This window comes from Lissotriton vulgaris, unplaced genomic scaffold (genome assembly GCF_964263255.1).
Source record: "Lissotriton vulgaris unplaced genomic scaffold, aLisVul1.2 SCAFFOLD_1061, whole genome shotgun sequence".
Classification (NCBI taxonomy): Eukaryota; Metazoa; Chordata; class Amphibia; order Caudata; family Salamandridae; genus Lissotriton; species Lissotriton vulgaris.
Genome location: NW_028255006.1, coordinates 646,568 through 772,500, shown reverse-complemented (window position 1 = coordinate 772,500; position 125,933 = coordinate 646,568). Strand labels below are relative to the sequence as shown.

General features: G+C 51.8%; 2 protein-coding genes across 2 annotated transcripts; both read right to left on the bottom strand.

Moving 5' to 3' along the window:
- Nucleotides 1-4,442: 4,442 nt before the first annotated feature.
- LOC147659353 (cystathionine beta-synthase-like protein) lies at nt 4,443-91,454 on the bottom strand. The gene is made up of 13 exons (XM_086951819.1): nt 91,322-91,454; nt 57,516-57,730; nt 39,420-39,526; nt 28,237-28,371; nt 27,796-27,875; nt 22,242-22,376; nt 22,072-22,141; nt 19,840-19,931; nt 12,443-12,568; nt 5,758-5,842; nt 5,437-5,542; nt 4,814-4,891; nt 4,443-4,581 (listed from the first exon to the last, which is right to left on the bottom strand). Exons 1-13 carry the CDS (start codon nt 91,448-91,450, stop codon nt 4,443-4,445), a joined length of 1,497 nt encoding a protein of 498 aa, XP_086807945.1. The 5' UTR covers nt 91,451-91,454.
- Nucleotides 53,453-57,166, bottom strand: LOC147659354 (uncharacterized). Its single transcript, XM_086951820.1, has one exon. It carries the CDS (start codon nt 55,857-55,859, stop codon nt 54,759-54,761), a length of 1,101 nt encoding a protein of 366 aa, XP_086807946.1. The 5' UTR covers nt 55,860-57,166; the 3' UTR covers nt 53,453-54,758.
- Nucleotides 91,455-125,933: the final 34,479 nt, after the last annotated feature.

The following is a 125,933-nucleotide window of genomic DNA, read 5'->3' as shown; positions in this document are numbered from 1 at the left end:
ACACCTGCTTCTGGTCCCCTCCTCTCCTATTTTGTCCTGGGCACCAGAGCACCGATTTTTCATCTATTTCAAACACCGCGAATACAAAGAGTCTGCGTTGTATAAGTCATCAAACGTTTGGATGCCCCAACCATCGTAGTATCCTAGCCAAGACCATTCAATGAAGGCGAGACGGGAGAAATTTGCTGAACCGCTGCTGCTGCGTCAACAGGGTCTTATCACAGTACCCTGAATACTGCTACTTTTTCATCTCCAGAATAGAACGTCAACTCTATTCATTGAATGGTCTTGGCTAGGATACTACGTTGGTACCTGTATCTGACAGTTATGCTGTGAAGTGCGACACTATAACCACCACTACCTTGTGTGCCCTTTTATCTTTTTTGCTTTTGTTTCAGTCGATAAGATGATTACTCTGAGGAAGTACCATTTCCTTGAACGGTGCATTCAGCATCTTGTTATGATGGTGAGTACCCTTCTTCTTGTGGTACGAGTTACTTACCTTCGGTAACAATGTATCAGGTAGAGACAATTCTAGCCGCAGATCCCTTAACGTAGAATTATCCCCCAAGCGTGAGACTGGATCCGGAATTATCTTTGCTAAAGCATCCTTGCGCGCCGTGGGGATGGCATCACGCAACTCCGCCCAGGCGTCGTCCGTGTATGTGACATCAGCAAAGTCATATAAGTCCCACCCCGGCACGCCTACATCAGTTTTCTTCGGAGAACTTTTCCGCGCCACAACGCTGAGCCATCAGACAAAACAGTGGGAGCACGGTAACAGTGTGCGAAAGAGCAGAACAATTGGAAAAAGAAATGGTGACAGCAACACCATAAGGAGCAGTGTCAACACTGCAGCACCCAAAGGCAGTGAAAAGAAGAAAGAACAGAGCACAGCCCTGAGCAGCCACCTTGCCAGTATGTAGACAGCCCCCCCTGGAGACAAAGAACATATGTAAAAAGTCATGACAACATGTAGCAGGACTACAACCCCAACCAAGAACAATGAAGGGGAAACCGCCCAAGACAAACTAGGAGCGACAACCTCCAAGAAAACCCCATCACAGAGTGTGATAACCCCCCACAGGAACAAAGGGCAGAGGCACAGCCAGAGGACACCAACCTAGAGGATAGCAGAGGGGCCAGAACCTTTAGTAATAAAGGGGAGGGGGAGGGAAGAGATTGAAGGTAAGCCCCAAATCAGGAGCAAACCGAGCAGAAGGGCACAGAAGTATCTATGAACTCATCCTCCAACGTGCCAAAAGAGGAAGGAAGGAACAAGAAACAGGACGAATCATCCAGTCAAAAGAGCGCAAGAGTGCACTCACAGAAGACATAGCCACCCACCGGGAGACGAGTGCAGAAGACCAAGCCAAAGGTCCTCGCAGAACGGGGAGGAAGGGCGGGCCGTGAAGGAATCTGTGGCTAGAATCGACTCTAACTCGCACATCTGACTACTAGCCGCAAATTCCTTAACGTAGAATAGATACCCTAGCTATAATCAAGGGGAAGGAGGGTTTGTGAGAGGACCCCACCAGCCTGGACATAACAGAGGGTCCCACAGGGGACAAATCCAACGGACAAGATGTGGAGTCCTGTCCCGCCAGTCAAGGGGAACCTCACAATCAGAACACCACCGACCCCAAGGGGGATGCGGGAAGACGAAAGAAGAAAAGAAGAGGAAGACCGTTCACACTCAGCAGAGGAAAACAAGGGCAAGGCCGAGAAGGCCGAAGCACCCCACGCCCATACAAGGCAACAGAACCCCCATCCAAGGCCAAGGCAAGGAAGAGGAAGAAGAGCAACCTAGAGACTCCAAGGAGACGAGGCAGAAAGAAGGCAAGCCCCTCCACCAGGAACACCCGCCGGGAAGAGGCCATCTGGGCCTACCGCAGCCAGAAGGCGATGGACCAGACAGAATGGCGCTGACAGCAGTAAGCAGGCGGAAGCAGAAAGGAGCCTGGGGTCACCCAGGAAGAACCGGCAGGCTACCCCCGAAAGAGGGAGGAACACAGATCCCTCGCAGCCCTCAGGTGGGAGAGGCAGAACCGAGCGTAGGGCTCGATGAAAGAAGTGGACAAGCAAGAATGGCCGACTCACCAGTGCCCAGAAGACACATTGGAACACCACGCTGGCACCGGCAAGCATAGCCACAGGCTGAGAACCCAAAGAACAATGCACTCAGGGCAAGCCGGACGCCAGCTGAAGACAGAGAGCAGGAAGGCAAAGAAAGGGCCCGGACACGCCTCAGGGAGGAGTCCACCCACAAGAAGAGAATTGCACCTGCAATTTACTGTAACGCCATGAAGAGCAGAGGCCCGAAGGCGACCACTGCTCCCAAGCACAGAACAAGCTATATAACAGCTACCACTACCTAAAATAGGGTATGTTAAGTCCCAAGACCTTGGAACCCTCTTAGGAAGGAACTTACGCAACAGAGAACAACAGAAAAAATCCTGGGGAAAAACCCCGCAGGTTTGTCAAGCAGCCCAAGAGCAAAAAACAGAAGGCCTAATTTCAGGGCCAACTGGGTGTAGTTAACTCAGAGCAAAAAAATACAGTCAAAAAGGGGCCGGCCAGCAGCAAACAGAACCAAAGTCCCAACAAGAGGACTCAAATGCACAAAGCAAACGGATCACACAACTGGGGCGACTCGCCCCAACGAAAGAACAACTCCAAAAAACCAGATCAGGTCATGGAGAAGGAGAAGAAGAAGAAGAAAAAGAAGAACAAGAACAAGAGGAAGAACAAGAACAAGAAGAGGGAGGGAGGAGGGAGGCGGGAGGGAGAAGGGAGAGAGGGAGGGGGGAGAGAGGGAGGGAGGACGGAGGAGGGAGGAGGGAGGGTGGGAGGAGGGAGGAGGAGGGAGGAAGAGAGAGGAAGAGAGAGGAATAGGGAGGATGGGGGGGGGGGGGAGGAGGAGGGGGGAGGAGGAGGAGGAGGCCCGCCAATAACCCTGGATGGCAGAGTCAGCAGGGGCATGGAATAACAGAGTGCCAACGAAGGGAAGATCCACCAGACGTTCCTGAACATTTTCTGGAACACACTGTCCCGGAGCCAAGCTTGGCGGCGAAGGGCAACCGAAGAAGCCATAGCACAACCAAGCACCTCCGAGATGTTCAGAGCTCCCGCTGCGACTTCGGCTTCAACTGTTGGCACGCCTCATAATCAGTGGAGCCGTGATTTTCCCCCAAACACCACATGCAAATGAGGTGAGGGTCCGTCACGACATCAGGCTTCCACAAGATGAGCACGTTTTAAAGGCCGAAGGCATCCGCACACTGTTCCCACAAACACACGCACAAGCGAAGGGAAAGGCCTAAAGAGGCCGAAGCATGAACCGGATCCGCGTTGCACGTGGAAAAGTAAAACTGACATAGGCGCGCTGGGGTGGGACTTATGTGACCTTTCTGATGTCACGTACGCGGACGACGCCTGGGCGGAGTCACGTGATGCCGTCCCCCCCGGCACGCAGGGATGCTGTGGCAAACAAAATTCCAGATCCAGTCTCACGTCTGGGGATAATTCTACGTTAAGGAATCTGCGGCTAGTAGTCTCTATCAGATTGTATAAACATAGACCCTGTCTTGGTCCTAGTAGGTTTCACAGCCTCTTAATTCATTCTTAGGTGAAGACAAAGCCAGTGTATATTAAGATTTTTCCATTTAACCTTACTTTCATCAGAAACCTACAATTTCTGAAGAAACCTTAGGAAAAGTTTAAAATACACAAGACATGCTTGTTACGTCACGGCGTGCAGGTAATCTGAAGGATCAGTTCAACGGTGTAACTAGTAAAATTCAATTGTTTGCCTCAAAACAATGGTAAGCCTTGAATTAGCCCAAGCTTGCCCTAGGTCACTCACATTGAACTGGGCAACAGAAAGACTGTTAAATGGTTGCCGAGCAGTATTAAATGACCCATCCCCACAGTGAGAGCAGGACAGAAGGCCCAGGAGAACTAGATGGACTCTTCGGTGGAGGCTGTGGCTTTAAGCCATCCATGAGTCTGAGCCCAGTAACAAGGAACCGTCAAAGCAAGCGAGTCCATGGAAGTTCAGGTGAAACATTTGTCAACTCTTCTAATGTGTACATTAAACATAACAAAGAAATCGGTCTTAAAAGCTTATTGCAATATACCAATTGTACGGATTATTTTTCATCTCTAATGTAACATCTACAGCTCTTGCCGCTAGGAGGGATCATTCACTGTAAGTGGCCGCTTCCATTTCATGTGCACATATCGAACCGGGTGGTGGACGACAATGAAAGAACAGATTGAGGAAGTGCTTTTCTGGTTAAGACATCAGAATGGATATTCGAGTGCAGATAAATGCGCTGATCAAGAACAATAGTTAGCTGGGGAGGTACAGGGACACGAGGCTCAGTGTAGACAAGAAGCCGAAATGTCAGGGGAAGGTGGATTCTGTTGCATGTTACCACCTACCCAGACTCCTCCACGATGGGCACCTGGTCAAAGCCCTTCTCCCGCAAGACTTCAATTGTCCGCTCACAGGTGACGCTTGGAAGCACGGTCAGCGGAGCACAGAGGTTTAGTTCCTGCACCTTGATGTGCCACCACCTGCAACAGAGAGAGGAGGATAAGTAGGAAAAAGCAGATAAGGTGACCCAGTGGAGACACCCTCCGTGTACGTGAGGGTGTCCCCTGGGAGCGTAGAAGAGGTGCTGGGTAACTGATAGGCGTATTAACATGGTCTGGGGAACCAATGCCACATCCATATTGTGCTTGACACCCGAGATAAGGGCAAGGTAACTCATTCAATAGACTTAACATTGGTGTAATAGAAACGTACCAGGGTTTAGCCACCTCCAGGTCCTCAGTGGTCATGAACTGCTTCTGCACCATCCACTTGTCACTCAAGAACTTAGACCTATAAAGGAGATGGAGGAGAAATCAGAGATTGGAAACAAAAAGCAGACAACTCAACTGGTGCAGGCATGAACTAATAATCAAAGCAGGCTTCTGATGACCCCAGGAAGCAGAGGTGTAGGAGCTCACAATGCAGACCACCTCCCGGGTAACCACTGTGCCGGACCATGGAGTAGGCCGTACCGTCCATGCTCTGGAGGGGAACAAAGTGGTCACAAGACTGCGCAAGGAAGGAGGATCTAAACTCCAAATGATAGCGGGTATCAAGCACCTCAGATAAATGAAGATTGCACTCGGCCACACTCTTAAACATGATACCTGTCAAGCAACTTCAGTCCAGAACATCTGGCATCAAACGGATAGAGGCAATGGGACTGTACTGCTGTTACGCACGCAGGAACCCCCCTAGCACCACCCTGCTGCTTCTCAGATGTGTTTAAGAGTCCTGCTGTTTTCCAAAGACATTTCTCTGTTCCAGAGCAGAGTTGGTTTTGAAGCTCGTCTCCTACTTACTAGACTATATGGCTGGTCTTAGTAGGTGCTTACATGTAATTGCGGACAGAGTCCGGCAAGATGACCACGCAGCGCTGTCCTTCCTTCAGCTCCTGTGCAGCCTTCACCGCAATAGACATGGCTGTGCCAGAACTTCCTCCTGCAGAACCAGAGAAAAGAAATGCAACGTCACCAGGGAACTTCACAAGCTACATGCAAAGGGGAAAATACAATTTTGAATAATCTGAAATATGCTCTGTGAGTTGGTGGTTTGAATGCAAGAATTTGTACTAAAATTGAAAACAAAATGGAAAGTACTAATGAATGGCTTGAGCCTGTGTTGCAGTCAGTGGTAGGAGGAAGACCGGGTCTTACCGCACAGCAAGCCTTCCTGTCGGATCAGCATCCGGGCCATGGCAAAGGACTCCTCGTCGTTGCTCTTGTACCAGCAGTCCACCACCTGCACAGATTGAAACCACCGCGTCACACAAGAGCAGGCGAGCAAGAGACTCCAGTCTTGAACTGCAACAACCAACATCCCCAGGACAGATCTCACCAATACATCTATCACCTACTGCAGTCTGTGAAAGACCTAAAGAGGCCCCACCTTCTGATGAGCAACTGCTGGGCAGGAGCAAGCCTTTTGGAAATTGTCCCCTTTTAATGTTCTCTAAGTCAGTCACTGCTTGGATCCAGGAGGAAAGGGAAATGCCCAAAAAACCAGATATATCGGTGGACTTGACACACGGCACCTCTAGTACTTACTTCCATGACCAAAATAATATGAAAGCTGTGCAGTGGCTGTTGGGCCCCATTTTTCAATAAAGATCATTATATACCTACGATACAATAATAATATTTTAATATGGAAAGCTGCCATCTGCTCAAGTATTAGTTACACCCTGAATAAGTGTTGTGAAAATAATATCTTCGAAGAGCCCAACTTTGTGAGAAGATACAACAGCAGCTGATGGGAAATGGCACTTACACCCACTGTGGGCGTTCAATATACTTTGGACAGCCTTGGAGCGAGTAATGCCCTGGCCTATGTTCCACATCTGCACTCTACACCGGCATCCCCCAGAAACTCCTCAGGAAACCGCAGAACGCCTCCGCCAGACTCACCCTGAACATCCCCCGCCGCAGCCACACCCCCAAACACCTGAGAGACCTCCACTGGCTTCCAGTCAACAAAAGAATCACCTTTAATCTCCTCACACACCTACAAAGCCCTCCAAGACGGCGGACCTGCAGACATCAACCATCGCCTCTCCTTCTACCCACCCACCAGACACCCCTGCTCCGCCCAGCTCCGCCCAGCTGGACCTGGTCAGCATCCCATGGATCTGCAAGGCCGCAGCTGGAGGAACATCCTTCTCCTACCTCGTTGCAAAGACCTGGAACGCCTCTCCACCACAGGCAATCAGCATCGGGAAGGACCTCAAGAGCTGGCTCTTTGACTGACCCGCAGTTCTTCGACCGTCCAGCAGCGCCTTGAGACCCTTACGGGTGAGTAGTCGCGCTTTACAATCACCCTGATTGATTGATGGATACATCATCCTTAGGGCCATTCACACCCACATCTGTGCTGGTGGATGTTGCCAATTTCCCTCTATCAACTCCGAACCTGATGCTCTAGTTTGGAGCAGCTGCTGCGCTTTATATGTTTCATTCATTCATTCATTCAATTTCCTTGAACTGACAGAAAAGCGACAATCCAAGATGGAACTCGAGTGCGACCTGTGCCAAAACACGCATTGTACCCAAAATGGCCTTCATCTAATTGTCATCAAGTTTGGCTGAAAACACAAACATATTAGACATTTGTAAAACTCCATACTCAAGGGACACTGTGGCCTCTAATTAATAATCATTCACTGTGCCTGCTTACACCGTACCTTTAAGGAACTTCAAGACTGCCCCCGCCCCACCCCCCCATGAAGGATCTGGGTGGCAGCTCATTTAAAAGGAAATACAAAGGCAGGATCACAGCCTTGACACCCTTTTTACTAACCTCTTTGGAAGCAAGCATAGCCCAAAGTCCACAGGTCTCACCTTCGACAGGCATTGGCCGACCTTTTAGCTCTAGCAATGCTTTTTGCTAAATGGCTGCTGCTTCTTGATGTAGGTGGGTGCCTGTGTCATGGCACAGCTGCCACTCCGGCTTTGCTTTAATTGCCTTTGCCATACCCTGAGGTTTTGCAACTCTTTCTTTCAATAAAGCTGTCCCCAGTTAAGCAAGTGCCTAGGATGCTCCTATGCACTGCAGTCTTGTCTCAGGATATATGGAATATTTCTGAGTGTTCAAAGTAAGTCCTGGTTCTTGGAGTAGGGTGATGCACTCGGCTTTGGCGGCACGAGCCTCTCCCTTCGAAGGAGCGGTGACGAGTCATTCGCCGCCGGGTACGGATTCACTTCGTGACCAGGTCTTCGATACCTTTGATTCATTGGGACCTTCTCTATGGTTCCTTTTACTCTACTTAGAGCATCCGACAGTCTTTCCCAAGTGGGAGCACGGGCAGAGATTCTTCCCTCGGCCGGAAGAACCAAGGTCAGGCGGGGGGTGGGGGAGTGGTAGCTGGCAAATGTCAATCTCTGTTTGGGTGATCCAGGGAGTTGGCTGGGGGGCTCCCCTCTTCTTCCTCGGATGCTCTGCTGTAGTCCTGGCACTGCCCTCTTGAGGAGGAACAGACCTGACTGTAGCCCAACTGTTCTGGGGGATAGTAGGGTCTCCCTTGGCGTCTGGATTGGGGGGATCCCCCTCTGTAGACCCAAGAACTCTATGAACCACAGGAAGCACTAGTACAGGGGGCAGGGGGAGGGATGGAGGGCCCTGTCTTCTCATCCAAGTCTCCAGTCTTCTGGCACCACTGATCATCCAAGTCTACCCGCAGTGGACATGGTTCGATGCTGGAAATGTTCCCATCATGCACTGGGACAGGAACAGACTAATTTGCATACAGCCAGGTTCTGAAACTGGGATGGTGCAGTGAGCTAAAAAACGGTGTTGGATCTAGCCCTGATCTCTTGACTGGGTGAGAGTATTCTGTTTAATTCAGAGACTCTGTCCCTCACCACCCCTTGTTGTAAATATTTTTGTCCACCCTAAGCGTGGAAGGGTATACTCAGATGTGAGTCCCTTGCTCATTGCACCATCAGGATTCAAGCAAGCCGGGCCGAAGAGGCTGAAATGCCAGAAACCGGTCCCCGGTAGCTTGTTTCCTTCCCAGTGTAAGAATTGGCTTTTGTAGTTTGGTTTGCCCTGTTCCCATCATGCACTGGGACAGGAACAGACTAATTTGCATACAGCCAGGTTCTGAAACTGGGATGGTGCAGTGAGCTAAAAAACGGTGTTGGATCTAGCCCTGATCTCTTGACTGGGTGAGAGTATTCTGTTTAATTCAGAGACTCTGTCCCTCACCACCCCTTGTTGTAAATATTTTTGTCCACCCTAAGCGTGGAAGGGTATACTCAGATGTGAGTCCCTTGCTCATTGCACCATCAGGATTCAAGCAAGCCGGGCCGAAGAGGCTGAAATGCCAGAAACCGGTCCCCGGTAGCTTGTTTCCTTCCCAGTGTAAGAATTGGCTTTTGTAGTTTGGTTTGCCCTGTTCCCATCATGCACTGGGACAGGAACAGACTAATTTGCATACAGCCAGGTTCTGAAACTGGGATGGTGCAGTGAGCTAAAAAACGGTGTTGGATCTAGCCCTGATCTCTTGACTGGGTGAGAGTATTCTGTTTAATTCAGAGACTCTGTCCCTCACCACCCCTTGTTGTAAATATTTTTGTCCACCCTAAGCGTGGAAGGGTATACTCAGATGTGAGTCCCTTGCTCATTGCACCATCAGGATTCAAGCAAGCCGGGCCGAAGAGGCTGAAATGCCAGAAACCGGTCCCCGGTAGCTTGTTTCCTTCCCAGTGTAAGAATTGGCTTTTGTAGTTTGGTTTGCCCTGTTCCCATCATGCACTGGGACAGGAACAGACTAATTTGCATACAGCCAGGTTCTGAAACTGGGATGGTGCAGTGAGCTAAAAAACGGTGTTGGATCTAGCCCTGATCTCTTGACTGGGTGAGAGTATTCTGTTTAATTCAGAGACTCTGTCCCTCACCACCCCTTGTTGTAAATATTTTTGTCCACCCTAAGCGTGGAAGGGTATACTCAGATGTGAGTCCCTTGCTCATTGCACCATCAGGATTCAAGCAAGCCGGGCCGAAGAGGCTGAAATGCCAGAAACCGGTCCCCGGTAGCTTGTTTCCTTCCCAGTGTAAGAATTGGCTTTTGTAGTTTGGTTTGCCCTGTTCCCATCATGCACTGGGACAGGAACAGACTAATTTGCATACAGCCAGGTTCTGAAACTGGGATGGTGCAGTGAGCTAAAAAACGGTGTTGGATCTAGCCCTGATCTCTTGACTGGGTGAGAGTATTCTGTTTAATTCAGAGACTCTGTCCCTCACCACCCCTTGTTGTAAATATTTTTGTCCACCCTAAGCGTGGAAGGGTATACTCAGATGTGAGTCCCTTGCTCATTGCACCATCAGGATTCAAGCAAGCCGGGCCGAAGAGGCTGAAATGCCAGAAACCGGTCCCCGGTAGCTTGTTTCCTTCCCAGTGTAAGAATTGGCTTTTGTAGTTTGGTTTGCCCTGTTCCCATCATGCACTGGGACAGGAACAGACTAATTTGCATACAGCCAGGTTCTGAAACTGGGATGGTGCAGTGAGCTAAAAAACGGTGTTGGATCTAGCCCTGATCTCTTGACTGGGTGAGAGTATTCTGTTTAATTCAGAGACTCTGTCCCTCACCACCCCTTGTTGTAAATATTTTTGTCCACCCTAAGCGTGGAAGGGTATACTCAGATGTGAGTCCCTTGCTCATTGCACCATCAGGATTCAAGCAAGCCGGGCCGAAGAGGCTGAAATGCCAGAAACCGGTCCCCGGTAGCTTGTTTCCTTCCCAGTGTAAGAATTGGCTTTTGTAGTTTGGTTTGCCCTGTTCCCATCATGCACTGGGACAGGAACAGACTAATTTGCATACAGCCAGGTTCTGAAACTGGGATGGTGCAGTGAGCTAAAAAACGGTGTTGGATCTAGCCCTGATCTCTTGACTGGGTGAGAGTATTCTGTTTAATTCAGAGACTCTGTCCCTCACCACCCCTTGTTGGAAATATAAAAACAGGCACATGCAGGTCTACCGACGCCATGCATTCTCACTGGCGAAGAAAACGACACATTTGCTGAATATTCAGCAAGCAGAAGGTTTCATTTTTTGCCCCATTTTAGGTTCCAAGAGGGACAAAAGTCTGACTCTGACTTTTTCTGGAACAAACTTAGCACAATACATTGCCTGGTTCTCCTGCAACTTTGGAGCGTTTTCAACAGTACACTTCTCTTGTGAAGAAGCGTTTTTACTTCTTGAATGAAATGTTTTGGATGAAGCCACCTGGAAGCCGTCTGCGGAATGGAAGACTGAGGAGAATGAAATCTGAATTTGTAACCAGGTTTCATAATATTCATCACCCAAACATTTCCTGTGATGCTCTGCCAGGCAGGAAGATGGTAGGACCCCGACTCACCACTCCCACCTTCCTCCTCCCAAAAATAAGCACTTGCAAAGAAAGAATATGGATGTTAAAAAAAGTGATGCAACAACAAACCCCAAAATTACAGTTTTTAGACAAAATATGAATTAAAATGGCAGCAGCAATTGTGCATCGTTTTTTGGGCGAACCAGGAAAATGCCTCGAGTCACCGACCTCAGACTGCTTGATGGGAAGGCCGGGGGCCTTAGATTTCTTGTATTAGTTTGGAGTTTGAGAAAGGGTCTAGTGAAGTTACGGGACAGTCCAATACATTATTCTGTTAATTTGAGTAATTGTATGTTTTTAAAACCCCATGGCATGGCTCTCTCCGCGGAAAGTTTTGAAATGAAGGTGATCCAGGGATCCGCACACGCGCAGACCTATGATACGGTTTATGGATATCTGAGAGCGTCCCATGACAGAGAGGACCTCTTTCACAACTGCTCGCTGTTGCATCCTCCTTATGTTACACAGCAGATGTCTGAAGCTCAGCTCGAGGGGCCGCTTGGTCTCAGAGAGGTTACTAGCGCAGACTGCCACACGTGCCCTTCGATCGGACACTCTGGACAAGTTCCTTAGAGGGGATTGTATTTCTGATGACTTGGAGGACAGGTCACAGAATAGGTTCTTTTAAGACTTTGAAATGTACTATCACCAACAAGCCAGATGTGTTTTTCTCATTTTTTGTTTTCTAGGCATAGAACGGGGAAGTGCTGTGGATACTCTGTCATGCTTTGCTTTGAAAAAAACCCACTAATTTTTCAATTCTGCCTACAACAGCACCACCCTCTCACGCCAAGGGACTTTTGGTGGAAATATAGACAGCACAAACTGCCACAGGTAAAGAAGGAGGGATTCAGCAAGTGTTCCTCTAATGGAAAAGAAATATGGGTTTGGAGGAGTCAAGATGTGTCGATATTCTGCCCAATGGACGCCCGGGACAATAACGCACCTAGAAAACGATCAACAGGTCCTCCTGGCCAGCCCCAACTGAAAAGCATGTCCAGACCTAGTATATGAATGCTTGCAAATCTACAGCCCAGGTAAAGCTACCTGATGTAAATCTTTGGGAGAATTACTTTCTCTACCATTACCTAGACAACCAAGGAGTGTCACTTCCTAAAACTTCATTTAACACTCACAGCATTCACGCTGCCAGGCTTGCGAGCAAGAAACGCACGTAGAGCAGACAACAGCGCTTCTCCTACTACAGAGGAGAGTCTGGAAGGGTATCCCAAAAGAGAGCCAAGGAGCACCTTCCGTGGTCCACCTCCAGGAGCAGCTTCAGACCTTCCTCCTTCGCAAACATCAACTTCTACTGAATCCTTTTATCAGACCACAGATGAAGAGAGCCCCCTCTAACAGCTACTTGCACTGCTATGATTCGTATCCTGTAACCCGCTCTTGTACAAGGAGCTCTTGTGTTATGGGTAGGTAGACGCACACGCAAACACAGCAGCGCACAAAGCACAAACTCACCGATCTGTCCAGCACTGTGGGAATGAAGTCGTACCCAATGCCTTCCACTTCATACGCAGTCTTGTCTGTCACATTCAAAGATTCGGGCTCCGCCAGGATGGAACCTTCTGGATCAACACCAATCACCTGCCATTAGAAGAGAGATGGGGTCAGACGGCTACTACGCCTTGCATTCTGTATTCAGTGATCACACAGAGCCAGATACAGAAGAAGAGGCAACATGTCAAGGCTAAGAGCAAGCATGGAAAGATAGAGACAAACATGTCAAGGATAGAAACACGTGGGTAAACATGAAGGTAAACATGTCAAGTCTAGGACCGCACGGCTAAAGATAGTGGCAAACATGTCTAGGCTGGGAGCGCGCGGCGAAAGATGGAGTCAAACATGTCTAGGCTGGGAGCGCGCTGGGAAAGATGGAGTCAAACATGTGAAGGCTGGGAGCGCGCGGCGAAAGATGGAGTCAAACATGTCAAGGCTGGGAACGCGCGGCGAAAGATGGAGTCAAACATGTGAAGGCTAGGAGTGCACGGAGAAAGATGGAGTCAAAGATGTCAAGGCTGGGAGCGCGCGGCGAAAGATGGAGTCAAACATGTGAAGGCTAGGAGTGCACGGAGAAAGATGGAGTCAAACATGTGAAGGGTAGGCGAACGCGTGGAAAGATGGAGTCCAACATGTCAAGGCTGGGAGCGCGCGGCAAAAAACGAAGTCAAACATGTCGAGGCTGGGAGCGAGCGGCAAAAGATGGAGTCAAACATGTCAAGGCTGGGAGTGCGCGGCGAAAGATGGAGTCAAACATGTCAAGGCTGGGACCACAGGGGTAAAGATAGTGGCAAACATGTTTAGGCTGGGAGCGCGCGGGGAAAGATGAAGTCAAACATGTGAAGGCTGGGAGCGCGCGGCGCAAAATGGAGTCAAACATGTCAAGGCTGGGAGCGCGCGGCGAAAGATGGAGTCAAACATGTCAAGGCTGGGAGCGCGCGGCGAAAGTTGGAGTCAAACATGTGAAGGCTAGGAGTGCATGGAGAAAGATGGAGTTAAAGATGTCAAGGCTGGGAGCGCGCGGCGAAAGATGAAGTCAAACATGTGAAGGCAAGGAGTGCACGGAGAAAGATGGAGTCAAACATGTGAAGGGTAGGCGAACGCATGGAAATATGGAGTCAAACGTGAAGGCTAGGAGTGCACAGAGAAAGATGGAGTCAAACATGTCAGGGCTGGGAGCGCGCGGTGAAAGATGGAGTCAAACATGTCAAGGCTGGGAGCGCGCGGCGAAAGATTGAGTCAAACATGTGAAGGCTAGGAGTGCACGGAGAAAGATGGAATCAAACACGTCAAGGCTGGGAGCGCGCGGCGAAAGTTGGAGTCAAACATGTGAAGGCTAGGAGTGCACGGAGAAAGATGGAATCAAACACGTCAAGGCTGGGAACGCGCGGCGAAAGTTGGAGTCAAACATGTGAAGGCTAGGAGTGCATGGAGAAAGATGGAGTTAAAGATGTCAAGGCTGGGAGCGCGCGGCGAAAGATGAAGTCAAACATGTGAAGGCAAGGAGTGCACGGAGAAAGATGGAGTCAAACATGTGAAGGGTAGGCGAACGCATGGAAATATGGAGTCAAACGTGAAGGCTAGGAGTGCACAGAGAAAGATGGAGTCAAACATGTCAGGGCTGGGAGCGCGCGGTGAAAGATGGAGTCAAACATGTCAAGGCTGGGAGCGCGCGGCGAAAGATTGAGTCAAACATGTGAAGGCTAGGAGTGCACGGAGAAAGATGGAATCAAACACGTCAAGGCTGGGAGCGCGCGGCGAAAAATAAAGTCAAACATGTCAAGGCTGGGAGCGCGCGGCGAAAGATGGAGTCAAACATGTCAAGGCTGGGAGCACGCGGCGAAAGATTGAGTCAAACATGTCAAGGCTGGGAGAGCGCGGCGAAAGATGGAGTCAAACGTGAAGGCTAGGAGTGCACGGAGAAAGATGGAATCAAACACATCAAGGCTGGGAGTGCACGGAGAAAGATGGAGTCAAACATGTCAAGGCTGGGGAGCGCGCGGCGAAAGATGGAGTCAAACATGTCAAGGCTGGGAGTGTGCGGCGAAAGATGGAGTAAAACATGTCAAGGCTAGGAACGCACAGGGAGAGATAGAATCAAACATGTCAAGGGTAGGCGAACGCGTGGAAGGATGGAGTCAAACATGTGAAGGCTGGGAGCGCACCAGCTGAAAGATGGAGTCAAACATGTCAAGGCTGGGAGTGCACTGAGAAAGATGGAGTCAAACATGTCCAGGCTGGGAGCGAGCGGCGAAAGATGGAGTCAAACATGTCAAGAGTGGGAGCGTGCGGTGAAAGATGGAGTCAAACATGAAGGCTAGGAGTGCACGGAGAAAGATGGAGTCAAACATGTCAAGGCTGGGAGTGTGCGGCGAAAGATGGAGTAAAACATGTCAAGGCTAGGAACGCACAGGGAGAGATAGAATCAAACATGTCAAGGGTAGGCGAACGCGTGGAAGGATGGAGTCACACATGTGAAGGCTGGGAGCGCACCAGCTGTAAGATGGAGTCAAACATGTCAAGGCTGGGAGTGCACTGAGAAAGATGGAGCCAAACATGTCAAGGCTGGGAGCGCGCGGCGAAAGATGGAGTCAAACATGTCAAGGCTGGGAGCGCGCGGCGAAAGATGGAGTAAAACATGTCAAGGCTAGGAACGCACAGGGAGAGATAGAATCACACATGTCAAGGGTAGGTGAACGCGTGGAAGGATGGAGTCAAACATGTGAAGGCTGGGAGCGCGCCAGCTGAAAGATGGAGTCAAACATGTCAAGGTTGGGAGTGCACGGAGAAAGATGGAGTCAAACATGTCAAGGCTGGGAGCGCGCAGCGAAAGATGGAGTCAAACATGTCAAGGCAGGGAGCGTGCGGCGAAAGATGGATTCAAACATGTCAAGGCTGGGAGCGCGCCGCAAAAGATGGAGTAAAACATGTCAAGGCTAGGAACGCACGGGGAGAGATAGAATCAAACATGTCAAGGGTAGGCGAACGCGTGGAAGGATGGAGTCAAACATGGGAAGGCTGGGAGCGCACAGCGAAAGATGGAGTCAAACATGTGAAGGCTGGGAGTGCACGGAGAAAGATTGAGTCAAACATGAAGGCTAGGAGTGCACGGAGAAAGATGGAGTCAAACATGTCAAGGCTGGGAGCGCGCGGCGAAAGATGGAGTAAAACATGTCAAGGCTGGGAGCGCGCCAGCTGAAAGATAGAGACAAACATGTCAAGGTTGGGAGTGCACGGAGAAAGATGGAGTCAAACATGTCAAGGCTGGGAGCGCGCAGCGAAAGATGGAGTCAAACATGTCAAGGCAGGGAGCGTGCGGCGAAAGATGGATTCAAACATGTCAAGGCTGGAAGCGCGCGGCGAAAGATGGAGTCAAACATGTCAAGGCAGGGAGCGTGCGGCGAAAGATGGATTCAAACATGTCAAGGCTGGGAGCGCGCAGCGAAAGATGGAGTCAAACATGTCAAGGCAGGGAGCGTGCGGCGAAAGATGGATTCAAACATGTCAAGGCTGGGAGCGCGCCGCAAAAGATGGAGTAAAACATGTCAAGGCTAGGAACGCACGGGGAGAGATAGAATCAAACATGTCAAGGGTAGGCGAACGTGTGGAAGGATGGAGTCAAACATGGGAAGGCTGGGAGTGCACAGAGAAAGATGGAGTCAAACATGTCAGGGCTGGGAGCGCGCGGTGAAAGATGGAGTCAAACATGTCAAGGCTGGGAGCGCGCGGCGAAAGATTGAGTCAAACATGTGAAGGCTAGGAGTGCACGGAGAAAGATGGAATCAAACACGTCAAGGCTGGGAGCGCGCGGCGAAAAATAAAGTCAAACATGTCAAGGCTGGGAGCGCGCGGCGAAAGATGGAGTCAAACATGTCAAGGCTGGGAGCACGCGGCGAAAGATGGAGTCAAACGTGAAGGCTAGGAGTGCACGGAGAAAGATGGAATCAAACACATCAAGGCTGGGAGTGCACGGAGAAAGATGGAGTCAAACATGTCAAGGCTGGGGAGCGCGCGGCGAAAGATGGAGTCAAACATGTCAAGGCTGGGAGTGTGCGGCGAAAGATGGAGTAAAACATGTCAAGGCTAGGAACGCACAGGGAGAGATAGAATCAAACATGTCAAGGGTAGGCGAACGCGTGGAAGGATGGAGTCAAACATGTGAAGGCTGGGAGCGCACCAGCTGAAAGATGGAGTCAAACATGTCAAGGCTGGGAGTGCACTGAGAAAGATGGAGTCAAACATGTCAAGGCTGGGAGCGCGCGGCGAAAGATGGAGTCAAACATGTCAAGAGTGGGAGCGTGCGGTGAAAGATGGAGTCAAACATGAAGGCTAGGAGTGCACGGAGAAAGATGGAGTCAAACATGTCAAGGCTGGGAGCGCGCGGCGAAAGATGGAGTAAAACATGTCAAGGCTAGGAACGCACAGAGAGAGATAGAATCAAACATGTCAAGGGTAGGCGAACGCGTGGAAGGATGGAGTCAAACATGTGAAGGCTGGGAGCGCGCCAGCTGAAAGATGGAGTCAAACATGTCAAGGTTGGGAGTGCACGGAGAAAGATGGAGTCAAACATGTCAAGGCTGGGAGCGCGCAGCGAAAGATGGAGTCAAACATGTCAAGGCAGGGAGCGTGCGGCGAAAGATGGATTCAAACATGTCAAGGCTGGGAGCGCGCCGCAAAAGATGGAGTAAAACATGTCAAGGCTAGGAACGCACGGGGAGAGATAGAATCAAACATGTCAAGGGTAGGCGAACGCGTGGAAGGATGGAGTCAAACATGTGAAGGCTGGGAGTGCACGGAGAAAGATTGAGTCAAACATGTGAAGGCTAGGAGTGCACAGAGAAAGATGAAGTCAAACATGTCAAGGCTGGGAGTGCATGGAGGAAGATTGAGTCAAACATGTCAAGGCTGGGAGCGCGCAGCGAAAGATGGAGTCAAACATGTCAAGGCTGGGAGCGTGCGGCGAAAGATGGAGTCAAACATGTCAAGGCTGGGAGCGCGCGGCGAAAGGTGGAGTCAACATGTGAAGTCTAGGAACGCACGGGGAGAGATAGAATCAAACATGTCAAGGGTAGGCGAACTCGTGGAAAGATGGAGTCAAACATGTGAAGGCTAGGAAAACACAGGGAAAGATGGAGTCAAATATGTAAAGAGTAGAAGCACGCTGGGAAACAGAGTCAATCATGTCAAGGCTAAAACAAGCGAGGAAAGATGGAATAAAACATGTCAAGGCTTGGAACGAGCGGGAAAGATGGAGACAAACATGTCAAGGGTAGGAGCATGCGGGGACAGATGGCTATTTAACACGTGCATTTTAGCTGGCCAGGGCTGTTCCACAAGGGACATATTGGCAATCACAAACCTTTGATCGACAAATATATCATTATTACGTGTACCTTCGCGCTCTCACGTGGGCAGGCTGCAGAGCATGAGAGGGCTTTTCTGCCGACTGTGCTTTGGGTGAAGGAGAACATTAGAAGCAGGTTATGGGTTTAAATATTGTTGGTCTACTTCATGGATCAGTGAGATGCACTCGCACATACGCAAAACTAGTTCTACAGCGTATAACAGAAAATTCTACATACGAAGACCAACGAGGCACCAGGTGATAAACAATCTGGAGAGAATCCCCATTCAGAGCGGAGAACTAACTTTCAGGTGGTCACACTTAATCCTACGCCTGTAGCCTAGATTGCACTCTAGTACTTGCAAGAGAACTACTACACCCCCCGCCATACCCCTGGAGGGGGGCACCCAGGGGCTTTAATGTGTGATCACCAGCCTTACCTGGACACCTCCCACTGGTACTGGAGAGTAACATCAGAATACAACCACGTCCACTGACACCAAACTGACCTCTGCCAGAACTCCAGGATTAGACTCCCCAACAGACACCCAGAGGCAGGGACTTATACTCCCCAATCGCCACACTCCCAGATGCCTAATGTCAACAGAATGTTCTTCCACATTACAGCTCTCCAGAAGGGATATACGAGGACTGCTCTGGGTAATGCTTCCCCTTCTTCAATTTCCACCATCCCTTCAGCCACCTTCATCGCTTAAGATACTTCTGGATTAAACGATAACTCATAAACATGACTACCGCCTCCATGAAACAGACCCGGTTATGAATTACCACGGCTTTGACTACCTACGGGCAGCAGAATGGACTTCGGCATCAACACCGTCTTCAACAGACGGCCTATGAGCAGAAAAGGTACTCATGAGCTACTACAGTCCTCCATGCACACCCTACTGACTACACAGTCGACAATTACTCAACATCGCGGTGCGGTCTGCTGCGAGCAGTCGTTCATGAAGTCACCTCTCTGGCAGTAAGATCCAGCCACGGCTTGCCAACGCCTCTAGAGAGCATCCGCCTGCTCTGCAGAGGTTCCGCGAGCGAGGAGGAGCAATGCACGATGTTCGAGCATGGAGATATCCTTCTCTAGTGGTGTCGCTACACTACGAACGGCACGTCACACATCAGTAATGTGGTAAACCAGGAGGGGCAAGCCACTCAAGAGCATGGGGGTGCATCAGTCGGAGTATGTAACTCCAAACCAATGCGGTACGCCATACAGAGTATGTCACATCCTTAGAGAGGGGGCAAATAGAGAAGAAATGTCACTGATGGGTGATGGAGGACAATAAGCAGGGCGTCCCGAAGCCTAGCAAAGGGGAACACCAGACATGTGTCACCAACAGGTGTTGGGGTGAAATAGGCAGCGTGTCACTCATAGGTAATGACGCTTCGCCAGGCACACCACGTACGTTGTTAGTGGTAGGACTTAACAGGCAAGGTATGTCACACCTAGGAGACTGGGGATTACCTGGCCCGGCATTTCACCTCTGTCAGACAGGATTCCTAGCAGGGCATCATGCCCAGTGTTGATCAGGTAGGGAAGTGCTTGTCTTAGTAACAAGGGTTCACCTAGGTGTTGTGCCGCTAACTACTGATGGGGGTTCAACTGCCAGAACGTGTCAATCCCCGGGCTGGTGTTTCAGAGGCGAGTCTGTTCATTCCCTAGCACTGGGGTACACCAGGTAGAGAACGCCATTTATTGGTGAAGGGGTACACCACACAGGGCACGTCACTCTGATTTAACAGGAAAGCAGGCGTAGAAAGATAGAGTCAAACATGTCAAGAATAGGAACGCGCAGGGAAATGTGGAGTCAAACATGTGAAAGCTAGGAATGCGGGGGAAAGATAGCGGCAAAGATAGTGCACTTCACACACTGGTGATGAGTCACCAGTAGGGCATGACATCCCTTATACTGAATTCAACAGGAATCATCTATTCCCTAGGGAGAGAGAGAGAGAGAGAGAGGGGTTAACTAGACCCGGTGTGTTAACTCACCTTGCATTCAGGGCACCTCTCCTTAACCTTCCGGGCAAGTCCTGTGATGGTGCCACCTGTGCCCGCGCCAACCACCAGCATGTCCAGTTTATCTGTGAGCAGAAGAGACAGAGATGGAAACAAACAAGACTGTCTTAGTTCATCTCACAGCGGCGAGACATTATTTTCATTTGCAAAGGGGAGAGCCACTACACTGGATTACAATGTGTCTTTAGCTGCAAAGTTACTTGAACATTAGACACTGCACATTTCAGATGGCTCGAGTCAGCTTGAGCTCATCACTGCTGTTGGGAACAGAATATGCACTTTCTAAATTTGGATATAAACCATGAATTCAATTTGCATCCATGTAGTGGTGTGTGTGATAGGGTCCTGCCCTCATGCGCCCGACGGACGGCCAGCACTGCCAGGATGTGTGTGATAGGGTCCTGCCCTCATGCGCCCGACGGACGGCCAGCACTGCCAGGATGTGTGTGATAGGGTCCTGCCCTCATGCGCCCGACGGACAGCCAGCACTGCCAGGATGTGTGTGATAGGGTCCTGCCCTCATGCGCCCGACGGACGGCCAGCACTGCCAGGGTGTGTGTGATAGGGTCCTGTCCACAAGTGCCTGATGGACAGCCACCAGGGTGTGTGTGATAGGGTCCTGCCCACAAGTGCCCGACGGACAGCCACCAGGGCTGTCCGTCGGGCACTTGTGGGCAGGACCACAAATGTCTGTGGAAGTCCACTGGCACCCTCACGGACTTCCACAGACATTTGGCGTGCTGTGTGCAGCCTGAGGGGCACTGCTGCCCTCATGCGACCCAGAGACTGTGCCTTTGAACATCCTCGGCAACTCTGCTGTCCAGTGGCCCCTGAGCGTTTGCATTTCTAATTGACTCGTTTTGGCTTCGGTGGTCCCCCAATCCCTTTCCCTCCTGACTCCTGTGGCAGCCCCCCTCTGCTCTGCTCCTCTATGGCCGCCATTTTGCTGCTGCTCTCAGCCGCTTCCTTCTCCTGACCCTGGCCCACCATCTTGTCCGTTCCCTCTGCCTTTAGCCTTCTCCCTCGTTTCCCCCTTGACGATCCTCAAATGTTTCTGATTTGCCTTTATTCCATACCCCAGTATCCCTCCCACCCTCCCTACTCCCACCCAATTCTACTTTTTGTATATATATGTATATAGAGATAACTCTAATCACTAGTATATGCAGTAGACTTTGTACTCTCTACCATTCCTATGTGACTCTTAGAATATATCCATTCGTATCTCTTCCTTGAATGACTTTACTATCTGTACATTTGCAATTTTTCTTTCTGTGTGTATCTCTTCCTTGTGGGACTTTACATCTTGTACATTTGCAATTTTTTCTGTTTGTATCTTTTATGTAACGCATGTAATCCTAAGTCCTTATGTTTTGTGTTTTGTAACTGGTTCTTATGTAAAGCGCTCTGACACATTCGGGTAAAGTTTGCGCTATATAAAATCGCATTAAATAAAAAATAAATACAAATAAAATAAAGGGTGTGTGTGATAGGGTCCTGCCCACATGCGCCCGGCGGACAGCTACCACTGCTAGGGTGTGTGTGATAGGGTCCTACCCACATGTGCCTGATGGATAGCCAGCACTGCCAGGGTGTGTGTGATAGGGTCCTGCCCACAAGTGCCCGACGGACCAGCCAGCACTGCCAGGGTGTGTGTGATAGGGTCCTGCCCAAATGCACCCGATGGACAGCCGCCACTCCCAGGGTGTGTGTGATAGGGTCCTGCCCACATGTGCCTGACGGACAGCCACCATTGCCAGGGTGTGTGTGATAGGGTCCTGCCCAAAGGCGCCCGACGGACAGCCAGCACTGCTAGGGTGTGTGCGATAGGGTCCTGCCCACATGCACCCGATGGACAGCCGCCACTGCCAGGGTGTGTGTGATAGGGTCCTGCCCACATGCACCAGATGGACAGCTACCACTGCCAGGGTGTGTGTGATAGGGTCCTACCCACAAGTGCCCGACGGACAGCCACCACTGCCAGAGTGTGTGTGATAGGGTCCTACCCACATGCGCCCGGCAGACAGCCACCATTGCCAGGGTGTGTGTGATAGGGTCCTGCCCACATGCGCCCGACGGACAGCCATCACTGCCAGGGTGTGTGTGATAGGGTCCTGCCCACATGCGCCCGACGGACAGCCACCACTGCCAGGTTGGAGGCCACTTAGGAAGGGGCACCTATACAAACCCAGGAGATGCACTTACTGTCACACTGCTGTAGGATTTCCTCGGCTGTAGAGTCGTAGTGAGCCAACGGGTTGCTGGCATTGCGGTACTATTAGAGGAGAGAGAATACAGATACAGAATGTTCAGACGAATGCGAGATCACATCAGGGCCAGAAGGGTGTGTGGAGAGGGTGCAAGGCCTCACATACCTGGTCCAATATATGAGAATTGGGGATCTCATTCTTAAGCCTCCAGGCCACGCCCACGTGAGATTCTGGGGAGTCATACCTGGCACTGGTGGGGGTCCGGACAATCTCAGCCCCCAGAGCTCTGAGCACATCCACCTGGAACGGAGAGAAGAGAGGGCTCTTATTGCACATCCGACAGATCCAGGTGCCCCCTAGGGTGTCCCACTCTAGACCATACTCCCCTTCATCTAGGTATCACAAACCATCCCGAATATGTGAAGCCAATAATCTTGCACACTCATATTCCTCATTTCCCAAATAAATAGTATCTAGTATCATGTATGGTCAAGGGCAGTTTGTGGGGAATCAATAGCTACATGGCATTTTTTCTGCAAGTCCTCACGCACCCAGTGTTTTATAAGAGAAAAACTAAATTTCTGAGAAAGAGAAACTTTAAAAGCCTATAAAATACAGAAAAGAAGAAAGTTTATGAATCACTGAACTAGAGAAAATGCATTTAAAGGCTCATTTAGAATGAACAGAAAGATTTCAATCTTTACAACTCCCAGGCAGACTGCACAATATTTACTGGACTCCACAGATCATTTGGACTGCCTCGAAAACATATCAATGATAGGATGAACAAGTGGGGGGGCGTGTGGCCGGCTGCGAGGATCAAAGGAAGGCCTTAAATCCACAGCTATATCAGCTATGTTGAGAACTTTGTCTCTGGCATGTGGTCATCCACAAATTGTAATTATTTACAATAAGGTAAGAAATATTCTGGAGGGAGAGGTTTTTAGGGCTCCATCAATTAAGGTAAGAGATACACAAGGTGTTTTTTCCTTGAATATCTGAGTGTAGGGAATGTTTACAGCAAATGAGACTGGAGTCATGCGGCACCTCTGCAAACAGTCACCGGAAAGAGAGGGTCTACAGTAAAATGATGCAGGGAGTGCACAAAACAAGATGCTTCCCGGAACAACAGACCATTTGAGGAGGAAATGTTGGCTTAAGGTCCACCCCAGTACAGAGAAGGTGGTCCAGCTTGGTAATAGTTGTAAAGGATTCACTATTTTATGCACGGTCATTGGTTATTCAAGTAGGAAGCAAACCAGATGAGGACTGCACCCTTTAACCCGAGGTTCTTACTGCAGGTCCTGAGAAGATTGAGGCGATTCTCCTCGGTCCAGAAAGATGAGCGAAAGGAGACCCTTTCGTCCAGGAGGCTCGGTGCGTCAGCCATTTTGAGTGTTGTGGTCTCAATGCTGCAGCCTGACCCGAAGCCTACCTGGAGCTCATCCAGGCGGCCGCGTTCCTCTATCACAGGTTGGAGCAGCACGCTAGGTAGGAGGGATAGTGTGGAGACTGGAGGTGGGGAGGGTGGGGGTTGTTGACATCCTCTGGATCTTCCCCAGGCTTTTTTGTAAGTAATGGTAAGACTTGTTCTATTTTTAGGAGTCTGCAACTGTTCCTTAGGACAGGGAGGCGAGGATTTATTTATTCAGCTCTTCCAAGAAGGTTTTGATGATGGGCAGATCTCTCTTGGAAGAGAGGTAGGGAGAGAAATGAGAGGAGTGTTTATTCTTAGATATGACTGAAAATAGTCCCTCCGAAGTGAAGGACGACCACGGTGCCAGAAGAATCGTGCGTCTGCGGAGTCGGACTCTCAGAGGCATGTGAGGGAGAGTTGTTTTCACACTTTTTCTGCATGAAATACAGTTAATCAGGCTTAGGCACATTTCAATAAATGGAGTGGAGCAAAACCTATTTTGCTTTTAACACCAAAATACCCTGAGACGGCTCCTGCTTATTTAGCGAATAAATATGATCACCACAAGTAAGAATGCTGCTACCCTAAGAACAACCAAAGCCAACCTGTGGCTTTCTTGGAGCGCACATCAAAGTTGGAAAAACTCCACTTAGATCTCATGGAAAGGAAGCTTTTATTTGTCACATGATGAATACCTCTTCTTCAAACTTAAGATATCCTGAATGACAGAAAATTTTGAAAAGATAGTGTTGGCCTTTCTAAGGGGCACGAGTATGTCTAGAAAGAGTTTTCATAATCTTTACTTTCAAAATTTTAAGCCTGTAAAAACTCTATGCTTTGCAAACAGTAGTGAGAGCCTTCCCTTATCCCTTTCCCCAGTCAGGTCTTAGTTTCACTAATGTCTCAGTGGTACTTTTTGTTGCCAAGACTTCTCAATACTACTTTTCAATCATCTATTTAGACAACCAGTTTTCTGAAACACCTTGTATGTTGACCTAGTAAATTGTATCCAGGAAAGTGTTCCAAATCTGGCAGTTCTTACCTTGAAATATTACCACACAACCTTTGAAAATTGCAGCTTTTGACAAAAAGTTCCCCTGGTCGTTGGTCTGCTGTGACGTCTCCTGCCCACTTTCCTGCCCCATTCTGGTGTCATGTCTAGTGCCAGTGATCCAATTACCTCTTCCAGTTTGCAAATGAATATGAACACGCGTGTGCATGCGGTCACCCTCATTCACATGGAAGCCAGAGTGGACTCAGAGGGTGTTGTACAGTGGGAGCAGAGAGGCATGGCCTCCTCTGCCATACTAGCTGCAGGCCCATTAGCAGCTACACGATGGAACACATTTTAGGATGCGAGGAATGACTCTCAAATTGTATCCACATGTACAAATGACCTGCTCCGCCTTGGTATTAAATAAAAGGAGTCTTCATCCCCAGAATACTTCAAGCAATTGATGATTACCAGATAACCAGTACAACCTCGCGGGTGATAGTGTACATATAACATACGATAACATATAACACATCATATGTTATGTTTTATGTTATGTTATAGGTTATAACAACAGATACAACATAAAACATAACATAACAAAACAAAGCATAACATAAAACATGGCATGTAATAACCTAACCTAACCTCTAATCCATCTATATACTGGCAATAGACAAAAGAAATGTGTTTCAGCTTCACTACTCCTGGACCTACCAGCAGTCTCCAACACTGACCATCATCAGACATTCTTATTAAAACTTGAAAAGATTGGCATACAAGGAAACCGATTAAAATGCATCTTTACCTACCTTAAAGACAAAAACAATCTAAGAACTGTAATACTTTTCAACTCGGCTCCTCATCGGACACATTGTGGATTCCCACTAGAGGCATCAACTATCCCGCTACTTGTTAACCTCCACCTCACAATCATGTGAAACCGGATTAAATCATTTACCCTTACGTGCTAAAACAATGCAGAGGACATACAGATGATGCTAAAACTGGAGAACCAGAAAGACACCTAGAGTCGAAGAGTGTCTTTGTGCCATCGGCAATCAGAGGATGTCCAACCACCTTAAACCGAACACTGGAAAACCCAAGATCAAGCCTTGGAGACAACGGACAATACGGCACAAACAAAGACCGGGTCCGCCAGCAACATCACCAAAAAGAGTAAACTCAGGAGTGGTCAAGAACTCAAAGGGATCACTGACCCTACAAGCGAATCACATTTCGAGGAGCACCTTCTACGCAATGGAGACACTAATGCAGATCTCCCCTTACTTAGTGTGTGTCAGAGTATTATTACACAAATCCCACCAGTCTGCATTCACCTTACCACGCGGCAGATATTCGTGTCCCTTGAACTAACTGCAGTGGAGGGCGAAGAATGCGTTAAATATAGACTAGAGATAGGAGCACAACCCTCCAACACAAAAGAGATCACTGACCCTCCAGCAACACACCGTGCAATCATGGTAATTTCAACAACAACCCAACAGAGAACCTCCACTAAACACAGAAATCAGAGCGCAAGCATCCAATACACAAACCAGCAAAACTCCTGGGAACCAAGGCCACAAACACACTTTTATTCAACACAACACTTTGATCAACACAATCAAGAGAGCAGAACTTTCAACAATTGAACAAGGAATTGGGTCAACACCAAAGATGCAATGGGACAGCAGTCAAATATCACCAAACACAGAGTTGGAGCACATGCAGGCCACAGTACCTCCTACCCCATCATCTGAAATCCATGCACTGCCAATGAACAGAGATTCAAGCGTCGAAAGATTGTATAACAAATCCTTGACACTCCAGCAACACAAGATGCAGTCAGAGAATCTCCGGCCAACAGAGACAAGATAACAGTCACCCAACACAGAAATCCGAGCACCTCTAAGTAACATAGGATGAAAGCAGACAACCCCGTCTAATCCAAGACCCAAGAGCTATTACCCCAAACAAGAGACAGGCGTACATCTGCACAAAGCAAGAGATGGATGTAGCGTCAACAAACAAAATAGAGCAGAAAGAGTTCAAGATGTTCACAGTGTTGCAAAATCAGTAATTTGAACAGCTCACCTCGGATGCAGCCTTTGAAAAGCAGCCATATGGGCGCTCTCTGAGCAAGGCGCACTCCGGTGACCCAACCCATCTCCCTTGCCATGCATACTGTTCATCCACTATCACCTGCCATTGAGCTGTACGGCGTATTCACTGCCAGGTAATACTGGGTCTTGCCTTGATTGATAAATATAGATGCGTTTCCTCAGTCTTACGAGTCAGAGGCAGAGTTATTGGCAAATTAAGAGGAAAGCACATAGGATACCGCCTGCTTCTGCAATGAAGAGCTGTTTTCACCACAGTCGACCTGCGGCATCGAGAAACTGGATCCCTCCCAGAGCATCCGTAAACCATGCCAATTGTGAGCCAAGTACCACTAACAAAACACAAACTAGGCTTTGCCACCCTTCAAAATTCAGACGGTTGAAACGCAGAGCATCAGAGACGAAAGGAACCTCCTAAAATCTGTCCTGCTTCAGCTTGGTTGGATCCGGTGACCCATCCTTTTCCCAATGGCTCGCCCGCCTCCTCTCCACTTTCAATTTGGGGAAAGGAATTTATGAAAGAAAAGGCCCAAAAGCTGGGGAAAACTATCTGGGCCTAAGTCTATCGGTGGAAGGCGGCGATCGGGGGATCCTGAGGTAATAATGAATTGATATACTGTACATGAAAGTGATGCTGGTTTTATTAGAATGTATAGGTTTTTACCCCAATGCTTTCATCTCTATGAAATCTCTCTGTGTAATTATCTGTGTATGAATGAATGTGCCCTGCCTAACAAAATACTTCAATAAAAACATTTTTATAAAAAATTTAAATAAAAAGGAACCTCCCAAAAAATGTAAGTAAACAGAGACCAGGAAAGCTGCATCGCTACAGATAAGAGCATGTATGTACCCAACAGGTCTGCAACATTCAGACCAGACCATCTTTACCCAACAGGCCACAACAGAGCATGGATCATCTGTGTCATAATTTTTTATTGGAGTTCAAAGATAGGCAATTTCATAGGTTACAAAACAATATGCAACAGAATACTAAACACAGCAAGAAAGACCTCCATGCAAGAAAGTAACTGAAGAGCACACAACTGTAGCAGTCATGCATGCACCTCTGCGACTGCAACCCAAACACAGCCCGCAGCAGCTCCCGCTTCCCACCATGCTGCCCACTGTTCAACTCACACTCTACAATCACTTCTGTTTGCAAGAAGCAGCAGAAGCACTTACCTTTTCCAGGCTCATCTTCTCAGGCATGACAATGATACACCGATACCCTTTGACGGCGGCGGCCAATGCCAGGCCTATTCCTGGGGAGGGAGAACGGTGATCAGAGAGGTACAACTTACACTCACAGGACACAAAGGCAAGACCTTGCGGGTAGAGTTTAATGTCTATGGTGGCAGATGGAAACAAGGACACCGCTGCAGATGAAGCATGAACCTTGGGGTAATGAGGGTGCAGGTCATCTGCCCGGGGATGTTAGAAGCGACAGAGCCTATGTACATTGTGAATGTGTGACCTTCCCGCCTGTTCCTGCTCAGATGCAGCAAACAAATGTTTTGCAACACCAGTGCAGCAATGGCAGCTGTTTCCCCCCATATGCAACTAACGTTGGCGCTTATGCTCCTCCCAAGTAGGAGAACTACCCTGCGGGTCTGTGGTCCAGACCTGTGTTTCCAGACGTGGGCTCGATGATGGTGTCGCCAGGCTTTAGGGTGCCATCCCGCTCCGCGTCCTCCACCATCCTCAGGCTGATCCTGTCCTTCACGCTCCCTCCTGCATTAAAGAACTCACACTTTGCCACTGAAACACAAAAGTACACACAGACCTCATTAGTAGATCTACAGGTCATGACTGAGGGAGGTGTTACTTACATGTAACATTGACTAACAACTTCTTCAGCCTCCTCAACATGTGAGGAGACTGACTGAGTACTCAGCAAGCAGATGCAAAGACATGTGAGGAACCAGAATGTATCTGAGCAGGGTCCTACGAGAAGAAGACACTCATTCCTACTAGACTGACTCAGTACTTCTCTCTGCAAACGGATGCACAGAGCCCTGCAAGAGGTGCACATACAGTGGCATCTAACACTGGTTGTTAGAGCTCCTGTGGTGTCTCTGAAAGTTATTCATGTATAACATTTCACGGTTTGTAGTTTTCTTTACCATGAATCTGGCACCAGGTAGCGCTACAGGGAGCATCTTTAAGACAAAACTGGATTTACCTCTGGTCACTGAATGTTGTCCTCATCAAAGAAGGAATGCATAGCCCACAGCATGGCGAAAGTATAACTCTCAGGCTCCACCTGCCTCCAGAAACACCTCCCCCACCCCCAGCATGATCCTAAAGGGCATTAAGGAACTGGGTAAACTGGCCTAGAATACCAAGTTCCTCACTATCCATAAAGATCATGCCCGGGGCTCATACTGCGCTCATGAAGCGGAGGAACCTCACTCACCTGGCAAGCCATGCGAGGGGGCTGTGAGGTTTCTTTGCTTGCATGTGTGAGGCTTGAAGTAGGCCCTTTCCTGGTAGCACTTCTTATCCAAGATAGCTGACACTTCCCTGGTAGTGCTCCTTATCCAAGATGGCTGACACTTCCCTGGTATCACTCCTTATCCAAGATGGCCCCTTGGTGAAGGAAGATAAATCTTCAAAGCCAGGCATGCTGCGCTAGCCATCGTTTCTTTACACCTCACTTCTTGCCACACAACAATGTAGCAGGAATGGCACTGCCTCCAAGGAGATGCCTGCAGGAGGAGTGGGACAACTGCAGGTAGAAGTGTATCGTGTGTGCAGCAGCCCCTGCAGGTATGAAAGAAGAAAACAAGTTACTTACCTGTAACTTTGGTTCCCCAGTATTGGTAACTTTCATAGATTCCCATGCTTTTGTATCATTCCCGTCGTCGGAATGGGAGTCTCGGTAACAGAAATAACAGCAGTAGGTACAAAAGAGAAAGAAAAAGGCCTAGACCTCATTCCCTTTGGTAGCATATCCGCCTCTTTTTGTAAAAGAGACCAAACTAGGCATCAGCCAATCAGAAGAGCCTCACCCCATAGAACCCTCCTGAAGGAACCTCAGAGCCTCAGATTTTCGTAGCCGTTGTGTAACAGTCGCCACATCTGCTGAAGGCTGAGCTTTAATCTGGGAGGTGGGTGGGCGCATGGGAATCTATGAAAGTTACCAATACTGGGGAACCAAAAGTTAAAAGGTAAGTAATGTGTTTTCTTGCCCCAGTATTAGGAACTTTCATAGATTTCCATGATTTTGTATCTGAGTAGCAAGCAGTCGGCAATAAAACACATTTTGTGGCATAAACATACATTGCAATAGCTATCAGTACATAATAGATACAAAATGTGCAGAAAAAGGAAGGTGGGATAGAAAGGAAAGGTCACCAATTAGTGGAAGAGGTTCCCAGGACTGCCTGGACTGCCTGGCCCACAGATGTGTCCTCCTGTGTCAAGGATTCCAAGCAGTAATGCTTTGTAAATGTGTGCACGCTGCTCCAAGTCGCATCCATGCAAATGTCTCTGATGTGCACTCCCGCGAAGAGAGCTGTCGAAGAAGCCACCGATCTTGTGGAATGCGCTCTAATTCTGCTGGTCAGTGGCTTACCCACTGTCGAATGGCAATGGAGAATGGCACTGGAAATCCATCTTGCAATACTTTGTTTTGAAAGAGGGAGGCCCTTGCGAGGACCACCAAAAGCAATGAACAATTGGGAAGATTTACGGAATCCTTTGGTGTGATCCAAATAAAATTTTAAGCACCGTTGTACATCCAGAGAATGCAGTGACCTCTCCGCTGGTGTGGAAGGGTGAGGAAAGAAAGATTTAAGGATAACTGGCTCATTCAAGTGAAAGTCAGAGGGCACTTTGGGTATGAACCTCGTATTAGTCCTTAAGATTACTATATTCCTTTTGAATTGGAGAAACGGTTCCTGAATTGTGAGAGCCTGCAACTCCCAAATGCGTCTCGCCGATGTGAGGGCAAGAAGGAGAGCCAATTTCCATGAAAGGAATTTCATGTCCGTTCGATGTATTGGTTCAAATGGGTCTTTCATGAGCTGTGAGAGGACCAACTTCAGTTGCCAAGTAGGAGGCGGAGGCCTCACTGGGGGATAGACACGGAACAATCCTTTAAGAAACTGTTTAATTATCCTAGAAGAACAAAGAGAAGGTCCAGACGTAGAACGTCTGTATCGTGAAATCGCTGCCAAGTGAACTTTTATGGATGTATGGGCCAGTCCTGTCTTAGCTAAGGACAAAAATTAAGGCAGAAGTTGATGAGGTTGAGAAGAGAAAGGGTCAACACCTTCTTTCCTGCACGAAATGCAAAATCTTTTCCATTTGAAACGGTAAGTCTTATTCCTGGAAGGAGCTCTAGCCTGGGAAAGAGCCTCTCCTATTTCATTTGAGATGGGAAGGTTCATGAATTCTCGCTGCTCAGGAGCCATGCTATCAGGTGCAATGCAGCTGGATCCGGATACCAAATTTGCCCCTCGGACATTGTGAGAAGGTCCGGAATGGTTCGCAAGGGAAGAGGAGGAACAAGCGACACCAGATGGAGTTCCGTGAACCAGAACTGTCTCGGCCAAGCAGGGGCTATCAAGATCATCTTACATGGCTCCACCTTGATTTTCCTGATAAGTCTTGGGATCATTGGAATGGGGGGAAAGGAGTAAACAAATGTCCCTGACCAGGCTATCGAAAGTGCATTCTCCAATGATCCTTGATGGTGAAGCCTGCTTGCATAAGACCGGCATTTCTTGTTGTTCGGTGTGGCAAATAGATCTATTGAAGGCTTGCCCCACTGTTGGAAAACTTTGTCCAGAACCCGCTGGTTCAGTTCCCACTCGTGACTGACCGAGGATAGCCTGCTTAGTCTGTCGGCATTTTCGTTTAAGATCCCTGGCAGATGTTCCACCTGCAGTGAAATCCTGTGAAGGATCGCCTATTCCCAGATTTCTTGAGCTTCCTGAGATAACGGGAGAGACCTGGTTCCTCCTTCTTTGTTTATGTAATGCATGGCCGTAGTGTTGTCCGTCCGGATGAGAACCTTCGAACCTCCTAGTCGAGGGAGAAAAGCTTGAAGAGCCAGTTTTATTGCCCTGAGTTCCAATAGATTGATGTGAAGCAGACGGTTCTGAGGTGACCAATGTCCACTGACATGCAGATCCTGCAGTACTGCCCCCAGCCGTCCAATGACGCATCAGTCGTCACAACCTGAGGAGACAGATCGCTTACGAAGGATAGACCTTGGGATAAGTTCTCCTGCTTTGTCCACCACAAGACAGCTTTCCTCATTGCCGAGGTGATGGTCACTTTGTCGACGAACGAACCGGGAATCTGTTTCCACTGGATGCCCAGCTGCTCCTGAAGAGGACGCATCCTCAATCTGCAGTGTGGAATCAGAGGAATGCATGAAGAGATCACTCCTAGAGGAGATTTGTAACGCCGTACTGAAATATACCTTCTTCTTCTTAAGGCTAGCGCCATGGTTTGCAGTTTTTCCGTGCTCTCCAAGGCTCGGAAAGCTTTTTTGAGATTCGAGTCCAAGATGGCCCCCAGGAAGCGTGCAGTCCTGGACAGAAAGAGAGATGATTTCTCTTTGTTTAGAGTGAGACTCAAATTCTGAAAAAAGTTTGTACATGCGTCAACCGCTTCCCTCGCGGCCTCCCTGGACGGAGCCTTCAGCAACCAGTCGTCCAGGAAAGGGAAGACCTGAAAGTGATTCTTCCTTAGAAATGCTGCAACTGGTGCCAGCACCTTGATGAAGATTCTTGGGGCGGAGCATGGACCAAAGGGTAAAACCCTGAATTGAAAGTGGCTCTTGGCTACTATAAATCGTAGAAACCTTCTGTGTGCGAGGTGAATCGGTATGTGAAAGTACGCATCTTCGAGATCGAGCATGTCCATGAAATCCCCTGGACTGATGAGACGTAGTATGTCTTGAAGTGAGACCATCCGGAAAGACAGGGAGATGAGATGGGTGTTGAGCTCCCCGAGATCCAAAATGGGGAGCCATTTCTCTAGCGTCTACTTTATCAGGAAGAACCTGGAATTCGCCTCTTTGAGCGGAGGGCACCCGCTCAATGGCCCCTTTCAGGAGCATCTGATTAACTTCGAGCCGCAGAAGACACAGATGTTTCGATGGGATGGCGGCCGGGGGCTTGGATGGTGTTTTTTTTTGTAAATTCCAAAGTAAGGCCCTTTCGAATGATGTTTAGCACCCAACGGTCTGATGTTATCTTGGACCAATTCTGAAGGTATTGAGATACCCTGCCTCCTACTGATGATCTTGTGGAGGTGGGCACTGTAGGAAGAGCCAGGAGGCGCTATTGCCTCTTGGACGTATCACGTCCTTGGCGAGTTTGCTTTCCTCTATTATTAGATCTTGAGAAATTTGAGGACTGGCCTTGTCTTTGCTGATAAGGCTGGCGGTACGGTTGCGAACCTGAGCCATACGATGAGTACCGTTGCTGCTGGTAAGAGCCTCTGTACGTGGTACTCTTGCCTCTGGAACCTCTGAATGGAGCTTTACGGTACTGAAGCATACCCAGAGACTTAGCTGTCTCTGTGTCCTTTTTAATATCCTGGAGAGTGTCATCTATAAACTTTCCAAACAATGCCTCTCCATCGAAAGGTAGATCCAGGATCTTATTCTGGATTTCAGGTCTGAACCAAGTCGCCTTGAGCCATCCCTGGCGACGAAGGACTGCAGCACCAGCCAATGAATGAAAGGCTGTTGTGGCGATGTCCATGGCACAGTCTATAATCTCCATTGATGTTGCTTCCCCTTCTTGTAAAATCTTTTTTGCCTCTGTTTTTGATTCTGGAGGAAGTTGATCTAAATGTGGTGAAACGTCACACCATAGTTGGCGATCGTACCTGCCCAATATTGCCAAGGCATTTGCTGCCCGCACCAAAAGACTAGCCATTGAAGAGAACCTCTTCCCAGCGTTGTCTAACCTCCTACCCTCTTTATCTGGAGGAGTTGTCAAAGGAGGTGAAGGGTTGCGTGACTTCCTCTGTGCCACTTGTGAAATTACGGAGTCTGATTTGGGGTGTCCCATTAACGATGCCGGACCATCCTCAGGTGCTTTGTATTTCTTGTCAAGGCACAGTAGTATAGGGACCACTGTTGCTGGATTTTTCATTGCTTTAAGGCCTTCATCCCAAACATGTTGGACAATAGAGATAGATCTAGTCGTCTTTTTATGAGGCTCTTTAAAGTCATATAAAAAACATTTGGTGGCAACAGAAGGCATTGGTAGCTTGAATCTGCTGGACGCTCTCTCCATCATCTTATGCAACCCCCCTATATCCACTGGCGAGGAGTTCTCCGGATCCGGACATGGTGAAGCTGGGTCTGGGATGATATACTCGTCCCATTCTACACCTTGATCAGGTCTGCCATCAAAGTTTTGATCCTCATCCGAGGAATCATCATGAGTGTCCAGTGGTATTGAAAGTACCTGTGGAACCGGTGTCTGCGGCTGAGATATCACCTGAGCAGGCAATTATGGAGAAACCAATGCAGGGGCCGTAGGGACCGTCAGGGCTTGCGTATTCGAAACAGCAGCAGGCTATGAACATATAGATTTGTAATCCTACAGCATGTTGTGGAGATCCTGCAAGAGAGAAGATGGTACAGACACCATGTCTTGCCTCGAATACTGTTGTGGCTGGGCAGAATGATGATACCCACTTTCCTGCCAGAACTCCCCTTCGGAATCCGTCTCCTGGCATTTAACCAGAAGCTGAGATGGACTGTTTGCATATCCATATGAGTCCTGATCATCATCTGAGTCGTAATCATCCTCCTCTAACAGCAGAGCTGGAGGCAAGGGGGTAACTCTCCTAGGAGACGGTCAGGTGTAAGTAGGCTCGTGGAAATGGTGATTCTTTCCGTCGACGACAGAATCGTCGACGATCCTGTCGACGATGGAGTTGTATGTGGTAATACTGCCGTCGTCGGACGGAGTAGACTTCGTCGACGAACAAACAATCGACGACGAGATGGGCGTCCTTGACGCCGTCGACGATGAGACCATCGACGCTCCTGCTGTCATCGTCGTCAATGTTGTCGTCGCCGAAGCCCTCGACGCCGAAACTGTCGTCGTCACCACCGTCGACGAACTCTTTGTCGGCGCTGCCGTCGTCGATGTCGCTGACACGACGTCGATGATCCCGTTGACGTTGATTGTACCGTGGACGAGTCAGTCGACTGTACCATTTTAAGCTTAGGCTTCAACGCCTTCGTCCTACATCTACGTCATCGACGACTTGGAAATTCTGTCAGACTTCCCAGAAAACTGAGAAGAAGGTCTTTTGAAGGCTGGATCAGTCTTCATCCCAGAAGAAGGTGCAGATGGTCCTTCCTTCTCCTTTTCACCATGGTGAGGATATTCGACCGGACCCTGGCTCTCAGACTCTCTGGGGGTCTTTTTTGGGGCCTTAGATGGACACTCCATAGAGGGTGAAGGGGACACCCTACCCCTTTTGACTGACCTTCTTGTAGATGAGGCTGAAGAAGAGTCTTCACTGTCACTGGAGACTGTGTCTTTTCTGGACTTCAACTTCAGGAGCCAGGTAAGAAGCCTACCCTCACGATCCCAGAGGGTCTTGGTAGAAAAGGTGCGGGAAATCTTGCAGTCCGCAGCCTTATGATCAGGATAGAGGCAATATATACAATTTTTATGCTTACCCTCAACAAACAATCTTTTCTTGCCACAGGTGGAACATGGCTTGAAAAGGGCTTTCTTCTTCTCTTTATCAGACTTCCTGGAATGGACAGCCAACAATTCTGAAGACAAATCCTGAAGAAAACTTCTGAAAAAAGAAGAGATTGAGCAGAGCTCAAAGGAGATTCCCTAAACACAACGTGCGGTAGAAAATCTGAGGCTCTGGAGGGTTCTATGGGGTGAGGCTCTTCTGATTGGCTGATTCTTAGTTTGGTCTCTTTTACAAAAAGAGGCGGATATGCTACAAAAGGGAATGAGGCCTAGGCCTTTTTCTTTCTCTTTTGTACCTACTGCTATGTCATTTTTGTTACCGAGACTCCCATTCCGACGACGGGGAATGATACAAAAGCATGGGAATCTATGAAAGTTCCAATACTGGGGCAACAAACAATGTCCAGGTTTCCAGTGCCTGACCTCAGGCAAAGATGGACCCAGCTGGAACCCTCACGTCCGGCACCAGATGCAGGGGAACAATTTGGGGGAATTGACATGGTTCTGCTTCACACAGGAGGAGGCGGCTGGGCAGAGTTGATAAAATGGTTAAATATGTGATACGGTCTGTGGTCCCCCCAAATGGCACCATTATGAGGTGGCAAATGGTCACGGGGGAAGCTGTTTTCTTTACATAAAATGTAAGGATTGCTGTGTTCTTCATACCGGCGAATAGTTCCGCTAAATGCGGATGTCAAGATTTACATGAAGTCCCGGCCAACAGACTGCGCCTTCCCGCCCTGATATTAAGGATCTGGCTGGTTTTGTGTTGGGTACGCAAACATGTAATACATACACAAACTAGACAACGTTGTTAAAATATCCAACACGGAGAAGAATAAAGGTGCACAGTCCGTGCTCACAGCTGAAAAGGCTTTTGACTGGGTGGGTTGGAACTTCAGAGGTAACTCATGGAAAGATCATGTTTGGGTGGCAGTTTTATAGGCATGGTCTAGGCAGGATACAAAAATCTTAAAGCCAGGTACTGGTTAGTGCTGTACTCAACTCCCACCTTCCACCTGCATCAAACTGAGATGCCCAATGTCCCGCTCCTATCCATCCTGCTGATGGACCACCGGGCAATGAAGATAAAGTTCTGCAATTCCATTATTGGAATCCGATTCAGAGTACACAACATCCTTGTTTGCTGACAAAGTGATATTGTTCTTAAAGCCAGAGGCCTGGAATACAACACGTTGAGGGACTGAGGGAATTTAGAGAGATATCAGGCCAGAATGAGAAAGACGAGAGATCTTTTCTGCTTTCTGTGAAGCTCATGGCTATATATATAGAACATATATTTTTATTTTAATGCAACACAGACTTGGAGGGCTTTCAAACCTTTGCTGGTGCGGAGGAGGGTAAACCTTTTCATGTTTTGTGTCCTGACCATAGGTGAAGCTACCCTTAAAGGAGATCCTGGTGGCCTATAGCACCAAGTCCACGGCAGATTTTCCATTTCATGAGGATGCATCTGCTGTGCTGGGATTTATGTCTGAAGAACTGAAGAGAGCCAAGGTCTAGAAGCTGATATTACATTTGGGATGCGGCTTGTCAGAGTTCAGGAAGGCCATAGCCAGGGAGAGATCGGCAAGACATTTGAGTAAAGACAACATTGTGTCAGTGTAGCTTCCTTTCCTGTCCAGTCCTATGGAAAGGGAAGTCTGTGAATTGTCGCGCACTCCTAGATTAAGAGCCATTTTCTGCTTCAATTGAATACAAATGCACTGTAGGAAATTCACTTTTTTGGCATTTTTTACCCCCAATTTGTCACATTTTGCTGGACCCTATTTTATTGCTGGTTCTTAGTCTCTGCACACCGGTGAACGGCTGTCCAGTTCGCAGTGTAAATCCATAAAACATTCACTTATTTCTAAATAAACACATGTAACATACCTGTAAGTCCCTAGTAAATGATCTAGACTTCTTCCCAGGGCCAAGAAGTTAAAGGCTGCTTTTGGACTGAAGAACCTATTTTGCCATCTACTACAGTGTCAGTGCAACCATGGCTACAAATCCAAACTGTACAGCCTGGCTGCTGCAGTGTGACACGTGCAGGGAGATCTGTTGAAATAACCTTTTTGACAAGTAAAACCCTCCCTTTTAAATATTAGTAACACAACCCTATGTAATATTACCAAATCCCTACAATGATAAAGGCCAACCCATTATTTTCACTGTGGCAAGCCTTGAGATCCTATGTAGAAAACCAGGGTGCAGATCACAATACTAACACTGCCAACTCAGCAAAGGAACTAGCTAGAAGAATAATTAAGGCATTATTTTATTACTGATTAAAAATACAATTCAATGGTGAAGTCTGATTTTTAATACATAAGAAGGAAAAGTAACTTTTAGAAAGTTAGCTTTTTCCTGCCTGAAGTTCACGGAGGCTAATTTGCATAAACTCTCCAGCTTCTCCCAGCCAGTGCTCAGCCTTGAGGACACGACACCGCTGAACACCACAGAATAATTCAGAGTGGTCACTGTGAGCATACTGTAACACCCCTAATGGGCCACATGTAATACTTGGGGGACACTTGAAAGAGAAAGAACAAAATGGCAAGACAATTCTTGTGGATCCCCTGTCTGGTTGCTGAAGGACCCTACTTTTTTCCAACTAGACTTCTGTCTCTAGGTTTGTTGTGGGTTGTGATTATTCGCCTGCACCAAGACATACAGTTTTACCTGCACTGTCACAAGGGTACACATCAGGCACCCTCTTGTTTATACAGTGTCTCTACCATTACAGGTATGCTTGGGGAAACTGGGAGGTGGTAATTAGCATAAAGCAGATTACATTGTTTAGTCAGAAGATTTTGTTCACCGTTTTACAGGGTAATGGAAAGGAGGTACCTCCAGTGTATATTTATCAATCTGACTGTTGCTCTAAACTTCTTATGACAAAGAGTACTTGAAATATAACCAGGGATGTGTCTGCTGGTAAAAGCATGAGAGTTCTAAGCAGGAAGATGTCAAAACAACCTTTCTGTGGATTGCGCTGTAAGAAAATGACTAATTGGCAGAAACAAACAAGACAACTTCCAACACACTGGAGGCCTTCATGCCTGTGGATTCCAGTTATTCCCAAAGGAGCTACCAGCGCTTGGACGTCTGGGGAGCAGGGGCATCGGGTTGAAAGGAGGGATCCTTCAGAGAAGGATAAGTTGAGGCCTGATCCGATCACTCTGTACTGGGCCTTCAGTGCTGAAGACCTCCCCTTAGGTTGCCAACGTTGTTGCTTTGCAGAGGAGGCTTTACTCTTGGCCCCTAATTCAGGATGTGTTCATAAGACAGAAAAGAAAGTTATAAGAGGAAACAGTCTCCCTAAGTTAGGATTCTTCTGGTGACGTGCAGGGAACAACTTCGGTTACCCTTGCTTATCAGATGAATGCCTACTTTACCCTTCCACAACACAACCCACGCACATCAAGAGGTGGATAGTTAGAGCCGGAAGCCCACCTCATACTGTACCTGTAGCCTCTTTCACCTGGTACCTCTATTTGCAAAGACTGTGTCAGCCGCAGACCACTTTCCTAGCCCTCCCTTTGATTTAGGTTTGAAGTGTCAACATGCTCATGACAAAACAAACACATGCCAAAGGATCAGTGTGCCCAATCTCCCCCCCCCCCCCCCCCCAGGGGTTTAGGCGCACAGGCACTGACTGGCAGGTGGAAGAGGTGGCTTTTTTTTAAAATGGTCTTTTTCTAGTCTAAGCTTTAATGGGATTGTGTTCCTACAGGAGGAGACCTTTGTGTGTAGTGATCTTCCTCTGAATCCCTTGTACCTTGTAAGACACACTCCAAGGAGACCTTTGACCTCTGGTAGGAAGGTAAGAGACAATTATTTGGGAAGTGGCTGTGACACAGGATTCTGAAGTTTAATCTTACTTTCACTGGGACCCACTAGGGCCGTCTACAGTGCAATGAGAGGGATGGGAGGAAGGTGGCTGCGGCTAAGATAAGCACTGATGGAAATACAAGAGAGGGCCTGCCCTGGACCACCAGTTATGGATTCCCCTTCTCTCTGTACTTCAAGTAGCATTTATTTCCATTGTTCACTGTATGCAAAGGCCTGTTCTGTAAACCTACAGACATGGTTACTTACACAGTTCACACTTCAGTCCATACGTCTCTCCAATGGAATTGATCCGCACAAGGGGGGTGTTGCCAATATTCTCCAAAATGGTGGACATGATTTTGGACGGCTTTGACCTATGGAAGAGAAAGCAGAAGAGATCAGCTGCAGAGCTACTGCTGTGCATGAGCAGAGTAGGGTAGGGTAGGGTCACTAGAGAGATGCTACTCACCTGTAACGATTGCTCTCCCTCGCCCCCTGCAGGATTGGAGGTGAAACTCTGGGCCCCAGAAGAAGAAAGGTCCACTGGGAGGTTCAGAGGGTGAGTAGAGGAGGTTGGCCTCGGCTTCTAAGCCGGTGTGGGGAGGCTGCGGGGGTCCGTGGCCACAAAGATTGGGCTGACCATTCATACTGCTGCATCAACTCTGTCCAGGGGGGCAAATAAGCAGACCCCAGGCTAGCGCTGCCCCAGCTGGAAGTGCCCCAGTGCCTGTCAGACAGGCTTATAGGAGAGACAGGAACAGACACAAAGGTCAGAAGGACCGAAAGCAATGTCACACACAGGATTCCTGGGAGGGAAATTCATTCCTTCCCAGGAATCCCACGGGACGCAGCTTCCAGACTGAGTATGTTGTGGCTTTGAGATGAAGGAAAAGATGAGCAAGGAGCAGACCCTACCTCAGGGCAGACCTCTACCTTAGGGCAGACCTCTACCTCCCAGCAGGCCTCTACCTCCCAGCAGGCCTCTACCTCCCAGCGGGCCTCTACCTCCCAGCGGGCCTCTACCTCCCAGCGGGCCTCTACCTCCCAGCGGGCCTCTACCTCCCAGCGGGCCTCTACCTCCCAGCGGGCCTCTACCTCCCAGCGGGCCTCTACCTCCCAGCGGGCCTCTACCTCCCAGCAGAACTCTACCTCCCAGCAGAACTCTACCTCCCAGCAGACCTCTACCTCAGTACAGCCACAAGAAGAGTGAGAGGATATAAGGGAAGAAGGCCACAGTTTCATAGAGGCAACAGGTGTTCTCTGCTGCAAATCCAGGCTGGTAGGGACATCCAGCATTAGAGGGGCATTTCATGGCTGTGGTTCTTTGGGAAAGTAGACAGCACGGGGGGGTTGCAGCCATTTATGGCACCTCGCCTCTGCAGGGGCCAGATAATTTTTTGCTGCTCTGGCTCCAACGTGGAATACGACACTGGTTCAGGTGGTTTTGCTACGGTGGCACTCAAGGGACAACCATACTTTCAGAGAGAGCCTTAGGGATTGGGGGTTCATAACTGCGCCTCCACCGAATCCCACTGGGATTCTATGCCAGTGTCATGGGTAGGAAAGGGAGTTAAGAAGTGTTGAGGTGGACACAAGCAGAGCTTCCTTCAGCAGGGTCAGTGGACGGATCACTTGATGCAAAGATGTGGAATAACCGACAGGCCTCAAGTGTGAATACTGGAAAAGACAACTCCCCCTTCAGTCCTTCGGAGACCAGTGACCTGTTCAAAGGAATGTACATATAAATTAGCCAAGCTCGGCGCAAAAACGCTGCCCATGCTGGTGCCCGAGATTTGCAGGTATATAGTTTCCTCGTACCTAAAGAAATTCTCCTTCATGGCCAGTTGCGCACAGGCCATGATGAAGTGAACCGGTGTTCTTGAATCTAGCTCTGTAACTGTCAAAATAGGGCTGATGGTCTCTATAGTCTCGTCTTGTGGAATCGACGTATATAGAGACTCTACGTCGAAGGAGACTAGAAAGTCTCTCTCAGTGTCGAATTTGACTTGAGGCAAGAGGCGTAGTACATCTTTAGTATCTTGAAGATACGTAGGCATTTTCTTTACTATCGGCCTCAAAAAACGGTCTACAAAAGTAGACAATGGTTCTAAAAGCCTTTTTAAAAGATCGGTCTTTAATAGCTTGGAGCTGTACGCGCGACTGGCTAATCTTGATAATAAGCACTGCAAAAAGGGTGGCAGATTCTATCTTAATTGAAATTCAAGTATTAAAAATCCCAATAAAACAATTACAGCGACTCTATTTAGGAAGAATCAGGAAGAATCCAATATATGTACATTCCTTTGAACAACAGCATGTTTTGACTTCTGATAACCCCTTCCATGAGTCGATCCACTTGTGGAAGCGGTATATCGACGATGTTTCGGTGGTATGGCGAGGCAATCCCGCTTCTATTCTAGTCTTTCAACAGTGGTTAAACACCAGAAATGAATTTCCCCCAAATTACGGACTCTAAAACAGTACTGTAAAAAGTTGCAAAGAGCATGGAGGACAGACTTCGCTCCTGAGAAGAAATTGGAATATAGGGCAGCCATTGGACGATATAAGGCCGAAATAAAAATAGCGAAAGCCTCTTTTTATGAAGGAAAAATTGTGGACACCGCAAGCTCTCCGAGACAAATCTTCCTCATTGCCAATAAAGTACTCAAAGTATCCTGCCCTCTGGTCCCACCGGATTCTACCAGTCTCCGTTGGAATGAATTAGCCGAATACTTCTCCACTAAAATACAAAACATTCTCAATCATCCTCCTCAAATTGATATTAACATTGCCATTGAGGATTTTAATGCTGGTAGACACCCAGCAGAGAATAAACTGGAGACCTTTCCAACTCTGACACAGGAACTATTTTTAGCCACTCTGTCAACAATAAAAAGTGGGTCCCTGCTTGACCCCGCACCCCCTCCATCTTGAAAATGGCGGGTTCAACAATCGGCCCCACTGCCACTTGTCTGATTAACGCTTCCTTCAAGGAAGGCGTAGTTCCTTTGGGGTGGAAAAAGGCAATGGTAAAAGTGCTGTTGAAAAAGCCTACATTGGACCCAGCTGACTTGGGCAATTACCACCCAATCTTGCTTTTACCGGGAATCAGTAAGGTAGCGGAAAAATTTGCTAACGGTACGCTCTCTATGTTTCTTGAAACTAACCATGCTCTCCACCACTCGCAAACAGGGTTCTGCCCCGGCCATGGGACGGAAACCGCTATGCTATCTGTAGAGGAAAAAAACAGAAAAATTCTCAACTTAGGAGGGTCATCAGAAATAATCCTCCTCGACCTGAGTGCGGCCTTCGACACGGTAAATCACTGTGTCCTGGTTCACCGCCTCAGGAAAGCAGGAGTGATGGGATCAGCTCTGCAATGGCTACAATTTTTCCTAGAGCGCAGATCTTTCAAGGTCTTTGAAGGCGACATCAGCTCAAAGTCCAGGCCCTTAAAGTGCGGAGTCCCCCAGGGCTCCTCGTTGAGCCATACTCTTTTTAATGTAGATATGGCCCACTGGCAGACGTTTTATCTCCCTTTGGGATCCACATGGTGACATACGTGGACGACAGGCAGTTGGTCGTATCTTTGAATCATCCTAACCAGCAGACCAAAGATCTTTCGTCCTGCCTTGAGGAAGTGTCTAAGTGGAAGAGTGCCTCGCACCTGAAGTTTAAAGGTGATAAAACAGAACTCCCAATCCTTGGCAATTCCTTGAGCTTTTCATCAAACACTCTGTGGCATATTTCTATGGGCCCGGAGCCAGTCCCCAAGACAGACATCAAAAGTCTGGGAATATGGTTGGACCATGACTTGACGTTCAAAGTCCAGGTGAGAAAGACTGACGCTGCATGCTATGGCCTACTCAGACTAACTCTGAAAATTCTTCCCCTCCTCCCCTTCCCACAAAAAAGCTATTGATCGAGGCACTAATTTTATCAAGGATTGATTATGGAAATGCACTCTACCTTGGAGCCCCAAAATCCGTAAGCACAAAACTACAGGTCGTTCAAAACTGTGCAGCGAGGCTTCTTACAGAGACCCCTAAAAGGTGCTCTGCAAAGTCTGCACTGCTCTCTCTTCACCGGCTTCCGGTGCAACAGAGAATTAATTTTAAGGCCCTCTGTATAGCTCATAAGGCGCTGGTGGGGAGCGGAACCCTATTAATAAAGCCATGATTCGCCCTACAGGGCTAATAGGAAACTCCGATTGGACGATCTGCACCTGGCAGTGGTCCCAAGGATCAAGCAGGCCAGACAGCTGTTCTCATTTAACACCTCTAGACTTTGGAATGCCATTCCGTTGGATCTTCGAAGTGAACCAAATCATCTGGAGTTCCGGAAACGTCTTAAGACCTGGCTTTTCCCCTAGTGTACTCTGTCCTCTGTTTACGGCTTCAGCGCTGTGATGCTCCCGGGTAGCCATGCGCTATAAAAAGTGCCCATTCATTCATATACCATTTCTATAAGGCATCCATCCGTTGATAAAACAGGGTTACATGCCATCTGTAAAAAACAAAAATTATGCTGGAAAATCAGTGTAAAACCATTAAGGACAAAATTATAGGCAACAAGTTAGAAAGAAAACGTGGACAACGTTTTAAAGAGTCCTAAAAGTACACCGTAGTTCGATGACCTAGCATGGGAACACATGTATGATTTACAGAAATACAGAAATGGGCCTGGATTCCATGCTCCAAGCAAACATTGGTGAACTCCACTGTGGCCTGAGAAAACATACACTTGAGAAAAGAGCAAGTGCAAATTCACTTGTTACAATTTCTATTATTTTCCAGAAGGAAAATATATTCTCCCCGTGAAAAACTCATTTCCGTGCACCTCCACTTCATGTTAAGTTTTTGTGTCGGACATGGTCCCTTTCTACTCTGGATAACGGTTTATTCCTGCCCATGTCAGGAATAAATGTCTACCCTTTTCCAGGGTGAGGATGGGTCAGAGAGGAGTTAGTGTATGCCCTGAAACACCTAAGTTTGCGGGTGGACTTAAAGAGATGTGGCACTCCAACCCTGGACGCCCCCTTCCCACCTGCCCCCTCTCCCCCGTGAGTAGATGTGTGAATACAAACATTTTAATGCTAGTGTTAAATTTGGGGGCCTCTGGTTGGCACAGGTAAGTACATGTGACAAGCAGGGACCCTCTCCTCTAGTCAGGACAAGGGGATTACTCTTCAAAATAACCCCTGCTCACCCTCTAGGCAGTGTGGCGCGAGCAGACAAGGCTAATCTTAGAGTGTGACCACATACAGCAATTAACTGAAAACCCCACAAATGGACACAACACTAGGTTTATCAAAAATAGTATCTTTTATATATGGGTTTAACACAAGACCATATAGTTGCAAAAATAATCCACAATACTGTTTAGGAAGTTAAGAGTTCTTTAAAAAGCGTATCTCTATGGTTCTTTGCGCACTCTGTTCGACTCGTACCGCGTTGAAAAGTGGCTTGATGAAATAAAACAAAGTTGCGGACACTTCGGTCCGAGGCATCCCCCACTGGGGTGAGAGTCGTTTACAGTACCTTTAAGATCGTAGATTTCTACATGGACGGTGTGTTTGCAGGTGAAGGCGTATCCGGGACGTTGTCGGCGGCTTCCCGAGGGGAGTCGGCTCGTTGCAGGCGTCTCAAGGCGAGGCGTTGGAGAAGGACTTTGGGGAGCAATGCGGACGTTCCGGGTCTTTAGGTGTTCACTGTGCGGCGCGTTGTGCGAGCCGTGCCTCAGAGCGGGGATGCCTCTTTGCTGCAGACGGTGCGCTGCAGAGCGGCCGGTACGCTTCGAGCGTATGTATGGGCCGTACTTAGCCCTGCGATGTGAACAGGTCTCAAGCCATCAGCTGGGGACCCAGCGATGTGGTGCGACTCAAAGGGAGGGAAGGAGAAACGATGTGCGGTGCGGCCCGATCGCCGGACGGTGTGAGCTACGGCTCGAAGGTGGAGCAGAGACAAACGGAGCAGGCGGCACAGCCCTGGCTTGGCAGAAATCAGGGATTCGAGGCGGACTTTGGATCGTGGGTTCAGCGGCACAGTGAAGAGGCAAATTCCAGCGGCTCTGTTTGAGGCAGAAGGAGGCCAATAGTCCTGGGACTCCGTTCAGGGGGCAAGCTCACCCACAAGCCCTTGAAGATTGTTTGAAGGCACAAGATAATCAAAAGTCTCTCTCAGTCTTTTTCTCTCCTTTCACAGCAAGGCAACCACTGCAGGCCAATCCCCCAGGTCAGGGACAGTACTCCTCCTGGCAGCTTTCCCAGTTCCTTCTGGTCGGGCAGAGGTTCTTCTTGTTTCAAGCAGGATCAAATTTCTTAGGAGCAGGGCTCTAATATTTATACTACAAATCTTTTGTTCTTTCAGGCCAGGAGGCCTTTGCCCAGTTCAGCCCAGTTTTGGGGCACTTTGTTTACAGGACTCTGGCTTGTCTTTTCAGGGTGCAGGGCAGAGACATCCTGGTGCACTTTACTGGGGACTGACAGTTAACCAAATAAGCCAATCATGGAAACCAATCACATATACACTTTTCATAGGGAGCACTTGCACTGTGGCACTGATTGGCAGTGGCACAGTGCTCTGAGCAGCTAACACCAGCAAACACATGAGGCACAGCAACAAAAAGTGGAAGGGAGACCCACGCTAATGGTGCCAGGTTTAACAGCTAGCAAATCCTTTTTTAGTATAAAATCAACTTCTGCACAAGTCGCACTGACAAGCCTAAACAGCTTTAGGAATAAAGCTCAAAACATTTTGACTCTGATAAGGCCTTGCAGAGGTCATCGAGTCGTCAAGTGTAAACCAGTGACGTATGGCTTGGTCCATGTTCACAATTATGGTAAATAAGGGAACTGAGACACTATGAGATGAAGTGATTGAGAGGGTCTCCGTGGTCTTCAGATGGCAGCCGAGACCCTGCATCACAAACATCACATACAATAGCATTTAGTGAAATAGATGCTTCCGCACAAACCAAAGTAGGGAAGAGATCAAAGGTATATCACAGCCTCACGTGGCACAGACAAAGTGATAGCGTGCCAGAGCCCTACCATGGCCCACATCTGCTCTTAATGCTTCCTACTCACTGAAAGACATCTGATTTATTTATTTTATTTATTTGCGGGTTTGTAACGCGCTAGGATCACCTCCCGAAGGAGTATCTCCGCGCCTTTGGCATCCTTCCTACACATATACAGTGGGTAACATCCTATCTAATAATTTTGGAATAGAAAGGTTTTTAATTGTTTCCTAAACGGAAGAAATTCCTTACAGAGTCTTAAAGAAACTGGGAGACTGTTCCACAGCGTTGGGCCCGCAATTGAGAGGGCTCTGCCACCCTGTCTGGTCTTTTTTGCTCCAGGGACCTGCAACAGAGCTTGTTCACTGGATCTTAGAGAACATAAAGGTTTATAGGGGAGAAATGTATTCCTCAAATACCCAGGGCCTTTCTCCTGAAGACACTTGTGTATTATGCAGCAAGTCTTATACTTCATCCTTTGCTTGACAGGAAGCCAATGCAGGGTATTCAAGAGGGGTTTGGAGGGAGTGCGGGTGGGCCGGTTTAGCACAAGGCGGGCCGCAGTATTTTGGACTACCTGTAACCTGGCAATTACTCCCTCATTAGTTGATAGAAGCAGCCCATTACAGTAGTCCAAACGACTCAATACCAAGGCCTGCACTAACGTCCTTCTGGTAGAGTCAGGGAGTAAGGGGAACACTTTCTTTAGCATTCCGATGACATGGAAACAGGAGCTCACCACTTGATTACTGTGTTGCTTCAGGGACAGCTCCTGATCCATACGCACACCGAGATTTCTTACCACCTGTTTAGGCTCCGGGACTGGTCCCAAATCCTGTGGCCACCAATCAGGGGACCACAGGAGTTTGGCCTCACCGAACAGCATCACTTCCGTTTTGGCAACATTACATTGCAGGAAGTTAGATGCCATCCAGTGGGCCACTGCCTTCATCCCCTGGGAGAAGGAGTTCCTGACCTCATCGGTGAAGTGTGTAAAAGGGAAGAGGAGTTGGGTGTCATCTGCGTAAGACACAGGGATGAACCCATGGGACCTTGTGATGTTCGCTAGGGGGGCAACGTAGATATTAAACAGGGTAGGGCTCAAACAAGAGCCCTGTGGCACCCCCTTCGAGATCTCCAACTCCTCTGACCGATAGGCACCGAGGGTGACAGTTTGGGTGCGGTGTGTCAGGAAGCTCCTCAGCAACACTAGGGCCTCACCTTCCAGGCCGGTGTTAATAAGCCTGGTGGTCAAGATGTCGTGTGACACGGTGTCAAACGCCGCGGACAGATCCAACAGAACCAGGATAACAGAGTGATCTTTATCCTGGAACATGTGCAGATCGTTTGCGACTGACAACAAGGTGGTCTCGGTGCTGTGTCTCGGCCTGAAACCTGACTGGGATGGATCCAGTCCATCTGTCTCCTCAACGTAATTGGACAGGTGTCTATTAACAAATTTCTCGATCACGTTACCCATAAAGGGAAGGAGAGAAATGGGTCTCAGGTTAGTGAGTTCCGTCCAAGGAATGGTGGTATTTTTCCTCAGCGGTCTCACAAGTGCCCTTTTCCAGTCACTCGGGACCTCTCCCGTACTTAATGACAAGTTAATTAACTGTTGTATTTCTGGGCCCAGAACTTCCGCCAACATGGGCATAATGCGTGCAGGGATGAGGTCCTCGGGGCTGCCACTTTTAATCTCAGTTATTAGAGCAGTGACTTCCTCTAAGGAAATAGGGGGGAAATTCTTTAGATACCTAGCCTGTGGCTTGTGTTGTGTATTATTATGTAAAAGACTATTGGGATCAACCGCCTCAGTATTCTTTGAGGTCGTTATTTTAGCATAGATATCATCTATCTTCCTCTTAAATAATTGGGAGATCCCGTCGCATAGGTCTTGAGATGCAACCTCAGCCGTTTCACATGCCCCCGGCTTGGTAAAAGTTTGTAAGATCTTAAATAAGACTTTTGAATCTTTCCCTGCCTTGGTGAGCTGCATCGCGATGTGGTTTTTCCGAGCTGCCCTTATGGCCTTGTGATAAGAACTAAGGGCGGTTATGTGGTGTTGTTTATCCTCCAGTCTCCGAGACTGTCTCCAAACTCTTTCTAACTTTCTGGTTTTTTGTTTCATCAGTCTCAGATCCTCGGAATACCAAATTTCTTGTTTGGCTGCCTGGCGGGGTTTATAAGTTTTCAGAGGGATAGGGTGGTTAATTGCTTCGCTAACTGCCTTTTCAAACCGATCGAGTTCAAAGTTTATGGTTCCTCTATGATCATTGCTCAAGGGGGCTTGATAGGCTTCACGAAAATTATCCGTCGTTAGTTTGTGCCAGGGTCTTCTTTTAGTGGGCAGGGGCAGCTGTGTGCGTGGCTTATCCATCGCGTCAGTATAAAATTAAGATAAAATGGTCAGTCCATTCGACCTGGGTGGGGGGCATACACGTGGTTCGGGGGAAGTTGGAGAATACTAAGTCCAGAGTATGGCCAGCCTCATGTGTGGGTCCCTGATTAATCTTTTTAAGACCTAAGTGTTCCATATCCATTAGGAGGGTTGTAGCTTCTGAGCATTTCTCTGAGTCGCTGTGCATATTAAAATCTCCTACTAATAGGAAGTTCTGCTTATCTTCTATAAATGGCGCTAGAGCCTCCATGAGGAGAATGGAAACATTTCCACTAGAACATGGGGGTCGATACAGTACTGCACCCCTTCTAGTTTCCCTGAATGCTGTGGTAAGTTTAAAAATCAATAATTCCATCCGTGGGGTACTGATTTCCTCTAGAATGGTAATGTTTAGCTCCTCCTTATATACAATTGCAACTCCCCCTCCTACTTTGATAGGGCGATCCATTCTAATTATCTTATATCCCATAGGGATCCCTAATGTAATGGCCGGAGCTGAGTGCGGCTTGAGACAAGTCTCTGTTAGGAAACATAAATCCGGTGTCTCAGTAGAAATCATGTCCCATACCTGTATAGCATGCTTCACCAGCGAGCGCACATTGAAGAGCAGATTTTTGCTCCCCAGAGGGGGATTAGTGCTCTTAACTGGGACATTACTATATGAATCACATCGTCATGTGGCAGGGTCCCGCTGATGACAATTGACCACTGCTTCAAGGCAGAACTGTGTATGACAGATATGGCATGAAAAGGGTCCCTCCGGGTCGATTTGAGAGGCACCATCGCATATCTTGAATGAATGGTCCCTGAGCCCTAATAATACCTGTGAGGAGTAGGTTAGGTGCCTGTTACAGATATTCATCTTGTTGATAAGAGAAAATGACAATAGTCTCCTGCCCCTGGCCCCGTCCTGTCGCGGACGGGCGCAGGCGGGCTGGTCTTCGGCTCGTCTTAGGCGCAGGAGTAGGCGCCACCCTGCGCGCCAACGCTGCGCGCTGGGGCCGACGAGGGGCTAAATAGCCTTTCAAAACCTGAGGTCTAGAGCGCTAACCGCTCGACTCTCCGTGTGGTCCGTCTCTGCCGTGGTGAGACGGACCACACTGATGGTGGATCAATGGCTTCCTACACGGGGCAAGTGGGTTTATGAAGCATTCTGTCCCTTGGACAAGAAGATCTGTTCAAAAATTCCACACCCCCTGATCTCTGCTCTTTACTCATTCGTACAAACATTTGCCTCCAAGTCCGCTAAAGAGGGGAAGCGCTCTCAGGACCTCCGCCATATTAAATGTCTGTAGCAGATCCTGAAGCCGTAGAACAAGGTCTATCCCTTCGCCTACTTGTTCACAAAAAGTAACAATAACAGTCCCACCCTGCCTTGAAGGGACTAGTTCTATGGACCCTTATAGCTGTGTCTGAACCTCGGTTCAATTTTTAGGATGTTCTCGGAGGTCTTCATAGTAGACGCCACCACCTCTAGGGAGTTCTTCGCTGAAAGCATCACACAGCTACAGAGCATGGCCACACCAGCAATTAGAGTAGGAATCCCTAACTTCAACAACGAGTAATTTTATACTAACCATGTAGTGCGGTCATAGCAGACACGAGAAGAGAAACCAGAGTCTTCCTCTCTCCAGGTTCGAAGTAGGGAATAATCACCTGTTGTGTTTGCGCTGATGAATGTGTTCAACCCAAGGAGGTCTCTTCATACACAGAAACGTGCAGAAGAGAAAGGTGGGATTAATCCATAAATGAGACACTTTAGTCATACTCTCTTCCCTATCACAAAGTCCAGGTGAGTAGTTGTGACCAGTAGGTAGTGCTTGTAGGTGGCTTCTATGAGGAAGTGGACCATAACGAATAGTTTCTCACCTGTCGGTGTAGTTTTGCAGCTTGAAGTTCTTTCTGGATTCACTATGCTGTGCATTATTCCGCAGTCAATGAATTGGGTCCGAAATCGTAGCCTTTTCTCCTTTTTTTTCGTAACCCAGGTGGACGTCGACGTCCCACCTTTGGGTGTCCTTCCTGTGACGGCGGCACGCTTCCTGCAAAAGCTCCCACCCTTGGGCGCCATCTTCGGATTCTTTTTTTCTTGTTTTTTGTGTTACGTTCGTTAATCTTTTGGCAATGTTTTCAAGTTCTTCCTTAAAGTAAAGGAATTTCCGTTTTGTCTCTTAAAGTGTCTGTTTGTATATTGTCCTTGTATTTCCTCCTCCTCCTGCTTCATCTTTCTGGCGGAGGTGGGTGGGTTCACTAGTGAATCCAGAAAGATCTTCAAGCTGCAAAACTACACCGACAGGTAAGAAACTATTAATTTTGCAGCGTGAATCTTTCTGGATTCACTATGCTGTGCATAGACTTTGTAGCGGTTTGTTATGTTTGCGGCGACTGGTTGGAAGATGAGCGTTGGTTGTTGAATATATGTTGAAGCACTTTTTGTCCTACTTGTGCCTCCTTGTTCATTTGTATATCCACGCAGTAGTGCTTAGCGAACGTGTGCACTGAAGCCCATGTTGCCGCCAGGCATATGTCTTGAATGGGTGTGTTGGCCAGGAAGGCTATTGCTGCTCCCTTTTTCCTGGTCGAGTGGGCCCGTGTCCCTTCTGCTAGTTCTTGGTCTGCCTGTTTGTGGTAGAATTGTATCGTTTGTGCGATCTATCATGCAATGGTGCCCTTAGTTACTGGTCTACCCAGGAAACTGCTTGCGAAGGACACAAAGAACTGCTTTGTTTTCCTGTGCTCCTTCGTTCTTTCTATGTAATGCATTACTGCTCTTCTAGCGTCCAGAGTGTGCAGTGCCCTCTCTGCGCTTGTGGATGGTTTCTGAAAGAAGCTTGGTATCTGTATTGTCTGGTTCATGTGAAACCTTGACACCACCTTTGGCATAAAGTGTGGGTCCGTTCTCATTACCACCCTGTCATTGTGTATTTGGATGCAAGGTTCTTGTAGCTCGCTTACCCTGCGTAGCGAGGTGATTGCCACTAGATAGGCTGTCTTCATCGTGAGCATTTGTAGTGAGGCCTTATGAATGGGTTCAAAAGGCGCTTTCACAAGCTCTGTTAGGACTAAAGAAGCTCTTTCCTGTCTCTGCTCTTGTGTAGGCTACTATCGCTGCTAGGTGTACTCTCAGCGAGGTAGAACTCAGGTTTGCTTTTAGCAGATGTGTTAAATATTTTAGCACAGTTGATTTCCTTGTCATCTTCTTGTGTAGCTTTTCCTTGATGCACCATTGCGTGAATCTTTTCCATTTTGCCATATAGCACCTCGGTGGTAGGTCTCCTTGCCTCTCGTAGCACCCGTAGTGTGCTCTCCGGCAGTTTCAGGTTTGCAAACTCTATCTCTTCAGGAGCCATGCAGCCAGGCAGAGGCTCTCTGGCTCTGGGTGGAGTACCTCTCCGTTTTGCATGGAGAGCAAGTCCTTTCTTTTCCCGAACTTGTGAGGTGGTCCCTGCGCCATCTCCACTATTTGTGAGAACCATGACTGCCTGCCTGGCCCACTATGGTGCCACCAGAATCAGTGTTATGTTGCTGGTTCTGCATTTGCTGAGTACCCTGTGTCAGTGGTATCGGGGGAAAAGCGTAGGCACATTTTTTCGACCAGGTTATCCATAGGGCATTCCCTTGGGATTGTTCCCCTGGTTGCCTGGATGCAAAGTATCGGCATTTTGCATTCTGGTGTGTTGCAAATAGGCCTATTGTTGGTGTCCACAACCTCTTGAATAGCCTTTGTGTTTCTTGTGCATTGAGCTCCCACTCGTGGGATGCTGAAGTCTGTCTGCTGAGCCTGTCCACCTCCACGTTGTCCTTTCCTGGTAGGTGTATTGCCAGGAGGTCTATTTCTAGTGGGATGGCCCATCTCCATATCTCCTGCACTAGGTTGGATAGTGCGACTGATTTTGTTCCTCCCTGTTTGTTGATGTAGAACATCGTTGTTGTGTTGTCGATTTGTATCAACACTCTTTGCCTGTACAGTTGTTTCTGGGAGGCTTTTAGGGCGATGAACACGGTCTTTAGTTCCAGGTAGTTGAAGTGCTTGATCGCATCTGTTGGGCTCCACAGGCCCGCACCTTGAGCTGGTTCATGTGTGCGCCCCATCCCCTCTGGGATGCATCTGTGGTGATGGTCACTGTTGGGTTTCTTAGTGTTAAAGGCTTCCCCTTTGTTATGTTCTTTGATCCACCACGCTATCTCCTTTGGCACTGCGTGTGTTACAACCACTAGATCTTCCCAACTCCCTGTAGCTTGTGACCATTGTTGTTGCAGCCATTGCTGGAATGGTCTCATGTGGAGCCGTATATTGGGGACTAGGTGTATGCAGGACGAAATCATCCCCATGATCGTGCTCGCTGTCAGAGCGGTCAGAGCTCGCCCCTTCTGGTAGTTGCGTGTCTCCTTCAGTGGGGCAAGTGTTCTCTTGTTGCTAGGGAACACCTTGCTCTGTATGGTGTTGATCTGTGCACCTAGGAAGATCTTCCTTGTTCTGGTTCCATTGAGGATTTCTCCCAGAGTATTAAGAATCCCAGTACTGTTAGCGTTTCTGTGACCCGCTGTGCATGCTCTTTGCATTGTTTGTGGGAACTTGCTTTTATTAGCCAGTCGTCGAGGTAGGGGTATACATGAATCCCTTCCCTCCGTAGGTGCGCTGCCACGGCAGCGAGATATTTGGTGGAGACCCTTGGTGCGGATTTTAGTCCGAAGGTCAGGGCAGTGAACTGGTAGTGTGCTTTGTCGAAGGCAAACCTCAGTAGATGTTTGTGCTGCCTGTTCATGGGAATGTGTAGGTAGGCGTCTCTTAGGTCTATGGTGGACATAAAGTCTCCATCCCTTATCTGGGGAATGACTTCTTGTAGAGATCTCATTTTGAATTTTTGTTTTTATGTATTTGTTTAGGAACCTGAGGTCCAAGATGGGTCTTAACGTTACGTCCACCTTTGGTACGAGGAAGTAGTTTGAGTACACTCCCTTGTTTCTTTCTTTGAATGGTACTGTTTCTATGGCCTCTTTGTGGAAAAGGTATTGTGCCTCCTCTAAGAGTAGCGCTAGTTCTTTTGCTGAGCGCGCTTTTTTTTTTGGTTTCCTGTTTGCTGTTTTCTTTTCTAGTTCTATGCAGTATCCGAACTGTATGATGTTCAGTATCCATTTGTCTGTTGTTATCTTCTTCCATTCCTGGAGGAAGTGTTTTAGTCTGCCTTCTACTGGTGTTACATGTTCATTGATCTTTAGTCCGTGAAACCCTCTTTTGTTGACTTTGTTGTGCCCTTCCCATACAGGTGTTGTGTGGGTGGGCAAGCTTGGTGGTGCGGAGTCACTTTGAGGTGGGTTGCTGGCCCCCTCTTCTTGTTTGCCCTCGCCAATTCGCCCTCCCGTGAAAGGACTGTCCCCGAGGCTGGTTTTGCCATGTTTGTTTTTGCTGGCCCTGCTGTGCTTGATTGTCGCCCTGGTAGTTCTGCTGGAATGTCTGGTGTGACGTTCCTGGCTGGTTTCCCCGTCTTCCGTTTGGCCACCGTGTCGGACTGCCTCTTCTCATTCCTCTGAATTGCAAGGTCCCCATGGACCTTGCAGTCTCATTTTCTTTTTTTTGAGTTGGGTCAGGTTCTCATCCACTGGCGCTCCGAACAGGGTTTCTCCATTGAAGGGGGTGTTCAGAATGTTATTCTGTACTTCCGGCTTGAAACCTGAGATCCTCAGCCAGGCATGCCTTCTCTCTGTGACCCCGATCATCATGAGCCTGCTGGATGTGTCTGCCACATCCAGGGTTGATTTCAGGCATGAGTTTGCTATGTTCTTGCCTTCCTCCGCCGAGTGCGTTGCTCTCTGTTGGTATTGCTCAGGGAGGTGTTTGAATAGCTGTCCAACCTCCTCCCAATGCTGGTAAGTATGTCTGTTGGGTAGGGCATTAGAGTTGGCAATGCACCAGTGTACTGCTGCATTCCTCTCAATTTTCCTTCCAGTGAGGTCTATCCTCTTACTTTCCTTGTCTGGTGGTGGGACTGAGTTTGTGGGAACATTGGCCCGTTTCCTGGCTGTTGCTGCAATGATGGAGTCAGCCATGACGGATCCCTGGATGTAGGGAGGATCCTTAGAGGAGTGTTCGTATTTTTTCTCTGTCCTAGGTGTGACAGACCTGCAGCTTGCTGGTTCCCTGAAGGCCTCCCTCCCCTGGTCCAGGACACTTGGTGGAGGAATTGTTAACTGGTCCGAGTGGGGAGCAGGGTCTCTAAGAGGAAGCAGGCTTTTGGTTTTTCTTCCTCCAGTTTCACTCCATAAGCTGTTGCCGCATTCCTGATAACCATGTTGTAGATAGCAATTTCATCTGGCGGCGAAGGCCTCGAAGGATACGTCTCCACGGCCTCTTCCGGGCTTTCGGCGTTGAGGTCCTGCAAATCCAGGTCCTTTGCCATCGAGGATGCTGAGCCCAAACTTGTGTGCTGGTCTTCCTCGCCTTCCTCGTCATAGTATAGGCCCTCTTCCTCTTGGTGTTCTAGGGGCTCTGGAGTTTTCAGCGGCTCTTCAGCGTCAAACTCCTCCTCCTCTTCGACCTCGACGATCGTCGGCGGCGGCTTCGAAGGGATGGTGAACCTTTTCATCCGCTCGTCAAATTCTCTTTTCCTTTGCAGGATGTTATCCATTTCGGCCTCTAGCCTTCTCTTTTTCCTCTCCACCTCAGCAGCCTGTTCGGCCTCGAGTGTTTCGGACGATCTATTTGACGTAGACGTCGAAGTAGCCGTTGGGTCCTTTTCTTTCTGCGTCGAGCGCGCCTTTTCGGTGACGTGTTTTGACGACCTAGGCTTTTCTTGTGTTTTCCCCATCTGGGAGTCCTTTTCGAAGGATCCGCTGGGCTGTTTGTCCCTGGATTTTGCTGCGGCCGTCAAAATTTTCGGCGCCGGCGCTCCTTTCGTGGACTTAGACTCTGTTTTTCGATAGTCTGACTCAGGCTTCCGAGAGTCTGTCAGGGTTTTAGGGGTCGACGTCTCCACTACCTCTTTTGATGTTTTCTTCTCCGTCTGTACGACCGTGGAGTCATCTGTTTCCTCGGCGATGTTGTCCTCTTCCTCGCTGGAGAGGCCCAAGTCCCGAAGCGACGGAGGTTGACCTTGGCCTTGCATGCTGTAGTTGGCTCTCCTCTGCCTCTCTCTAATCCTGAGAGTCTTTGGGGTAAAGACAAAGCAGGCGTTGCAATCCTTGCTCTCGTGGTCGACCGGCAGACAGAGGTTGCAAACCAGGTGCTGGTCCTTCTGCGCATATTTGTGGTGGCAATTGCGGCAGAGTTTAAATGGAGTTTTGTCCATTCCTGCGCTCAGGGGGCCCCCTGTGTGCGCATTCTCCGTTGGACGTCGAAGTCTTCGATGTTCTACTCCTTCTTCGTCCCGGCAGTCTTGTTTCTCGATGTATTCTCCAATCTTTTATGGTAGATTTTAGTCTTTTTCCTCTTTTTTTCTCCAAAAACTCTGGAGCCTCTCGGTGACGATCCAGACCCAACGGTGGAAAAAAGAATCTGAAGATCGCGCCCAAAGGTGGGAGCTTCCGCAGGAAGCGTGTCGACGTCACAGGAAGGACACCAAAATGTGGGACGTCGATGCCCACCTGGGCTATGAAAAAAAAAAAGTGGAGAACAGACTACGATTCCGGAACCAACCACTAGCCTGCGGATGCACAGCATAGTGAATACAGAAAGATTCACTATGCAAAACTACTTAAGAATCACTTTATCCCCTTGCGTGCTATGACTGTTTAGTAACAAATCCTATGAAAAGGGAATATGCAGAGAAGAATAGCAGCTGGTTCCCCCCTCCCTCCACAAGGAACCTGAGTGAGGCTGTTTTATAGTGCAAGAGTCCCTCACCAGGTGTAGGTGCTTGTGGTGTGAGTCTCTCATACCTATCCCTATACGTCCCATGGGATCTGGAAGATTACCAACGGAATCTCAAAACAGCAAACCTCCCTCTGAGGACATCCGCTGAGGTGACCGCAGTCTCTGTGCTGAACTAACTGCGTAGGGGACATGCAGGGACTTCGTAAAACTGTCCTCTCATCTGTTGGTTCTACGATGTTCACAGAGGATCTGGGACCTTGGATACAACTGGGTCAACGCCCTCCAAATCAGATATGTCTTAGATGTGATCAAACGTTCTAGACAGGAGAACCCCTGGAGATATTCTAAATACACCTGCATTTCCACCAGAGGATCAGCACAATCCCTCCAATACCTCCACCCACCAGGGAGTCCCATTCACCTCCCAGGAATTCTAGAAAAGTAAAAATATTGAAGGCGCGGAGAACTGATAAACAAACCAAAATCAATCCAAGAAGTAGATCCCTTTGTTAGCGCACATAAACAAAGGAGCCTAGCAGGTCGAGGGATTCACAGCGGGGTCCCTGTTGGAACATTAGAGCATTCACAGGTTTTAAAGGACAGTCCCCATGGATGCCAACGGGTTTCTTGAGAAGGTGTTGAGGAATAAGAACAGAAAGACACCCAAACAGGAGCCTCAATTTTAGTTGGTCTGGTAAGAAGAGAATCCCTAAAACACTGTCCAGGTGTAGAGGTACCGATAAACCCAGCCTCACAGCGCTGCTTGGTAACAAGATCACCTGCTGGATGGAGAACACTACTCACCTGTAATACTCTGCAGTGCTGTAGATTCACATGCTGTACCACTGCCACAGTCAGGCCTGGACTATTACAGGTGGTTTCCTTCAATAGCTATATATCAGCTTAGAACTGCACGTGGTGATACGGGCTCCTTCAGTGCTCTGGGTACATTTAGTGGTGCCAAATTGCTTGAAGGCTGGTCTAAAAAAAGGGACTTACTCTGTACCGTGTAAGAGTTAAACTAGAGATGAACAAGAACCAGAGTTACAACTTTGTGTTCTTAGTACTGTGTAGACAGTATAGTGCAGCTGAGCTGAGCTTTGCACCTCTAACGCTTCTGCTGTACACTTACGGCTTGGTGTGGTGATGAGGCGACTCAGAGGTGGACATCCCGGCCTTCCACGTGCATCTGCTGGGCAGATCCGGTCGGATCCACTTCCTCTCCTTCTCACTGCCACCACTCATGGTCTCCTCCTCGGCTGCGCCGTTCACCAGGGCATTCTCCGAGAAGTGGGGGCAAGCGTTGGCTTCCATTTCACCTTTTAAGGAGCCCGATGGCATACTTGTCTGGAAGAGGAAGGAAAGAACAACATGAGGGATGCAGGAAGGATGAAGGTTAGTCAAGGAAAAGCTGAAACATTTAAACAACCTAAGAAAACCCAACCGAGCAATACGTATGCCACCATACACTCGACAACCCAAAGCTCCAAAGCAGTGTGACTGATCAACGGATTCAGACCAATCCACGTAAGCATCCGACATTGGCTCGCGAGAGCGGGACCAGGTCAGAGTCTCAGGATAACCACGGACTGTGCACATATCCAACATTGGCTCGCGAGAGCGGAACCAGGTCAGAGTCTCAGGATAACCACGGACTGTGCACATATCCAACATTGGCTCGCAAGAGCTGGACCAGGTCAGAGTCTCAGGATAACCACGGACTGTGCACATATCCAACATTGGCTCGCAAGAGCTGGACCAGGTCAGAGTCTCAGAATAACCACGGACTGTGCACATATCCAACATTGGCTCGCGAGAGCGGGACCAGGTCAGAGTCTCAGGATAACCACTGACTGTGCACGTAACAAATAATGTAATTTATTGTATCCAATTATTTAAGTTAACTTCTTACGAAGGATGAAACGGAGGGTGGAAGGAGATTTAGATAGCACGTATAAGAAGATGCACTGTGCACCCCAAGAGGGATGTGCTATCTTTAACTGCCAACTCTGTCAGAAATGGACACAGCCTTTAGCGTACTCATTCTTTTGGCTCTCTCAAGCACCTTTTTTAGGTTTTGCCTGGCGAAAGATGCACTCTGCGCATCTTTTTCGCGCAGGCGAAAACCTAATGAGTATTGTACGGGAGACAGGAACGGCCCCCGTCTTCCATTGGCTAGCTCCATAAATGGAGGCTAGCCATTGGAAGACGAGCCTTTCCGTCAATGCCGGACCAGATTCGGGGGCGCTCCCGAGATTTTTTGGCTTTTGGCTACGTCAGCCAAAAGCCCTCGGGAACGCCCCCGAATCTGGTCCGGCATTGAGCCGGCACCCGCCTTCCTGCTCGCGTGAGTGCTTTGTTTTTTTTGCCTTATGTCCGTGTGTGGCCGTTTCCGCCCCCCTCCTGCCTCATTGTAGGAGACGCACTTTTTGTTTCAACTTTTTTGCTTTGTGGGGGAGATGGGATTTCTTTGAGTGTCGCGGGTGTGTGTCTCCTGGGAGCAGGGAGAGGGGATATCTGTTGTTTAGACTTCATCTGAGGGGGCGCCTATGAGAGGGGGTGCCCGAAGTTGGATTCAGGTGAGAGGCCACTCAGGGGAGTTTACAAGACGTGATTGTGTTTATGTTAGAGACGGCGCATCTCCTGAGGGTTCGGGTAGGAGGAGCCATGGGTGAGGGTGTGTCCCGGCTTTGGTGCCGCTGGGCGTCTTTCCGAAGGGACGTCCGAGGCCAGACATCTGCGGCTCTAGACGACCTGCTCGTGTTTACACACAAATTTACTTGTAGGGGGTCATGTGTTATTGATGACTGGGGCCTCACACGCCCCTCATTTGGGACACACGCCTCTCATTCATTTTAGTGCAATCGCCAGTCCCCTGCTGTGAGCGTTCATACGTTTCCCCCAATTAAGTTTGCAAGTTCAAGTGAGTTCCTTCTTTTCTTAGAACCGATGGTCTGTTTCCTGGTGTGCGGGGGGGGGGGCATCGGGGGTGTCTGCGTCTTCTGAGCAGATCTTTACTACGATGTTTGAATGTTTCCTGCAAACGCCCAACTTTCCCCAGAGGGCTTTCGGAGGTGGTCCGAGCTGGTCTGTATGCGTGTTTACAGAAGGGTCTGTGGTGTGAGCCGGGCTCTTTGGGGGTACTGTGAGAGCCCTGGGGCGCGGTATGCCTGTGTGTGTGTGTGTGTGTGTGTGTGTGTGTGTGTGTGTGTGTGTGTGTGTGTGTGTGTGTGTGCCGTCTGTGACCGACAGTTACCCCGGGAACAAGTTACTTCCCATGAATGGAACCGGCGCCAAGGTCACCCTGCCCCCCTCCTCGCCGCTGATTGGTCGGTTCCTCATCATGGGATGCGAATCACACCACAGCCGAGCCCAGGGTGCTGTGGAGAGGCTGGGCTGAGTGAGAAGGGTTGAGGCGGGGAGAGGGAGACGGAGGAGCTTTGGAGGGAGTGCAGAGAGGGAAACAGAGAGAGGAGAGGGAGAAAACAGAGTTCGCGCTATCCAAATCTGCAAAAAAAACAACAACAAAAAACGCAAAGCACACATAATGGAAGAGAAAGGGAGGGCGGGAGCTTTCGTGAACAGAAGGATTAGGATTGTGCCCATGTGTAATGTAACTGATGCTCGTGTAAAGCGCTCCAATGCCTTAGGGTCGAGAAAGCGCTATATTAAAAAAAAAAACAGGATAGGGAGAAAAAAATGAGAGGAGGTAATACTGAGGCGGGGTGAGGAGGGGAGCAAGAGTTACCCCTACCCTACAAAAAAAAAGTGACAATTCTATCCATGCTCTCCCCTCTCTTTCTTCCCCTCAACCACTCTCCCTTTTACTGCCTACCTCTGCTTCTCACTCCTGTTTATCTCCACCCAGTGGCATCCTAAGAATTTGTGGGGCACCGGGCAAGAAATAGTGGAACTATTTTTGTGTTGCCCCATTTCTGAAACTTTAAAAAATATTCAATTCTCTTCGGGTTCAGAAATGCTATAAATGGCAGAACATGTGTAATAAACTTCAAAGTTCTTCTGAACAAGGGGCACCAAAATATGTCTTGCCCGGGGCCCCAACAATTCTTAAGATAACACAGCGCCTAGAGAGCATGGCCAGGGCCAGAGCCCCGAGAGAGCAGGGACCAATCACGTTAGAGGAAGGGAATACCTGAAACCAGCAACAACAACTGGGGAGTGAGCAAGACGGAGAGAACTCTCAGGTGGGGAGGGTGGAGGAAAGGCAAGAACATCGTGGGAGAGGTGGAATAAATGCGAGAGAATGAACTACTGAGAAAAGAGGGAGGCAGAAAGCAGAGACAGGGATAGCAAAGGCAGTGAGGAATGCAGAGCACAGGTTCTGCTGAGATAGTGTGGAGAGCGATGCTCACTTCCAGCAAGAGAATTATTGCCTAATCCTAAAAACACCACCACCAGCAAGTGAACAAGTGTTACATGTTATGTGATATTAAAAGTGCTTCGCTAACCAACAAGTGCGCCCTGGTGCTGCACATTAGAAAGAAAACCTGAAACTTGTTAACTGTGAATACCTCGTCGCCATGAGTTATTACCACCTATATGTAGCAGGCCCTTCATATAGATGGTTTTCAAAGGTATACTTGACTTTCACAAGTGTTTGAGCGTTTCTAAAGTTTCTGATAGTCGCTTGAGGTCCATCTTCGGATCCTTTTAGAAACTGATGTCAAGTTCCTCCATATAGATGAAAACAAATATATGTGAGAGTAGAAATACTAATGAAAAACATGGAAAAAGGCCTCTGTGGGAATTTACTGTTGAGAAGATCTGTTGACAGGAGCCTACTAGAAATTTGATATTACTCAAAGGAATGAAAACGCAATATGTGGTGCAGACCGCCATACTAAAGAGATTGTGCACCGCAGAAGACCGTCCGGGAACTTGGTGTCAAATCATGGCCATGTTATAACTTTCTTAGCTCCTAAAATTGTAGCCTGCGGCCACAGTGTTATCGAAGACAAAGAGTGAAACCGCATAAATTAATCTTTCTTCTTGTAGCAGTGTTTACATAACATTGAAAGTAAAACCTCTAGCTCCCAGTACAGGGAGAAGCAAAAGTTGGAAGAATAGCGTTTAATTTTTAGGTTTTGCCTGGCGAAAGATGCGCTCTGCGCATCTTTTTCGCGCAGGCGAAAACCTAATGAGTATTGTACGGGAGACAGGAACGGCCCCCGTCTTCCATTGGCTAGCTCCATAAATGGAGGCTAGCCATTGGAAGACGGGCCTGTCCGTCAATGCCGGACCAGATTCGGGGGCGCTCCCGAGATTTTTTTGCTTTTGGCTACGTCACGCTACGTCAGCCAAAAGCCCTCGGGAACGCCCCCGAATCTGGTCCGGCATTGAGCCGGCACCCGCCTTCCTGCTCGCGTGAGTGCTTTGTTTTTTTTGCCTTATGTCCGTGTGTGTCTGTTCCCGCTACCCCCCCCCCTCCGCTGTCAGTGTGTGGCCGTTCCCGCCCCCCTCCCGCTGCATTGTAGGAGACGCACTTTTTGTTTCAACTTTTTTGCTTTGTGGGTTGTTAAGTCGTGGAAATGTAACCGCCACTGTCAGTGACCTATGTTTACATCTGCAACATACTGCCCGGCTACAATTTTTGCGGTCATAGGAAATATGGAAATAGCGAGATGTATGCTTCCCGGGAAACTAGACCCCTGCCAACAATAAGCTGGTTATTTTAGTGCGAGCCAGGCTGACTTAGCCGTCCTTGAGAAGCATCAGGCGGCGTTTCAAAACTTTAATAGTTTGCGTTTAGAGTTTGTGGTGCTTGGGACAGGTTTGTCACGTACAAAAAAAAGCCTCCTTCTGTGGAAATGATTGCGAGTGCCATTCAAACAGAGGGCTTCGGGTCACTTTTCTAAGCGCTATTATTTGCCCTAATATCAAATGAAATCTATTTAAGTACAGCTGATTTTGGGTATAACGCCTCCTTTCTTTGTCTATAGTGTATTACCCCCACACCTAGGCCTTTTTAGTTGACGAAAATGTGTCTTTTTAAGTTTTTGGTTTTTTTTAGCTCAAGGGAGTCTTGCAAACATTTCGCTGCTGCCCCTGTCGCGCCTGGGTGTTCGCAGTATCGCGTTCTCCCTGGAGAGGAGGAGCCCCCCTCCACCTCACAGCTGGACCGTGGGGTGTAGCGCCTATTCTCGGCAGGCGCAGACACGTGCCACAGCACTAAGTAACCCACTGCTGCATACAACTGTCACCTCTCCTGTTCTGGGGGGAAGATGCACCTCAAATCCCTCATAAAACAGTTGAGGGTGTTGTGTCCAGCATGAGACCGCAGCCAGGGCAGCCACAGTGTGTGATTATACAATACATGCCCTAATACTGAGACACCGCGCTGGCAACAACGCTGTGGTATATGATTTCATATCCGGGGTTGGCTGTCCCAGAGTATTCTCCAAAACTCACTGCTCTCTGTATCACCCTCCCCCCGCTGGGTGTGTGCCCTTGGGGTGCCTGCCCCATGGGCTGCACTCTAGAAAGACCGGACTGTCCTAAGGTGGGATCTGGAACCCACTATTCTCAATATATCCCCACTCAGGGGTGGTCCGTCTGCCGGGTGCCCTGCACTCTGAGAAAGGCACGGTGTTCCAGATAGTCACCCACAACACCCAGTCCCCCTTATCTCCCACTCTGAGGTATGTAACCCTGCAGGGACGTCTGCCACTGTGGTCTGCACTCTAGAAAGGCCGAGCTCTTCTAGAGTTTGATCTAGAACACATCGCCCCACCCCCTTTATTGCCCGCTGAGGTGTGCATCCAGAGTAAGGACTCCTATCACAGTGTGCTGTCTTGTAGAGAGTCGGCGGTGTTTGGTTCCTGATAAAATGCTCAGTACCGCCCGGTAATTGACTGGGACACACACACACACACACAGCCTAGGATCGCTGCATGTCTGGAGTCCGGAGGAAGCAAGGGAAAGGTACAACTGTTTGGGTACGTAATGTTTCTTTCTTTTTCTGTGCAACGTAATTTTAATTCCACGACGGGGTTTTCACTACACGTCATCTTCACACATGCCCTCTCCCAAGGAGGGTTTCCCCGTCGTCAACCTTGCTCTCTCGAAGGGTAGCTGTCCCATCTGCATGTCGACCTTTCGCAATGTTTACCAAAGTGGTTCGCCTACCTGATTTATCCTTCGCCCTACATTGCCAATGCCCGTTAACGTTGTCTGACACCTCCATACAGTTCTGGCTATTCAGCTAGCAGCAGATTGGTTGCTCTTCAGAATTGGTGCTTAATAGCTTGAATAGTCTGAAGATGACGCTTATGGTGTGGATAAGTGACAGTACTCTCAGAATTATTTCTGTAATTCACCCAAACTTTCATCACTCCTCGCTCAGTTGGAAGTTGCCAAAACCCATTTTTTAACTTTAGACACGCAAATATCCGGTTGTATATTATTAGATATGTTGAGTAGCCCATCGAGTCTGTTTGTGTTTTTCCTTTTGCTTTTCATGTTAAAAATGCGAACTCGAGCAGCGGAAAACCCAGAAAAAACGTGAGCAGGCGGACTACTTGCTTGTAAAAAGCTTTCTGAACTTCCTAGTCAACTGCTATTAAACGCGTAAAGTGTATACATGTTGTATGTGGTCGTTTTTAGGGTGTGCAGGCAAAAATGAGTATTGGGGTCTGCAGTGCTACACGGTGAGCTCTCCTAGATATCAAGTGTGTATGTTACTGTTTTAAACACATTTTTGTTGCCTGCTTGTGCCTCCGTGTGCCCCTGTTGCCTGCTTGTGCCTCCGTGTGCCCCTGTTGCCTGCTTGTGCCTCCGTGTGCCCCTGTTGCCTGCTTGTGCCTCCGTGTGTGTGGCTGTGTGTGTAGGAAGCTTTGTGTGGCTGTGTGTGTGGGGGGCTCTGTGTGGCTGTGTGTGTGGGGGGCTCTGTGTGGCTGTGTGTGGGGGGGGCTCTGTGTGGCTGTGTGTGGGGGGGGCTCTGTGTGGCTGTGTGTGGGGGGCTCTGTGTGGGTGTGTGTGTGGGGGGCTCTGTGTGTGTTTGTGTGTGTCATTTGCGAGAGATAAAGCTAGTGGCATTGTAAATGACAATGCCATTTATTTATGTTAAAAAAAAACAAATAAAAATAATGTCAAGAGCAATGCCAATAGCTCTAACTTTAACAAAGGCAAAACCATTGCATTGTAAATGCTTGTTTCACAAGGCAACGCACACACACACAGCTACACGTCACCATTATAGCAGTAAACAAACATGATAACCACCCCCAGGAGCAATCCTCCCCTCCAAACACGTGTCCATGTCTCAAAAGGCAAAGCACAGACCTCCTCAGAGAGGAAAAGCAGCAGAGACAGGACTGCGGTGTCCAGAGGTTCCTCAAAGCTTCAGGCACCAACACTCACAGGCGACCACTGGCTGGGATCACATTCTGTTCTGCAGACGAATTATGTTTTTCCTTCAAAAATGTGCAACTCGCAGACCCGTTTACTAAATATCCTTTTCGGTGTCCTTCGAAATATAAACGTTTCTTCTTCTTATTTGCTGTAATGTTGCGTTGGCGCCGCTAAAACACTTTTCACGTATTTTCTCCGAGAGAAGCTCATGGCCGCCATCCACAGCTGCTGAAAACAAGGTCGGGATCGCTGTACTAACTGCGCCCTGGACCCTGGATCATCAAACTCCGAGGGACGCACCTTTTTACTCCCCGGGGTAAGACTCTAGCTCTTCACAAGAGCAACGCAGAGGTCGAGGCACAGGTGCCCTGCGGGCAAAGGGGGCAGCAGGGGGCTGAGGGGGCAGCAGGGGGCTGAGGGGGCTGCAGGAAGCAGAGGGGGCTGAGGAGGCAGCAGGAGACTTAGGAGGCTGAGGAGGCAGCAGGGGGCAGGGGGCAGGAGGCTGTATCAAAGACGACAGTCTTCCTGGGAGACCCGGGCCTGGCCTGACTCCAGGAGGGACCCCGGAGGGATACGACAGGCTCTGTGCCTGCTGAGATGTACAAAGAGGGCCACAGAGCTCTCTGTAAACACCACAGGGGCCACAGAGCCCGCTGTAAGCACCACAGGGGCCACAGAGCCCTCTTTAAGCACCACAGGGGCCACAGAGCTCTCTGTAAGCACCACAGGGGCCACAGACCAAAGCTCTCTGTAAGCACCACAGGGGCCACAGAGCTCTCTGTAAGCACCACAGGGACCACAGACCACAGAGCTCTCTGTAAGCACCACAGGGGCCACAGACCACAGACCTCTCTGTAAGCACCACAGGGGCCACAGACTAGAGCTCTCTGTAAGCACCAGAGGGGCCACAGAGCTCTCTGCAAGCACCACAGGGGCCACCGAGCTCTCTGCAAGCACCACAGGGGCCACAGAGCTCTCTGTAAGCACCACATGGGCCACAGAGCTCTCTGTAAGCACCACAGGGGCCACAGAGCTCTCTGTAAGCACCACAGGGACCACAGACCACAGAGCTCTCTGTAACCACCACAGGGACCACAGACCACAGAGCTCTCTGTAAGCACCACAGGGGCCACAGACCAGAGCTCTCTGTAAGCACCACAGGGGCCACAGAGCTCTCTGTAAGCCCCACAGGGGCCACAGACCAGAGCTCTCTGTAAGCCCCACAGGGGCCATATACCACAGAGCTCTCTGTAAGCACCAAAGGGGCCACAGAGCTCTCTGTAAGCCCCACAGGGGCCACAGACCAGAGCACTCTGTAAGCACCACAGGGGCCACAGCCACAGAGCTCTCTGTAAGCACCACAGGGGCCACAGAGCTCTCTGTAAGCACCAGAGGGGCCACAGACCAGAGCTCTCTGTAAGCACCACAGGGGCCACAGAGCAGAGCTCTCTGTAAGCACCACAGGGGCCATATACCACAGAGCTCTCTGTAAGCACCACAGGGGCCATATACCACAGAGCTCTCTGTAAGCCCCACAGGGGCCACAGACCAGAGCTCTCTGTAAGCACCACAGAGGCCACAGAGCTCTCTGTAAGCACCACAGGGGCCACAGAGCTCTCTGCAAGCACCACAGGGGCCACAGAGCTCTCTGTAAGCACCACAGGGGCCACAGAGCTCTCTGTAAGCACCACAGGGGCCACAGACCAGAGCTCTCTGTAAGCACCACAGGGGCCACAGAGCTCTCTGTAAGCACCACAGGGGCCACAGACCACAGAGCTCTCTGTAAGCACCACAGGGGCCACAGACCAGAGCTCTCTGTAAGCACCACAGGGGCCACAGACCAGAGCTCTCTGAAAGAACCACAGGGGCCACAGAGCTCTCTGTAAGCACCACAGGGGCCACAGACCAGATCTCTCTGTAAGCACCACAGGGGCCACAGACCAGAGCTCTCTGTAAGCACCACAGGGGCCACAGAGCAGAGCTCTCTATAAGCACCACAGGGGCCACAGACCAGAGCTCTCTGTAAGCACCACAGGGGCCACAGACCAGAGCTCTCTATAAGCACCACAGGGGCCACAGACCAGAGCTCTCTGTAAGCACCACATGGGCCACCGACCAGATCTCTCTGTAAGCACCACAGGGGCCACAGACCAGAGCTCTCTGTACGCACCACAGGGGCCACAGACCAGAGCTCTCTGTAAGCACCACAGGGGCCACAGACCAGAGCTCTCTGTAAGCCCCACAGGAGCCCCAGACCAGAGCTCTCTGTAAGCACCACATGGGCCACAGACCAGAGCTCTCTGTAAGCACCACATGGGCCACAGACCAGAGCTCTCTGTAAGCACCACAGGGGCCACAGACCAGAGCTCTCTGTAAGCACCACAGGGGCCACAGACCAGAGCTCTCTGTAAGCCCCACAGGAGCCACAGACCAGAGCTCTCTGTAAGCACCACATGGGCCACAGACCAGAGCTCTCTGTAAGCACCACATGGGCCACAGACCAGAGCTCTCTATAAGCACCACAGGGGCCACAGACCAGAGCTCCCTGTAAGCACCACAGGGGCCACAGACCAGAGCTCTCTATAAGCACCACAGGGGCCACAGACCAGAGCTCTCTGTAAGCACCACAGGGGCCACAGACCAGAGCTCTCTGTAAGCACCACAGGGGCCACAGACCAGAGCTCTCTGTAAGCCCCACAGGAGCCACAGACCAGAGCTCTCTGTAAGCACCACATGGGCCACAGACCAGAGCTCTCTGTAAGCACCACATGGGCCACAGACCAGAGCTCTCTGTAAGCACCACATGGGCCACAGACCAGAGCTCTCCGTAAGCACCACATGGGCCACAGACCAGAGCTCTCTGTAAGCGCCACAGACCAGAGCTCTCTGTAAGCCCCACAGGAGCCACAGACCAGAGCTCTCTGTAAGCACCACATAGGCCACAGACCAGAGCTCTCTGTAAGCACCACATGGGCCACAGACCAGAGCTCTCTGTAAGCGCCACAGGGGCCACAGACCAGAGCTCTCTGTAAGCACCACAGGGGCCACAGAGCTCTCTGTAAGCGCCACAGACCAGAGCTCTCTGTAAGCACCACAGGGCCCGCTGACTACAGAGCTCTCTGTAAGCACCACAGGGGCCACAGACCACAGAGCTCTCTGTAAGCACCACAGGGGCCACAGACCAGAGCTGTCTGTAAGCACCACAGGGGCCACAGACCAGAGCTCTATGAAAGCCCCACAGGAGCCACAGACCAGAGCTCTCTGTAAGCACCAAAGGGGCCACAGAGCTCTCTGTAAGCACCACAGGGGCCACAGACCACAGAGCTCTCTGTAAGCACCACAGGGGCCACAGACCAGAGCTCTCTGTAAGCACCACAGGGGCCACAGACCAGAGCTCTCTGAAAGAACCACAGGGGCCACAGAGCTCTCTGTAAGCACCACAGGGGCCACAGACCAGATCTCTCTGTAAGCACCACAGGGGCCACAGACCAGAGCTCTCTGTAAGCACCACAGGGGCCACAGAGCAGAGCTCTCTATAAGCACCACAGGGGCCACAGACCAGAGCTCTCTGTAAGCACCACAGGGGCCACAGACCAGAGCTCTCTATAAGCACCACAGGGGCCACAGACCAGAGCTCTCTGTAAGCACCACATGGGCCACAGACCAGATCTCTCTGTAAGCACCACAGGGGCCACAGACCAGAGCTTTCTGTAAGCACCACAGGGGCCACAGACCAGAGCTCTCTGTAAGCACCACAGGGGCCACAGACCAGAGCTCTCTGTAAGCCCCACAGGAGCCCCAGACCAGAGCTCTCTGTAAGCACCACATGGGCCACAGACCAGAGCTCTCTGTAAGCACCACATGGGCCACAGACGAGAGCTCTCTGTAAGCACCACAGGGGCCACAGACCAGAGCTCTCTGTAAGCACCACAGGGGCCACAGACCAGAGCTCTCTGTAAGCACCACAGGGGCCACAGACCAGAGCTCTCTGTAAGCCCCACAGGAGCCACAGACCAGAGCTCTCTGTAAGCACCACATGGGCCACAGACCAGAGCTCTCTGTAAGCACCACATGGGCCACAGGCCAGAGCTCTCTATAAGCACCACAGGGGCCACAGACCAGAGCTCTCTGTAAGCACCACAGGGGCCACAGACCAGAGCTCTCTATAAGCACCACAGGGGCCACAGACCAGAGCTCTCTGTAAGCACCACATGGGCCACTGACCAGATCTCTCTGTAAGCACCACAGGGGCCACAGACCAGAGCTCTCTGTAAGCACCACAGGGGCCACAGACCAGAGCTCTCTGTAAGCACCACAGGGGCAACAGACCAGAGCTCTCTGTAAGCCCCACAGGAGCCACAGACCAGAGCTCTCTGTAAGCACCACATGGGCCACAGACCAGAGCTCTCTGTAAGCACCACATGGGCCACAGACCAGAGCTCTCTGTAAGCACCACATGGGCCACAGACCAGAGCTCTCTGTAAGCACCACATGGGCCACAGACCAGAGCTCTCTGTAAGCACCACAGGGGCCACAGACCAGAGCTCTCTGTAAGCACCACAGGGGCCACAGACCAGAGCTCTCTGTAAGCCCCACAGGAGCCCCAGACCAGAGCTCTCTGTAAGCACCACATGGGCCACAGACCAGAGCTCTCTGTAAGCGCCACAGACCAGAGCTCTCTGTAAGCCCCACAGGAGCCACAGACCAGAGCTCTCTGTAAGCACCACATGGGCCACAGACCAGAGCTCTCTGTAAGCACCACATGGGCCACAGACCAGAGCTCTCTGTAAGCACCACAGGGGCCACAGAGCTCTCTGTAAGCACCACAGGGGCCACAGAGCTCTCTGTAAGCGCCACAGACCAGAGCTCTCTGTAAGCACCACAGGGCCCGCTGACTACAGAGCTCTCTGTAAGCACCACAGGGGCCACAGACCACAGAGCTCTCTGTAAGCACCACAGGGGCCACAGACCAGAGCTGTCTGTAAGCACCACAGGGGCCACAGACCAGAGCTCTATGAAAGCCCCACAGGAGCCACAGACCAGAGCTCTCTGTAAGCCCCACAGGGGCCACAGACCAGAGCTCTCTGTAAGCACCACAGGAGCCACAGACCAGAGCTCTCTGCAAGCACCACAGGAGCCACAGACCAGAGCTCTATGAAAGCCCCACAGGGGTCACAGACCAGAGCTCTATGAAAGCCCCACAGGGGCCACAGACCAGAGCTCTCTGCAAGCCCCACAGGGGCCACAGACCAGAGCTCTCTAAGCATCACAGGGGCCACAGACCACAGAGCTCTCTGTAAGCACCACAGGGGCCACAGACCAGAGCTCTCTGTAAGCACCACAGGAGCCACAGACCACAGAGCTCTCTGTAAGCACCACAGGGGCCACAGACCAGAGCTCTCTGTAACCACCACAGGAGCCACAGGCCAGAGATCTATGAAAGCCCCACAGGGGCCACAGAGCTCTCTGTAAGCACCACAGGGCCACAGAGCTCTCTGTAAGCACCACAGGGGCCACAGACCAGAGCTCTCTGTAAGCACCACAGGAGCCACAGGCCACAGAGCCCTCTGTAAGCCCCACAGGGACCACAGGCCAGAGATCTATGAAAGCCCCACAGGGGCCACAGAGCTCTCTGTGATCCCCACAGGGCCCGCTGACTACAGAGCTCTCTGTAAGCACCACAGGGGCCACAGAACAGAGCTCTCTGTAAGCACCACAGGGGCCACAGACCAGAGCTCTCTGTAAGCACCACAGGGGCCACAGACCAGAGCTCTCTGTAAGCCCCATAGGGGCCACAGACCAGAGCTCTCTGTAAGCACCACAGGGGCCACAGACCAGAGCTCTCTGTAAGCACCACAGGAGCCACAGACCAGAGCTCTCTGCAAGCACCACAGGAGCCACAGACCAGAGCTCTATGAAAGCCCCACAGGGGTCACAGACCAGAGCTCTATGAAAGCCCCACAGGGGCCACAGACCAGAGCTCTCTGCAAGCCCCACAGGGGCCACAGACCAGAGCTCTCTAAGCATCACAGGGGCCACAGACCACAGAGCTCTCTGTAAGCCCCACAGGGGCCGCAGACCAGAGCTCTCTGTAAGCCCCACAGGGGCCACAGAGCTCTCTGTAAGCACCACAGGGGCCGCAGACCAGAGCTCTCTGTAAGCCCCACAGGGCCCACAAAGCTCTCTGTAAGCACCACAGGGGCCGCAGACCAGAGCTCTCTGTAAGCCCCACAGGGGCCACAGGCCAGAGCTCTCTGTAAGCACCACAGGGGCCACAGACCAGAGCTCTCTGTAAGCCCCACAGGGGCCACAGACCAGAGCTCTCTGTAAGCACCACAGGGGCCACAGACCAGAGCTCTCTGTAAGCCCCACAAGGGCCGCAGACCAGAGCTCTCTGTAAGCCCCACAGGGGCCGCAGACCAGAGCTCTCTGTAAGCCCCACAGGGGCCACAGACCAGAGCTCTCTGTAAGCCCCACAGGGGCCACAGACCAGAGCTCTCTGTAAGCCCCACAGGGCCCACAAAGCTCTCTGTAAGCACCACAGGAGCCACAGACCAGAGCTCTCTGTAAGCACCACAGGGGCCACAGACCACAGAGCTCTCTGTAAGCACCACAGGGGCCACAGAGCTCTCTGTAAGCCCCACATGGGCCACAGACCAGAGCACTCTGTAAGCACCACAGGGGCCACAGAGCTCTCTGTAAGCACCACAGGGGCCACAGAGCTCTCTGTAAGCACTACAGGGGCCACAGAGCTCTCTGTGAGCCCCACAGGGGCCACAGACCAGAGCTCTCTGTAAGCACCACAGGGGCCCCAGACCAGAGCTCTCTGTAAGCCCCACAGGGGCCACAGACCAGAGCTCTCTGTAAGCACCACAGGGGCCCCAGACCAGAGCTCTCTGTAAGCCCCACAGGGGCCACAGACCAGAGCTCTCTGTAAGCCCCACAGGGGCCACAGACCAGAGCTCTAAGAAAGCCCCACATGAGCCACAGACCAGAGCTCTCTGCAAGCCCCACAGGGGCCACAGACCAGAGCTCTCTGCAAGCACCACAGGGGCCACAGACCAGAGCTCTCTGTAAGCACCACAGGAGCCACAGACCAGAGCTCTCTGCAAGCACCACAGGAGCCACAGACCAGAGCTCTATGAAAGCCCCACAGGGGTCACAGACCAGAGCTCTATGAAAGCCCCACAGGGGCCACAGACCAGAGCTCTCTGCAAGCCCCACAGGGGCCACAGACCAGAGCTCTCTAAGCATCACAGGGGCCACAGACCACAGAGCTCTCTGTAAGCACCACAGGGGCCACAGACCAGAGCTCTCTGTAAGCACCACAGGAGCCACAGACCACAGAGCTCTCTGTAAGCACCACAGGGGCCACAGACCAGAGCTCTCTGTAACCACCACAGGAGCCACAGGCCAGAGATCTATGAAAGCCCCACAGGGGCCACAGAGCTCTCTGTAAGCACCACAGGGCCACAGAGCTCTCTGTAAGCACCACAGGGGCCACAGACCAGAGCTCTCTGTAAGCACCACAGGAGCCACAGGCCACAGAGCCCTCTGTAAGCCCCACAGGGACCACAGGCCAGAGATCTATGAAAGCCCCACAGGGGCCACAGAGCTCTCTGTGATCCCCACAGGGCCCGCTGACTACAGAGCTCTCTGTAAGCACCACAGGGGCCACAGAACAGAGCTCTCTGTAAGCACCACAGGGGCCACAGACCAGAGCTCTCTGTAAGCACCACAGGGGCCACAGACCAGAGCTCTCTGTAAGCCCCATAGGGGCCACAGACCAGAGCTCTCTGTAAGCACCACAGGGGCCACAGACCAGAGCTCTCTGTAAGCACCACAGGAGCCACAGACCAGAGCTCTCTGCAAGCACCACAGGAGCCACAGACCAGAGCTCTATGAAAGCCCCACAGGGGTCACAGACCAGAGCTCTATGAAAGCCCCACAGGGGCCACAGACCAGAGCTCTCTGCAAGCCCCACAGGGGCCACAGACCAGAGCTCTCTAAGCATCACAGGGGCCACAGACCACAGAGCTCTCTGTAAGCCCCACAGGGGCCGCAGACCAGAGCTCTCTGTAAGCCCCACAGGGGCCACAGAGCTCTCTGTAAGCACCACAGGGGCCGCAGACCAGAGCTCTCTGTAAGCCCCACAGGGCCCACAAAGCTCTCTGTAAGCACCACAGGGGCCGCAGACCAGAGCTCTCTGTAAGCCCCACAGGGGCCACAGGCCAGAGCTCTCTGTAAGCACCACAGGGGCCACAGACCAGAGCTCTCTGTAAGCCCCACAGGGGCCACAGACCAGAGCTCTCTGTAAGCACCACAGGGGCCACAGACCAGAGCTCTCTGTAAGCCCCACAAGGGCCGCAGACCAGAGCTCTCTGTAAGCCCCACAGGGGCCGCAGACCAGAGCTCTCTGTAAGCCCCACAGGGGCCACAGACCAGAGCTCTCTGTAAGCCCCACAGGGGCCACAGACCAGAGCTCTCTGTAAGCCCCACAGGGCCCACAAAGCTCTCTGTAAGCACCACAGGAGCCACAGACCAGAGCTCTCTGTAAGCACCACAGGGGCCACAGACCACAGAGCTCTCTGTAAGCACCACAGGGGCCACAGAGCTCTCTGTAAGCCCCACATGGGCCACAGACCAGAGCACTCTGTAAGCACCACAGGGGCCACAGAGCTCTCTGTAAGCACCACAGGGGCCACAGAGCTCTCTGTAAGCACTACAGGGGCCACAGAGCTCTCTGTGAGCCCCACAGGGGCCACAGACCAGAGCTCTCTGTAAGCACCACAGGGGCCCCAGACCAGAGCTCTCTGTAAGCCCCACAGGGGCCACAGACCAGAGCTCTCTGTAAGCACCACAGGGGCCCCAGACCAGAGCTCTCTGTAAGCCCCACAGGGGCCACAGACCAGAGCTCTCTGTAAGCCCCACAGGGGCCACAGACCAGAGCTCTAAGAAAGCCCCACATGAGCCACAGACCAGAGCTCTCTGCAAGCCCCACAGGGGCCACAGACCAGAGCTCTCTAAGCATCACAGGGGCCACAGACCACAGAGCTCTCTGTAAGCACCACAGGGGCCACAGAGCTCTCTGTAAGCACCACAGGGCCGCTGGGCTCTCTGTAAGCACCACAGGGGCCACAGAGCTCTCTGTAAGCACCACAGGGGCCACAGAGCTCTCTGTAAGCACCACAGGGGCCCTCTGTAAGCACCACAGGGGCCCTCTGTAAGCACCACAGGGGCCCTCTGTAAGCACCACAGGGGCCACAGACTAGAGCTCTCTGTAAGCTTCACAGGGGCCACAGAGCTCTCTGTAAGCACCACAGGGGCCCTCTGTAAGCACCACAGGGGCCCTCTGTAAGCACCACAGGGGCCCTCTGTAAGCACCACAGGGGCCACAGACCAGAGCTCTCTGTAAGCCCCACAGGGGCCACAGAGCAGAGCTCTCTGTAAGCCCCACAGGGGCCACAGAGCTCTCTGTAGGCCCCACAGGGGCCACAGACCAGAGATCTCTGTAAGCACCACAGGGGCCACAGAGCTCTCTGTAAGCCCCACAGGGGCCACAGACCAGAGCTCTCTGTAAGCACCACAGGGTCCACATAGCTCTCTAAGCACCACAGGGGCCACAGAGCTCTCTGTAAGCACCACAGGGGCCACAGAGCTCTCTGTAAGCCCCACAGGGGCCACAGATCACAGAGCTCTCTGTAAGCACCACAGGGGCCATATACCACAGAGCTCTCTGTAAGCACCACAGGGGCCATATACCACAGAGCTCTCTGTAAGCACCAAAGGGGCCACAGAGCTCTCTGTAAGCCCCACAGGGGCCACAGACCAGAGCTCTCTGTAAGCACCACAGGGGCCACAGAGCTCTCTGTAAGCACCACAGGGGCCACAGAGCTCTCTGTAAGCACCACAGGGGCCACAGAGCTCTCTGTAAGCCCCACAGGGGCCACAAACCAGAGCTCTCTGTAAGCACAACAGGGGCCACAGACCAGAGCGCTCCGTAAGCCCCACAGGGGCCACAGACCAAAGCTCTCTGTAAGCACCACAGGGGCCACAGAGCCCTCTGTAAGCCCCACAGGGGCCACAGAGCCCTCTGTATGCACCACAGGGGCCACAAACCAGAGCTCTCTGTAAGCACCACAGGGGCCACAGACCAGAGCGCTCCGTAAGCCCCACAGGTGCCACAGACCACAGAGCTCTTTGTAAGCGCCACAGACCACAGAGCTCTCTGTAAGCACCACAGGGCCCGCTGACTACAGAGCTCTCTGTAAGCACCACAGGAGACACAGACCACAGAGCTCTCTGTAAGCCCCACAGGGACCACAGGCCAGAGATCTATGAAAGCCCCACAGGGGCCACAGAGCTCTCTGTAAGCACCACAGGGGCCACAGAGCTCTCTATAAGCCCCACAGGGACCACAGGCCAGAGATCTATGAAAGCCCCACAGGGGCCACAGAGCTCTCTGTAAGCGCCACAGACCAGAGCTCTCGGTAAGCCCCATAGGGCAGTACGCTGCACGCAATCGAAGCAGGTCTGGCCTGGTCATAGTATCAAACACTGGTCCAATGGGAAGCGGACATGGGCACCCCGTCTCAGGACCCACGCTGTCCCCAGTGAAGGATGCGATACGAGTGAATCAGAGAAGAAAGATCCGAGCTGCCCTGGAGGCTTTGGTGTAATGATGTGTGAAGTAACAGGAAGGAAGTCCAGAGCACCTGCAGGGTGGGGACCAACCAAGCCACCGAGGGGGTCTGAGGCAGGAGGGTCCCTGCTGCTTGGACAGCCTTTTGATGCAGTCAGGAGATCGGGGGAACCGGACCGGAAGATATACGTTGTGTTCTATCGATCCACTGCATGGGGGTGTAGGCTTCCCGCCCGCAGTCACCACTTGATTGGATCACATCGCGGAGAGCAGACCGGCTGATCTAGAAAAGAATATCCAATTATTCTTCCCCCAGAAAAGAAACAGCAGCCGGAACCCGCATCAAACCTGGCAGGGAGCAGAGCCCATGGTGGTCGGCTGCAGCAGACCCCGGCTCTGTGCAAGCAGCCCCTGGGAGGCAAGGTGCGAGGGTGGGGGAAGGAGAAGGTCATGCCGGCACCCTGGTGCATAAGAGAGTCCGTGTGTCTGCCCCTGGGAGGCAAGGTGCGAGGGTGGGGGAAGGAGAAGGTCATGCCGGCACCCTGGTGCATAAGAGAGTCCGTGTGTCTTGGGTGATGGTTTTTCAGTGGGCCTGTGCAGTAAATTCTGTTTGGTTAGCGGAATTTGGGTAATTTTGTGTTTCGCGAAGAACGCAGAATTTCCCAAAATTCCACGATCCACGGCTTCACGCAATTTTTTGCTTGTTCGCGCTTCCAAAATGCGTGTTTGCAAGATATTAACCGCCAAGCACGCAAACAGCGTTCGCAAACAGGAAAAAAGAATCGCAAACAGGCGGAACAAGCAATTCCGCTCGCAGAGATTTTTTACCATTTCGCTGAGCTTTGCGTAGCACGACTACGCAAATTCCGCCCACTCCTATTTTTCAGTACTGTGGGTATAGAGACACTCTTCCTTGCACTGGCCGGGGTTCTCTCTGACACCCTGGAGATAGTGAGGAGGAAGGGGGACGGGGGGGGCAGTTAGAAAGAGAATCGATCTCCTCGGTGCTCAGCATTGGCGATGCCACAAGACCCAGCAGATCAGCTCCCATCTTTGAATGAAGACTTCGAGGGCTACTAAAGGCTCAGCAGTGGATTGGAGAACTCTCTACAAAGGATTCAATGGCACAAACTCCATGTGTTCACTCTGATCTGTACCAGTGTTAAAGCAGCGAAAGGTTCCATGACCGACAGACGCCCCGGAGGGTCTCTTGGCTTCGGGGCGGTGTGGCCAGGACAGGGGGTGCACTGGGACGGTCTGGCCAGGACAGGGGGTGCACTGGGACGGTCTGGCCAGGACAGGGGGTGCACTGGGACGGTCTGGCCAGGACAGGGGGTGCACTGGGACGGTGTGGCCAGGACAGGGGGTGCACTGGGACGGTGTGGCCAGGACAGGGGGTGCACTGGGACGGAGTGGCCAGGACAGGGGGTGCACTGGGACGGTCTGGCCAGGACAGGGGGTGCACTGGGACGGTCTGGCCAGGACAGGGGGTGCACTGGGACAGGGGGTGCACTGGGACGGTCTGGCCAGGACAGGGGGTGCACTTGGACAGTATGGGCAGGACAGGGGGTGCACTGGGACGGTGTGGCCAGGACAGGGGGTGCACTGGGAGGGTGTGGCCAGGACAGGGGGTGCACTGGGCCAGTGTGGCCAGGACAGGGGGTGCACTGGGACGGTGTGGCCAGGACAGAGGGTGCACTGGGACGGTGTGGCCAGGGGGGGGGTGCACTGGGAGGGTGTGGCCAGGACAGGGGGTGCACTGGGAGGGTGTGGCCAGGACAGGGGGTGCACTGGATCAGTATGGACAGGACAGGGGGTGCACTGGGAGGGTGTGGCCAGGACAGGGGTCACTGGGCCAGTGTGGCCAGGACAGGGGGTGCACTGGGCCAGTGTGGTCATAACAGGGGGTGCACTGGGAGGGTGTGGCCAGGACAGGGGGTGCACTGGATCAGTATGGACAGAACAGGGGGTGCACTGGGAGGGTGTGGCCAGGACAGGGGGTGCACTGGGACGGTGTGGCCAGGGCAGGGGGTGCACTGGGTCAGTATGGACAGGACAGGGGGTGCACTGGGAGGGTGTGGCCAGGACAGGGGGTGCACTGGGAGGGTGTGGCCAGGACAGGGGGTGCACTGGATCAGTATGGACAGGACAGGGGGTGCACTGGGAGGGTGTGGCCAGGACAGGGGGTGCACTGGGAGGGTGTGGCCAGGACAGGGGGTGCACTGGGTCAGTATGGACAGGACAGGGGGTGCACTGGGAGGGTGTGGCAAGGACAGGGGGTGCACTGGATCAGTGTGGCCAGGACAGGAGGTGCACTGGGTCAGTGTGGCCAGGACAGGGGGTGCACTGGGAGGGTGTGGCCAGGACTGGGGGTGCACTGGGAGGGTGTGGCCAGGACTGGGGGTGCACTGGGAGGGTGTGGACAGGACAGGGGGTGCACTGGGAGGGTGTGGCCAGGACAGGGGGCGCACTGGGAGGGTGTGGCCAGGACAGGGGGTGCACTGGGACGGTGTGGCCAGGACAGGGGGTGCACTGGGTCAGTATGGACAGGACAGGGGGTGCACTGGGCCAGTATGGACAGGACAGGGGGTGCACTGGGCCAGTATGGACAGGGGGTGCACTGGGAGGGTGTGGCCTGGACAGGGGGTGCACTGGGAGGGTGTGGCCAGGACAGGGGGTGCACTGGATCAGTGTGGCCTGGACAGGGGGTGCACTGGGACGGTGTGGCCAGGACAGGGGGTGCACTGGGCCAGTGTGGCCAGGACAGGGGGTGCACTGGGACGGAATGGCCAGGACAGAGGGTGCACTGGGACGGTGTGGCCTGGACAGGGGGTGCACTGGATCAGTATGGTCAGGACAGGGGGTGCACTGGGCCAGTGTGGCCAGGACAGGGGGTGCACTGGGAGAGTGTGGCCAGGACAGGGGTGCACTGGGAGGGTGTGGCCAGGACAGGGGGTGCACTGGGAGGGTGTGGCCAGGACAGGGGGTGCACTGGGCCAGTGTGGCCTGGACAGGGGGTACACTGGGCCAGAGTGGCCTGGACAGGGGGTGCACTGGGACGGTGTGGCCAGGAGAGGGGGTGCACTGGGCCAGTGTAGCCAGGACAGGGGGTGCACTGGGCCGGTGTGGCCTGGACAGGGGGTGCACTGGGCCGGTGTGGCCTGGACAGGGGGTGCACTAGGCCAGTGTGGCCAGGAGAGGGGGTGCACTGGATCAGTGTGGCCTGGACAGGGGGTGCACTGGGAGGGTGTGGCCTGGACAGGGGGTGCACTGGGCCAGTGTGGCCAGGAGAGGGGGTGCACTGGATAAGTGTGGCCTGGACAGGGGGTGCACTGGGAGGGTGTGGCCAGGACAGGGGGTGCACTGGGAGGGTGTGGCCAGGACAGGGGGTGCACTGGGCCAGTATGGACAGGACAGGGGGTGCACTGGATCAGTGTGGCCTGGACAGGGGGTGCACTGGGACGGTGTGGCCAGGACAGGGGGTGCACTGGGCCAGTGTGGCCAGGACAGGGGGTGCACTGGGACGGAGTGGCCAGGACAGAGGGTGCACTGGGAGGGTGTGGCCAGGACAGGGGGTGCACTGGGACGGAGTGGCCAGGACAGGGGGTGCACTGGGCCAGTATGGACAGGAAAGGGGGTGCACTGGGCCAGTATGGACAGGACAGGGGGTGCACTGGGCCAGTATGGACAGGGCAGGGGGTGCACTAGGCCAGTGCGGCCAGGACAGGGGGTGCACTGGGAGGGTGTTGCCAGGACCGGGGGTGCACTGGGCCAGTGTGGCCAGGACAGGGGGTGCACTGGGACTGAGTGGCCAGGACAGATGGTGCACTGGGAGGGTGTGGCCAGGACAGAGGGTGCACTGGGAGGGTGTGGCCAGGACAGGGGGTGTACTGGGACGGAGTGGCCAGGACAGGGGGTGCACTGGGACAGTATGGGCAGGACAGGGGGTGCACTGGGACGGAGTGGCCAGGACAGGGGGTGCACTGGGACAGTGTGGCCAGGAGAGGGGGTGCACTGGGACGGTGTGGCCAGGACATGGGGTGCACTGGGACGGTGTGCCCTGGACAGGGGGTGCACTGGGACGGTGTGGCCAGGACAGGGGGTGCACTGGGACGGTGTGGCCAGGACAGTGGGTGCACTGGGTCAGTATGGACAGGACAGGGGGTGCACTGGGACGGTGTGGCCAGAACAGGGGGTGCACTGGGCCAGGGTGGCCAGGACAGGGGGTGCACTGGGTCAGTATGGACAGGACAGGGGGTGCACTGGGACAGTGTGGCCAGGACAGGGGGTGCACTGGGACGGTGTGGTCAGGACAGGGGGTGCACTAGGCCAGGGTGGCCAGGACAGGGGGTGCACTGGGCCAGGGTGGCCAGGAGAGGGGGTGCACTGGGAGGGTGTGGCCAGGACAGGGGGTGCACTGGGAGGATGTGGCCAGGACTGGGGGTGCACTGCTGACCCAAGGCTCCTCACCACGGTCATGGTGTCAGCGTGACCCACAGTGACCGCCGCTGTTTGCTTCCCTTCATGGACCCTGGGATCAGGACACCGTCTGACAAACATTTGCACATGTTGTTGTTGCAGACGCCCACATTACACCAGGGAGACCCGCGAGATGCTCTGAAGTGACACGTGTCACAAAACCGGACAAACAGATCTGACGTCAAAGCGGTTCTGTCATCTCAAGCGAAACGCGAGAAAGAGTTACAAATGGTCATGTTTTTTGGTGGATAAATGTCAGGAATGCGTGGTGTGCGCCTAATCGTTCAACCACTCTGGACACATCTGCCTGCAACAACAACAACAACGAAAGACAACACGTCGAGGCCACGACCGTAGGTGCTGCAAGGGTTCTCTCCTCCAGGTGCAAGAACACCATCGAGCAATCCAGACACCAGGCCATGCAGACACCAGGCCCTCCAGACACCAGGCCCACCAGAACACCAGGCCATCCAGACACCAGGCCATCCAGACACCAGGCCATGCAAACACAAGGTCCTTCAGAACTCCAGGCCCCCCACAACACCAGGCCCCCCACAACACCACCAGGCCCTCCACAACACCACCAGGCCCTCCACAACACCAGGCCCTCCACAACACCAGGCCCTCCACAACACCAGGCCCTCCACAACACCACCAGGCCCTCCACAACACCACCAGGCCCTCCACAACACCACCAGGCCCTCCACAACACCACCAGGCCCTCCACAACACCAGGCCCTCCACAACACCAGGCCATCCACAACACCAGGCCATCCAGAACACCAGGCCCTCCAGACACCAGGCCATCCAGAACACCAGGCCCTCCAGACACCAGGCCCTCCAGACACCAGGCCCTCCAGACACCAGGCCCTCAAGAACACGAGGCCCTCCAGACACCAGGCCCTCCACAACACCAGGCCATCCAGAACACCAGGCCATCCAGAACACCAGGCCCTCCAGAACACCAGGCCCTCCAGAACACCAGGCCCTCCAGACACCAGGCCATCCAGACACCAGGCCCTCCACAACACCAGGCCCTCCACAACACCAGGCCCTCCACAACACCAGGCCCTCCACAACACCAGGCCCTCCAGAACATCAGGCCCTCCAGACACCAGGCCCTCCAGACACCAGGCCCTCCAGACACCAGGCCCTCCAGACACCAGGCCGCCCTCCAGAACACCAGGCCCTCAAGAACACGAGGCCCTCCAGAACACCAGGCCCTCCAGAACACCAGGCCCTCCAGAACATCAGGCCCTCCAGAACACCAGGCCATCTAGAACACCAGGCCCTCCACAACACCAGGCCCTCCAGACACCAGGCCATCCAGAACACCAGGCCATCCAGAACACCAGGCCATCCAGACACCAGGCCCTCCAGACACCAGGCCATCCAGACACCAGGCCCTCCACAACACCAGGCCCTCCAGACACCAGGCCCTCCAGAACATCAGGCCCTCCAGACACCAGGCCCTCCAGACACCAGGCCCTCCAGACACCAGGCCCTCCAGACACCAGGCCGCCCTCCAGAACAACAGGCCCTCAAGATCACGAGGCCCTCCAGAACACGAGGCCCTCCAGAACACGAGGCCATCCAGAACACGAGGCCCTCCAGAACACGAGGCCATCCAGAACACGAGGCCCTCCAGAACACGAGGCCATCCAGAACACCAGGCCCTCCAGAACACCAGGCCCTCCAAAACACCAGGCCATCTAGAACACCAGGCCATCCAGAACACCAGGCCATCCAGAACACCAGGCCGTGGAGACACCAGGCCTTGCAGACACCAGGCCTTGCAGACACCAGGCCCTGCGGACACCAGGCCTTCCAGACACCAGGCTTTCCAGACACCAGGTCTTCCAGACACCAGGCCTTCCAGACACCAGGCCCTGCGGACACCAGGCCTTCCAGACACCAGGCCCTGCGGACACCAGGCCCTCCAGACACCAGGCCCTCCAGACACCAGGCCCTCCAGACACCAGGCCCTCCGGACACCAGGCCCTCCGGACACCAGGCCCTCCGGACACCAGACCTTCCAGACACCAGGCCTTCCAGACACCAGGCCTTCCAGACACCAGGCCTTCCAGACACCAGGCCTTCCAGACACCAGGCCTTCCAGACACTAGACCTTCCAGACACTAGACCTTTCAGACACTAGACCTTCCAGACACCAGGCCCTCCAGGACACCAGGTCATGCAGACACCAGGCCATGCAGACACCAGGCCATCTAGAACACCAGGCCATCCAGAACACCAGGCCGTGGAGACACCAGGCCCTGCGGACACCAGGCCCTGCGGACACCAGGCCTTCCAGACACCAGGCTTTCCAGACACCAGGCCTTCCAGACACCAGGCCTTCCAGACACCAGGCCTTCCAGACACCAGGCCCTGCGGACACCAGGCCTTCCAGACACCAGGCCCTCCAGACACTAGGCCTTCCAGACACCAGGCCTTCCAGACACCAGGCCTTCCAGACACTAGACCTTCCAGACACTAGACCTTCCAGACACCAGGCCCTCCAGGACACCAGGTCATGTAGACACCAGGCCATGCAGACACCAGGCCATGCAGACTCCAGGCCCTCCGGACACCAGGCCTTCCAGACACCAGGCCTTCCAGACACTAGACCTTCCAGACACTAGACCTTCCAGACACCAGGCCCTCCAGGACACCAGGCCCTGCGGACACCAGGCCTTCCAGACACCAGGCCTTCCAGACACCAGGCCTTCCAGACACCAGGCCCTGCGGACACCAGGCCCTGCGGACACCAGGCCCTGCGGACACCAGGCCCTGCGGACACCAGGCCATGCAGACTCCAGGCCATGCAGACTCCAGGCCATGCAGACACCAGGCCATGCAGACTCCAGGCCCTCCGGACACCAGGCCTTCCAGACACCAGGCCTTCCAGACACTAGACCTTCCAGACACCAGGCCCTCCAGGACACCAGGTCATGCAGACTCCAGGCCCACACCAGGTCATGCAGACTCCAGGCCCTCCGGACACCAGGCCCTGCGGACACCAGGCCCTGCGGACACCAGGCCTTCCAGACTCCAGGCCCTCCGGACACCAGGCCCTGCGGACACCAGGCCCTGCGGACACCAGGCCCTGCGGACACCAGGCCCTGCGGACACCAGGCCTTCCAGACACCAGGCCTTCCAGACACCAGGCCTTCCAGACACCAGGCCCTGCGGACACCAGGCCCTGCGGACACCAGGCCCTGCGGACACCAGGCCTTCCAGACACCAGGCCTTCCAGACACCAGGCCCTGCGGACACCAGGCCTTCCAGACACCAGGCCCTGCGGACACCAGGCCCTCCAGACACTAGGCCCTCCGGACACCAGGCCTTCCAGACACCAGGCCTTCCAGACACCAGGCCTTCCAGACACCAGGCCTTCCAGACACTAGACCTTCCAGACACCAGGCCCACCAGGACACCAGGCCCTCCAGAACACCAGGCCATCCAGACTCCAGGCCCTCCAGACTCCAGGCCCTCCAGACTCCAGGCCCTGCAGACACCAGGCCCTGCAGACACCAGGCCCTGCGGACACCAGGCCCTGCGGACACCAGGCCTTCCAGACACCATTACACAAAAATGGGAGTCAAGAGGGAAAGACAGAAGAGACTAGGATGCCCTCCACTCAGTAAGCTTATCAACAAAAAGTCCTAGCTCTTGTGGCAATATGTAATTATAAGTCTGTAAACAGCAGCGGTAGACATTCGTCGCCCAAAGGTATCCTTTCAGTGTAAGGATCAACCTATGTTTCAGTCTATTGCCTCTTTAAAACAACAACCTCTCTGATCTAAACATATAAGACAGCACAGACAAAAAATGTGAGAAAAGCGAGATGGCACCTCACGGGCGAACCACCAATGGGACCCCTGGCTGGTACTCACCAGGTTGGCCCTGTTCTCATCATTGGTGCCATCAAGCTAAAACGTAAACGTGTCTCAGACCCCAAAAAAAATAAAAATAAAAAGACAGTGGATGGTGCAGTGAACACAACTTATATGTAACAAAACTAACGACATTAAACATTTAACATATAAGGCACTGTGCAACTAGGACTATCAACTTTACTTTTGTTCCTATCTTTGTTGTAAACAGTGGACACACAAACAATAAAAAAGGAGGGTGTGGATACTCCCTATCGATTCACACCCTACTTACAGCCGACATGTTTCATTGCCTTGGTGTTTATCAGGCAATTTCTTCAGGGCAACTTATTTTTAATGCCACTGCAAGAGACACTGATTCTCGAATGCCTTCAAGCAGTTACGCCTCTCATACCAGGACGGAGGACTTTTAAAAAAAACGGAATCCAGCTCCCATTGGTGAGCGTGGTCCTATCTCCCCATAGAGAAGTAACAGTTGCAGAGTAAGGGTCGGCGTCCTCTCAACACTCGAACCAGACACCATGCCTTCCAGACACCAGGCCTTCCAGACACCAGGCCTTCCAGACACCAGGCCTTCCAGACACCAGGCCTTCCAGACACCAGGCCTTCCAGACACCAGGCCTTCCAGACACCAGGCCCTCCAGACACCAGGTCATGCAGACACCAGGTCATGCAGACACCCTCACAGTGAGGGAGTTGTAGCCCTTAGCAGGACTAGGATTTCCTGCTGGGAGGAGGAACCCATACGATGAAGCATGCCACCCTCGGGTGAGCGAGGGTTCTAGTCCTCAAGGGATAATTCCCCATTAGTTTGTTATAGGCAATGCCCACATTTTTTGAGAGTTTTTGAACACGCATTAGACACTACCTATGTGCCTACATATAGACCCGAGGTAGCATTGTGTTATTACATGCAGACACCAGGCCATCCAGAACACAGACCTCTTGCTGTCTGAAAGGCCCCCCAAGCTACAAAGTCACCCCAGCCTCCATCTTGAGCTACAATGGGGTGGGAATCCCTGAAGATCGCTCAGTGAGCCGGAGACAGCGCGGACAGGGTTGCACCGAGAGCCCGCTAACACAACAAGCACGGGTTGAATTGAAATCTGTAGCACTGGTTTTCACTGGTACATAAAGACAGGGTATCAGGTCACTTGTAAATCCATGAGATGTGGTCCCAAGCTCGGGTGAAGGGGATGGAGAATACCAGCAGGGTCAGGGGACCAGTTGTACCTCCAAACTGGTTCCAACATATGTTCAGGGAGCCAGCTAGAAACAGGAAATGGACTGGTGCCTCGGAGTGGGCATCTGATGGGGGGGAATCACAAATGCCAGAAGGCAGTATCTCTGAAAGCCACAATCACATCATGGTCCCCTAATGCCAGGGGCACCCACAGGCCCAGGGGCACCCACAAGTCCAGGGGCACCCACAGGCCCAGGGGCACCCACAGGCCCAGGGACACCCAGTGGACTCCTTGGCACCATGGGCTTGTGTGGTAAATAAAAGGCCTGGGTGTAGTTAGTGGAGTTTTGCTACGCGGAACTCCGAAAGTTACATAAAAACTTCACAAAGTTCTGCGAGAGGCGGAGTGCAGTGCGAACTACACTTTGTGCTGGTATTCCTGCCAGTTTGTGCTAGTAGAAATTCTACCTGAGCGGCAGCTTGGGCTCGCGAACTTACCGTTCGAAAGCGGGGAAAGAACTCTGCTGCACATCACGAAGCAGCGTTTTAAGCACTCCGCGAGCTCCGTGGAGTGCGGAGTGCAGATAACTCCGCGAACGGAGCGAAGTTCACCACCCAGGCCAAGTAAATAGACCTTCTATCCACAATTTTCTGAATACCAAAGGTCATAAGGAGAAGGTCCCAGAAGTGCACATCTCAGATGCTCTACTCTCCACTCTCAACCTACAGGGGAAACCCTATGAGGTATGCATCCAGTATTTGCGGGTTCCGAAATCAGAACTCGGTTAAAGCTGAATTATATTTCAAGTGGTGGGTCACTCTGAGTTAGCCAAAACCATTATATTTGGTAATGCAAACCAAATATGTCCATTGTACAGGAATTCCAAAGCAAAAATCGCTCAGGTGAAGAAGTTCTTGCATGTCTGCATTCACAGCGATGATATAGTACCAGATAGCAGAATCCAACTAAAGTAGAATCGGTTATCAGTATAAGACGCCCATCCTTCAATGCAACAGAGGTTATGACAAACCGCAATCATTGGATTTGAGACATCCTGAAAATAAGTGGTGGTGAGTGCACCCAAAGTCCAAGGAACAGGAAAGCAGCTGCCCACCACTTGAAATATAATTCAGATTTAACCGAGTTCTGATTTCGGAACCCGCAAATACTGGATGCATATAGTCCGGTTTACCATACCTGAATCGTGTTGGATAATCTTGAGTGAGCTATAGCAGTAGACCGAATCCAGCTGTAATAGTGTGCTGACGTTTCTTAGAAACCGGATTCCACTTTGTCCGTCTAATTTGGCTTACTACCGCCCTGATTCTTCAATTGGAACATGGTCCATCCATTATACTTTTTGCCCTGATGAAGTTCCGATAAAGGGAACGAAACACGTTGGCTGTCCTGTTTTATTATGAAAAGAAGAATAAAGGAATCTGAAATTGCCATATTGGTTGAAGTGTGACTTCATCCCTGGTGCTGCCTCCACTTTTCTTCAGAGCTTTATCTCTGGATTTCCAGTGGGACCTAACTGCAGAAGGTCTCGGAGATGCTTGGCACAGGACTTGATTATTTAGTGGACTTAAGATTGAAGTTCTTAACATACAGTGAGCTGCAGGATCAATAGTTTTTTGTCAGTGACATCACTAACGAGTTACTGTGGTGGTTCCACTGTTGACTGGCCGGTAGGTTTGCTTGGGATTGGTGCAGCTGCCCTGTGTATGCCTATGAAGCAGCTCAAAAATGGGGCAACCAACATTGGCACCTCCAGTTGACCTAACCCTTCACCGTCCTCCCTAGAGACCTAGGCTGAAGCGACTGGAAGTGCCTAAGACTTCATAATGACGACTCCAGGTCACACCACACCTGCGTCCCGGGCTGTATCTCACAACCACCTGACACCTAGCACTTACTACTGCATGACGGACACCCAGCACTTACTACTGCGTGACGGACACCCAGCACTTACTACTGCGTGACGGACACCCAGCACTTACTACTGCGTGACGGACACCTAGCACTTACTACTGCGTGACGGACACCTAGCAATTACTACTACATGACGGACACCTAGCATTTACTCCTGCGTGACTGCCTCACAACGTCCTGCAATTCTGCAGTAGTAAAGTCCCTGTGGAAGGAGTAGAACCCAAGGTCTGCTCTCAGTCTGAATGTTCACACCGGAGCCTGCTCATACACTTGTCTGTGCCTTTCCCACGTTGCCATTGTTGGAGCAAAGAGCTTGGGTAAATCCCATGGAAAGAAGGGGAACAGAACACCCCAAAAATGTGGGGTTCGTCCATGCAGAAAAATATTTTTCCTGCGGGAAAACGTTCATCCGTAAAGCGACCTTTCGTAGTGAGGAAAGGCACTGTTTGTACAACCTGTGTTTTAAAAATAGTAAAATCCAAAAATGACACACGACCACAATGTCACACGTCACAGCCTGTGGGACTCCTGGACACCCGAGACTGGAGCAGCTGTGCAGGTCTACTCCTGCCAAGGCTTGTGAAATACAACAAGTAGCAAATCGGCCCCCCCACGGAAGCGTCTAGGACTGCAGGTTTAGCATTTGCATTGTAAATCTGTCACTAATTTAATTAATTAAAAGTTTCCGATCCAAAAAATGAACGAGTTAAAAGGTCTGTCAGTGAAATCAGCCAACAGAGGCAAAGCAAACACAGTTAAGGCCTCCCGACTCACTGGGAGGCGGCCAGAGACCCCTACCCCCCTTCCTGTGGTCCCCGGGGTGACCCCTTGATGTCCCTGGCACTCCCGCCTGACCCCAGTGGTGGCAAAGACAGAAGGTAAACAGATTTTTTTGTTATACAGTTTACTTTTTGTGGCGCCCAAGGCAACCAGGGACATTAACTTCTTCCATGCGTTTGTCGGCCAATGGCCGTCGCGAGCGCTACCTCCGTAGTGCTGCGCAAAACCGTTGGCCGCCGCCGCCCCGCCCACTCCTCTAAACCACCACACCGCAGCGGAATTGCCGCCGCGGTTAAGTGGTTAAACTTTTGTATTGAAAAGCAAACAAACCCAGCAGCACAATGTGCACACTTTCTTGAATAAAATAGAAAAACAAATAAATAGCATAATACTCATTTTTAAACAACATGTTGCCGATATGAATGATTAAAAAAATCAGCATGGAAATCGTGACTTTAAATAAAATCTTCCCTTCTGTGCTTTGTACAAGTGAGTGTGCCTGACCAGTCATCATACTCAAAATGTGTTCATAAGAAACACTAAGGATCAGGTGATGTCATCGTCTGTGATGTCACAGGGTGGGGAAGTGACGTCACTTCTGCCAGCCCTGGCATTTTGGTGAATTGGCACCCATGCTTAAACTGTGTTCACTAAAGACAAATTAAACACACTGGCTTGACAGGTGATACAGGAGCGACAAAATTCCTGAGGCAGGAAACCTATTGTCCAGCCTCACCTGCCGGAGATTCGTCAAAGGAGGGCAGACGGGTGTCTGTGGCTGCTGCATTGTGATGCCAGGCTCGAGAAAGCTGGTACTGGGTAGACCGGTGCGCCACATTAGTGGTTCTACAAGGGAGGAATCATACCTCCACACCAGTGACTGGTGTGGAGGTATGATTCCAAGGTGTTTGACATCAAACACGACGTGTTTCTGTGCAGCAGTTTTAAAGTTAGCATTTACCACAAGGTAATAATGCACTTAAGAGTATATGGTATGGCTGCCTCACAGAAAAGCCTCAGAGAATAGATTCCGAAGGCTGCAGAGGGGCTCTGCTCATGCCTGGGCACCCTCTCACATAAAATCCAGCACCCTGCCTTCAGGATTGATACGGCCTGCCATAGGGGTGACTGATAGGTTTATATGAGCAGTGATTTAGAATAGATATAGTGAACCTATATCTAAGTAAGGGGTGCAAGCACCACCTTACACAGGCTGCAGTAGCAGACCTGTGGTGTCAGTTTGAGTGGTCTCTCAGGAGTGGCATAATACATGCTGCTGCCCCGGGAGGCCTTTGGGTACCTATGCCCTGGGTACATAGTATACCATATACTAGGGACTTATATGGGTAGCCCAGAATCCAATCTGGAGTGCATACCTAAGATAAATGAAATCAATTTAGAGGAGGGAGCATCTAGGCTGGGGTCCTGGCTAGCAGGATCACAGTCAGACTAAGTCATAAAGAGTGAAACATCAGCAAAAAGTGGTGGTAACTATAGTAAGAAAATCCTACCCTCCTACAAGTAGCACTTTACGCTCAGTGATAACACCACAGAACAGTTACAACCTCACCTACACATGATCCCACTCAAGCACTACACTGCCATCAGTACACTGCGGAGAGCACTTACCGCAGGCATCCATCGCACTCCCTGTTACCAATATCTGGGCTCAGCAGACCCTCAGAAGCACTTTACACCCAGTAACAGCACCACAGAACAGTTACAACCTCACCTACACATGATCCCACTCAAGCACTACACTGCCATCAGTACACTGCGGAGAGCCCTCACCGTAGGCATCCACCGCACTCCCTGTTACAATTATCTGGGTTCAGCAGACCCTCAGAAGCACTTTACACCCAGTAACAGCACCACAGAACAGTTACAACCTCACCTACACATGATCCCACTCAAGCACTACACTGCCATCAGTACACTGCGGAGAGCCCTTACCGCAGGCATCCATCGCACTCCCTGTTACAATTATCTGGGTTCAGCAGACCCTCAGAAGCACTTTACACCCAGTAACAGCACCACAGAACAGTTACAACCTCACCTACACATGATCCCACTCAAGCACTACACTGCCATCAGTACACTGCGGAGAGCACTTACCGCAGGCATCCATCGCACTCCCTGTTACCAATATCTGGGCTCAGCAGACCCTCAGAAGCACTTTACACCCAGTAACAGCACCACAGAACAGTTACAACCTCACCTACACATGATCCCACTCAAGCACTACACTGCCATCAGTACACTGCGGAGAGCCCTCACCGTAGGCATCCACCGCACTCCCTGTTACAAATATCTGGGTTCAGCAGACCCTCAGAAGCACTTTACACCCAGTAACAGCACCACAGAACAGTTACAACCTCACCTACACATGATCCCACTCAAGCACTACACTGCCATCAGTACACTGCGGAGAGCACTTACCGCAGGCATCCATCGCACTCCCCGTTACAAATATCTGGGTTCAGCAGACCCTCAGAAGCACTTTACACCCAGTAACAGCACCACAGAACAGTTACAACCTCACCTACACATGATCCCACTCAAGCACTACACTGCCATCAGTACACTGCGGAGAGCCCTCACCGTAGGCATCCACCGCACTCCATGTAACAAATATCTGGATTCAGCAGACATTCCGCAGCACTTTACCCTATAGTGATAACACCACAGAACAGTTACAACCTCACCTACACATGATCGAACTCAAGCACTACACTGCCATCAGTACACTGCGGAGAGCACTTACCGCAGGCATCCATCGCACTCCCTGTTACAATTATCTGGGTTCAGCAGACCCTCAGAAGCACTTTACACCCAGTAACAGCACCACAGAACAGTTACAACCTCACCTACACATGATCGAACTCAAGCACTACACTGCCATCAGTACACTGCGGAGAGCACTTACCGCAGGCATCCATCGCACTCCCTGTTACAAATATCTGGGTTCAGCAGACCCTCAGAAGCACTTTACACCCAGTAACAGCACCACAGAACAGTTACAACCTCACCTACACATGATCGAACTCAAGCACTACACTGCCATCAGTACACTGCGGAGAGCACTTACCGCAGGCATCCATCGCACTCCCTGTTACAAATATCTGGGTTCAGCAGACCCAGTGCACAGAGACAGCACTTACTGTAGGCATCCAATGCTATGGGGTTCAACAGCACTTTACACCCAGCCACAGCACCACAGCCTCGCCTACACAAGCACTACACGCCAGGGAGCACCCTCTTACCCTCAGGTACACACACAAGGATGAAGTGCACTGAGACACACCACACACCGTATACACCACAGAATCGTGCTCACAGCACCGCAAAGAGCGCACACGGCACCGCATAAAGCGGACACCGGCACCGCAGCCGCATCGCCCCAGAGGACAGCGCCCTGAGGTCTGATGCTGCTGTAGGAAGCGCTATCTCTTCGGCTGCCCCATCCCACGCGGACACACAACCCTACAACAGCTTCCATGTCACCCTCACACTCACCACAAACACATGTTCAACTCAACCCCCAACACGTGGGCTCAAACCAAAGGTCGTCGAATTCCTAACAAAGGGGCGCACGGATGAAAAAGCGCCAAAGAGCCACATCTACGGTGAAAGCGCTACACAAGTGTGCACTCACTGTGAAGTCCATGGCACAGGCGCAGCTCAGCCCCGCGCACCATCCACCTCCCAGCGCAGCCCCACACTGCCCAGGATGACCCCAGGAAGGCACCGCAGGCATGCACCCCCCGCCTGGCACCGCTGCCATCCACCCCCGCCAGCCCTGGCACCACTCGAGGCACGTGGGCACATACCGTGCTGGCGCTGGGGAAGGAGCCCCCCCACCGGCTCAGTCGCGACATGTCCTGCCCGGCTCACGACCACCGACCAAGAGAGGGCCTGGGACAGAGGCCAAGCCCCGCTGCCTCCGGTTACACAACAGGAATAGTGTCCAATCCCTGCCCTGGGACAGGAGGCGTGGGGCGGAGGAGGGGCAGAGAGCGCGGGCACACCGGGTGCCGGGGAGGGAGCCCAGGCGGACTGGGCTGGAGGAGGGCCCGTGACGAGAGCTGGCGAGGCTGGGCATGGCTCATCCACGGCTGGCGAGGCTGGGCATGGCTCATACACACCTGGCGAGGCTGGGCATGGCTCATACACACCTGGCGAGGCTGGGCACGGTTCCCATCCACACCTGGCGAGGCTGGGCATGGCTCATCCACGGCTGGCGAGGCTGGGCATGGCTCATACACACCTGGCGAGGCTGGGCATGGCTCATCCACACCTGGCGAGGCTGGGCACGGTTCCCATCCACACCTGGCGAGGCTGGGCATGGCTCATCCACACCTGGCGAGGATGGGCATGGCTCATCCGCACCTGGCAAGGCTGGGCATGGCTCATACACACCTGGCGAGGCTGGGCACGGTTCCCATCCACGGCTGGCGAGGCTGGGCATGGCTCCTCCACACCTGGCGAGGCTGGGCACGGTTCCCATCCACGGCTGGCGAGGCTGGGCATGGCTCATCCACGCCTGGCGAGGCTGGGCAGGGCTCATCCGCACCTGGCGAGGCTGGGCATGGCTCCCATCCACACCTGGCAAGGCTGGGCATGGCTCATCCACGCCTGGCGAGGCTGGGCATGGCTCATCCACACCTGGCGAGGCTGGGCATGGCTCATCCACACCTGGCGAGGCTGGGCATGGCTCATCCACACCTGGCGAGGTTGGGCATGGCTCATCCACGCCTGGCGAGGCTGGGCATGGCTCATCCACACCTGGCGAGGCTGGGCATGGCTCATCCACACCTGGCGAGGCTGGGCATGGCTCATCCACACCTGGCGAGGCTGGGCATGGCTCATCCACACCTGGCGAGGCTGGGCATGGCTCATCCACGCCTGGCGAGGCTGGCTCATCCACGCCTGGCGAGGCTGGGCATGGCTCATCCACACCTGGCGAGGCTGGGCACGGTTCCCATCCACGCCTGGCGAGGCTGGGCATGGCTCACCCACACCTGGCGAGGCTGGGCATCGCTCATCCACACCTGGCGAGGCTGGGCATGGCTCATCCACGGCTGGCGAGGCGGGGCATGGCTCATACACGCCTGGCGAGGCGGGGCATGGCTCATCCACACCTGGCGAGGCTGGGCATGGCCCGTGACGAGAGCTGGCGAGGCTGGGCATGGCTCATCCGCACCTGGCGAGGCTGGGCATGGCTCCCATCCACACCTGGCGAGGCTGGGCATGGCTCATCCACGGCTGGCGAGGCTGGGCATGGCTCATCCACGCCTGGCGAGGCTGGGCATGGCTCATCCACGCCTGACGAGGCTGGGCATGGCTCATCCACGCCTGACGAGGCTGGGCATGGCTCACCCACACCTGGCGAGGCTGGGCACGGTTCCCATCCACGCCTGGCGAGGCTGGGCATCGCTCATCCACACCTGGCGAGGCTGGGCATGGCTCATCCACGGCTGGCGAGGCGGGGCATGGCTCATACACGCCTGGCGAGGCGGGGCATGGCTCATACACGCCTGGCGAGGCTGGGCATGGCCCGTGACGAGAGCTGGCGAGGCTGGGCATGGCTCATCCGCACCTGGCGAGGCTGGGCATGGCTCCCATCCACACCTGGCGAGGCTGGGCATGGCTCATCCGCACCTGGCGAGGCTGGGCATGGCTCCCATCCACACCTGGCGAGGCTGGGCATGGCTCCCATCCACACCTGGCGAGGCTGGGCATGGCTCATCCACGGCTGGCGAGGCTGGGCATGGCTCATCCACGCCTGGCGAGGCTGGGCATGGCTCATCCACGCCTGGCGAGGCGGGGCATGGCTCATCCACACCTGGCGAGGCTGGGCATGGCCCGTGACGAGAGCTGGCGAGGCTGGGCATGGCTCATCCGCACCTGGCGAGGCTGGGCATGGCTCATCCACGGCTGGCGAGGCTGGGCATGGCTCATCCACGGCTGGCGAGGCTGGGCATGGCTCATCCACGCCTGGCGAGGCTGGGCATGGCTCCCATCCACACCTGGCGAGGCTGGGCATGGCTCCCATCCACGCCTGGCGAGGCTGGGCATGGCTCCCATCCACGCCTGGCGAGGCTGGGCATGGCTCATCCACGGCTGGCGAGGCTGGGCATGGCTCATCCACGGCTGGCGAGGCTGGGCATGGCTCATCCACGCCTGGCGAGGCTGGGCATGGCTCATCCACGCCTGGTGAGGCTGGGCATGGCTCATCCACACCTGGCGAGGCTGGGCATGGCTCCCATCCACACCTGGCGAGGCTGGGCATGGCTCATCCACGGCTGGCGAGGCTGGGCATGGCTCATCCACGCCTGGCGAGGCTGGGCATGGCTCATCCACGCCTGGCGAGGCTGGGCATGGCTCATCCACGCCTGGCGAGGCTGGGCATGGCTCCCATCCACACCTGGCGAGGCTGGGCACGGCTCCCAGCCACACCTGGCGAGGCTGGGCATGGCTCCCAGCCACACCTGGCGAGGCTGGGCATGGCTCCCATCCACACCTGGCGAAGCTGGGCATGGCTCATCCACGCCTGGCGAGGCTGGGCATGGCTCATCCACGCCTGGCGAGGCTGGGCATGGCTCATCCACGGCTGGCGAGGCTGGGCATGGCTCATCCACGGCTGGCGAGGCTGGGCATGGCTCATCCACGCCTGGCGAGGCTGGGCATGGCTCATCCACGCCTGGCGAGGCTGGGCATGGCTCATCCACGCCTGGTGAGGCTGGGCATGGCTCATCCACACCTGGCGAGGCTGGGCATGGCTCCCATCCACACCTGGCGAGGCTGGGCATGGCTCATCCACGGCTGGCGAGGCTGGGCATGGCTCATCCACGCCTGGCGAGGCTGGGCATGGCTCATCCACGCCTGGCGAGGCTGGGCATGGCTCATCCACGCCTGGCGAGGCTGGGCATGGCTCCCATCCACACCTGGCGAGGCTGGGCACGGCTCCCAGCCACACCTGGCGAGGCTGGGCATGGCTCCCATCCACACCTGGCGAAGCTGGGCATGGCTCATCCACGCCTGGCGAGGCTGGGCATGGCTCATCCACGCCTGGCGAGGCTGGGCATGGCTCATCCACGCCTGGTGAGGCTGGGCATGGCTCATCCACGCCTGGCGAGGCTGGGCATGGCTCATCCACGCCTGACGAGGCTGGGCATGGCTCATCCACACCTGGCGAGGCTGGGCATGGCTCATCCACACCTGGCGAGGCTGGGCATGGCTCACACACACCTGGCGAGGCTGGGCATGGCTCATCCACACCTGGCGAGGCTGGGCATGGCTCATCCACACCTGGCGAGGCTGGGCATGGCTCATCCACGCCTGGCGAGGCTGGGCATGGCTCATCCACGCCTGGTGAGGCTGGGCATGGCTCATCCACACCTGGCGAGGCTGGGCATGGCTCATCCACACCTGGCGAGGCTGGGCATGGCTCATCTACGCCTGGCGAGGCTGGGCATGGCTCATCCACGCCTGGCGAGGCTGGGCATGGCTCATCCACACCTGGCGAGGCTGGGCATGGCCCGTGACGAGAGCTGGCGAGGCTGGGCATGGCTCATCCGCACCTGGCGAGGCTGGGCATGGCTCATCCACGGCTGGCGAGGCTGGGCATGGCTCATCCACACCTGGCGAGGCTGGGCATGGCTCATCCACGGCTGGCGAGGCGGGGCATGGCTCATACACGCCTGGCGAGGCGGGGCATGGCTCATACACGCCTGGCGAGGCTGGGCATGGCCCGTGACGAGAGCTGGCGAGGCTGGGCATGGCTCATCCGCACCTGGCGAGGCTGGGCATGGCTCCCATCCACACCTGGCGAGGCTGGGCATGGCTCATCCGCACCTGGCGAGGCTGGGCATGGCTCCCATCCACACCTGGCGAGGCTGGGCATGGCTCCCATCCACACCTGGCGAGGCTGGGCATGGCTCATCCACGGCTGGCGAGGCTGGGCATGGTTCATCCACGCCTGGTGAGGCTGGGCATGGCTCATCCACGCCTGGCGAGGCGGGGCATGGCTCATCCACACCTGGCGAGGCTGGGCATGGCCCGTGACGAGAGCTGGCGAGGCTGGGCATGGCTCATCCGCACCTGGCGAGGCTGGGCATGGCTCATCCACGGCTGGCGAGGCTGGGCATGGCTCATCCACGGCTGGCGAGGCTGGGCATGGCTCATCCACGCCTGGCGAGGCTGGGCATGGCTCCCATCCACACCTGGCGAGGCTGGGCATGGCTCCCATCCACGCCTGGCGAGGCTGGGCATGGCTCCCATCCACGCCTGGCGAGGCTGGGCATGGCTCATCCACGGCTGGCGAGGCTGGGCATGGCTCATCCACGGCTGGCGAGGCTGGGCATGGCTCATCCACGCCTGGCGAGGCTGGGCATGGCTCATCCACGCCTGGCGAGGCTGGGCATGGCTCATCCACGCCTGGTGAGGCTGGGCATGGCTCATCCACACCTGGCGAGGCTGGGCATGGCTCCCATCCACACCTGGCGAGGCTGGGCATGGCTCATCCACGGCTGGCGAGGCTGGGCATGGCTCATCCACGCCTGGCGAGGCTGGGCATGGCTCATCCACGCCTGGCGAGGCTGGGCATGGCTCATCCACGCCTGGCGAGGCTGGGCATGGCTCCCATCCACACCTGGCGAGGCTGGGCACGGCTCCCAGCCACACCTGGCGAGGCTGGGCATGGCTCCCAGCCACACCTGGCGAGGCTGGGCATGGCTCCCATCCACACCTGGCGAAGCTGGGCATGGCTCATCCACGCCTGGCGAGGCTGGGCATGGCTCATCCACGCCTGGCGAGGCTGGGCATGGCTCATCCACGCCTGGTGAGGCTGGGCATGGCTCATCCACGCCTGGCGAGGCTGGGCATGGCTCATCCACGCCTGACGAGGCTGGGCATGGCTCATCCACACCTGGCGAGGCTGGGCATGGCTCATCCACACCTGGCGAGGCTGGGCATGGCTCACACACACCTGGCGAGGCTGGGCATGGCTCATCCACACCTGGCGAGGCTGGGCATGGCTCATCCACACCTGGCGAGGCTGGGCATGGCTCATCCACGCCTGGCGAGGCTGGGCATGGCTCATCCACGCCTGGTGAGGCTGGGCATGGCTCATCCACACCTGGCGAGGCTGGGCATGGCTCATCCACACCTGGCGAGGCTGGGCATGGCTCATCCACGCCTGGCGAGGCTGGGCATGGCTCATCCACGCCTGGCGAGGCTGGGCATGGCTCATCCACGCCTGGCGAGGCTGGGCATGGCTCATCCACGCCTGGTGAGGCTGGGCATGGCTCATCCACGCCTGACGAGGCTGGGCATGGCTCATCCACGCCTGACGAGGCTGGGCATGGATCATCCACGCCTGGCGAGGCTGGGCATGGCTCATCCACGCCTGGCGAGGCTGGGCATGGCTCATCCACGCCTGGCGAGGCTGGGCATGGCTCATCCACGCCTGGTGAGGCTGGGCATGGCTCATCCACGCCTGGCGAGGCTGGGCATGGCTCATCCACGCCTGGCGAGGCTGGGCATGGCTCATCCACGCCTGACGAGGCTGGGCATGGCTCATCCACACCTGGCGAGGCTGGGCATGGCTCATCCACGCCTGGTGAGGCTTTGCATGGCCCATCCACGCCTGGCGAGGCTGGGCATCGCTCATACACACCTGGCGAGGCTGGGCATGGCTCCCAGCCACGCCTGGCGAGGCTGGGCATGGCCCATCCACACCTGGCGAGGCTGGGCATGGCTCATCCACACCTGGCGAGGCTGGGCATGGCTCATACACACCTGGCGAGGCTGGGCATGGCTCCCAGCCACGCCTGGCGAGGCTGGGCATGGCCCATCCACACCTGGCGAGGCTGGGCATGGCTCATCCACACCTGGCGAGGCTGGGCATGGCTCATCCACGCCTGGCGAGGCTGGGCATGGCTCATCCACGCCTGGCGAGGCTGGGCATGGCTCATCCACGCCTGGCGAGGCTGGGCATGGCTCATCCACGCCTGGCGAGGCTGGGCATGGCTCATCCACGCCTGACGAGGCTGGGCATGGCTCATCCACACCTGGCGAGGCTGGGCATGGCTCATCCACACCTGGCGAGGCTGGGCATGGCTCATACACACCTGGCGAGGCTGGGCATGGCTCCCAGCCACGCCTGGCGAGGCTGGGCATGGCCCATCCACACCTGGCGAGGCTGGGCATGGCTCATCCACGGCTGGCGAGGCTGGGCATGGCTCATCCGCACCTGGCGAGGCTGGGCATGGCTCCCATCCACACCTGGCGAGGCTGGGCATGGCTCATCCACGGCTGGCGAGGCTGGGCATGGCTCATCCGCACCTGGCGAGGCTGGGCATGGCTCCCAGCCACGCCTGGCGAGGCTGGGCATGGCTCATCCACACCTGGTAAGGCTGGGCATGGCTCCCAGCCACACCTGGCGAGGCTGGGCATGGCTCCCAGCCACGCCTGGCGAGGCTGGGCATGGCTCATCCGCACCTGGCGAGGCTGAGCATGGCTCCCAGCCACGCCTGGCGAGGCTGGGCATGGCTCATCCACGCCTGGCGAGGCTGGGCATGGCTCATCCACGCCTGGTGAGGCTGGGCATGGCTCATCCACACCTGGTGAGGCTGGGCATGGCTCCCAGCCACACCTGGCGAGGCTGGGCATGGCTCATCCACACCTGGTGAGGATGGGCATGGCTCCCAGCCACACCTGGCGAGGCTGGGCATGGCTCATCCACGCCTGGCGAGGCTGGGCATGGCTCCCAGCCACACCTGGCGAGGCTGGGCATGGCTCATCCACACCTGGCGATGCTGGGCATGGCCCATCCACGCCTGGCGAGGCTGGGCATGGCTCATCCACGCCTGGCGAGGCTGGGCATGGCTCATCCACGCCTGGCGAGGCTGGGCATGGCTCATCTACGCCTGGCGAGGCTGGGCATGGCTCATCCACGCCTGGCGAGGCTGGGCATGGCTCATCCACGCCTGGCGAGGCTGGGCATGGCTCATCCACGGCTGGCGAGGCTGGACATGGCCCATCCACGGCTGGCGAGGCTGGACATGGCCCATCCATGGACGCCTCAGCCTGGAGCTTGTGACAGACCATGCGGTGTCATCATTGGCACAGGGGGCTCCAGGCAGGGCTAGGCGTGGCCCATTCAAGAGCAGGTAAGGTGCAGCATGCTTCTACACAGGTAAGGCTTGTCATGGCCATCCAACGAAGACACTGGATGGTTTTAATGCAGACAAGTTATGGCCTTGCCCATCCAACCCAACCAGGCTGCACATGACCCAATCAATTTTTTCGAGGTAGAGCATGGCCAATTCAACACCACACGGATTGGTTTGGCTCATCCAACACAAACAAGATATCGGGTGGCCCATCTAATGAAGGCAAGACATAGCCTGACCCATCCAACGCAGACAAGGTTTGGCATGGTCTGTTAAACGAAGACGAAAGACAGCATGGCCCATCCAACACAAACACAGCTTGGCATAGCTCTGCTAATGAAGACAAGACTTCGAATGGCATCAGACAATCAAACCACAATATTATATGCCAATTTTCTTGCAGACAAAACAAAGCCTGGTCCATCCATCATCAACACAACATTGCATGGTCCGTCTAAAGAGGACGCAACATGACTTAGACCACTCCATGTCAACAAGGAAGGCATGGTTATGATCATCCAATCTCATCCAATGAAGACAATACTTGGCATTGTCCATCTAACGCAGACCAGGCTTGGCATGGTCCATCCAATGCAGACAAGGCTTGGCATGGTCCATCCAACGCAGACAAGGCTTGGCATGGTCCATCCAACGCAGGCTTGGCATGGTCCATCCAATGCAGACAAGGCTTGGCATGGTCCATCCAACGCAGACCAGGCTTGGCATGGTCCATCCAACGCAGACCAGGCTTGGCATGGTCCATCCAACGCAGACCAGGCTTGGCATGGTCCATCCAACGCAGACCATGCTTAGCATGGTCCATCCAATGCAGACTAGGCTTGGCATGGTCCATACAATGCAGACTAGGCTTGGCATGGTCCAGCCAACGCAGACTAGGCTTCGCATGGTCCATCCAACGCAGACCAGGCTTGGTATGGTCCATCCAACGCAGACCAGGCTTGGTATGGTCCATCCAACGCAGACCAGGCTTGGCATGGTCCATCCAACGCAGACCAGGCTTGGCATGGTCCATCTCATGTAGACAACACATGGTTCATCCAACACAGACCAGGCTTGGCATGGTCCATCCAAGACAGACCAGGCGTGGCATGGTCCATCCAACGCAGACCAGGCTTGGCATGGTCCATCTCATGTAGACAACACATGGTTCATCCAACACATACCAGGCTTGGCACGGTCCATCCAACGCAGACCAGGCTTGGCAACGTCCATCTCATGTAGACAACACATGGTTCATCCAACACAGACCAGGCTTGGCATGGTTCATCCAACACAGACCAGGCTTGGCATGGTCCATCCAACGCAGCCCAGGCTTGGCATGGTCCATCCAACGAAGACCAGGCTTGGCATGGTCCATCCAACGAAGACCAGGCTTGGCATGGTTCATCCAACACATACCAGGCTTGGCACGGTCCATCCAACGCAGACCAGGCTTGGCAACGTCCATCTCATGTAGACAACACATGGTTCATCCAACACAGACCAGGCTTGGCATGCTCCATCCAACGCAGACCAGGCTTGGCATGGTCCTTCTCATGTAGACAAAATTGTTCATCCAACACAGACCAGACTTGACATGGTCCATCCAACGGAGACAAGGCTTGGCATGGTCCATCCAACGCAGACAAGGCTTGGCATGGTCCATCCAACGCAAACAAGGCTTGGCATGGTCCATCTCATGTAGACAACACATGGTCCATCCAAGACTTGGCACAGCCAACCCAGTAAAGAGAAGGTGCATACCACATTAGAAACAAACAAGCTGGAGTCAGAACAAGGTAAGCCAGTGTTGCAGAGCATGTCCTTCTCTCTGCCACGCTGCACACCAAAACCATACCAACAACATGTTGACTTACATAAGGCCTTCATGCGTCTCAAGACCGGCACAGTGCCAAGGTGAAGATATGCAGTGTGTACGTGGCTTATCAAATGCAGAAAGATGTAGCATGCTACATCCAATGTAAACCGACTTGGCTTTGCCCATCGAAAGTATATAACAATTGGCTTGGTCCATCTAACAAATCTCAGTCAACGCTGACAAGGCTTGCCTTATCTCACCCAAAGGAGGCAAGAATTCGATTATCTCACCCAACGCAGAAAAGGCTTGACTTACCCCTCTCAACACAGACAAGACTTGGCTTAGCCCGCCCAACACAGACAAGACTTGGCTTAGCCCTCTCAACACAGACAAGACTTGGCTTAGCCCGCCCAACACAGACAAGACTTGGCTTAGCCCACCCAACACAGACAAGACTTGGCTTAGCCCGCCCAACGCAGACAAGACTTGGCTTAGCTCGCCCAACGCAGACAAGACTTGGCTTCGCCCATACAACGTAGACAAGACTTGGCTTACCCCTCCCAACGCAGACAAGACTTGGCATAGGCCGCCCAACGCAGACAAGACTTGGCTTAGCCCGCCCAACGCAGACAAGACTTGGCTTAGCCAGCCCACCACAGACAAGACTTGGCTTAGTCCGCCCAACTCAGACAAGACTTGGCTTAGCTGCTCAACACAGACAAGACTTGGCTTAGTCCGCCCAACTCAGACAAGACTTGGCTTAACCCGCCCAACTCAGACAAGACTTGGCTTAGCTGCTCAACACAGACAAGTCTTGGCTTAGCCCGCCCAACACAGACAAGACTTTGCTTAGCCCGCCCAACACAGACAAGACTTGGCTTAGCCCGCCCAATGCAGACAAGACTCAGCTTAGCCCGCCCAACGCAGACAAGACTTGACTTAGCCCACCCAACGCAGACAAGATTTGGCTTAGCCCGCCCAACACAGACAAGACTTGGCTCATCCCACCCAACGGAGACAAAACTCGGCTTACCCCACCCAACGCAGACAAGACTTGGCTTAGACCACCCACTGCAGACAAGGCTTGGTTTAGCCTGCTTAACGCAGACACAGATGAGACTTGGCTTATCCCACCCAACGCAGACAAGACTTGGCTTCGCTTGCATAACACAGACAAAACCTGGCTTATCCCACCTAAAGCAAACAAGACTTGGCTTATCTCACCCAAGGCAAACAAAACTTGGCTTAGCCTGGTCAATGTAGTCATGACTTAGCTTAGCCCAACTAACGCAGACAAAACTTGGCTTATCCCACCCAACGCAGCAAGTCTTGGAAAAGTGAGTACAGTTCAGACAAGGCTAGGCTTCCCAAGACCAATGCAGACAAGCCCAGGAGAGAAAGAAATTGAATAGTGTGAAACTACAAGTACTATAATGCTAAGCGAGAGATGAACGTTACTGAGGGACGACTGTCCAGCCTCACTACAGCACATATTAAAGTAGCGAAAAGGGAGGATATGGGTTCGTTTGAGCACCGGTGCCACAGAATTGTTTTTGCAATCCCGTACGAGAAGCATATGGGCCGCAAGCAAACAGAGCCACATGACCCCATCCCAGCCGAGCAACAAGACTCTACTCCCCCAAGGCCTCTTTATGTACAGTCTGGCTTCAGGTGTGACAAGGAAGAAGGCTCGGTGCCCAAGAGAAGCCATTGTAAACAGGAGCCGCCAGGGTCCTAGCGTGCCGAGAGGGGTGTCCTCTGAGATGCCTGCTACTCATGGCTCTCCACACATAGCAGCCTGGTGTGGGGTAAGGCTGGAGACCAAGGAGTGCCCCCAGTTTCACCAGTGGCTAGGGAGCTGGGCAGTCTGGGCAGATCTGTTATTACTTTCAGCGTATGACCACTATGGGGTCAGGGGTCGGCTGAGTGTTTGTAGGCAGTATCCTGGGGCAGGAATACGGCCCGGGGGTCTGAGACTCTCTTTGGGGGTCCCCGGCTTGCAGTAATGACTCAGTGGAGGTCCCCGGGTTGCAATGATTCGATGGGGGTCTTCGGCTTCCAGTAATGACTCAGTGGGGGTCCCTCGATTGCAATAATGATTTGTTGGGGGTCCCAGGCTTCCAGTAATGACTCAGTGGAGGTCCCGGATTGCAATGATTCCTTGGGTGTCCCCGGCATGCAGTAATGACTCAGTGGGGGGCCCCACATTGCAATAATGATTCGCTGGGATCAGCGGCTTGCAGTAATGACTCAGTGGAGGTCCACGGATTGCAATGATTCCTTGGGGGTCCCCGGCTTTCAGTAATGACTCAGTGGCAGTACCCGGATTGCAATAATTATTCGTTGAGGGTCCCTGGCTTGCAGTAATGACTCGGTGGAGGTTCCCGGTTTGCAATAATTATTCGTTGGGGGTCCCCGGCTTGCAGTAATAACTCAGTGGGGGTCCTCGGATTGCAATAATGATTAGTTGGAGGTACCCGGCTTACAGGAACGAATCAGTGGAGGTCCCCAAATTGCAATAATGATTCATTGGGGGTCCCCGGCTTGCAGTAACGATTCAGTTGAGGTCCTCAGATTGCAATAATGATTCGTTGGGGGTCCCCGGCTTGCAGTATTGACTCAGCGGAGGTCCCCGGATTGCAATAATGATTTGTTGAGGGTCCCCGGCTTGCAGTATTGATTCAGCGGAGGTCCCCGGATTGCAATAATGATTCGTTGGGGGTTCCCGGGTTGCTGTAGTGTCTCAGCGGAGGTTACCGGATTGCAATAAAAATTAGTTGGGGTCCCCGGCTTGCAGTAATGACTCAGTAGGGGTCCCCACATTGCAATAATGAGTCGTTGGGGGTACCGGCTTGCAGTAATGACTCAGTGGAGGTCCTCAGATTGTAATAATGATTCGTTTGGGGTCCCCGGCTTCCAGTAATAACTCAGTGGGAGTCCCCGGATTGAAATAATGATTCGTTGGGGGTCCCCGGCTTCCAATAATGACTCAGTGGAGGTCGCCGGATTGCAATAATGATTCGTTGGGGGTCCTCGGCTTCCAGTAACGACTCAGTGGAGGTCCCCGGATTGTAATAATGATTCACTGGGGGTCCCTGGCATGCAGTAATGACTCAATGGAGGTTCACGGATTGCAATGATTCCTTGGGGGTCCCCGGCTTTCAGTAATGACTCAGTGGCAGTACCCGGATTGCAATAATTATTCGTTGAGGGTCCCTGGCTTGCAGTAATGACTCGGTGGAGGTTCCCGGTTTGCAATAATTATTCGTTGGGGGTCCCCGGCTTGCAGTAATAACTCAGTGGGGGTCCTCGGATTGCAATAATGATTAGTTGGAGGTACCCGGCTTACAGGAACGAATCAGTGGAGGTCCCCAAATTGCAATAATGATTCATTGGGGGTCCCCGGCTTGCAGTAACGATTCAGTTGAGGTCCTCAGATTGCAATAATGATTCGTTGGGGGTCCCCGGCTTGCAGTATTGACTCAGCGGAGGTCCCCGGATTGCAATAATGATTTGTTGAGGGTCCCCGGCTTGCAGTATTGATTCAGCGGAGGTCCCCGGATTGCAATAATGATTCGTTGGGGGTTCCCGGGTTGCTGTAGTGTCTCAGCGGAGGTTACCGGATTGCAATAAAAATTAGTTGGGGTCCCCGGCTTGCACTAATGACTCAGTAGGGGTCCCCACATTGCAATAATGAGTCGTTGGGGGTACCGGCTTGCAGTAATGACTCAGTGGAGGTCCTCAGATTGTAATAATGATTCGTTTGGGGTCCCCGGCTTCCAGTAATAACTCAGTGGGAGTCCCCGGATTGAAATAATGATTCGTTGGGGGTCCCCGGCTTCCAATAATGACTCAGTGGAGGTCGCCGGATTGCAATAATGATTCGTTGGGGGTCCTCGGCTTCCAGTAACGACTCAGTGGAGGTCCCCGGATTGTAATAATGATTCACTGGGGGTCCCTGGCATGCAGTAATGACTCAATGGAGGTTCACGGATTGCAATAATTATTCGTTTGGGGTCCCCGGCTTGCAGTAATGACTCAGTGGGGGTCCTCGGATTGCAATAATGATTTGTTGGAGGTACCCGGCCTTCAGTAACAACTCAGTGGAGATCCTCGTATTGCAATCATGATTCGCTGGAGTCAGCGGCTTACAGTAGTGACTCAGTGGGGGTCCCCAGATTGCAATGATGATTCGTTGGGGGTCCCGGCTTGCAGTAACGACTCAGTGGAGGTTCCCGGATGGCAATAATGATTTGTTGGGGGTCCCGGCTTGCAGTAATAACTCAGTGGGGGTCCCCGGATTGCAATAAAGATTCATTGGGGTCCCCAGCTTCCAGTAATGACTCAGTGGGGGTCCATGGATTGCAATAATGATTTATTGGGGTCCCCGGCTTGCATGAATGCCTCATTGGGGCCCCCGGATTGCGATAATGATTTGTTGGGGTCCCAGGCTTGCAGTAATGACTCAGCAGAGGTACTCAGATTGCAATAATGATTCATTGGGGGGTCCCCGGCTTGCAGTAATGTCTCAGTGAAGGTCCTTGGATTGCAATGATTCATTGGGGGGTCCGCGGCTTGCAGTAATGACTCAGTTGGGGTCCCAGATTGCAATAATGATTCGTTGGGGGTCCCCGGCTTCCAGTAATGACTTAGCAGAGTTTACCGGATTGCAATAATGATTCGTTGGGGGTCCCCGGCTGCAATAATGACTCAGCAGAGGGACCCGGATTGCAATAATGATTCGTTGGGGGTCCCCGGCTTGCAGTATTGACTCAGCGGAGGTCCCCGGATTGCAATAATGATACTTTGGGGGTCCCCGGCTGCAATAGTGAATAGTGAAGTAGTGTGGCTCACTGGTTAGAGGCGGCAGACCCGAGAGCAGAGGACGGCCCGGGACCAGGGTTCGATTTCCGGCGCGGCAGGTTTCTGGACCAGGGTCAGCGGACTCGATAATTCTCTCGCCTCGGTGCCCACTCTGATCAGCGATCACACTCGGCAACTCTGGGCATTAGCTTGCCTCATCTTCACTAACGGCCCCACCAGACCGCCGGGGATGCCTGGTCTCACCCTGGAGATACCCATTAAGGGACCATCTCTCAGGGAAGCCAGGAAGGGTTTCGCAGCGGTCGAAGCGCCTTGGGACCCTCCGGGTAAGTAGTGCGCTATATAAATGCCTATACATTTACATTTACATACATACAATAATGACTCAGCAGAGGGACCCGGATTGCAATAATGATTCGTTGGGGGTCCCCGGCTTGCAGTATTGACTCAGCGGAGGTCCCCGGATTGCAATAATGATTCGTTGGGGGTCCCCGGCTGCAATAATGACTCAGCAGAGGGACCCGGATTGCAATAATGATTCGTTGGGGGTCCCCGGCTGCAATAATGACTCAGCAGAGGGACCCGGATTGCAATAATGATTCGTTGGGGGTCCCCGGCTGCAATAATGACTCAGCAGAGGGACCCGGATTGCAATAATGATTCGTTGGGGGTCCCCGGCTGCAATAATGACTCAGCAGAGGGACCCGGATTGCAATAATGATTCGTTGGGGGTCCCCGGCTGCAATAATGACTCAGCAGAGGGACCCGGATTGCAATAATGATACTTTGGGGGTCCCCGGCTGCAATAATGACTCAGCAGAGGGACCCGGATTGCAATAATGATTTGTTGGGGGTCCCCGGCTTGCAGTATTGACTCAGCGGAGGTCCCCGGATTGCAATAATGATTCGTTGGGGGTCCCCGGCTTGCTGTAGTGACTCAGCGGAGGTCACCAGATTGCAATAAAGATTCGTTGGGGTCCCCGGCTTGCAATAATGACTCAGTAGGGGTCCCCACTGTGAGAAGTTAGCCTGGCATATGATGTCCACTATTCTAGTGGGCACCTTGCACCAGTCTAAATCGACCCTTATTAAGGTTGGTTGTAAAGTCAACCTTATAGATAGGCTGTTCGGAATTCGGTTAAAACCGACTCTACTCGAAAGTACACTACTGGATGAAAATCAGCTGACCCGGTTTAAACCGAGTGTCACTGATTTTCATAGTTGCCGGGGGAGAGGAACTGTTGTGGTCTGCTGTCTGTCTCACTGCGGCCGCACCGAGTACTTCACAGGTCTTCAAAAAAGACCATTTACATAACGAGGCTTTGTTGTTCTTTCACCCTTCTCAGAGCCCCTGGGGGCAGGGCTGAGCGCAGAAACAGTCTTTGTTGCTTGCTGTTTTGGCACGTCTGGCAGCCGACTCTGCACCAGGGAGCTGTTAATTTTCCCCGTCCATAACTTGTATGTACACAGGTGCCGGCTTCGTTTTAGCAAGGCGCTCACTTTAATGTTTCTTTGCGTACACGTTAAAGGTAGCATAGGCGTTGCGCTTTATATTTAGCAGAGTACCCCTTTTTATTTTTAATTACCATGGCGCCACCCACATACATTTTAAGTACCCCGCTTTGTTTCAGCACGCCATCCGCCTATTGTATTTTGCGTGTATTATTTCCCTAGTCAGAGGCTGTGCACGGTAAAACACCGCCCCTGACCTCTGACCTAGGAACAGCAAGAGTACACGAGGCTGGCCTGCATTGTGTCGAATGACTTCTAACTCTCACCTCGGACCCCGCCGGTTGCTGCTCTTCTAAACGGACTCATTTCTGCTGTGGTGCTGGTACTGCTAGTGCTGCATGAAAAGAGGAACCGTGGGTAACGAGACGCTGTGTGCGCGGGGCAGCTTGGCAGGATATGTTTGCCCAAGGTGCCCCCACCTCCGGGCCACTCTGGACCCCCCTCCCCCCTCCGCTGCTCACTCTGGAAATTCGGGACCCAGGACAGGCTTCAGTGACGCCCTGACCTAGGAGAGACACCAGAGTCCGGGCTCAGAGTCAGGTGAGCGCTTCAAACAGCCATGAACATCACCGGGGCCTCTGGGTTGCTCCTCATAAAATATTATTCATAATCGGTTTTACTGTTTCTATTACATGCTGTCGTTGGTAATTCGCTTCCTATTGGGCCCCGGCAAGATGACGTGCATTATCTGTTTACTTCTCACATTCCAATCACATTGTGCGCAGAAAAAACATAGCGCTGCGGTGGGTGATTGTCAATGTCTCACTTAAGGCCACGTGTGAATGGGGGTACAGGCAGTTGTGCTCAACTCTGAACCCCAAACCAAACTACTAGCCTGTTTCATATTCGAGGGGCACCTTTGTGAATGTGACGTCACTCGTGGTGTGTCCTGTTATTAGCACTAGGAGAAACCGCACTTGTGAACGGCTCTCCAGGGCACATGGTGTGCACAGCTGTTTAACAACACTCCGGATGCAGGGTTATTTTTATTTAATATTTGGCTTCTCTGCTCCCAATGACGGGGTTATATAGCGGATTTACCCTTTTAGTTTCACTGCTAGTTGAACGAATTAATCATTTCCTGCTTGCGCATCCAAGGCTGCCTGGCTGCATTCACCAAAGTGCCCAGTGCGAAGCTTAACTTGTAGCGCTGAGCTGCTCTCTGGGGCACCTTGCAGCGCTAGGCTGCTGCAGAGCCTCTCTTTCAAACTCTGTCACACTTGACCCTGTCTGGCTGGAAGGACAGTAGGTTACTGACCTTTCATTACAGGAGTTCTGACACATTTAAAAATCTTTTATAGAGCTTTTCATTGCTCAAAAGGTAGTCTGTTTCCAGTTACTTCATAGCTTAGTTTTACTTGGGAGAAAGTGTCACTATAAGTGTCACTCATTTGATTGTTGAATGTCACTCATTTGTACACAGAAATCATGGGAGTGTCACACAAGTCATCAAAATTCAAACAGAATCTGAGCAATCTAAAAACTTGACACCTCTGCTTTAGCCGTGCCTTTTCTCTTCCCTAGTGCAGGCTGCTCGAGTCCAGCAGAGAAGTTTGTCAAAGGACTAACTTTGTGCTGCCCATGACAAACCGAATGCCTATGTGTGCTGTTCTCCCACTAGCGCATGGCTTTCATAGTGCATGAGCTCGGAGTTCAAAAGTATCAGCTGAGCTCAGTTAATTAATGCCCTTTCATTGTGTGCAGGACACCAGTTCGGGTCTACGAAGTCGAGGTGGGTGATCTACAGTTTGTTATTTCATTTTGCTGTTCCTTTATTTTAGCCGTTTTTCCTATGACTAGAGTTGTGATTCTTGCACCAAACCTAAATCTGCTATGCTTTATCACTGCTGCATATCAGTTTGTTTTACCTGGTTTTTCTTTTCTGGATACATGCACACGGACAGTAATGGTGCTTCAGCACAGGAGCTACTAAAAGTGCTTTACCGTTCGTAATTTAAATAAAAGTGCTGTCCTATATAGATTTTTTTTCTGTTGCAAGGTTATATGTTGCTTTCAATATGTGTATGTCGTAGACAACATTGGCCCTTGTGACGTGCACTAATCTGGCTTCAATCCTTTTTTTTCCACACAGTCTCCAAGTAGTGGTGTTATTCCCATTTGACTCCTCCCTACATGAGTGGCAATGAGCTGTCCCCATGGTTGTCTTTACGGTCCCCTAACATTCTTTTACAAGTATCTGGCATGTCTCCTACACACTCTGGAGTTGGATTGTATATGATATGCGGAGCCGAAAACTCCGTGTCTGTGTCACAATAAGTGGCAAGGCAACAGAAACCCCATGACCTGGATGACGGTAAACCCCAAAGAGAAGCAAACTTTGTTTGTTTAGAAAGTTAAAAGAAACCCTTAAAACTTCACCTAGTTGAAAAGAGTTGCATTTTATACACAGGCAAAGGAAAAGAAAACAATTCCTCTTTGAAACGAAAAGACTGTCTGCGATAGATTTACTAGACTAAAATGACCGTGACATTTCATTAAGAAATAAGACAACATATTTTCTCCCTCTCCCATCATTTTCTTTTGACCACAGGCGCCTCTCCAAATAAAGAACCCAGAGCCAATATTAGCCAATTAAAAGTCCCTACACGAAAACATCCGCTTAACTGTTAATAACATACTCAGTCAAATCCAAATGCTATAGTATATTTGTCACCAACTGTATTATTAAAATGATTGTGGTTCTGGGTAAATCACATAATCTACCCGTCACTAACAAAAATGAATGTGCCCTTGTGTAACGCAACAGGTGCACATGTGAAGCGCTTCAATACCTTCAGGTCGAGTTAGCATTATATAAATCTCAGAGGGGGAAAAAAACAGCAGTGAAAACCAGCCTAGCTTTACACATAGCCGTGCCATCATGCTACGTGATTTGTGAGAGGTGCCCAAAACCATGAACATGTCACCCAGCTCTCACTTTCTTCAAATGACAACACGTTGATTCTAAATGAACTATGAGAACTGCCTGCCTTGCCTACAACGCCCAACACCCCCAGAAATCTCTCATTTTCCAAAAGTTATCTCTGTACCCCGAGGTTCAAGAGGTGTGCCTTGCACAGTCACCCTTTTCAGGCAAATTTCAGAAAGTGCTGACTTAACCTTCGATTTGTAAAAATGTATTCGGACCTCATATACACTGTACGTACACGGTCTATATACCATGCATCAACGAAGAAATGACGCAATAATAAAAGCAAAGCGTTCCATAAACACCGGTAAAACACCGTTTCAGTTGTTTATTATTGCGCGAAAATGAGTAACCACCTAAAAGCACTGTTTTTTTGAGGTATTGAAATCACTGGAAACCACTGAAAAAACACCACCAGAATTCACCAAAAATAGAAACTGAAAACAGGAAAGCCTACTTATAGACAAGCTATCCTAGTGGTAGCATGGACCAGCAGTCTTCAGGCTAAGACTTCAGAGAGCATGTAAAGCAAGCGGTTTTACCAATTATAATCCCTGGAGTACCAAATGAAAGGACACTACACAAGGTATATATCAAATATATATGTATTTATTAATAAGACAACCCCTCTGAACTCTTTATGAGGTCAGAGATCGAGATACATCACAAGTTACTCATTAAGCATACTATAAGTTGCACAAATACAGTTCTGCCCTAGGGGCCTCACAAACCATATACTGAGTAAGTGGTATAAGGACCACTTCAGGAATAGTGAATAGGCCTAGAGAATCGCTGGAGCTACACTAGACAACCAAAGGTTAGGAAGTAGGAGACCCACGGGAGACACGTGCAGTGTCTTAACACAGTTGCGAGTTACCATTGACTTATAATGGAGAAGGTAGAAGTTACAAAGTTACTGATTAAGGACACTTCTGGATGGACAAGGGTAAAACCCCTTTAAGCTAGGACACTTCGAGAGACAACACCCACAGGAGCACTGAAGAACGCTAGTTACCTCACCCAGGGAAGCCGGGTGCATAGGCGTCTTTTTGTGTCGGGTTTCGTCGATGTTTTCTATGGAGATCTGCAAAGAAGTGCTGCAGGCGACCAGAGGAAAAGTGTCCGGGTGGATCCAAGGGTGGATCAGAGATGAGAAAAACCTGAAAGCAGAGGGGACAGAGTCTGGGTCACTAGCCAGTGACCAGGAAGGAACCAGGCGATGTCAAGTTGATTCAGGTGAAGAGGTGAAGCTTGTCTCTGCAGCAACGAGGACCAGGAGGCGTCGACGACGACCAGGAGCTGGATTCGAGCTGTCCCACGAAGGATCTAGTTGACTGCAGTGTCGGTATCCGGACTAGACCCAACAAGCCTTGGTAACCGCAATCCACGCAGGAAGTGAAGATTGGCTTTGAGTCGGACCAGCAAGGTCTGGGGATCTTCTCCTTTGGAGGGAAGCTGGAGCAAGCCTGGAGCAACCAGGAAAGCAGTTTAGTTTCAAAGATTCATCTTCAGAGGGCTCACTAGCCAACGGGCTAGCAACCGGGAAGACGCGTCAAGCTGAAATGAAGGAGCAGGCCCCACGCCATACTCGTGGAGTGTGGAGGGCTGAGCTTTGGTGCAAATGGCGCTCGGGTCTGGGGCTTCTCAAACCCCAAAGCACAACTTCAAGGGTGCCTCGGGAGTTGCACTGATAGCAAAATACAGGATGTCCAGGGTGTCCGGTCCCATGTCTCTCGTGTCCGACACGGGTCTCAGCTTTGCTGTGGATGTGGATCGGAGTCGGAGAAGTCTGGAAGTCCAGTTCCTGAGTAGCTGAGTCTTCGGGTTCCGGCAGGAGCGTCAACAAAGCAGACCGGCAAGTTACTGGTGGTGCCTGTTTGCACAGGGTGGGCACTTCTTGACCACAAGGGAGATGTCTTCAGTCTTCTAGTCGATATAGAACGTCGAAGGTCCAAGAGTTTTTATATCAAAGTTTCTTCCAGGATTAATCTAAAGTCTCTAGACACAGCTCCTATCTTTATACTGATTTTAGGGTCTCGATTACCTGCTAGGTCCCTCCTATGGGTGGACCCTGAGAAGGGGTTGGTTACACCCCTTTCCCTTTGTCCAGTTTCGCGCCAAAGCGGGGTTGGAGTGCCCCAGCAACTGGTTTGAACCGAGCTATGCATGGAGCACCTTGTATGCCCCAGGCAGTGTCTGGAAAAGCATCTTTTCATTCAACCCACCCTGCCCCAATACACCACAGGCTGTCTGGGGAGGTGCTAGCACCTCCCTCGACAGGAAACCTATAGTCCAAGCCTCCCTTGCTGGAGTTTCCCCCAACTGCAGGCGGTCAGACTCGTGTCTGAGGCAGCAGCACCCATTTTTTGATGCTGAGGCTCTGTTTAACTTTAACCGGGTAAAGCAGTAACTACATGTCTTCTCCCTCTAGAAGGGTGGAATGCTACCCCGCCACCAGGACTGGGTAGTATTCCAAAGTGTTTGACACCTTACACAACATGTTTTGATGAAGCCAAACCAAAGTTAGGATTAACCGCGAAGATTATAATGCACTTAAGAGTATATGGTATGGCTATATCATAGAACAGCTATAAGGAGATGGTTCTGAAAGCTGCAGAAGGGCTCAGCTCATGCTAGAGCACCCTCTCACATAAAACCAAGCACTCTGCCTTCAGGATTGACAAGGCCTGCCATAGGAGTGACTTATAGGTATGTATGTGTCTATATAGAAGGGTAGATATAGGTATACTATATCCAAGTAAGGGGTGATTACACCACCTTACCCAAGCTGAGTGATCAGGCTGTGGTGTCAGTTTGGATGGCCAGCCAGGGGTGGCATAATACATGCTGCAGCCCCTGGTAGGCCTTGGATGCCCCTATGCCCTGGGTACCTATGGTACACTATACAGGGGCTCACAGAGGTGACCGAATTCCCAATTAGGTATGTACCTAAAGTACATGGTATCAATTTAGAGAGAACAGCTGGGCTGTGGGTCTGATTAGCAGGCCCACAGCCACACTAAACTCGAAAAACCAGAGAATCACAGCAAAAAGTGGGGGTGACCATAGGAAGCAGACCTTACTCTCCTACGCAACATTGCAATAATGATTTGTTGGGGTCCCCGGCTTGCAGTAATGACTCAGTGGGGGTCCCCGGATCGCAATAATGATTCGTTGGGGTCCCCGGCTTGCAGCAAAGACCCAGTGGGGGTCCCTGGATTGCAATAAAGTTTTGTTGGGGCCCCCGGCTTGCATTAATGACTCAGCAGAGGTACCCGGATTGCAATAATGATTCGTTGGAGATGTGAGAAGTTGGCCTGGCATATGCTGTCCACTAGTTCTAGTGGGCACCTTGCACCAACCTAATCGACCCTTATTGATGGTGGTTGTAAGTCAACCTTATAGAAAGCTATCGTAGGGGTAGCAGTGACGAGCAGTCTTCAGGCTAAGACTTCAGAGAGCGAATTAAGCGAGTTGTTTTACCAATTATAATCTCTTGAGTACCAAATAAAAGTACACCACACAAGGTTTATATCAAATATATATGTATTTATTCTAAACACAACCCCTCTGCACTCTTTATGAGGTTAGAGGTAAAAGTACAATACAAGTTACTTAATAAGCATACGATAAGTTGCACGGGATACGTTTTGCCCTAGGGGCCTCACAAACCATATACTAAAATAGTGGTGATAAGAAACATGTGAGAATTAGAAAGCAGGCCTGGGGCCTGTGGAATCGCTGGGGCTACTCTTAACAACCAAAGGAGGCCCACGGGAGACGTGTGCAGTGTCTAAACACAGCTGCGGGTTACCATTGACTTTCTATGGGAAACAAACAAGTTAGAAATTTACAATTTAAGGACACTTCCGGATGGACTACGATGGAACCCTTTTAAACTAGGACACTTCGAGAGTCAAGGCCCACGGGAGCACCGAAGTACTCGTGTTACCTCACTCAGGGAAGCGGGATGCATAGGTGTCTTTTCGTGTCAGGTTTCGTCGTTTTCAATGGAGTGCTACATGCGACCAGAGGAAAAGTATCCGGGTGAATCCAAGAGTGGATCGGAGATCTGAAGAACCTGAAAGCTAAAGGGATAGAGACTGGGTCAGTTGCCAGTGACCAGGATGGCGATGGAAAGCTGACAGCCAATGTCAGGTGATTTCAGGTGAAAAGGTGAAGCTGGTCTCGTCAGCCACGGGGTCCAGGAGTAGTCGACGACGACCAGGATTCGAGCTGCCCCACGATGGATCTAGTTGACTGTGGTGTCGGTATCCGGATTGGACCCAACAAATCTTGGCAAACGCAGCCCATGCAGGTTGTCGAGATTGGTTCGGTGCAGACCAGCGAGGTCTGGGGCGCTTCTCCTTTGAAGGGAAGCTGTAGCAAGCCTGGAGCAACCAGGAAAGCAAGTTAGATTAAAGGATTGTCTTCTTGGGGGCTCACTAGCCAACAGACTAGGAACGCGAAGACGCGTTGAGCGAAAATGCACAAAGCAAGTCCACGGGCCACTCGTGGAGTGTGGAGCTCTGTGCTTAGGTGCAAAAGGTGCTCGGGTCTGGGGCTTCAAGCACCCCAATGCACAACTTTGTGATACCTCGTGAAGTCGATGCAGGTAGCAAAATGCAGGATGTCCAGGAGTTCCAGTCCCACGTCTCTCGTGTCCACCACGGGTCTCAGCTTTGCTGAGAGCAAAGGTCGGGGTTAGAGATGTCTGGAAGTCTGTGTCCTGTGCCGCAGATTCTTCGGGATCTGGCGGGAGCCTCGAAAATGCAGACCGACAAAGATGCTTTTGGTGCCTGTTTGAACAGGGTGGTCACTCCTTGACCACAAGGGAGATGTCATCCGTCTTCCAGTCGAAATGGAATGTCGAAGGTCCAGGATATATGTTTCAGAGTTTCGTCCAGGGTAATCTAAAATCCTAGGGACTGGGATCCTATACTTATACTACGTTTAGGGGCTGGACTAACTTTGGGGTCCCTCCTATGCGGGACCTGGGGTGGGGGTGGTTACACCTCTTCCCCTTTGTCCAGTTTTACGCCAGAGCTGGGGCTGAGTGCCCAGCAACCGGGTTGAATTGGGGAATGCATGGAGCACCTAGTGTGCCCCAGGCAGTGTCTCGAAAGCATTTACTGAATGCAGCCCTCCCTGCCCCAATACACAAAGAGCCTGTCTGAGGAGGTGCCAGCACCTCCCTGGGCAGGAAACCCATTGTCCAGGCCTCCCTGCTGGAGTTTCGTCCAGCAGCAGGAGTCCAGACTCGTGTCTGTGGTAGTAGCATCCATTTTGGGATGCTAAGGCTCTGTTTAACTTTAACCGGGTAAAGCAGTAACTACATGTCTTCTCCCTCTAGAAGGGTGGAATGCTAACCCCGCCGCCAGAATTGGCGGGGAATAGTATTCCAAAGTGTTTGACGCCTTACACTACATGTTTTGATAAAGCCAAACCACAGTTAGCATTAACCGCTAGGATTATAATGCACTTAAGAGTATATGATATGGCTATATCATAGAACAGCTATAAGGAGATGGTTCTGAAAGCTGCAGAGGGGCCCAGCTCAAGCTAGGGCACCCTCTCACATAAAACCCAGCACTCTACCGCTAGGATTGTAGAGGTCTGCCTTAGGAGTGGCTTATATGTGTCTATATGTATACATAGATATAGGTATACTATATCTAAATAAGGGGTGATTACACCACCTTACCCAGGCTGTGTGAACAGACCTGTGGTGTCAGTTTGGAAGGCAAACCAGGGGTGGCACAAAACATGCTGCAGCTCCTGGTAGGCCTAGGGTACACCTATGCCCTGGGTACCTAGGATACACTATACAGGGGCTCACAAGGGTGACCAAGTAACCAATCTGGTATGTACCTAAAATACATGGTATCAATTTAGAGAGAGAATAGCTGGGCTGTGGGCCTGATTAGCAGGTTCACAGCCACACTAAAGTCGAAAAACCTGAGAATCGCAGCAAAAAGTGGGGGTAACCATAGGAAGCAGACCCTACTCTCCTACACAACCCCCCCCCCCCCCAAAAAAAAAGCAGGGACATTAAACTAACCTTGACCAGTTGAGTCTTAATGTTTTAAGTGGAAATATCTGGAGAGTCCATCTGCATTGGTTGGCATGGTTACTCCCAGGTCTGTGTTCCACTGTAAAGTCCATCCCATGTAGGGAAATGGACCACCTGAGCAGTTTGGGATTTTCATCCTTCATCTGTTTTAGCCACAAGAGGGGCTCATGGTCTGTCTGAACTGTGACTTGAGTGCCAAAAAGTATGGCCTCAGCTTCTTCAGGGCCCAACCCACAGCAAAGGCCCCCTTATCAATAGCTGACCAACGTTTCTCTCTAGGGGTCAGCCTTCTGCTAATAAAAGCTACTGGCTGGTCTTGACCTTCTTCATTCAATTGTGATAGCACAGCCCCTACCCCAAACTCAGAAGCATCTGTCTGAACAATTAATTCTTTGGAGTAGTTTTGACTTTGCAGAATTGGTGCAGAGCACATGGCCTGCTTCAGGTCATCAAATGCCTTTTGACAGCTGACAGTCCACCGAACTTTCTCAGGCATTTGTTTTAGAAGTTAAGTCATTCAGGGATGTCACAATGGAACCATACCCCTTGACAAATCTCCTATAGTACCCAGTCAGGCCCAAGAAAGCTCTGACCCGAGTCTGGGTGGTTGGAGCAACCCAGTCCATTATGTTCTGGAATTTGCTCTGTAATGGTTGAAACTGGCCTCCACCTACAAGGTGGCCCAGGTACAAAACCTGACTCTGCCCTATCTGGCACTTGGTAGCCTTGATAGTTAGGCCTGCCTTTTGTAGGGCCTCCAAAACATTTTTCAGGTGGATCAGGTGATCTTCCCAGGTGGCACTAAAGACATCAATATCATCAAGATAAGCTGCACAGTAGTCATCCAGGCCTCAGAGGACTTTGTTCACCAACCTTTGAAATGTGGCAGGTGCATTTTTCAGACCAAAGGGCATTACCACAAACTGATAATGTCCACCAGGGGTTGAAAATGCTGTCTTTGGCTTGGCCTCCTCAGCTAACCTGATTTGCCAGTAGCCAGCTGTCAAATAAAATGTGCTCAGATATTTGGCTCAGGCCAACTTATCTATGAGCTCATCCGCTCTAGGTATTGGATGGGCATCTGTCTTAGTGACAGCATTGAGACCTTTGTAGTCTACACAAAACCTCATCTCTCTCTTACCACCCTTAGTGTGAGGTTTTGGCACTAGGGCTACTGGACTAGCCCAAAGACTCTCTGAAGGTTCAATCACTCCCAATTCCAACATTTTCTGGACTTCTGTCCTGATACAGTCCCTGACATGATCAGGTTGTCTGTAAATCTTATTTTTAACAGGCAGACTATCCTCTGTGTCCACTTCATGAGTGCGGCAGGTAGTCTGACTTGGAGTCAGTGAAAACATTTGTCTGTATGCCTGCAGAACTTCTCTGCAGTCACTCTGCTGCTGTTCAGTGAGGCTGCCTGCCAAGGCTACACCATCAACTGACCCATCGTCAGGGTTCTGTGAGAGCAGGTCTGGGAGAGGATCACTCTCTTCCTCCTGTCATTCATCAGTAGCCATGAGCAAGCCCATGTCAGCCCTGTCAACATATGGTTTCAGTTTGTTGACATGATGCACCCTGTGGGGGCTCCTGGGAGTTCCAAGATCTGCCAAATAAGTTACCTTTCCCTTCTGTTCAACAATAGTGTGGGGTCCACTCCACTTGTCTTGGAGAGCTGCAGGGTCCACTGGCTCCAACACCCATACTTTCTGTCCTGGCTGGTAAACAATCAGCACAGCTTTTGGTCATGCCAGGCCTTTTGCAATTCCTGGCTGGCCTCAAGGTTTTTGGATGCCTTTTTCATATACGCAGCCATCCGGGAGCGGAGACCAAGTACATAGTCCACAATGTCTTGCTTGGGAAGTTTGAGAGGTAACTCCCATCCTTCCTTCACCAGACAAAGGGGTCCTCTTACAGGATGCCCAAACAAAGGTTCAAAAGGGCTGTAGCCAACGCCCTTCTGTGGGACTTCTATGTAAGCAAACAAAAGGCAGGGCAGGAGGATGTCCCATCTTCGCCTAAGCTTTTCAGGGAGACCCTTAATCATGCCCTTTAAGGTCTTGTTGCACCTTTCAACTAGACCATTGCAATGTGGGTGATAGGGTATGGTGAACTTATAGTTCACTCCACACTCCTTCCACATTGCAGTCAGGTAACTAGACATGAAGTTTGCACCTCTGTCTGATATAACCTCCTTAGGGAAACCCACTCTTGAAAAAACTCCCAGGAGGGCTCTTGCCACAACAGGTGCTGTAGTGGTCCTAAGGGGTATAGCTTCTGGGTATCTGGTGTCATGATCCACTACCACCAGAATAAACCCCTTGCCCAGAGGCTGTTTGGGGATCCATTGGTCCAACAATGTCAATCCCAACTCTTTCAAAGGAACCCCCACCACAGGTAGTGGTAACAGGGAATGCCTTTGTAGTGCTCCCTGCTTTACCATTGGCTTGGTAGGTCACACAGGAGCGACAAAACTCCTTGTTATCTTCTGACATGTGGGGCCAGTGAAAATGTGGAACAAGCCTGTCCCATGTTTTGTTCTAGCCAAGATGTCCTGCAAGTTGAATATCATGGGCTAGTGTCAAAAGGAAGCCCCTGAATGCCAAAGTTATGGCCAAACTCCTGGAAGCACCAGGCTTGGGGTCTCTACCCTCTGAATGCAGGAGCCCTTCATCCCAGTAAACCTTATGGGTTCCACTAGCATTCCCTGCAGCCTCGGCAGCAGCTTGCCGTCTGAGGGGTTCAAGAGAAGGGCAGTCCAACTGTGCCTGCCTCAGATCTGCCCTGGAAGGTCCGCCTGTCCCAAGAAACTCAACCTGATCAGGTTCAAGCTCTTCTAGGACAGTTCCTTCTTCAGGCCCACAATCAGCTTCCTCAGAAGGCTGATCCTCATCCTGAGGCAGGGGGGGGGGGGGGGAGGCACAGCCTAAACCCTACTGATCCTTTTCCTGGTAGGCAACTGGTTCGTTATTCCAGAATCTAGTGCCTGTTCAGTGTTGCAATTTTTGACCTGTGACCTAGTCACAGCAAGAACATGTGCTGATATGCCCAACATTTCTGCATGTTTCCTAAATTCCACTTCAGACCAAGCTGAAGTCTCTAGGTCATTGCCAAACAAACATTCTCCACGGAGGTCTGAGCTAACAACAACCTTCTCAAGGCCAGCTAGCCCTCCCCATGAGAAATTAACAACTGCCATATCATGTGCGGTAGTGACATTGCTAGCATTGGTCACTAAGTAAGTTTCACCTAGTATGATCTGTCCAGGGTGCACAAAATTAGGCATCACAATGGTGACACTAGCACACGTGTCCCTGTAGGCCTGAGCCTCTTTTTCATTGAATAAAGGAGCTTATCTATACTTGCCCAAGTTATTGGGACTTACAGGGAAGCACATGTCCATGCCTCCATCACAGATCAAAACAGCTTGAGTTAGTACTCTGACTAGGCCAAAGTCCACCTCAGTTCCCATGGTTAACCCTACTACACCCTTCTGTTGAGAACCACCACTATTAGCTGTACTAGGGGGAACAGTTGCCTTAGGGGCAATGGTGGCTGGAGCTGGCTCTTTTTTGGTGCATTCACTGGTCCAGTGAGTATTAACCTTACAATTCTTGCACCAGGGTTTCTTTGGACCTTATTTCTTTTTAGATTGTTGGGAACCCACACCATTAGAAGCTTTTTGGGGACTGTGAGAAGACTTCTGGTCTTTTGCTTTCTCCCCACCCTTTTGGTCTGGTTTCTTCTGGTCACCACCTTGGTTCTGTACCTTCTGCTCCACCCTGGTTCTGACCCATTTGTCTGCCCTCTTACCCAATTCTTGTGGAGAGGTCAAATCAGAGTCAACCAGGCGTAGATGCAATAACTGGTTCTGGCAATTATTAAGAATCTGTTCTCTCATTATAAGGTTATACAATCCCGTCTAGTCACTTGCTTTACTGCCCAGTAACAAACCTTCCAGAGCCTTAGTAGCACAATCTACAAAATCTGTCCAGTCCTGAGTCTGTGTCTTCTGGGTGTCTCTGAACAGCAACCTATACTGCTCAGTGGTTAGGCCAAACCCATCTATCAGAGAACTCTTCAGGACAGTATAGTTGTCGGCATCCTCATCACTAACTGTGAGGGGCTTATCTCTACCTTTTTCTGAAAAGGGGAGCCACAAGATTGCTGCCCACGGACTCTGGGGTACCTGCTGTACTTTGCAGGCCCTCTCCAAAGCAGTTATCCACTTGTGGATGCCATCCCCAATCGGATAGGGAGGGGCAATCTTGTTTAGGTTTCTATGGTCACGAGACCTTTCCCTACCACTAGGGTTGTTGCTGCCATCAGAGGGCTCTAGCCCACACAATTATCTCTCTCTTTCAAGAGCCAGGGTCTCTTTGGCAAGGGCAATTTCTCGTCTCCTGATCCTAAGCTTGACTTCCCTCATTCTAGCTTTATGCTTGCGTCTCTGAGGGGTAGTCATTCTCCTTTGAGCGGAGGCAGAGGACCCTGCTGATGAGTCAGAATGTCCAGATTCTTCTGAAAGAGATCTGTATCTTCTGGGCACACTATTAGGCCTACGTGGAGGGATAGAGGGAGGCCTTCCTGGGCCCTCTCCACCCTCAGGTAGTCCTGTTTTCCAGGTCAGGTTCATCAACCTCATCCTGGTCTACATCCTCATCATCATCCTCCTCCTGGTGGGGCACCCCACTAGGATCCTCTTCTGATGAAGGATGCCCCCCCCCCCTCCCTACTAAGCTGAGTTTCTGGATTTGATGCTTTTGCTGCATCATCTATCACTGAGATATCAATCAGGTGTTGAAAGGTTGGACATTGTCCTTGCTTTAATTTTCTTATGACACACAAGCTTCTCAATTCCGGAAAAGTGAAGGTGTCATATTTAGAAGGCAGCACTGGGCTGTCTTCTTACAGAGGCACGCAAGGCCCTGCTTTTAAAGCCATGACTAGTGAGGTGTGGTGTGTGCACCTACCTACACTACTTGTTTCCTACTAGAACCTCTCTAAAAGTTGTAGTCAGGGTGTGCTAGGCCCTTACCACCTACAACTGCTAAGATCAGTAGAACTTATGTATTATAAGACTTGATTTATATGTACCTACAGGTACCTTGGTGTGATTTTTCAAATGATATTCTCAAGATTATTTGGTAAAACAATGCAAGCTCTTATCCCATCCGCTGCACACCAATGTGAGAAGTTAGCCTGGCATATGCAATCCACTAGTTCTAGTGGGCACCTTGTACCAGTCTAATCAACCCTTATTGATGGTGGTTGTAAAGTTATGTTATGTTATAATTACTTATATAGCGCTCAGCTGCCCCAGCAAAGGGGCGTCCCGGCGCTTCTAGCAGCTTACAAACGATTTACTACGATGAGGCTCAGTAAGACAATGTCCGGAAAGCTTAGTTTAGGGGAAAAAGGTGGGTCTTAATTGCCCTCGTAAAAACCAGCAGACCTTCGAGTTCTCGTATGTGTGCTGGTAGTGAGTTCCACAGCTTTGCTGCCAAATAGCGGAAGGAACGTCCTCCCGCTCGGCAGCGTTTGACCCGAGGTACACTGACCAAGTAATGTTCAGCAGAGCGTAGTGCACAGGTTGGGACGTACGAGGTCAAAAGGTTGCAGAGCATTTTGAGAGTGGTAAGTTTTAGAATTTTAAAAGAAAGACATAATGTTTCGATAAGGTTGAAAAAGTCAACCTTATAGAAAGCTATCCTAGGGGTAGCAGTGACGAGCAGTCTTCTGGCTAAGACTTCAGAGAGCGAATTAAGCAAGTTGTTTTACCAATTATAATCTCTTGAGTACCAAATGAAAGCACACCACACAAGGTACATATCAAATACATATGTATTTATTCTAAACCCCTCTGCACTCTTTATGATGTTAGATGTAAAAGTACAACACAAGTTACTTAATTAGCATAAGATAAGTTGCACAGTATACGTTTTGCCCTAGGGCCTCACAAACCATATATTAAAATAGTGGTATGAGAACCACATGAGAATCAGAAAGCAGGCCTGGGGCCTGTGAAATCGCTGGGGCTACTCTTAACAACCAAAGGAGGCCCACGGGAGACGTGTGCAGGGTCTAAACACAGCCGCGGGTTACCATTGACTTTCTGTGGGAAACGAAAAAGTAACAAATTTACACAATTTAAGGACACTTCCAGATGGACTACGATGGAACCCTTTTAAACTAGGACACTTCAAGAGTAAAGACCCACGGGAGCACCAGAGTACTAGTGTTACCTCACCCATGGAAGCCGGGTGCATAGATGTCTTTTCATGTCACGTTTCGTTTTCAATGGAGAGCTGCAAAGAAGTGCTGCATGGGACCAGAGGAAAAGTGTCCGGGTGGATCCAAGGGTGGATCGAAGAATTGAAGAACCTGAAAGCAGAAGAGACAGAGTCTGGGTCACTTGCCAGTGACCAGGATGGCGATGGAAAGCTGCCAGCCAATGTCGGGTGATTTCAGGTGAAAAAGTGAAGCTTGTCTCTTCAGCCACGAGGTCCAGGAGGTGTCGACGACAACCAGGAGCGGGATTCGAGCTGTCCCACGAAGGATCTAGTTGACTGCGGTGTCGGTATCCGGATTGGACCAAACAAGCCTTGGCAAACGCACCCCACACAGGCTGTCGAGATTGGCTTCGGTGCAGACCAGCAAGGTCTGGGGCGCTTCTTCTTTGCAGGGAAGCTGGAGCAAGCCTGGAGCAACCAGGAAAGCATGTTAGATTAAAGGATTGTCTTATTGGGGGCTCACTAGCCAACGGACTAGGAACCGCGAAGACGCGTTGAGCTGAAATGCAAGAAGTGAGCCCACGGGCCACTCGTGGAGTGTGGAGCTCTGTACTTTGGTGCAAAAGGCGCTCGTGTCTGGGGCTTCAAGCACCCCAATGCACGACTTCATGATACCTCGTGTAGTCAATGCAGGAAGACCAGGAGTTCCGGTCCCACGTCTCTCGTGTAGGCCACGGGTCTCAGCTTTGCTATGAGCAAAGGTCGGGCTCAGAGATGTCTGGAAGTCAGTGTCCTGTGTCGCAGATTCTTCGGGATCCGGCAGGAGCCTCGAAAATGCAGACCGGCAAAGATGCTTTTGGTGCCCGTTTTAACAGGGTGGTCCCTCCTTGACCACAAGGGAGATGTCTTCCCTCTTCCAGTCGAAATGGAATGTCGAAGGTCCAGGATATATGCTTCAGAGTTTCATCCAGGGTAATCTAAAGTCCTAGGGACTGGGATCCTATACTTATGGAATATGCTACTTACCAGTATGCATCTGTTCTGTTGGCATGTAGGGCTGCTGACATTCATATCTTGTGCATAGGTCGATATGAATGTCAGCAGCCCTACATGCCAAGAACAGATGCATACTGGTAAGTAGCATAATCCGTTCGCGGCATGTGGGCTGCTGAACTCATATCTTGGGCATAGACTGTATAGCATTATCTCCTCTAGCGGTGGCTACCTGTGCCAGCTACAGCAGTTTGAAAAAGAGTTTTGAGGACAGCCTGGCCTGCAGCAGCTTGCTGTTTTGTTTGTACATTAACAGTAATGTTTTGTGAAAGTGTGTATGGTGGTCCATGTGGCTGCCTTACAGATGTCTTCAAGAGGAATATTTCCTAGGAAAGCCATGGATGCCCCCATTTTCCTAGTGGAGTGTGCTTTTGGGGGGACTGTTAAAGTGAGTTTTGCTTTTTGATAGCATATCTGAATGCATTTAACTATCCATCTGGCTATTCCTGATTTTTAAATTGGATTCCCCTTGAGTTGTGGTGCAAAGGCAACAAACAGTTGCTTTTTTTTCCGACAGGATTTAGTTCTGTCCACATAGTAAAGTATAGCTCTCTTTACGTCTAGTGTGTGCAGGGCTCTCTCAGCTACTGACTGTGGATTTTGAAAGAACACTGGCAGTTCTATTGATTGGTTGATCTGGAAATTGGATACAACCTTAGGCATGAATTTAGGGTTTGTTTTAAGAACCACCCTGTTGGCATGTACCTGCATGAAAGGTTCTTGAATTGTAAGCGCTTGTGAGTGAGGTGATGGCCACTAGAAAAGCAACTTTCCACGTTAGGAATTGTATTTCGCAAGAATGTAAAGGTTCGAAAGGAGGGCCCATGAGTCTGGTAAGCACTATATTGAGATACCAGACTGGGGAAGGGGGGTGCCTAGGAGGAATCACCCTTTTTAGACCCTCCATGAAAGCTTTGATTGCTGGTACTCTAATCAGTGAAAGGTGTTGCCTGTTTTGAAGGTATGCTGTTATAGCAGCTAGGTGTAGCCTTATTGAAGAGTATGCTAAGTTGCATGTTTGTAGGTGCAGCGGGTAACATATAATGTTCTGTATTGATGCGTCTAATGGATTGATTTGGTTATTGTTGCAGTAAATAATAATCTTTTCCATTTAGCTGCATAGCACGCTCGTGTGGTTGGTCTTCTTGCCTCCTTAATGATATTCATGCAGTCTGGGAGCAAGTTAAGATATCCAAACTCTAAGACCTCAGGAGCCAGATCGCTAGGTTCATTTGGTTGTGATCTGGGTGTCTGATTTCTCCATGGTTCTGAGTTAGAAGATGAGGTGCAAGGTGCAGTCTTTGATGGGGAACTACTGAGAGTTCTAGGAATGTCGTGTACCACGGTTGTCTCACCCATATGGGAGCAACTAGGATTAGTGTGAGGGAGTGTTGCCGCAGTTTGCGGGCCACCAGCGGGATCAGTGGTGCTGGGGGAAAACCGTACGCAAATCTGCCTGACCAGTTCATCCATATCGCATTGCCATGTGACAATGGATGTGGGAACCTGGCGGCAAAGTATTGGCATTTGGAGTTTTCTTTTGTGGCGAACAGGTCTATTTCCGGGTGACCCCACTCCTCGAAGAATGGTTGCAGGACCTGGGGGTGAATTTCCTTTCGTGTAAATTGCTGGCTGTGCCTGCTGAGCAGGTCGGCAACTTGGTTGTCCTTCCCTGGAAGGTGTTCTGCTAGGAGAAAAATGTTTTTGGGAATCGCCCACTTCCAGATGCTCTGTGCCAGATGGGACAGCTGTGGAGAGTGCGTTCCTCCCGGTTTCTGAATATAGTACATTGCGGTCATGTTGTCCGTCCGGATCAACACCGTCTTGCTGTATAAGTATTTCTGAAATGCTTTTAGGGCTAGGAATATCACTAGCAACTCTAGTTGGTTGATATGCAGCCTTCTCTGCTTGTTTGTCCAGAGCCCCTGTACTGTGTATTGAAGGAGGTGGGCTCCCCAGCCGGTCAGTGATGCGTCCGCTGTTAGTACTAGTTGTGGAACGGGCTCTTGGAACAGTCGCCCCTTGGAAAGGTTTTCTGGGTTCCACCACTGCAGAGAGTTGTGAGTGCGACTGTTTACCAACACTAGGTCTTTTAGTTGTCCTTGAGCCTGGTTCCATTGCCGTGCTAGGCATTCCTGCAATAGGCGCATCTGAAGTCTGGCATGGGGGACAATGAATATGCAGGAGGCCATCATGCCTATGAGCTGCATGAAGACTTGAGCTGGCAAAGAGTGTTGTGGCTGGAATTTTCGAATGAGTGTCTGCATACTGGCTATCCTTGTTGAGTTTGGATACGCCTTTGCCACTGAGGTGTCTATAGTGGCTCCCAGGTACTGCTGTATGTGGGACGGTTGCAGATGTGATTTTGTGTAGTTGATTGAGAATCCTAAGCTGTGTAACAGCTGGATTGTTTGAGACGTGTGTGCTGCACATTGGTGGTACGATTTTGCTTGTATAAGCCAATCGTCCAGATAAGGGTACACATGGACGTGCTGCCTCCTGAGATGTGCTGCCACGGTCACTAAGCATTTTGTAAACACTCTTGGAGCCGTGGTAACCCCGAAGGGCAAAATCTTGAATTGGTAGTGTTGACCTTCTATTGTGAACCGGAGGTATTTTCTGTGGGCTGGATGGATGGGTATGTGGA

Coding starts and splice junctions, on each gene's coding strand:
- LOC147659354 (XM_086951820.1), bottom strand. CDS start 55,859: ATGGACAAAACTCCATTTAAACTCTGCCGCAATTGCCACCACAAATAT.
- LOC147659353 (XM_086951819.1), bottom strand. CDS start 91,450: ATGGCAGCGGTGCCAGGCGGGGGGTGCATGCCTGCGGTGCCTTCCTGG. Junction 5,843..12,442: donor CCACAGTGCTGGACAGATCG/GTGAGTTTGTGC, acceptor CAATCTGTGCAG/GTGGTGGACTGCTGGTACAA. Junction 4,892..5,436: donor GACTCTGTCCGCAATTACAT/GTAAGCACCTAC, acceptor TCTCCTTTATAG/GTCTAAGTTCTTGAGTGACA.